This window comes from Vitis riparia, chromosome 14 (genome assembly GCF_004353265.1).
Source record: "Vitis riparia cultivar Riparia Gloire de Montpellier isolate 1030 chromosome 14, EGFV_Vit.rip_1.0, whole genome shotgun sequence".
Classification (NCBI taxonomy): Eukaryota; Viridiplantae; Streptophyta; class Magnoliopsida; order Vitales; family Vitaceae; genus Vitis; species Vitis riparia.
In genome coordinates, this window is record NC_048444.1 from 25,590,452 (window position 1) to 25,734,630 (window position 144,179).

Sequence of the window (144,179 nt, forward strand, 5' to 3'; positions counted from 1 at the left end):
ATAGAATTTATTCTTGAAATAAGGTATTTTTTAAACATACTTGTACTACATAGATATAGAAATCATAATATAAATATTAATGCCCTTTTAATTATATAGCCTTTGTTTAGTAACTAATAATTCAACATGTAATGTCTATAATAAAAATATGATAGTATTAGTAGTAGTCACTTGTCTTCTATGTCATTTTGGTTCATATTAATTATATGATTTTTTCTTTTTATATTCTCAAACTTACATAATAATTTTTGTTCTCATGCTTCTATTCAATTTTCCTTGAGACATATATAAAAGCATTTAAAAAATTAGGACACTTGAGTTGGTTGTTTAGATTTGTAAGCTAGTTTGGGAAATTATTTTCTACCCACTAAAGCAAGACTTCATATTTGATCCATTTCTATTTTATGTTGTATAAATTTCATTACTTTCAATGAATTTAGAGCACCACACCCATTGAATAATGAATTGCACTATAACAAAATGAGTTTATCAAACTCATTTAATGTGTTTGATATTCCCAATTCTAGTATATATCGACTTTATTATATCATATTAAACATAAAAATAAATTTAATGTGTGTCATTTCATACGAATTATTTCTTTAAAATATACTTTTGCTTTAGTGGCAGAGAATGCAATAAGGGATCGTGATCATGTTTTTGAAAAAGGTTGGCCCATCTTGGTCATGTTCCTCCATCTCTCTCTGTCTCTTTTTTTGTTTGGTCACTTTCTTCGTCAGAATGATTGAAAAGCCAGCTAATAATTAACCAACTTTTCTATTCAGACAATAACAAGTAAGGAATCCAAGGCTGAATATACTTGCTTTGGTTAAAAATGCAAGCATCACAGGCTGTCGTGCTTGCTAAACAACTGCCTCATCAAATTTTTATTTGTTCTTTTTTTATTTTAAATATATTATGACATAAATATAAAAAATAATTAAAAACAAAACCATATATATAAGAATTAATTTTTAAAAAAATGTTTCAAAATATGGGTTCATATCTTCTATGCACGGTAATAATACACGTCGTACACTCATCTGTGGACAGTTCAACTTTTCCTATCTCTCTCTATTTTGTTACTTTCTTCGTCAGAATATCGAAAAGAGAGCTAATAATTCACCATTGTTTCAGTTTTGAGCATACTGTAGGACCCACGGTAATAATGCATGCCTTACACTTATTTAAAGAATAGTAAATACAAGGCTGAAGATATTTTCTTTGGTTCAAAATAGTCAAAATACAAGCACAACAAACAACCGCCTCATCAGCATGTTTTGAATTGTTTGTAAAACCATTCAGAAAATTTTAAAAAATATATTGAAAATATTTCATATTTGACATTTATTAAATGAAAAATTATCAAATTACCATAGGCTCAGTGTTCATAAGGATTCAAAATACAAAAAATAAAAAATACCTTAATAATCTCCATTTTAAAGTAAAACATATAATTATTTTCTCTATTTTATCTTTTTATTTTCTAATAATAATAATAATAATAATAATAATTTATAAATTATTGTTTCATTAAGTATTATTTTAAAAATATTATAAATAACTTATCCAAAATAATAATATATAATATGATAATTTCACAAATAATTGTTTCATTCTAATAATTCAAAATATAAAGTTATTATACTTTTTATTATATAGATTTCATAAATTTTGAAATGTTTAATTTTACAATATAATATTAAAAAATATTACAATAAAAATATTTGTCGATCCTTATATTTTTTATTAAATAGATTTCAGTAATTTTATTAATATTTTTACGACATAACCATTAAACAAATATTAAAGTAAAAATTTTATTTTTATAATTATTAAAAAACAAAATTAAAGCATGCCGTAATGTACATTACTTTAATGTACTTATATTATAAATTCAATACATAAATATTATATCCACATTTTACAAAAAATCTAATAGTAGTAAAAACATTGGTTTTTTCTTACTATATTAGTTTCTATCTTAATGTATCATCTCAATAAATTAACATTATATACTAGATGAATTCTTATTATAAAGAATTTTTATGACAAAATCATAAACTTTTTAAAAAATATATTCTAAAGTTAGTTTGTGGTAAGGGAAAAAAAAACAAATTTTTTTAATAAAGCTTAAGAACATTAAGAATTTTAAAAAATAAAATACCAATATCATAAAAAAATTATATTAATAGTGATATTAATATTTCATAATAATAATAATAATGTATAATAAATTTCATTAAAAATATATAAAAAAATTAAGTTATTTAATGAAAGTATAAATATTGGTACAATTCTAGGGTACCTCATTTGGCACTGTACCGAAAATTTGCTAAGCCATTTGATGTACAAGATTACCCATTTTAAATTTGAAAAGAAAAATCCACTTAACCGGTTAAGGGAACAACAGGTTGTTATCTTACACACTCTTCTCCTTTTAAATAAAATAAGTAAAAATAGAATCATATAAAAATAAAAATAAAATCGATATAAAATTTGTAAAACATATTTATTAAGAAAGACAAAATTCTATCACATATCATAACTACATTGTTTTATTTTAATAAATTATTAATGATCTAAATTCATAATAAAAATAAATATGATAATATTTTAATATGGAATGAGTATTTATATTAAAATTTAATATTTTTATAATCATATGAAAAACTTAGATAATTAGATCATCTTAATATTTTTTTATACTCTCCAAATATTTTTTTTTAATTTAACGTTTTTAAATTAAAATTACTAATACTCTTTTGAGTCATTGATGATTATATTTTCGAAAATAAAATTTTAATTTAAACAAATTAAAAACAAAAAATCAATATGAAAAATGTGATGAAGGTACCAAATATGTATCTATCATATTTTTCATACCCTTCTCATATTTTTTTACTAATCTCACATTTTTCTAACCTAAATTATTTAGATTTTTTAAATTTTAGATTTTCATTTTAACTTGAAATGAGAATAAAATAATTTAGAAATATTATTTTGAGTTATTATTGATAGAATTGTTAATATATATATATATATATATATATATATATATATATATATATATATATATATATATATATATAGGAATTAAAAATAGGAATGATGTAAATTATCCTTAAAAAAAAAGAAAATTAAAACACAAAAAATTTTGAGAGGGTATGATTAACCTTTCCTTGTATTTTTCATATGCTTCTTCACATTGTTTTGTACCATCGGAAATTTTACAAATTTTCAATTTTTTTTCACTTATAAATACAATAATATTGTTTATTAATAGTAATTAAATTTAGAAATGATGGAAATTATTTTTTAAAAAAATTAAAATTTAAAATACCTAAAAATTGTAGAGGGTATGAAAATGTGAGGAATTGTAAAAATAATGTGAGAATCCTCACATCATTTGTAGCCTTCATTACATTCTTCTTCTATCCCCATAATTTTACAACGTAAAAAAATAGAAAAAAATCACTTAAAAATGCAATCCATACTAATTAACCTTAAAAATGATGAAAAATATTCTAAAAAAAATTAAAAATTAAAACACTAAAAAATCAGGGAGGGCACAAAGAATATGAAGAAGAGTCTCACATTCTTCATACCATTTTCCAAATTCTTCGTACCCTCATATTTTTATATTTTTTCCAATGATTTTTTTTTTTCATTTTGAAATGGGATAATATTGCTTATCTATACAAATCAAGGTTAAAATGATGAAAAATTATCCTTAAAAAAAATTAAAATTTTAAAACACTAAAAAATAATTTCCCAATTTTAAGATTTTTTTTGTTTATCTATACTAATGAAGCTTAGAAATTATGAAAAATATCCTTAAAAAAAATGATACATTAAAAAATTGAAAAGAGCTCAAATTACACTTAGAATTAATTGAAATCATAGTCATTGTATTCTTTTTCCTACTTTTAATATTTCATCCAATCTTTTCCAAAAAAAAAAAAAAAAAAAAGAAATTTACAATAAAAAATTAATAATAAAATTTTCAATTACTATTTAACAATAAATACTCATCTTATTTAAAAGAAAAAAAATCCACTTCAAATAGTTATGATATTGTTTTAAAAGATTGATTACACTTAAATTTTTCTTACCCTCTAATTTTTCAAAATTTTAAAATTTATTTTTAATTTTTTTGACACTTCTAATAGCATCAATATTGCTTAGGTATACTAATCATTTGTTAATGATGGAAGTTAGGCACAAAAAATTTTAAATTAAAAAAAAAAAAAAAAATTCCTCGCATTTTTGTACCATTCCTACATTCTTGGCACTCTCCAAAATTCTCAATTTTTTTTTTTTTAACAATTTTTTTCCAATTCCAAAAAATGCTTTCAATATTTAATCCAATCTCCTATATATAAAAAAATAAATTGCAGTTAATAATACCCTTTTTAATTAATAATTGATTGATCATAATTCTAATTTTTAATAATAAATACTCATTTTAATTTAATTATAAATGATTTTTTTCACAATGTCTTAGTATTAAAACCTTATATCATAAAATAAATGGCAAATTTTATTTCACAAATTATTATTTTTACAAAATTTTAATTATTTTACAATTTTTATAAAATAAAATTTTCAATAATATAATCGGTGGTTGTAAAGATAATTTACATATAAAGTGCATAAGATTGCTTCATTTTAAAGATATGGTCATTGACAACGATGTCAGTAATTACAAATATATTAACACTTCGATTTTAGAGATATATTGATATATTGACTGTTATTTTGGAAAAAAATTTGATAAGCCTAAAATTTATCAAACTAATGAAAATATAAGAAAAATTTATAAAAATATAATTAAAAGTATAATAAACATTTTAAAATTGTTTTGTTGAATAAATTAATATATGTATGATATAATTTATCATATTTGATAATAATATTATATGATTCAATAAAAAATATAAATATAATTTTTATAAGTATATATTCATTATTAAATTACATCATATATTATCCGATAATAGTAATATGATATTTGATCATAATATGTCTAATTTTAAAATATATTTAATATTAAATTTATGATACATTTAATTTAATTGTATTAAAAATATAAAATAAATGATTATATAGGTATGTTTTTTAAAATTTAATTAATATATTAATAATATTTAAAACATTATAAAAAAATTATAATGATACTTTTTATAATTAATTAAATAAAAATTTTCATTTAATTATAATTAATTTATTGTTAAAATATTGTTTTAATATTTTGTTTATATGATAATTTTTAATATATATATATAAGGGGTGAGCTTGCCCCCGTGGTGGCAAGGTTTATGCCAAACCTTTGTTTTTCAATCCCTGTTTCGTTTTGACGACTATCGAAATCCAATATCCCCGGTAGAAATTTTCATCCATCACCAACGGTAGGTAACTTAAAGTATTGGTTTTTTTGAAATTTTTATTCTTCTAAACTTTACACATGGCTTATTTGTATTGGGTGAAAAATAAAGCTATGGTCACCGAAGCCACAAAATGATTATGCTTTCTACTTTTCGACACGACAACACCTTTATTATTAGACTTCTGCAGTCTGACAATAGGATGGGAGTCTGACAACAGAATTAATGGTCATGACTTGACTGTCCACAATCCAATACATTCTTACCCTCTCTACATGTAACACCCAAGACATACAACAGTTCATGCACGCAATAATTAAATCTGTCTAACGATCTCCAAGCATAAAAACGGAAATATTTAATGTCTAATACTGTTTAATTTATAGCAGAAATTTAAAAATAAAAATGCAGATATTTGAATCTGAAAATTTTGTTTATTGAAAATATACCTTGATTACAAAGAGTTGATGAGTACAGGCTGGTTCACAGTAGAGGAATGACTCAGGTTGATGAATACAACAGACTAAAAGAAGAAAATTACAAGAGAAAATTTTTTTGAACTCTCAAATTTTTGCACTATCTCAGCTTTTTCCGCTTTGCCTGATGAAGAAAGTTGAGGCTCTATTTATAGGTGAGCCTTCGGACTTGAAATTATCTTGAATCTTCAATCTTGAAAATTTTGAAATCCATCACGTGTAGAGACAGTCTGCAGAGGGAGAATATTTTTTCTTTTCTTTGTCAGAGACTTGATGATCTTGGCCTTGTTGAAATTAATTGCAAAACCTTCTGTTGACATACAAAATCATGATTGAATTTGTTCCACCATTTGATGCTGAATTCTCTAGAAAGAGATAATGGAAATGAAGGAGGTTGCTCTTGCTTCTTGATTATATTCCATGAGAGAATTCATGGAATTCTTAATCTCGAACAGAAAGTCAGGAGTCTAGGCTGAGTGATAGACTGAGAAGAAGTCTTGCTCTTGTAGAATTTGATTTTTTCTTGAATTTCAGGAGGAAATAAAGAGTCTAGTAGACCAAAGAAAGTCCACCATTTTTTAAACCAAGCAGGGAATTTGGTATTGCAATTTCTTGAAAATTGGATGAACCAAGAATGCTGGTAGCTTTGTAAATAAAACATATTATACCAAGCATCCATATAATCTATGTAATTGTAACTCATGGGATGAAAAGGTTGACTAAAAGCCTTGCAAGTGAAGGGTTTTTTATTCCAATCCGTAATGGTCATGACTCTGAGAATTTGACATTTGGAAAAAGCAATCCTCTGAGGATTGTTTTTATCAGTGTTATGAGTAATTTCAACTAAATCGGTGTCCACCAAGATGAACTCATAAAATTGACATGTTTTCAAAGGATCATTTGAATTGAAGTTGACTCATTGAGGAAAGATGTAAGGAAGAATTTTAGGAATCTTTTCATAATTGAACTCTGGCTTAATGAAAGCAATTTTTAAGGTTTTGGGTTTTTTGACATATTGACTATAAGAAAAGGAAGGAGAAGGAGACTGAGAAGGAGAAGGTAATGTTGAAATAGTGTAAGGGCTGGATTATCTCTGAACAACAATATTTTTAGGGGTTGATTTAGAAGCTTAAATAAAACTTTTTGAAGATTGAAGAGGAGGAAAATCTGGACTCAAAACTTGAAAGGAATTTGAAGTTTGTAAAGGAAAAGTAGGACGAACATTTGAAAAGTTTGAAATCATGGCATAAGAAGCTTTGGTTTTCTTGGATGATGAAAGAAGTTAAGGCTTAATGGGAGTGCCCATTAGGATGTAGAAGGATCCTTACCCTGCAAAAACTCCCGAGTAAGGAAATCAGGAAGAGAATTCAACTCTCATTTGATAAATTCAATTTCGAAATCAAAATTTGAAAGTAAAGCTTGCCATCTTGCAAAAATTTGTTTTGAAACTAAATTTTTAACATCTTTTTGTAAAATATCTTTTGCAGCTTTGTAATCAATTTTCAAAAGAAATTTTTTATTTATCAAATCACTTTGAAATTTTGAAATACATAAATCTATGGATAAAACTTATTTTTTTACAGTTGAATAATTTATTTGAGCGCCCAACCAGATCCCTGAATGATATCTAACTATATGCACTTGATTATTATATTCTTGCTTTAATATGCCTCCATAACCTAAATTAGATGCATCTGATTCTACAATGAGCAATGCATTTGGATGAGGGATGTTGATGCATGGTAAACATTTGACTCTTTGTTTAATTTCTTTTTCCAAACTAGTATGATGCTCAGTCCATGCAGGTGCATTTTTTCTAAGTCTTTTGTATAAGGGTTCACAAATTATTCTCAAATCTTTGAAGTAATCATAAACATAATTTAAACAACCTAGAAATCTTTGTAATTGTTTTTTTTATCTTTTATTCTCAAATCCCCAAGCTCCTTGATATAGAATTCATGGCCAAGTCTTGTGATTAAAGTTGTGATAAACTTGTCATTGTTTCTAGCAATAAGAATGTCATTAATGCATGTAAGGAAGAGAATAGTTGTTTTGTTTTCTTGGAAAATGAAGAGTGATGAGTCTGCCTTATTGCAACAAAAACCAAGTTGAAGTAAAAATTTTGAAAGCTTTGTCAAACCAAGCATGTGAAGCTTGCTTCAAACTTTATAATGATTTCTTAAGAAGATAAACATAATCAAGAATTTGGTATTCACAAAATCCGAGGGCTACTCCATATAAATTGTCTCTTTAAGATTGTTGTGTAAAAGACGTTCTTGACTTCAAGTTGACAAGTTGTCCATTTGAGAGGGATAGTCAAAGTTGTTAAGACATTGAGTCTTATTTATATGTTGGTAATTCTATTCCAATTTATGTTTAACTATAGAAATCATTTTAGATAGTGACTTGCTCTCCATTGAAGATCAAGAGTTGTTGTTCGTTCAATTGGGAAGTCATAAGTACATTTAAAAAGGTTTGACTTGTGGCATATAAGGCTTATTTGAGGTATAAAAGGTTTGGTATCATTTTTAGATCTAAAATGTTTTAAAATGATTTTTCAAAAGTAGCAAGGGTCGCTCAAGTGGTTAATCCCGCTCAAGCGGTCAGCTTGCTCAAGCAGTAAGGATCGCTCAAGCGGAGCGCTTAATTGGTCTAAGTCTGCTCAAGTGGTCATGTTAGTCTTGTCGAGTTTAGAAACATATTTTAGATGAATTTCACTCAAACTCTAATTTGGAAACTTGAGATACCAAAATCCTTATGACTTTTGCCTATAAATACTTCTTTTGTAACCCTTTGAAGGTTAAAGATTATGGAGTTTTTAGAGAGATTGAAAACATATTGTTTGAGAGACCTCTCATTCTTAAGAAAAGGATTCCTTGAGAGAAACCCTAATTGCTACACCATTCCCGATCTCTCATTCAAGGATATTCGATTATTTGAATTGTTGGTTGAAGATCTTAATCCTTTCGAAGGGACTGAAGGATCTATTAGGGAGCAACAGGGAGTTGTTGTGTCGTGAATGTGGATTAAGTTGTAGGTATTGGAGAGTAAGTCTTTAAGGGCAAAACGGCTGGGTAAATCTATGTAACTTGATTTCAAATAGTGGATTTAAATTGGTAGGTCTTGGACCTCATGGTTTTTTATCTCCATAAGTTTGTGGGGGGTTTTCACGTAAAAATTTTGTGTTTCATTGTCTATATCTTATATATTTGATATTCCATTTGAATTGCTTAGAATATGTCAAATTGATTAATCCTAATATACTATAGGGCTTTCTTAAAAATGTGCATATCTATTTATTGCTGCTTATATTCTGGTTGACGACATTGATTATCTTGAATTGATTGTTGAGTTTGTAGGTTGGTTATTTTGATGGTTATTGTTATCCTTAACATATGTCAACATATTTTCAGATATTAATAATTATTTATCCTTTAGATTCCATTCACTTCCTTGCTTCTCTTTGGGCTTTTTGCTCCATGGTTTTTAAGGGCATTCCCCTTAATGTGTTACAACTAGATTGGCTAGCAGTGTGTAGCTCCAATGGGAGGGTCTAGCTAAGAGAGATTGTTCGTTGTTTTTACCTTTTAGTTTCTTGTTTTTGTATTCTTGTTGTTTAGTTTTCTTTGGCGGGAGGATTCCTCATCCTTCTTTTGTACTTCTTAATTCTATCAATATATTTCTTTATTGTTTCCTATAAAAAAAAAAAAAAATTTATCCTTATCCTTAACCAACTATAGGGTACCTTGAAAAGTTAAAAATCATATACCTAAAGATTTTAGATATAACCATTTATTTATTTGGGACATTCTTGATATTTATTGGGGTAAGAAAAGTTTGTTATAATTTATAAATATTGTTTTAAATTTTTTAAATTACCCTTTCACCCTCCTTCTGAGTGTTCCTTTTTGGACTTTCAACTATTATTAAGTGGTGTTTAGAATAATACCCATTTTTTAGAAGTGATCACAAGATGAACGGTTAATGGTTTCACAATTGGGCTAAGTGTTTTGTCATGGTCAATTTCACCATAATCACAACTAGGCTAAACCTCATTAAAACCTTGTGTTCCTTTGAGCGATTTATTCTATCTAAATTCTTAAACTAACATGTTCTGATAGTGAAATCTTCAATGTAAATATGTTAGCTCAAGAACACAAAGAAATATATAGGAACATGAGGTTTTAACATGGTTTGACCAACTATACCTACATCTACGAATGAGAGAGAATCATTCCATTATGCCATAAAGAATACCATAGAGGACAAAAATCAAATTCAATGGTTGAGTTCTTGAAACATCCCATGTTTCCCCACTCCTTGGATATATATCTTGAATCACGAGCTCCCTCACTCTACTAATTGACCTCATTCTTCCTCACATCTCTATTTAACACATATGGTTGTCATAAGTCCATCTCCAATTCAAAACTTTTTCCTCTCATGACCTAGAATATTATAGAGATATTCCTAACAACTTTCCATATTCTATAAGGTTATCTAATATTGCAATAACTTATCAACTTAAGAAATATTCTATATAATATTCTTTACGTAAAAGAGTATACCAATTAAGAGTTTGAGATACTTCTCAACAATCTCTACTTTAGATCAAATTTCATTAGATCAAATTTGATGAGCAATTTCTCCACCAATGAGTATGCTTAAAACCTCTTCGCTCGTATTACCAATAAGCCAAGAGATCAGATGGTCGTTGTTATTGGTCCATGTCTTTGCACTTTTCTCTTTAGCATCATCAACTATTTCCTTAATGGGTAGATTACCATTCATGAGATGAAGAGATTAGATGGTCGTCGTTATTGGTCCATGTCTTTGCACTTTTCTCTCTAGCATCATAAACTATTTCCTTAATGGGTTGATTACCATTCATGAGATAATGAAGTACTCCTTAGCTACATACAAGAGGAAGAATCTAGGAATTCCATAATAAGTAATTGGTGGTATTGAGTTTGACATAAATTAGTCTAGAACACTGATGAAATAGTTGTATGTTTATCTAGGTTATTGTTTAGATTTCTTAGAAGAGGAAGAAGATTGATAGATAACAAAAATCGCTAATAATTGTAATTGATATTGTCAGAATTTAGAGAAGTTGTTAAGTTTTGTTATTTCAATTAGAAAACCTATTATAAAAACAATAAGAACTAAGACTAAAAAACAATAACAATAATCATTTTTTCTAAAACAAGCTCTCATGGATTCTCAGAAACTTTCATGGTATCAGAGCTTTTAGTCTCTTTCTAAAAGACTCTTAGTTCCATAAAAAAATTAATTCAAATTTCTTGCATTTTATCTTGTGGCAAACACTTTTGCTACGCACATGGCTACTTCAACTCAATTTTTTAACTCACAAGTCACTACGAACATTACTCCTTCTCAATTATTTGGAACAATTTTACCATTACAAATGTTGAATCATGCTTTCACAATCAAGCTAGGTATAAGCAATTACATCCGTTAGCACATATAAATGGAGAATGTGATCTTTGCCAAAAGAACGTATTGAAGGATTGAAGTTTTGGCCTCTAAAGGTAACAAGTATTGGTAAATCAGAGATCATGGAAGAGACTATTGGTTAACTTCTCTCATGCAACTTGGTAAGAATTTTGGACAACCTAGAAAGGCTCACTCTTGATGATGGAATATATTTCCTCAAGATAAAGACTCTTGTTGATAATCTTGTTGCAATCGAAGAGCTTGTAGCAGCAAATATAGCAGACAATAAAATTAGAAATCATATATCTTTTATGGTCTGAAGAAATAGAGAAGTATATTAACCATGAGAGGCAGCAATAGCAGACATGCTAGCAACCTCTACTGCAGCAGAAGAAGATACACCTTTGCCTTCTGGAACTGCAGAAGAAACCTGAAAGTTTAAAATGATAATTTATTAACATAACAAATTTGGTGCATATCATCATTGAAAACCTATACAGAATTGATGCATAAAAAAGGATAATTTATAATAATGCCATTAGCAATGGAAAAGAGAAAAATAAAATATAAAAAAAGGATTACAACCAAGAGTTTCAGCATCATCATGGCAATATGCATAGGGGGGCAACAATAACTGAAGGCTAAAGATTTTATGGTCGTGCATCCAAAACAAAGTATTTGATGATCCAAAAATGGAGGGTTTGAAGTGAGACTTTGATTGGTTAGTTCTCCTGTTAGCAGGTGCCAAAAACAAAAACAAAAAATAAATAAAAACCGAATCGTAGATGTATAGAAAAAGTTGTAAATCTTCAAATCATGCATAAAGCTGTACATCATTACTAATTATAATAGAACAGGACTCTAGGGAGTTGTATAAGATTTTTGAAAGTTCACCTTTACAGGATCTATGGTTGAGGAGAGGCCAAAAGTGGTATCTTCTACTCATGCTTTTAAGGGTGATTCACTAGACTCTGGTGGTTATTCAAGTTGGAAGGTAAAGGGATTGGTCCTGGTAAGTAAGTATGATTACTAGGCCTATGAGGTGTTCGATTGAGGCTTGTAACAACTTCAACAGTTCAGGTTGTCAGGGTAAACGTGGGAAGCCTCCCACTTGGGTGTGGCATTCATCATATGATTTAACATCAGAGTTGTCTCTTCCCTACCTAGTAGTCCAGCTGCATTCTCAACAATTTCTTTTACTCATAGAGATTTATTTATTATATTCATAAAGAAGAATAAGCCTCCATACAACATAATGTCTTCCTCAGTTTAAGCAATGCTCCATGTTTAGATAGTGCATACGCCTTGCAACTTAGTCCCCAACACTATGGGTTATCGTATCTGGGGTTTCAAACAATTTGACATGCAGGTCCACAGTGGTAAGCATTCTGTTAGTACCTTGATTATAGATAGTGAAGACCGGAAAATATCCAGTACAAGCAAAGAACACAAATTGTTCAGCAACTACAAGTGTTAACTCTATTGTCCTAGTTTGAGTATGAAATGTGGTGGCCATGAATTTTTTGTCTCAGAAATTTAAAATTTCATGGAAGCTTACCATATTTCTGCTGATGTTGCTGTCATAGAAGACAAAATAATAACCACAAAAACTATTATAATAGTAGAGGAAGTACTTACTCCACCAACAAATATACTTTTGGCTATAATCAAGGACGAGGTGATTCTGGTGGTCGTGGTCAAGGAAGTTGAAGTAACAACAATAGAAATCGACCACAGTGCCAACTTTGTGGAAAATTTGGACATATTGTTCTTCCCTACTATCATTGGTTCAATATCAATTTTCAAGGATATAATGGCTTGCCTAGCTCCAAAGATAATACCTCACCTAATAATAGCAATAATAACCAGATGCAAACTATGGTTGTCTCCGTCTCTCCTGCAAATGATGATTCTCCGCTTCTTGATAAAGTGCAACACACCATTTGGCTCAAAGTGCTGGTACCCTCTTAGATGTATAACCATATTAAGGAAATGACAAAGTGACTATTGGAAATGGTAAGAAACTTTCCATTCTTCAGGTTGGTACTAAGTCCTGTGTATCACCTCTCAAATCCTTTCAATTGCAGAAAGTTTTTCATGTTCCTCATCTTGCTACTAATCTAATTAGTGTCTCCAAGCTCTACATTAACAATAACTCATTCGTTGGATTCCTTCCTCATTTCTTTCTCATTAAGGATTTGGTTATAAGAAAGGCCTTCTTTGAGGCAAACTTGAAAATGACTTATACAAGTTTCCTACAAAACCTACAGTTCAAACTAGTGGAGCCTTAGCTTTCTTTTCTTCCAGTCATAATGTTTCTACTACTAGGAACTTGAATAATATGTTCAATCTCTATCACTTAGATCTTGGTCATCTTATTACTAATATCTTGAAGAAAATTCTTTAATCTTGTAATATTTCTTTCCAATGTTATAAGCATACTATTTGTTGTCCTTGTTAACATGCGAAAAGCCATAGATTACCCTTTTCTTTATCTAAATCTAGAGCTTCTCATTCTCTTACCTTAATTTATACTGATTTATGGGGTCTTACACTTGTTCTCTCTACAACTATTGCAAGATATTTTTTACCATTCATGGATGGTTTTTCTCGCTTTTCATAGGTATATCCTTTACATACTAAAGATCACCCATTACCTACCTTCATTAGGTTCAACTCTTTAGATGAAAATCATTTCAATTCTTGTCTAAAATGTTTTACATTGTGATAATAGAGGTGAATTCAAATCATTTCCAGTCCTTCTTGCCAAACATGGAATTGAAAATCACTGCTCTTATCCCAAAACTCCTTAACAAAATAATAGAGCAAAGCATAATATGAGGCATGTAGTAGGAACTGGTTTAGCACTATTAACCATTGCTTCTTTGCCCATGAAATTTTGGCTTTATGCATTTCAAACTGCCATCTTCTTATTCATTGCATGCCCACTAAAGTCCTTCAACTTCAGTCCCTTTTCAAGTTCTCTTTGAGAAACCGCCTAATTATCAATTTTTCAAGATTTTTTGTTGTCTCTATTATCCCTATATTGGTCCCTATAATGCTCACAAACTTCTCTATCATTCAGTTTAATGAAGGTAGGTAATGGGTGATCTTTAGTTTGTAAAGGATATTGGTGCTTAGAACCTAGCTTTAGCAGAATCTATATAACCCGTCATGTCATTTTTTATGAAACCATGTTTCCATTTCAAAGTTCTTTGATTTCTTCTTCTGTACCATCTCAAACCTCCTTCCAAGCTTTTTGTACTCCTATAGTCCTTCTTGTTTCTCTTCCTTTTGTTACTACACCATCAAAAGTTGTTGCTTCTCTAGACCTTGCTCCCTTGGAACAGTCACATACTCTAGAACAATCTACTTCATCAGCATCCCCTAGACCATCTATCATTCTGATTCCTTTTACTGAACCTATAACTACAATTGATAGTTCCAGTGCTCAGCACATTAATCACCATTTAATGATAACTCATGCAAAGGTCGGTATCTTCAAGAAAAAGGTGTTTCTTGTTTAAAAGCCTCTTAAAACTCATACATGCAAGCAAATAGTAAAAGATTTGAATCAACAACTTGCTATGGAAATTGAATATAATATTCTAATGAAGAACAACATATTGCATCTTGTCCCCTCTCCTTGACATGGCTATATTATATGTTGTACATGGGTGTATAAACGAAAATACAAACATGATGGGAACATTGACCGATACAGAGCTCCCCTAGTTACAAACAGGTTCCACCAAACTCATAGCATCGTCTTGTTCTCAGGATTGCTCTTTCCTTTAGATGGTTGATCCGATAACTTGATGTTCAAAATGTATTTCTCAATGGTGACCTTGAAGAGCAGGTGTTTATGACCTAACCTCTTAGTTTTGTTAGCAAACAATTTCCTACTCATTTTGTTGCTTAAATAGGCTCCTTGTGCTTAGTTCACTAAACTTAGCAAAGCACTTTAGAAATGGGGTTTCAGTGTTCTCGTGCCGACAATTTTTAATGTTTCTTCATTTTACTACCATTGATATTTTGATCCTCTTACTGGACATTGATGATATATTGGTCGCCAAAAGTAATTCTTCTCAAGTGTTCTCTTCTATTACCTCTTTAAATACCTCATTTGCTCTTAGAGACCTTGGACACATGAATTACTTGCTTGGAGAGAGATTATTCACCTTGACAATACATTTCATTTAAATTAGTAAAAATTTATACATGATCTCTTGAATTGCATCAAAATGCTTGATTCCAAACCTACTAACACTCCTAAAGCATTAGGTTAGACACTTTCCCAGTATGATGGTGAGCCTCTCATGAATAAAACATTGTATTGCAACATAGTTGGTACACTCCAATACGTAACCATCACATGTCTTAATCTCTCATTTTGTCAACAAAGCATGTTAGTTCATGGCCAAACTAACAATAACCCATTGGCTTGTAGTGAAGTGTGTTCTTTGCTACCTCAAAGGGATGTCTTCTCATGGCTTACAGTTGCAATCCTCTTCCTCCCTTGATATTCAAAGTTACACTAATGCAGATTGGACTTCTTGTCATGATGATCACAAAAACGCTAATGGTTACTACGTGTTTCTCAACCCCAACTTAGTCTCCTAGTCCTCTATAAAACAACGAATGGTCCATCGAAGCAGTGTTCAATCCAAGTATCATAACCTTGCCTCCATTACAACCGAGATTGTATGGATTTAGTCAGTTCTCATGGAGCTATGCATTTGTCAAATTGCTCCTCCCTTGGTTTGGTGTGATAAACAGAATGCTGCCTACTTAGCAGCTAACCTATATTTCATGCTCGGTCCAAACATATTGAACTTGATCTTCATTCTATCTGAGATAAAGTCTTATAGCAAGATCTTACTATTCAATACATACCATCTGATGAGCAGGTTGAAGATATCTTTGCTACACATTTACCAAGCGCTCGATACTTGAGCTTTCACACCAAGTTTCCTATTGTATGAAGACCTATGAGTCTGTAGGGGGATGATAGACAACAAGATCACAAACGGTTGTAAATGATCTTGTTAAGACTTTTGAGCAGTTGTTAAACTTTGTTATTTCAGTTAGACAACCTGTTACAGAAACACTAAGAGTTAAAAAACAAAAACAATAACAAACATCATTTTTTTGGAAACAAGCTCTCAAGTATTCTCAGAAACTTTCAAACCTAGTTATCTAGCTTATAGGATGAGTCTTTGATGCCATAAAAATTCTTTACGACAAGAAGTTTGTTGTGGAAGCACACATTTTCATTGAATTGTCATATGATATATACAAAGTTTACAGAAAGTGAAATCATGATTATAGGAAATAACAACATGATTATCGAAGTAGAGAACATAATTTATTGATAAAGGAAAGAATGTATGTGACAATCCATGTTGACCAAAGTGTTACAATCTTCCTCAACTAGTAGTTGGAAATTTGCTTTCTGACTGATCCTGTTTCCTTTCTTTTACACCAATAACTTTCCAAATCCAAATACGTCGTAGAAGAAATGGAGATAGAATATTGTAAAGAGCAATGTTTAAGAACCGAACCAATTATTGAACCGAAAAAGTTATCTGTTCATGCTTAAATGATCGGACCAGTGGTTGAATCATGGTCAAACCAATAACATCATAAATATATAATTTATATATCATTAAAATTAGAAAAAAGAAAAAAAATATATATAAATAAATTAAAAATCAATAATATCTTTTTTTTCTTTATCTTTGATACTATCAAATTAAGCATATAAACGTATAAGTATTTTAATTTTATTAAATGAAATATGTATAATATTTAAATGTGAATACATTAAGAATGAAAGAAAATTCAATGATTTAATTTTAATTAATTTTATAATTTTTTAAAAATTATATTATTTTTATTTAATACTATAAATTGTTTTAGAAAAGAATATGGTTTTTTTTGTTTGCTGCATTAATTATCAGAATGTATGTGGTTGAGTGGTTCCCCATGCCCTTTTCCTAAGCTTCTAGAATTTCTTTCATTGATTTTGCCTAAGTTCAATTCTTATCAATCCCACATAGGACAAAGACCAGATAAGAAGGCCCTTAAATACGACAATACTCATCCAATGTTAAAAGCACATGGATTCAAGGAATAGCCCACCAAGTGGCAACTTGGCATTGGGCCTGTTTGGACGAAGACAAAAAAGGTGGCAATATCGATCGAGTGGAGTTGTGCCTGTTTGAATGAAAAAAAGAGGAAATATTCAAACAGGCAATATGGGGTGGAGTTGGACCTGTTTGAATGAAAAAAAGAAACTCGGTTTACTAGTTTATATGTCAGTTTTGCCGGTTCAATAGTCAAACGGTTCAAAAGAGGGGACCAAGACTAGTTGAACTGATTGGACCAGTTGGTCCGGTCCCTTTTTAAAATATTGCAAAAGAATTGTAGAATCATTTTCTAAACAATAATTTTTGTAAGTCGGATAGTTTTAGATATTTTTATTGATAAAAACACACATATTAATGTCAAACTCTTCATCCCACATTTGTATGAAAAATATTTTAAAAAATAGAGACCTATTTTTTATTTTATGTTAGGTGTATGAAAGATATGGATGGAAAAATTAATTACTTAATCTATTGAAAATCATGACTATATTTTATATATCACATCACAAGATTATTACATTTTAAAAATGTACAAAAATTATAAATTAATTATACAATGTCATGATAACTGATGTATGGTATGATACAGATGTTTGAAAAATGATTTTAGATCTATTAATGCATGCTAAAGGTTGTATGAAAGCCGTCATTTTAAATCCATAGGGATCTTTTCAATCTTCGACTTAATTCACAAAGCATATTGCATGTAATTTCTATAAAAGAAAAGGAGAGGGATTATAAAACTTGTTATCCAAGCATCATCTTGTTTAGAAATCCATAGATTGCTACCACTAGTGGCCGGGTGTAAGGCTGGGGCACATGCCACCCCTCAATTTTCCCTAAAAAAAAAAAAAAAAAAAAAAAAAAAAATGAAAAAGTCCCTTACATCGAAAGAATTGTTAAGAAAATAAAAACTAGAATGAAAAATTTGCCCTCTCTAAAAAAATATAAATTTAAAAAAAAATAAAAATTAATGATAATTAAATATTATTACCAAAAGAATAATACTCACCATTAAGTACTAAAACTATACTAAAATTATAAAAACAAGTAGTTCATACTTATTTTTTCCTGTTTATTCAATATTTTTCTTTTCTATATTGACTTTTGATGATTATCTTATTTAGTTGTTCAAATTGAGTCTATGTTTTGTTTTGGTCATAAAGCTATTATTGCTCGATAGGATATTTTGGATTATAGATAACATCAATCGAGTTATTATTAACTACTTATATTTTTATTTGAAGTAAGAGTAACATGTGGCTCCATCAAAGTCTAAATATGGAGTCACTAATGTTTTAGGGATGATTTATTGTATGAAAGATAAGTTTTAAATAAAAGACTTTACTTTCATCTATCTTATATTTTAGTTATTTGAAAAAGAAAAAAATTAAGGTTTTAATTTGGCTCCTATCAAAATCTCAATCTCCATTGTTGAAAGTGCGTAAAAAAATATAAGTTGTTGATGAAGGTACAAAGAACAAATATAAGGTATACATGAATGAGATGAAGGTATAAAAGAACGGAACCTCAATGCACATGGTGCAACATGATTGGTCATATTCTTTTGGTAGGTACCTCTTTGATACTATAGTTGAACCCTTTGAAAAATCTCAAAATTTATAAGAGAAATTATCTAATTTGTAATATATATATATATATATATATATATATATATATATATATATATATATATATATATATATATATATATATATAAGTTTTTTTCCTATAAAAATTATTAAAATTATTGAAAATTTCTAATATTTTTTTTGTACTTTTTTTTAATTCTTCTGAATTTCCTTTTAAATGTTCTTGATAAATTTTTAATAGAACTTAAATTTTTTTCAATGTTTTTAGTATTTTGGTGGTTTAATTTGATACATTTCCATAATTAATATTTCAAATGATTTCATTTTTAATAATAATGAATACCATTAATTACAATACAATTTATAGATGATGACTATATATTATTTTTCTCATTGTCCCTTCTAATAAAAGTTTTTGGCTCCTCCACTAGTTGCTACTTGCTTTAATTTCCTTATGGTTGATTGACTAATTGCTAAGAAGATAAAGCATTAATGAATGCAAATGTCTATTTATACTTGAAAACTTTGGCATAGAAATGTCTATTTATACTTGAATGAGATCACTCAGTAGAGCAAGCGAGCTTGTGATTCAAGGTGTAAATATAAAGAATGGGGAAACATGAGATATTTTGAGAACCCAATAGTTTTATCCAATGTTTTAAAAACCGGACTGGACCGGCCGGTCCGACCGGTCCGATCGTCGACCGGTCACCATTTTGGTCCGGTCCGGCCATTTGGCCCGCAAAGAGGTTGATCCGGAATCGAACCGGACGAACCGACGATCAGATAGCCGAACCGGACGAACCGGTCGGTTCCCTTCGAACCGTCCGGCTCAATTTTTTTTTTCCTCCCAACATCCGCGCAGCTGTTCCCATTGTCGCCGGTCACTGGAGTGTCGTCCCTCTGGCAGCAGCCCTCTCGCGTTGGAAAGCCCTCCCCCAAAATGTTGCAAAGCCCCATCGCCGGCCACTCAACCCCCCATCCCCCGCGGCTGTTCCCATTGTTGCCGGCAGTGTTTGAAATATCGAAAAATTTTGGCGATATTTCTCAAAAATCGTGGAGTTAGGGTTCGTGAAATTTAAATCCATTCGCACAAAAGCAAAGAGACCCCTAGAACAGATCCAGAAAACACAGGGAGCAAAAAAAATAACAATTTTCTTGGTTTTCCTTGGGGGTTTTGCATGGATTTTCTCGGAAATCAAACGAGGATGAATTTTCCCGGAAATCAAATGGGGAATGGATTTTCTTTGGAATCAAACAGGGGTTGCAAAGAAAAAAAACAAAAACATGATTAGATTAGTAACTGCAAGGATTGAGAGTGGCAGAGGAAAGTAGGGCTTTTTTACCTTTTAGGGATTGTGTCGCCTGGAGGGAGGGCGACTTCAGAAAATAGAAAAGGGCTTCTTGATGCCTCGAGCGAGAGAATTCCTCCATATAAATAATTATTAATTATTAATAATTCATCATAATTTTTATTAAATCAAAACCGTGGCTTGAGTTGAATGTATGCTACCTTAGACTATGATACTCTTTGAATTTGTTAAGGTTTATCATTAAAAAAAATCTAATTTTAATTATTTTATTTTAAATTATATTTAATTGATTAATAAAAATATAAAAAATAATATTATAATTTTTTTAAAATTTTAATAATATATAAAAATATATATTTATGACGTCACCGGTTCAACCGATTCGACCATCGGTCCGACCAGTGAACCGTGAACCGGTAACTTTTTCGGTTCAATGACCGGTCCGGTTTTTAAAACATTGGTTTTATCTATTTTCTATCCACATGAGTAATAGTCTTAAGATTCATTAAAATTCGTCACTTTTCAATAAAGCATATTGTAGACCCCCCTGTTAGGGTGAGGACCCGGGGAGAGTGGATGTAGCTTCTTTTTATTATTTTTCATTGCATTCCCTTTGAAGTGTGGGGGGACCCCCTCTCTAGGCATGAATCCCGGCTGCATGGGACGTGTAGCAGCAGGGGGGATGGCTAGCCATACTCAGCTGATGGGATGAACAGGAAAAAGCAAGTAATGGCTTGCAAAGGAAGATAGAAACAGCAAAGAAGGAGGAGTAGAGGGAGGTCGCGGGGAAGGCTTTGAGATCCATGTGTTGGAAAATTTTTATATGGGCTAACATTAATTGAATAATTTGTATTTGCAAAAATGGGTTAATGGATAGTCTATTCTATAATGAGCCCAATTAGCTAGTGATCACATTTGGGATTGGGTTTTGCATCTTTTGAGTAGAAGCTCAGTTGAGTGGCAAGTGTAGGCTATGGGTCTCATTGAAGCCCATTATGGGAGGACCCAATGAGAATCCAATTTGAGTTATGCTAAGTCCCCTCTCTAATCTAAAAAAAAAGGGTTTTCTGTTTTCCCATAGAGCCACCATAGCTATTATCAAGATCATAGAGAGGAAGACTTGGTTACTACAATCAATCACGTTTTTTTATCATGGCTCAAACAAGTATGTTCTTTATAGTGATTTCCTATTGTTAGTATCCTTTAATCATGTATGATTAATCTATGTGATTATGTAAATATTTTTACATGTGGTATCAGAGCCTAACTTACATGATTTAGGATTTACATTTGGAAATCGAAAATAAAATTTTTAGTTTCTTATTTTATTTTCTTTTCGGAGCCAAATTTGTGATCCATGAAAGTGCATGTTTTTTTTTTTTTTTTTTTTTTTTTTTTTTTTTATAGTTTCTTTTGATTGTGAAACTTTAGGCTTTTTGTTCCTCTTGTCACAAACTTCAAATTGATATATCATATGTGCAATTTCGTTGTTTAAATTGGGAGTAATTAAAATTTTAAATTTTCGGAATTTTCTTGTTTAAAGATTCAAGAAAAAATTTTATTTGTTCAAATTATTGTGTTTTACTCAAATTAAACTCTTAGATTTTGTTGTTTACATATATTATAGTTGATATGTAGCATCAATTTCAATTTTTTGGCTCAATTTGGTGAAAATTGAAAATTTGAAAATATGGGTATGAACCCTAGAAAATTCATTTTATATAAAAAAAAAAAATAAATAAAATTGAGCAAGATTGAGAAGTTTTTTTTTTGTTTAATTAATTGTTGTAAAGAGACTTCTTATATTGTTAATGTAAAAATACATGTAAAATGAGGCCGAAATAGGTGTTAAAATAGAGTTTTTCAATCTTGGTTATGGAGGTATGAAAAACCGAATTTTGTTAATCAATTATGGAGATCTTTAAGTTGTTTTTTTGATGATTAAATGTCCTAGAATTGTTAGAAACAACCTAAAGTTTAAAAGCCCTCAAGATCCCGATCAAAAAAACTTTTTTTTTTAATTGTTTGTAATCCGGGTTGCAACCGGGTCATTTGACCTGTATTGCAGAATTTTGGACCCAATGCTGGAGGTTGAAGATGACCTCCAGCACATGCCACACGTGCCACATGTGCCACACGTTCCCCACTCGCGGGTCAAGTGTGTGAGGAGCGTATAACCTCATCCGGTGTCCGTTTTGAGCCCCGTTTTTTCCTGTGCGCTCATTTTTTTATAATCTATTTTTCTAGATATATTATTTTATTTTTTGGGGGTCAAAAATATTTATTAAATAATTATTACTTATTTATGTGATTTAATTAACTTAAAATTATTTTTTGGTATAATTTTCTATTGAGAATTTACCAGAAATTATGCTAATATATATGGAATAGGAGTGTAATACTCACTCTCTCTAGATTGAAACTTTTTCATGCATACTCTCTTACTTGATCTAAATCACATAAACTAGTTAAATAATTAATTTAAAGTGTAATAAATAAATAAAAATTGTTGTTCAAATTCTTGCAACTATAATTGATCATATGCATATATATCGCTAATATGCACTATTGTTGTTGGGCAATTTTTTTTAATTTACCCAATTTTGGAACGTTGCATGTGAATTGTTGAGGTTATTTTACCAAAGTGATTTAACCATCAAAATTTGCAAGTTTATGAGTTCCTATTTTGTTGATGGGGAAAATTTTAGATTAATTTGTACAATCGCCTGCCCAAAGGGGGTTATTGTGCAAATTAATTTAACAACATGAGGATATTGAATGAGATAAATAATTTGATAAATTTATTTGCCTAAAGGAAATAAATTTTAATGAATTATTTGTTGATCTTCATGCTTAGAGAATAGTTGTTTATTGTGGACTCTGCCCAAAGGGGAGTTTATGATAGTACAATTGATTCTTGTATTGTATTGCTTATGATTATTTAAGTTTTTTTTTTTTTTTACCTATTGCCCATAATGATCTAGTTGCAAAATTTTGTCAATCAGTTTCCTTTGCTGTGAACAACAATAATGCTACAATTGAAATTCTAAGTGGGTCGAACTATAAGAGATGGAGATCAGACATAGAGTTTGTTTTAGGAATGATGGACTTGGACATGGCTCTACGTGAAGATGAACCTCCTAAGCCTACTAATGAAAGCACTGAAGCTATGAGAGCTCATTATGCGAAATGGGAAAGATCGAACCGTTTGAGTCTTATTTCAATCAAGAGGTCAATTGCTGAGCATCTTCTTGGAGGAATACCTGAGAGCAACAATGCTAAGGAATTTCTCGTTGCTGTGGCAAATAGATACCAAACATCTGACAATGCTGAAGCTGGGCATTTTATGGATGAATTGATGAATATGAGGTATGATGATATGAAAGGGGTTCGTGAGTATATCCTAAAAATGGTTGTAGACCCTCAATTTTGTCCCTTTAGCACATGTCTTTAAATTCACTTCCAGTACTCCACGGTAATTCCTTGGTGGCCCATTACTACTCGTACGACTTACCCTTTTCTGAGTCACCTCAGAGACTTTGGTTAAGGGATTATCTGACCCTTTATTGTGATCCTCAGTAGTCTTGATTTGGACTAGACTTCACTTAGGCACCCTTGACCCATTTAGGCACCCTAAGCCTATTTAGATACATTTGGCCCACTTAGGCTCACTTAGGCCCACTTAGATCACCTTTTAAGTATTTTTTTGCATGTTTGCATGATTGCATTTTTTTTTGTATGGCTTGCATGACTTGCATGGCTCGTTTATTTTAAAGTTGCATGACTTGACTTTTTATTATTTTATTTTTATTTATTATCTTGTCTATTTCTTCACCTATTTTATTTCCTAATTATTTTGTCACTTTTTTCCATAATAATTGCCCTTACTTATCTATTTCAATTTAAGAATTTTATTTAAATGTTTTATTTTTATTTTACAACTATTATTATTATTATTATTACTTTTACTCATTTTTTATCATCATTATTATTATTATTTTATTTAATCTATTAACTTTGAAATTTTGTAGGAAAAGTATGGAAGGTGTGCACAATCACATTGAGATTGAATATTTGGAGGATTTCCTTGGATGCATGGTGGGATGGATATATTGAAAGGTAGGTGTGAACGTTTTGGGAAGAGTCCTCATTAAGGGAAGTGAGATCATGGCTTCAAATAGGAATCCGGGCTGCATATAGAAAGAGGAGATCACGGCTGAATGGAGGGTGGGAAAAAGAGATTTATATTGTTGAAAATAAAAAGGAAGGAAGTGGCCACTTTGTGCACAGCTGTAAGAGAGATTTCTTTATTATTTTTAAGAAAGAAAAGTCAACATGCTTGCTCACTTATCAAAGAGGACATGACTGCATCTTAGGGAAGTCTCCAATGCGAGCCACATGCATGCACTTTCTATATCCATGTGCATTAAAAAAAGAAGAGAGAGGATATTCCATAAAGAAAAGAAGTGGGCTGTCATATAAAATAGAAGAACAGAGGAACGAGGAAGGGATTTTTTTTTGAGAGAACATGCAAGAGAGAATTTTTGGAGCAAAGGGTCGTGATATTCTTTTTGAAATAGAGAGGAACAGAGGATTTTCGAGGAGGGGCTACTTTAACGCATCAAAGACGGATTTTTTCCATAACATAGGTTAGTTTTTGAAAGAGTTTTCATTTTTTTTATTAGATATCTTTTTTTTTTTTTTTTTTTTAATTCCAATTTAATTTAGTATTAATTTATTTGTTAGTTTGGCTTGAATGAGTTTGTGTGTTTTAATTTTGATTCATTATATTAGAAAAAAAAGAATGATTTGATCCCTATTTAATTTTGATTGATTGCATCAGATTGAAAACATTTGAGTTTTATTTATTCATTTATTCATGCATTTGCTACTCGTTTAATTACTTGTATTTCATTTATTTATTTATTGATAAAGTTGATCCTATATTTGAAAGTTCATATTTTTAGTATTCTTTGATTTAATGTGATTCATTTTAATTAGTTTAGATACTTTTATAATTTTAGTTCGTTAATAAAATTGATTCTATATTAAAAGTTCATGTCTTTAGTTTACTTTTGATTTAGTTTAATTCATCTATTTAATTCAAATACATTTATAGTTTTAGTTCATTGATAAAATTGATTCCATGTTTGAAAGTTTGCGTTTTTAGGTTACTTTAATTTAATTTGACTCATTATAGTTAGTTTAGATATTTTTTTATAGTTTAGTTCATTAATAAAATCGATCCCATATTTGAAAGTTTCAGTTTTTTTTTAGTTTGCTTTGATTTAATAATTTATATTCATTATTTTAGGTGTTTTTATAGTTTTAGTTTATTAATAAAATTGATTTCATGTTTGGAAGTTCATATTTTTAGTATCCCATGTTTGGAAGTTCATATTTTTAGTATTCTTTGATTTAGTGTGATTCATTTTAATTAGTTTAGATACTTTTATAATTTTAGTTCGTTAATAAAATTGATTCTATATTAAAAGTTCATGTCTTCAGTTTACTTTTGATTTAGTTTAATTCATCTATTTAGTTCAAATACATTTATAGTTTTAGTTCGTTGATAAAATTGGTTCTATGTTTGAAAGTTTGCATTTTTAGGTTACTTTAATTTAATTTGATTCATTATAGTTAGTTTAGATATTTTTTGTAGTTTAGTTCATTAATAGAATTGTTCCCATGTTTGAAAGTATCAGTTTTTTTTTAGTTTTGCTTTGATTTAATAATTTGTATTCATTATTTTAGGTGTTTTTATAGTTTTAGTTTATTAATAAAATTGATCCCATGTTTGGAAGTTCATATTTTTAGTATTCTTTGATTTAATGTGATTCATTTTAATTAGTTTAGATACTTTTATAATTTTAGTTCGTTAATAAAATTGATTCTATATTAAAAGTTCATGTCTTCAGTTTACTTTTGATTTAGTTTAATTCATCTATTTAGTTCAAATACATTTATAGTTTTAGTTCGTTGATAAAATTGGTTCTATGTTTGAAAGTTTGCATTTTTAGGTTACTTTAATTTAATTTGATTCATTATAGTTAGTTTAGATATTTTTTGTAGTTTAGTTCATTAATAGAATTGTTCCCATGTTTGAAAGTATCAGTTTTTTTTAGTTTTGCTTTGATTTAATAATTTGTATTCATTATTTTAGGTGTTTTTATAGTTTTAGTTTATTAATAAAATTGATCCCATGTTTGGAAGTTCATATTTTTAGTATTCTTTGATTTAATGTGATTCATTTTAATTAGTTTAGATACTTTTATAATTTTAGTTTGTTAATAAAATTGATTCTATATTAAAAGTTCATGTCTTCAGTTTACTTTTGATTTAGTTTAATTCATCTATTTAGTTCAAATACATTTATAGTTTTAGTTCATTGATAAAATTGATTCCATGTTTGAAAGTTTGCGTTTTTAGGTTACTTTAATTTAATTTGATTCATTATAGTTAGTTTAGATATTTTTTATAGTTTAGTTCATTAATAAAATTGATCCCATGTTTGAAAGTTTCAGTTTTTTTTAGTTTGCTTTGATTTAATAATTTATATTCATTATTTTAGGTGTTTTATAGTTTTAGTTTATTAATAAAATTGATTTCATGTTTGGAAGTTCATATTTTTAGTATTCTTTGATTTAATTTGGTTCCTTTTAATTAGTTTATGTGTTTTTATAGTTTTATTTATTTATTGATAAAATTGATTCTTTATTTAAAAGTTCATGTTTTTAGTGTACTTTGATTTAATTTAATTCATCTATTTAGATTAGACACTTTTATAATTTTTGGTTCATCAATAAAATTAATTATATGCTTGAAAGTACATATCTTTAGTTTGCTTTGATTTAGTTTGGCTCATTTTAATTAGCTTAAGCACTTTTATAATTGTAGTTCATTAGTAAAATTAATTCTATGTTTGAAAGTTCACGTTTTTAGTTTAATCTAGTCAAACTCGTTTTAATTAGTTTAGGAACTTCTATAATTTTAGTTCCCTACCTGAATTGATCCATTTTTAGTTTTTGTTTCAAAATCATTAATGTTAGATCCTGATCACCCTTATCTAAATTTATATGCTTTTAAAATCTTAGCGGTTGGTTCATAAATCGATACCTTGTTAGTTTGTCTAATTTAGAATGCCTTGCCCGTTGCTTTAGTGATCCTTCATTTAATTTGATTTTCTTTCTAAGGCTTTTGGAAACTCATGAAGATTAGCCTCTATTCTCACCTTCAATTTTCTTGGTTGTCAAAAATTCTACTTTGTGATTTTGTTCTCTTTTGTTTTTCTTGGTATTTTGATTCGTACACTTTATTGCTTTCAAATTAATTTCTTTTATTTTTAAAATATAACACTATTCTCAAAATCTCATTTTCCTTAAAAATCCATTTCAAAAATTCATTTAGAGTTTCTTAGAGTCAAAAGATCCCCTTAACAATCCATTTCAAAAATTCATTTAGAGTTCTTAGAATCAAAATCTCATTTTTTTTTAAAAATAATGTGCAACCATGTTTTGATCGGTTCACATCTTTCAAATAAAATTACAGTTTTGAATAAAACACGAATCAAAGCTTGTGGTCCCAAACAAATGGGATAATTCTAAGCTAAATTCGTGTATATCGATTGGGGAATTGGTGAAAACCCTACATAAGAAAATCTTTTCAAAATTTATTTTTGTTGCCACATTTGACACTTGTTGAAATCATGTCTATCTATTTTTTTTAGGAATTATATACAAGATGTATGTGATAATTGATAATTCTGTATACTTTGATCACTTTTGCTATGCTAATTAGATAACGAGCATGCTAGGATTTCTATATTTTATTATTTGTTATCTAACCCCTTACAACTTGAGGAAGCACGTTACAAATTATCTATGCTATCCAGGTATGTCCTTTATCACCTACTTTCTGAATTATGTGAATATGCTTGTCATTGTGAAATAATGCTTATGTCTAATAATGCTTGAGTGTTCTGATATATATGTTTCATTGTTTGATTATTTCTAATAAAATACATGCTGGATGATATATTGTTTAAATTAACTATCGATGTTTTATGATAGCGCTTGAGAAGCGGTCCAGGTACGCATCCTAACCTTTCTTTATTATGATTTGATCTTGTTTGGCATGCTATTTTTTCTTGGAACCACCTAGCCTACTTAGGTATCCATAATTAACTGATTAATTGCCACGTTTCCCTCAACTTAGTCAGTAGAGACCTTTTTAGGGCTTAGAGGGGTGCTACCTCCTAGAGGTACCTTCCCAATAAGTAACCTGATCCCCGGACCAAGACTCGGGTTTTTCAAAGACATGCCTTTTTTCCAAAAATTATGGAGTCACATTTTAGGGTTTTTCTTTCTTGTTTTATTTTCCCTTTAAAATAAAAATAAAATAAGTGGTGACTCCAACTTTTCCAAAAATTATTTTTCACAAATAAAAAGCGAGTCTCGCCGATCGAGTGGGGGCGCATGTGAAAAATGCGGGTCCACAATGGTGCATCTTCAAACTAGATTGAAAGCACTAGACATTCCCATTCCCGATAAGTTTATTGTTCATCAAGCCCTCAATACTTTGCCATCTTCTTTTAGCCAAATCAAGACTGCATACAACATCCTGAATCAGTCTTGGGGTGTGAATGACCTGATCACTAAGTGTGTGGTTGAAGAAGAAAAGCTGAAAAAAGAAAAGAATGAATCTGCTCATCTCGTTGCTCTTGGAAAACCGAATAATAACAAAAGAGTTGAAACGACTAGAAAGTCCAACTTCCATAGTCATAAGAAAAATAAGAATTTCAAGAAGAGTGGGAGTGAAAAGCAAAAGAATGGAAATGCCAAGAATACAGACCTTAAGTGCTATCACTGCAACAAAAAGGGTCACAAGAGGGTTGATTGCTTTAAGTTTAAGAATTGGCTAGAGAAGCAAAAGAAGGAACAGGGTATGTTATCTGTCTATGTCTGTTTTGAATCTAATTTAGTTAATGTTCCTTTAGATTCATGGTGGCTTGACAGTGGTGCTACTGTTCATGTTGCAACTTCTTTACAGGGGATAAGAAATCTGAGGAAGCCAAGTGAAAAAGAGTTAAAGCTTAAAGTTGGCAGTGACATCAGGATTGATGTTGAGCATATTGGGGTTGCTGTTTTAGAATTAGATTCTGGTTTTCAGCTTGTTTTGGACAATGTTTTTTGTGTACCTTCGTTTAGAAGGAATTTAATTTCCCTTTCAGTACTTGATAAAGCTGGATATAGTTTCACTTTTGAAAATAAAAGAGTTGATGTGATTTATGACTCTAAAGTGATTGGAAATTGTGTTTTATCTGACGGGCTTTATAGATTGTCGTTGTTATCTACTTGTTCTTACAATGTTGAAAACAATGTTGCTAAAAGACCTTTGACTAAGGAAAGATCTTCATTGTTATGGCATAAGTGTTTGGAGCACATTTCTAAAGAACGAGTAGAACGCTTAATTAGTTCTGGGATTCTTCCCCGCCTTGATTCTGATGACTTAGAAATTTGTGTTGATTGTGTGAAAGGAAAATTGACAAAGAATAAGAAAAAGGGTGCAACTCGTAGTCAAAATTTGTTGGAGATTGTTCATACAGACATTAGCGGACCTTATTCCACTACCTTGTGTGGCAACAAGTACTTCATTACATTCATTGATGATTTTTCCCACTATGGTTATGTTTTTTTTATAAAAGAAAAGGCAGATGCTCTTGAAATGTTCAAAGTCTTTCAAACTGAAGTTGAGAAACAATTGGGGAAAGTCATCAAAATTGTGAGATCTGATCGAGGTGGTGAGTATTATGGGAAGCATGGTGATGCTGGACAACAAAAGGGACCTTTTGCAAGGTACTTACAAGATAATGGTATTGTTGCTCAGTATACTATGCCTGGTAGTCCTGAACAGAATGGCGTAGTAGAAAGGCACAACCGCACTCTTATGGAAATGAAAAGGAGCATGATGGGTAGATCAAATTTGCCAGAATACTTATGGGGTGAAGCCATTAAAACAGCAACCTACATTCTGAATCGTGTTCCTAGTAAGTCTGTGCCTAAAACACCGTTTGAACTATGGACAGATAGAAAACCCAGTTTGAATCATTTTAAAGTATGGGGATGTCTAGCTGAGGTGAAAATCTATGATCCTTCTTTAAAGAAGACGGATTCGAGAACTACTAGGTGCTAATTTATTGGGTATCCTAGTCACTAAAAAAGATACAAGTTTTATTGTTCGACTCGTGGCACTAGAATTGTTGAGTCTCAAGTGGCAAAGTTTTTAGAGTTGGATGTTGCTGATAGTATACCCTCTCAATCCAATGAAAGAGTGGAACCCATGGATGTTATTTCTTTACGTTTGCTAGTCTCAGACGTTAACCTTGATGTTGGAGCTTTTGATTATGGGATTCAACAAGGAGTTGATGCTGTCAATTTCCCTACTGTCGAAATAAGCCCTATTGTGGATGAGATTCCTCCTGTGGAAATGAGGAGATCACAAAGAACTAGGAGACCTGCCTTATCTAATGATTATTATGTTTACCTTGGAGAGGGAGAGTATGACATTGGAGAAGAAGTGGACCCTACTACTTATTGTGAAGCTCTCAGTAGTGATAAGGCAAATGAATGGTTGATTGCCATGAGAGATGAGATGCAGTCTATGTCAGACAATGATGTTTGGGAACTTGTTGATCTTCCCAAAGGATATAAACCCATTGGATGCAAATGGGTATTCAAGACCAAAAGAGACAACAAAGGAAATGTTGAAAGATACAAGGCTCGGTTGGTTGCTAAAGGGTATACACAGCGAGAGGGCATTGATTTCATAGAGACTTTCTCACCAGTCTCTACCAAAGATTCCTTTAGGCAAGTTATGGCGTTGGTAGCTCATTTTGACTTAGAGCTTCATCAAATGGATGTCGAGACAGCTTTTCTCAATGGCGATTTGAGTGAGGAGGTCTACATGTCACAACCTGAAGGATTTAAGGAAAATGGAAAAGAGAACATGGTATGCAGATTGAAAAGGTCAATTTATGGTCTCAAGCAAGCTTCTCGCCAGTGGTACTTGAAATTTGACAAAATTGTGACGTCTTTTGGTTTTATAGAGAACAAGTTTGATCAGTGCGTTTACATGAAGGTTAATGGGTGCAAATACATTTTCATGGTTCTTTATATCGATGACATTCTACTTGCTAGTAGTGATGTGAATCTCTTGAATGATACCAAGCATATTTTGTCTGCTAATTTTAACATGAAGGATCTTGGAGAAGCATCTTTTGTGTTGGGTATTGAGATTTATCGTGATAGATCTCGAAACCTCCTTGGGCTATCTCAGAGAGCCTATATAAATCGTGTGCTTAAAAGATTCAATATGCAGACTTGCAAAGCTGGTGATGTACCTGTTGTGAAGGGAGATAAACTCAGTAATGAACAGTGTCCAAAGAATGATTTGGAAAAGGATGCCATGAAGACTATTCCTTATGCTAGTGCCATTGGTAGCCTGATGTATGCACAAGTATGTACAAGACTTGATATCGCCTTCATTGTTAACGTTCTTGGTAGATATTTATCGAACCCTGGACATGATCATTGGGTTGCGATATCTACAAAGAACGAAGGATTTTATGCTTGTGTATAGGAGGGTGGATAATCTTGAGGTAGTTGGATACTCAGATTCTGATTTTGTGGTTGTTCTGATGATTGCAAATCTACTTCAGGATACATTTTTATGTTAGCTGGTGGAGCCATTTCATGGAAAAGTGTCAAACAGAGCCTAATTGCATCCTCGACCATGTATGCTGAGTTTGTAGCTTGTTATGGTGCATCATCTCAAGCTGTTTGGCTAAGAAATTTGATTTCAGAGTTGCAAGTTGTTGATTCCATCTTTCGACCCATTGTGATTTATTGTGACAATAATGCAACTGTGTTCTACTCTAAGAACAATAAGATTAGTACGGGTTCTAAGCATATGGAAATCAAGTACCTTACAGTCAAGGACTTAGTGAAGAAAGGAGATATTGTGATTGAGCACATAAGAACTGAGTCCATGCTAGCTGATCCTCTAACCAAAGGTTTAAAGCCCATAACGTTCAAGGAACATGTTGTGAATATGGGTGTCATTAAGTCTTTTGATTCTTTGGTTTAGTGGGAGCTTTTGTGATTTCCCTTATTTCAATTATTGTTTTATGTAAACATTGATCATTATTGTTCTATGACTTGCAAAATTAAAATCTTTTTATTATGATGATCATAATTAAGTATTATATTATAGCATGTTGTAATTGAATTACATACAACATGGTATCTTGAGATATTGAACCTTAAGAATTACAGTTGTATACTATTGGATGTCACAAATACCACTATTTTGAGATTTTGTGGTGCACTATTGGTGACATATGACTTGTTAAAGTCAAGCAATTTCATTTTGTTGAGAAATTGCAATTACAATTTCATTTTGCTAGTAAATTGTAATGAGGATTGATAAGAAACAATGCATATAGATGATGATCACATATTGGCATTGATTTCTTACTACACTACTGGGTTTACGATCCATGTCGATATGGTTATAAATATTCGTGACTATAAGGGGCATTATGTTTGTTGAGATTAACATATAGACCATTATAGTCCAATATTAAGACCATGTTGGACTGGATAAGTTTAACAAGATGCTACTTATAGACTATCATTTCTTTAAAAAAAAAAAAAAAAAAAAGGTGTGGCCACACAAAATAAACTTTTCTGTATTTAACCCGAGAGTCTTATTTTCAAAATGAATTTAATGAATCCTCAAAAACAATTAATGTAGCCCAAGTGGGAGAATGTTGGAAAATTTTTATATGGGCTAACATTAATTGAATAATTTGTATTTGCAAAAACGAGTTAATGGATAGTCTATTCTATAATGAGCCCAATTAACTAGTGATCACATTTTGGATTGGGTTTTGCATCTTTTGAGTAGAAGCTCAGTTGAGTGGCAAGTGTAGGCTATGGGTCTCATTGAAGCCCATTATGGGAGGGCCTAATGAGAATCCAATTTGAGTTATGCTAAGACCCCTTTCTAATCTAAAAAAAAAGGGTTTTCTGTTTTCCCATAGAGCCACCATAGCTATTATCAAGATCATAGAGAGGAAGACTTGGTTACAACAATCAATCACGTTTTTTTTTTATCATGGCTCAAACAAGTATGTTCTTTATAGTGATTTCCTATTGTTAGTATCCTTTAATCATGTATGATTAATCTATGTGATTATGTAAATATTTTTACACCATGTCCATCGATGAGGAAAATCCCAAAGCTGTTGAGCCCCGCAAGGGCTCAGAAACCCTTTCCTCTTCCACCCAAAACCCAGCAACCTGCTGCAAAGCCTTGCTACGCCGAGCTTCAATCTATGGAGTTGCCTTGGGATATTGCATCTCTGCGTCACTCCTTTCCATCATCAACAAATGGGCAGTTATGAGATTCCCATATCCAGGAGCACTTACTGCTCTACGGTACTTCACAAGCGTCGTCGGAGTCCTCATCGGCGGGTGGCTCAAGCTTATAGATCATGGCGGTCTGCACGGCCACACGTTGTGGTGGTTCTTCCTGGCTGCAGTCTTGTTCTACATCTCCATCTTCACCAACAGTGAGCTCCTCCTCCACTCCAACGTTGACACGTTCATCGTGGTAAGGTCAGCTGTCCCCATCTTTGTTGCTGTGGGAGAGACCCTCTTCTTGCACCAGCCATGGTCGTCGGTAAAGACTTGGCTCTCCCTCGCCACCATCTTCGGTGGAAGTGTGCTTTATGTGCTAACAGATAATCAGTTCAGTGTCATGGCGTATAGCTGGGGAGTGGCCTACTTGGTGAGCATGTCCATAGACTTCATTTACATAAAGCATGTGGTTATGAACATAGGTTTAAAGACTTGGGGCCTTGTCCTCTACAATAATCTCAAGGCTCTCGTGTTGTTTCCATTGGAGTTGCTGGTAATGGGAGAGTTGGAGAAGCCTCGGCTGAGGCCGTGGACGAGGGTGATGCCCAGGCGGAGGTTGGAGAGGTGGGCTGTGATGGAGTTTGGAGCTCTTGGGCTTGCTCTTGGTGATGGGTTTGGGCTTGAGTTAGAGCCCAACCCAAGCTTGATGATGGGGGTAGCATCTTCTCAAATAAGTGGGCTGTGAAGGTGATGGGGCCTTAGGCTTGCCCATGGTGGCGGATATGGGCTTAAGTTGGAGCCCAGGTCCAAAGTTGTTCATGAAGGGCCTCATTCCTCCTTAAGCCAATCACTCTCATGGCCCATGTCCATTTCAAGATAGTCCATTAGGCTGCCCAAATTCTTAATAATTCTTTTAAAAAACCTCTAACATCCATAATTAATTAATTCAATCATTCCCTTTTATTTGTTATCTTATTTTATTCCTACCAATTTAGTTAGCTCAACTTAAACACAACTAAAAGATAATTTATTAGGATAGAATATTGTTTTTTAAAACTTAAAATAATTTATATTTTATCTTCGTTGCTTTAGTTATGTCTAATCATCATATATGAAAATTTGTATGTAATTAATTTATGTTGATCTCAATGAATTTTCTACATTCCAAATTTTAAGTCCCATCTTCAAAACTTATGTCCTTTAAAATCACTCTTCAAAAATCCGACTTCCTAAATTAATTTTCAATTTCAAATATCCGACTATTTACTTTCATCCGTTTAGATATTATTCTTGGTATTATTATTATTAGTCCGTATTTATATATTTAATTCTTTTAAAAATTCCAATCACTAAAATTCAATTCTTTAAAAATTCGACTTCCTAAATTAATTTTCGGTTTCAAATATCCGACTATTTACTTTCATCCGTTTAGATATTATCCTTGTTATTATTATTATTAGTCCGTATTTATGTATTTAATTCTTCTAAAAATTTCAATCATTAAAATTCAATTCTTCCAAAAAAAAAAAACCTGACTTCTTAAATTAATTTTCAATCTCAAAATTTCCACTATTCAATTTCACTCATTTAAATATCATGTTTGCTAATTATTATTTATTACTTCATATGTATTTATTTATCCTCTTCTAAGAATCGCATTCATTAAAGTCCAATTCCTTTAAAAATCCCATGTCTCAATTTAATGTTCAATTCTAAAAATTCCACTATTCGTCTAAATGTTATTTTCATCAATTAGAATTATAATATCATACTTATCTAGTTATTTAAAGTCTAATCCTTAAAAAATCCTCCGGCCTAATTCAATTTCTCAATAACTCATCCAAATCTTATTTTCATCATTTAGAATTATAATCTCATACTCATCTAGTTATTTAAAGTCTAAAATCCTTTAAAAAATCCTCTGCCTTAGTTCAATTTTTCAATAACTCGTTCAAATATTATTTTCATCAATTAGAATTATAATCTCATACTTATCTAGTTATTTAAAGTCTAATCCTTCAAAAATCCTTTGCCCTAATTCAATTTCTCAATAACTCGTCCAAATCTTATTTTCATCAATTAGAATTATAATCCCATACTCATCTAGTTATTTAAAGTCTAAAATCCTTTAAAAAATCCTCTGCCTTAATTTAATTTTTCAATGACTCGTTCAAATCTTATTTTCATCAATTAGAATAATAATCTCATACTTATCTAGTTATTTAAAGCCTAATCCTTAAAAAATCCTCGGCCCTAATTCAATTTCTCAATAACTCGTCCAAATCTTATTTTCATCAATTAAAATTATAATCCCATACTCATCTAGTTAGTTAAAGTCTAAAATCCTTTAAAAAATCCTCTGCCTTAATTTAATTTTTCAATGACTCGTTCAAATCTTATTTTCATCAATTAGAATTATAATCTCATACTTATCTAGTTATTTAAAGCCTAATTCTTAAAAAATCCTCGGCCCTAATTCAATTTCTCAATAACTCGTCCAAATCTTATTTTCATCAATTAGAATTATAATCTCATACTCATCTAGTTATTTAAAGTCTAAAATCCTTTTAAAAAATCCTCTGCCTTAATTTAATTTTTCAATGACTCGTTCAAATCTTATTTTCATCAATTATAATTATAATCTCATACTTATCTAGTTATTTAAAGCCTAATCCTTCAAAAATCCTCAGCCCCAATTCAATTTCTCAATAACTCGTCCAAATCTTATTTTCATCAATTAGAATTATAATCCCATACTCATCTAGTTATTTAAAGTCTAAATCCTTCAAAAATCCAATGTCTTAATTTAATTTTTCAATGACTCGTTCAAATCTTATTTTCATCAATTAGAATTATAATCTCATACTCATCTAGTTATTTAAAGTCTAATCCTTCAAAAATCCTCTGCCCTAATTCAATTTTTCAAATAACTCGTTCAAATCTTATTCTCATCAATTAGAATTATAATCCTATACCCATATAGTTATTTAAAGTCTGATTCTTCGAAAATCTAATGTCTTAATCTAATATTTCAATAATTCGTTTAAATCTTATTTTCATCGAATAGAATCATTATCCCTTATTTATCTAGTTATTTAAAGTTCGATCTTTCAAAAATCTAATGACTTAATTTAATTTTTCAATAATTCGTTTAAATGTTATTTTTGTTAATCAGAATTCTTATCCCATATCTATTTATTTATTTAAGGTCCAATTCTTCAAAAATCCAACGTCCTAATTTAATTTTCAATCTTAAAAATTCAACTACTCATTTTCTATTTGTTTAAAATATTGTTTCCGTCAAATAGCATTATTATTCCATATTTATTTATTTATTCTAATCGTTAAAGTTTAATTCTTCAGAACCCGACTTCCAAATCTAATTTCCAATCTCAAAAGCTCCACCGTTCGTATACCGCCGTTTAATGATCATTCTCGTTATTAATGTTATCCCAACTATTTACTTATTCAGTTATTCATATGCCAAAGATCTCATCTCTAAATAAATTCTTAAGTTTTCAATCTCTAAATTCACATCTTCAATCTCTAAAATTCCATATTTCGCAATTATTTACCTAATTTTTATTATTTCGCCATCGTTGTTATTCCCTTCTTTCGCCTACCTACTCATCCACTTATCCACTCATTTAAAATCCCAAACTCTCAAATCGTTTTCAAAATTCCGATCTCGTTCAAATTCAATTTCTAAAATTCTCGTTTTCATATTCAACCTCTAAAAGTCTGATATTCAAATAATCTCCAAAACTCCAATTTTCAAATAATCTGTAAGACTCCGATTTTCAAATGAATTTCAAAAATCCAGTTTTCCTTCAAACAATTTTAATCCCTGTTCGGTGATGCATGTGATGTGTTTCGTGCTCTATATTGTGCACTGACTCTGTTTTTATGGTAGCGCATTGCTCGTCCGTGGCCCAAGTACGCATCCATTTCTATTCTGGTCATTCTCTATGCATGTTCTGATTCCCATATGCACATAATCGACTTGAGTATCCATTGATTTTCCTATTGATTGCCACGTCAGCTTCATTTTATTAGTAGAGACTTGACTTTAGGGACTTAGAGGGGTGCTACGGTCTTTACCGTACCTTCCCGACAAGTAACCTGACCCTCGAACCCGATCCGGTTTTTCGTAGATCACCTTTTACAAAATAAGGAGTCACACTTAGGGTTTTCTTTCTTATTTTGTTTACCCTTTTAAAAAAAATAAAACAAAAATAAGTGGCAACTCCAAGTCATTTTTCCTAATCAATAAAATCATTTTCTCAAAAATAAAAATTGAGCTCGCCATCGAGTGGGAAACACATGAGCCGAACTGCGGGGTCCACACATATCTATTTATACTTGAAAACCTTTGTATATAATTATATATGAAGAGTTCTTTGATTTTGAAACATTCCAAAAAGCCTTTTTAGAATAGAAGGTGGAGTGAGAAATGAATTTGGAAAACAAAATGATGTGGGGGAGGGGTGGTCTGAACGTCCAAGGGGTGCATTCTCCTATTTTGTGAACTTTTTCGATCTGATTTTCTGCTATGTTCAGTTTTGATTCACATGTTAGCCATTCCAAAAGCTTTACCAATTTATAGATGTACACTTACCTCGAATTTGATGGCTTTGAAGTGATTCGAAGTCAAGTTTGATAAAGTCCAAAGTCAACTTGAGAATGATACTATCTAAGAAAGTAAGTCGCATGTAATGAGGAAGAAATGTAACAAATTTGTCAACTAAACCTAATACATCAATAGAAATTTTAATTATTATGACCAAATATATATGAACCAACAAGATTGATCAAATTTGAAAGAAGAGACAAAGAATATAGGGGTTCAAATTTTGATCCTTTCACTTGAATATTCGAAAATCTGAATTTGGCAATTCTGTACGCTCCATTTGATTTTGGACATATAAAGTATTTGGGAATGCAAATGTTTTCTTTTTCTTTCTTTCACTTGAATATCCTGTTATGTCTAGTTATTCAGAGCATATGGTTATATTACTAATGCTACAGAATCATTTCTGCAGGTTGCATTTCCTAGCTTGGAGGACTTGGATATCTCCAACCTAGATAATGTGGAAAAGATATGGCACAATCATGAGTTTATTGCAGATTCCTTAGGAAATCTAAAAAGATTGTCTGTACAGTCCTGTCAAAAACTGCGGAACATTATTCCTTCCAATATGCTGAAGAGGCTACAGAGTCTACAAATTCTGAAGATAGTGGACTCTAATTCAGTGGAAGACGTTTTTGATCTGGAAGCCATAGATAGTAAGGAAAGTCATGATATTCCTTCCCTTCAGTTGCGAGAATTGTGTTTAGATAATCTAAAGAATCTCAAGCGTGTATGGAATAAGGCTCCTCAAGGACTTCTAACCTATCACAACTTAAAGTCCGTACAAGTTTCTCATTGTCCAAGTCTTAAAATTCCTTTTCCAGGTTTTGTGGTGAGAAGCCTTCTGCAAGTTAAAGAAGTAGATATGAACTCTGGTGGAGTGGAGGAAATTGTTGCACATGAAGATGTAGCCAAAGTAGTGTCCATGTTCTTATTCCCTGAAGTGACCCATCTGACAAATTCCTGTCTAAAAGAACTTGAATGTTTCTATCTTGGAATGCATACTTTGGAGTGGCCAATGTTAAAGACACTGGAGGTGGAAAGTTGTGGAAGTCTGGAGATGTTGGCTTCTAAACTTGATAAACCAGTTGAACAACCCAAATTCTTTGATTTTGTCTCAAGTTTCATATCCTGGAAGTTTTCTAATTAAAACTTTATGTTAAAGCCATGCCACTTGAGCCATTCCAATTCTGATCTATGATATTATTTTGAATGCCATAATTTATGATTTGAAGTAGTCAAACAATACATTGATTTTATCATTTTGAGAAGTCAAGTTTTGTTGATTTACAACAAATGTTTTGAATAGCTATATATATATATTATAATGTTTAAAAGAAAACAAGTGCATGCATTGCATGGTTAATTAGTCAATTTATTATAAATTTGGTGCGCCAATAAATGAAATTTATGATAGTTTTGTTAATAATATAACATGAATAAAGTCGACCATGGTTGTCAAGTTAAGAAAAGCTTTTTATATATTACATTTTTTTATTTGAAAAATATTAAAAAGAACAAGTCCAATTCAAAATCACATTTTTTTTTTCAGAAAAAGAATAAAAATAACAATTCCAATAAGGACTTGTGAAAATTTTCTAATTCCAAGTTTGATATTTGCTTAGTTTCTTAAGAATTTATGTTAAAAGTCATCTTACTTTAATAATTTAAAGACTGCAATCTATTATCTTATTAATCTATTTGAATGGTGAAAGGCCTTCCAAAGTGTAGCTCAAGTGATTGCATACTCTAGTAATGAACACAAAGTTTAAATGGTATAGGATACAGGGATGAGCCCATAATACACAAAGTTTGCTTCAATCGAAATCAAAATAAATGTCTTGCTACTTAGATAGATTCCTTATTGTAATAAAAAATTGGCTTGTTAAAACATTACTACATAGAATTTTTAATAGAGAACTTTTTACTAGGGAGAATTACTTGATTGTAATTAAATCAGGATTTTTTTCCTCTTTTTCCCCGTAATAAATATTTGGTAGGGAATGTATTTTTTTGGGAATTGGACCACCACTTTTGCAATTGATATAATCATCTATCGCGTATTTGCAGGTTGCGTTCCCTATATTGCGGTACTTGAATCTCTCTCTCAAGTTGAAGTAAATACAGGATCTTCAACCTTTATTTGGGGCCTTCTCTAATCTAAGGATCCTAATAATTGAGAACTGCCCATTTCTTTCCAATGTTTTGTCATCCAATTTTGCGCAAAGCTTAAGCAATTTAAGAGAGCTTACTGTGAAAAAATGTGACCTACTTGAAGAAGTATTTGATCTTAATGGACTTGATGATGCTGACAATGAACATGTTGAGATACTCTCAAAGTTAGAAGAACTGAGCTTAATCGATCTACCTATGTGGAGATATATATGCAACAACAGCCCTCGACAATTTTCGTGCTTCAAGAACTTGGAATCGGTGCGGGTGAAGCAGTGTGACAGCTTGATGTATCTTTTTTCAGCTTCCATGGCATTGGGTGTTGTCAAACTCAAACACTTGCACATAGAAAATTGCTCTATGATAGAAGAAATTGTCATTGCAGAAAACGGAGCTACAGACAAGATCACTTTTCGTCAGATAACCCAAATTTCACTTCTATCTTTGCCCAACCTCACAAGTTTCTATCTAAGAACACAGAATCTGGGGGTGCTCTTCAATGAAGAGGTTAGCATGTCTCTTAGTTATTAATCTTCCACATCTTCTGCGTTTTGGTGTTTTTTTTTTTTTTTTTGTTTTGTTTATTTAACACTGTATTCGTAATCAATTAATTTTTTTCAGGAAAAATATTTAAGTAATTGCTAAGAAGATGAAGCATTAATGAATGCAAATGTTTTCTTTTATTTATTTATTTCTTCTAGCTTTGTGTTCTTTTCATGTTTACCTTCTATGTCCTATTTCCTATCATGTTGTGATATTAACAAATTTATAGGTATTTTATTAACATGATGGGATGGACTCTGCAGGTTGCATTCCCTAAATTGGAGTTCTTGTATGCCACCGGCCTGGATAACGTGAAAAAAATATGGCAAAACCAACTGTTTGCAAATAATTCCTTCAGCAAACTGAAGGAAATGAAGGTAGAAAATTGCAATGAACTGCAGAATATTTTGACATCCAAGAATTGGTTGCCAAGTCTAGAGTCTCTTACAATAGACAGCTGTGATGAATTAAAAGTGGTTTTTGATTTGGAAGTGATAAATATTCCGGAAGATGTAACAGACAGTCAGCCGAGTCAATTAGGTTTAGATGATTTACAGAACATAGAGCATATGTGCAACTGTGGCAGCTTTAAAATGCTTTTCTCGCTTTACACAGAACCTGAAGGAATAAAAGAAATCATCAGGCAGGGAGAAGGAGCTGAAGAGATTATTGATAAGATCGAGTTTCCTGAATTAAGGTCTCTTTCACTTGAATCTTTGCCCAGCCTAGCAAGTTTCTATCCAGGAAGCCATACTCTCAGAAGGCTTGGTCTGGGAGACCATGATATCCTTACTCCAGTGCTCTTCAGCGAAAAGGTCAGTTGTCTCTTAGATTTCCTTTTCTTCTCATCTTATAACAATTTTCCCTTCAGCACCTGATTTAGAACAAAGTTTTGAAAGAAAAGAATTTCATGAATGAATAGATAGAGGAAACTACATTTCAGTATTTCATTTCCTTATCTTTTTTCACAGTGGGAAGAACCTAAAATATGACAGAATTTTCATCAAAACTTGTTTCTCAAGCAGTGATAAAACTAATGCCAGGACTCTAGCCCAAGCTGGCTTGATGTATCATTGGCCAGTTATCTAACAACTTAGGCAGCTGAGTCAAATTGGAATCAAAGCCTTGTTTTCCAAACGATCATGAGTTGTCATTATACCCCTAATGATTGGTAGCTTAACATTGTTGGCTACTTGGCCTGATGCACATATGGTATCGAATTATTACATTTTAGCTCATGCTGGCTGGATAAATTCTTGATCAATTACTTAACAACTTAAAATTTTAGGTTGGTAGCTTGACAGCCAAAAATATAGATAAACTTTTTTAATCAATTTTTCCTAATTTCTTTGAAAGGATGCACACTTCATAAATCAACTTGAGAATGTGCAATATGAGAAGAAAATTACACCAAGCTATGAAATTGGGTATCTGAAGTATCATAATATTAGTAGCTAATGTTAGTAATAGAAAATTTTTACTCTAGCTTCCAAAAACAGAGCTGTGTTTGTGTTCACTTGGACTATCCCATGAGTGATGACTTAGGTGGGCACCCCTTCAAACAAGGAATTTAGAGAAACCAAGTAGAAAATTTATATTCTAGCTAACTCATTATACCTCAATGCGCCACTAATCACTAAGATTTAACAAATTTGAATGAGAGTCATCCAAAGAAGTGATTTGAATTTGGATCATCTGATTTCATCATTTGAAAATTTTACAATTTGGCAAGTTTTAGGACTCCACTTGATTTTTGAAATATGAGGTTATAATGACCCACACTTAACGATATAGATATTATCCGCTCTAGGTCCAAGGGAGTCCTCACAGCTTTCAAAAGTGTCAACAAGGTTAAGGAAAGTTCATACTTATATAGTGTTAAGAGTTTTCTCCCTTATCTGATGTGGGTTATCACAATCAACCCCTCCCATTCCTCATGCAAACACAATATTCTCGTTGTATCCCATGGGACTGTGGGATTAAACAAACAAACATCCTTCACAGGGTCAAACAAACCCCCACACTAAAATCGGGGATAGACTCTAATACCATTTGTAATTACTGTACCTAACCATATGGATATTGTCTGCTCTTTTAGGCTCAAAGGGGCCCTCACAACTTTAAAACTCTTTTGTAAGGTTAAGAAGAGTTCATACTTATATAGTGTCAAAAACTTTCTTTCTCATCTGCATGGTTAGGTGTGGATCATTACAAATGGTATCGGAGCTTATCCTCGATCCCATGTGGGAGTTTGTTTGGTCCTATAAGGGATGTTTGTCTATTTACCCCGCAATCCTGAGGGACACAACAAGGAAGTTGTTTTTGCACGGGGGGCTTAATTGTGATGTCCCACTTTAGATAAGAGAAAAAGTTTCTGACAATATATAAGTATGAACTCTTCTTAACCTTGTAAATACATTTTAAAGTTGTGAGAACCCTTTTGAGCTTAGAGCGAACAATATCTACACAATTAGGTACAGGTTGTTACAAAGACATTGAACTAAGGAAGTGTTTTCTTTTACTATCTATTTTAATATCAAACTCAAAAGTTTCCACTTGGGAATGGTAATTGCTGAAAGAATGGGAGGTTGAAAATTGTGATAAATCGGAAATATTGGCTTCTAAACTTGATAACATGATTCAGCCATCCCTCATCTTTGTTGTAAGGCTCAAACACCTTTGAACTTTTCCTTATCGCATAGTCATCTAGCTCTTCAAAGATTATGTTAAAGCATTGCCTATCTATGGTTTATGAACCTCATTAAAAAATTCTACTATTAAAAAAAATACCTTGATTTGATCATTCCATCATTTTATTTATATTGATTTATAGTGAGTGTTTTCATAGTTAGAAACCTCTTTGAATGTTTAAAAGAATGGATGCTTGAATTGCATTGCATGGTTGATTTAGTCATTATTCTATGCACTTCTGGCAATATGAGTTGACAAGAAAGTAGGAAACATGAACAATAGTAGGTCATGATACTTTTATTATGATTTAACATGAATACAAAAAAATTTCAATGTAAGGAGATCACGGTTTTTGATAATAAAAAAAAAAATACACAAAAATTTTGAAAAAACATGAAAATGAAGCAACTCAAGGTGAGTAGAATGCCATTTGCCATTAGAGCACATGGAATAACGTTTAAGTGCTTAATCTTTATTTTCTTTAAGTATTCATCAATCGTGAGTTTAATTTAAAAGGTCAAAAGTTCTTAAAGTTTGTAAGGACATATTTGGTAGTAGTTTTGGTAAAAATGCTTTTTTACTTATAATCTTTTTATTTTTTATTTGATAAGTAAACCAGAAATTCATTAAAGAAGAGGCAAAAAGCCACACAACATACAGGTGGTATACAAGGTGGCTAAGGCCTCTAAAACAAAAAACCAAGAGAGACTCACCACCCCTTAAGTCGATGCTAACCACTCCAAAAAGCCTATAAGGAAGAGTGACTCCTCATCTATATACAATCTAGCCCAGCTCCATAAATTACAAACAAAAAAATTCTTGAGTTTCTGGATATTCAACACACCCCTCTTAAAGGCTAATCTATTCCTCTCCTTTCAAACCATCCAAAAAATACACAACGAGATGGATTTCCAAACCTTTTTCCCTTTCTTCCCCACAAAAGGGCCCCTCCAGCTAATTAAGACCTCCTTTACAGTTTCTGGAAAGACCCACTTAACATCTACTAACCCAAGAACAATATCCTACAGGACTCTGACCACTATACAGTGTATAAGAATATGATTTACATTTTTTTCTTCACAACCACACAAAAAACAACAATTTGGGAGTTGTAACCCTCTTTTCTGGAGCCTATCAAGAGTAAGCACCTTTCCCCACGTCGCCTCCCAAGCGAAGAAAGCGACTTTGGTTAGAACTCTATCGACCCAGATACACCTTGAAGGGAAAGCGGTGTCATTAGGATTCACTAGCAGGCTATACACTTTCTTGATCTTGAATTGTCCATTTCTTCCTCCCTTCCAAAAAACTAAGTCTTCCTTTAAAGAAGGCCTATGACCCCTCAAAACATGGATCAAGTCTCCTACCATATCCAACTCCCAATCATTTAAGTGCCTCACAAAAATTAGATTCCAACCTCCTCGACCAGAATTTTGGTCCCACATTTCCTCCACAATTGCATTCCTATGAGCAGCCATGACGAAGAGGTGGGGGAAAAAATGAGACAGCGTTGTACCAGTACACCAAATATTTGTCCAGAATCCAATTTTGGTACCCTTACCAGCTAAGAACACCATATTATCCCAGCACCAAGCAGATTCTTTCAAGATCTCCTTCCAAACCCCTACTCCAACTGCCCCGTTGGCCTTCTTTGTCCTCCATCCAAGACCCTCTTGCCCATACTTCGTCATGATTACTTGTTTCCAAAGATTGTCTTTTTCACAAGCATACCTCTATATCCACTTACTTAGCAAGGCTTTGTTCAACAGGGCTAGCTTTCTTAGGCCTAGCCCCCCCTTATTCTTATCCGTACAAACCATCTCCAATTTAACATGATGGGTTTTCACTTCCAAGTCCCCCCCTCCCCCCCCCACCCCAACAGGAAGTCCCTTTGCACTTTCTCTAACCTTCTAGCAACAATCTTGGGCATCCGAAAAAGAGACATTTGGTAGATTGGCATGCTAGCCAAAGTGCTTTTTATGAAGGTAATTCTCCTTATTTTGGAAATATACTGTTGTTTCCAAAGCGCAAGTCTCCTCCTCACTCTCTCTTCCACCCCATCCCACACAAAGGTAGCCTTATTAGGAGCCCCTAAGGGCAGCCCCAAGTATTAGGAGGGCAAGGATCCCACCCTGCATCCTAACTCCACTGCCAACTCTTCAACCTCATCCGCCCCACCAACTGGGATGATTTCACTTTTGGCCAAGTTAATCCTTAGATCTGAAGCAGCTTCAAACCAGAATAAGATTCAACTTAAATGAGTTAGGTGCTCTTTGCTAGCCTCACATAACACAATTGTATCATTAGCAAAGAATAAATGGGAGATGTTCATAGGGGATCTTCTACCACCCCGAATGCTACATCCTGATAGGAATCCCCCCTCAACAGCTCTCCTAATGAGAACATCCAACACTTCCATTCCCATCACAAAGAGGTAAGGAGATAGGGGATCTCATTGTCTAAGCCCCTTGGAGCTTGGGAAAAAGCCAGTTGGAACCCCATTAACTAGTATTGAAAATTTGGCTGACGATAAGCAACTCCACATCTACCCCAACCACTTTGACCCAAAGCCCATTTTTTGCAATACCTTTAACAAAAACTGCCAGTTGATGCTATCATAGGCTTTCTCTATATCCAATTTGCAAATGAGCCCCTTCTCTTTTCTTTTCTGCCACGAGTCTATCACCTCATTTTCAATTAAAGAAGCATCAAGGATTTGTCTTCCCATCATAAAGGCATTCTGGGCAGGGGAAACCACCTTTTCTACCACTTTCTTGAGCCTATTAGCTAGCACTTTAGCCAACAATTTATAGAGCCCCCCCCAAAAGGCTAATAGGTCTAAAGTCTCCCAGGTACTCAACCCCACCTTTCTTAGGAATCAGGACCAGGAAAGTGTTATTGAGACTCTTAAGAAAAGAACTATGCTCGTGGAATTCCTTAAACATTTCCATAATCTCCTCTTTAGCGAAGTCCCAACAGCTTTGCCAAAAGGCCACAGTAAAGCCATCCAACCCAGGGGCTTTTTCCCCATTCATCTCCATTAAGGTCGAATGAACCCCAGCCTCTGAAAAGGAATCTCCAAATTCTTCGCTTCTTGCTGATTGATTTGATCTAGCTGAAGTCTCCCAATATCCGCCTTCCATCCCATATCTTTTGAAAGCGACTACTGGAAAGCATTAGCAATTCCTTCCCTCACTTCCTGCTCATCTGAAAGCCACTCCCCATTAATCTTAACTCTGTCCAGGGAGTTGTTTCTACGATGGGCATTTGCCATACGATGGAAAAAGCCTGTATTTCTGTCCCCTTCTCTTAGCCAGACCTCCCTTGAAAGTTGTCTCCAATGAATTTCTTCTAGAAGTACCCACTTTTTATAAATTTCTTTTGTTTCTTTTTTTAACTCTGTTTCCTCCACTATCAGACTTCTCTCACTTTCCACCCGGTCCCAGAAATCCACTTGTTGTATAGCTAAAGATTTGTTACAATCCAGCCTCCTAAACACCTCTCTATTCCATACTTTCAAATTTTGTTTGATTCCCTTCATCTTAACAGCCAGTCTAAAACTAGCACTACCCCTGACCTCCATCCCCCGCCACCAGCTTCGAATAAGGTCTTTGAAGCCCTCAACCTTGAGCCACAAGTTTTCGAACCTGAAAGGAGAGAGACCTCTTCTTATCCCACCCCCCACAAAAAGGATTGGGAAGTGATTAGAAACAGGTTGGGGCAACCTGCTTTGGAACACTCCACTAAAATCATCTAACCAGCTAGATGACACAAGGAACCTGTCCAGTCTAGCCTAGGACTGGTTATTAGGACCCCCACTCCAGGTGAACTCTCCCCCCTGTAACGGAAGATCCACCAGCCCTAATTCATCAACAATCTCAACAAATTTCCTCATTTTTGAAGTTATTCTTCTCTGATTGCTCCTTTTTCTTTGGAGGAGACTGATGTTAAAATCCCCCCCATGCACCAGGGGTCTTCCCAAAGACCTTTAATTGCCCCGAATTCTTCCCATAGACATTCCCTTTCCACTTTGGTGTACGGACCATAAACTTCTATGAACACCCAGACAGCCCCATCTTCTATATTCCTGAACCTGCAGAATAAGGAGAATTGGTCCTCCTCCCAGTCCAAAATATCTAGCAACCTTTTGTCCCAGCAAACCAGGATACCTCTTGCAGCCCTCTCCGCATCCAGAGCTTTCCAATCTAAAAATCTCCTCGAGCCTAAACTTCTCACAACAGCCTCTAACATAGGTTGAATTTTTATCTCCTGGATACATAGTAAATCAACCTTCTTATTCCTTATGAAAGTCTTGATAATTTTCCTTTTGGAGCTATCGTTTGCTCCTCTCACATTCCAACTCAGAACCTTTAGCTTCATTGGACTACTGCGATTTGACTCCCTTTACCCTGTGAGAGGTCTTTCTGCTTATTTCCTCCCTTATAATTTATAGAGCACTCCAACCTCTTTAACTCCTTTTCGAACTTTGACTTCTCCAAAAGCTCTTTGCTGTGTATCCTCTCCCGTCTCTTTCTGATTTTAATCAAGAAGCTCAGGGTTTCCTTTTCCAATCCCTCTGTCGGGAACCCCAGAAAGTGGTTGAACTTTGCCAGGCTACTTTTCTCCCATTTTTCCTTATTCTCGTTTCTCACATCTTGTGCCTCGGGCATGCCACAATAGCTCTTTGTACCCCTAGCTTTATTGATGATTCTATTAGCTTCTCCCAAGTCCCAGCAAGCATTACCATCCTCATTAGACCCCTCCTTCGTTGTCAACCACATTGTGTTCTCACTCCGAAATTCCTCCCCTATAACCTCAGAACAATCATAAAACTCCCCATTCGGAGCCCGATCAAAAGCAAGAGAATTAAGATGAGAAGCCCCCAAAGCCCTTTTTCCCCTAAAATGTAAAACTAACCCATACCTCAGAGTCTCCTCTTCGAGAGCCCGGTCTGTCACTGAGTGGCTAACTTTCAACTGCTGCTTCCTGAAGTCCTCAGTTTCCCAGGCAACTAGGGGCTTCGTCTTTGAGCAGTTCACACTTCTAGTAATATTGCAGTCCAGAAGACAGTCCTTCTCTTGAGGACCTCTGCTTAATGCCTGGGCTAGGAGCGTGACTGGGTTGGCATTTTCCAGGCCAACAAACCCAACCAGCTTTAGGCAGTCCACCACATCAGGCCGCCACCTAGTCGATGGGCCTGCCTCTAGCTTATCTACGACAACCATCACTTCTTTTAACTTTAAGCCCAAAGATATATTTTGCAAGATAGGCCCACTTGCCCTCCTAGCATCTTTTGAGCCCACGGTCGGGCCTGACGTAGGAGCCCCAAGCACCACTGCATCGAGGGAAGCTCGGTCCCGGATCGCCGAGTCTTGGACCCGGTTTACAGACGCCTCCCGACCCAACCTACTCTCCTGCGCACCCATCACTTCAGCTAGCAGAGTCAACATGTCGAGTCTCATGCTCTCCGACTCTTCCTCCATGCGCAACCCCACGCGTGAATTGACTTCACCCCTAACCTCACCACTTTTTCGCTTGGACGCTTTACCACAATCCACCAAGTTATTCCTTAGCACCGATCTGAGCTCCCACCAAAGAGTAAGGTAGTAGACGACCTCCTCAACTTCGATCTCCAACGCACTCGGCATAATATTTCCTTTTGTTTTTACCAAGATTCGAGCCCACTGAAGCTCTCCCAACGTCTTTGTCTAAGGATCGATTGTAACGAAACTCCCACACTCTTCCCCCACTCTTCTCAAAATCGTCGGGTTCCATAGCGAGATTGGGAGTCCAATGATTTTGACCTAAACTTCATTTCTTAACCCATCCTCTACCCAATAGTCGGTCCTAGGGTTCCAGTGTTCCAGCCCCAACTGGAGTCCTCCCAACAATCATTTCCCTGAGGATAGAACACGTCTTGCTTCTTCTAGAGCTTCAAACTCCAGCAAGACCCTATTCTTCTCCAGTCTTGCCAGCCCTAATTTTCCTTTCAGCCCCAAGAGTTTGCTAATAATATCCCCAATTTCTCTAGGTCCTCTCCTCTTGCTGCACTAGATTTCCAGCTCACAACAATGCAATGTTCCAATTTCCGCAGATTTCCGAGTGTTTCCTCCCTTTTAAGTTCTAACCTTCACTCTGACTAAATTATTAACTCTCCAATTTGGTCTCTTCACTATTTCTGCTTACAATCTCTCTAAGACAGATTTCCCCACGACCCTTGCTTCCTGCTTATTTGCTTTTCTGCCCAAAGCTCCTTCCATTTGTAGTAGTTTCTCCGCCATAGTCACCCATCCCCCTTTGTCTCCTCTACCTTTTGGAATGGATATACTAAAACTCTTCCTTTTTGAATCTACAACCCCTAACCGGAGAAATCACCCTGCTCTATTGATACCTCGCATCAGGGAGTACGATCTCCCCTTTTCCTTCCACCCCATTCCCATTTTCCCTTTTTCTCGTCCTTAATGCAATGGTTTAGATCCTCCACGAAAACCCTAGCCTCTCCGATCCCAGTCGGACCCATGACGAGACCCCTCTCTTCTTTTCCACAATGATTACTTGGAGCTTTCATTTTCTTTCTTCTAATACGATCTCAAACACCTTGGACTCCACTGCGAAACTGCTCTCCTTCCTTCTTCTTCGATTCGCTGCACTATCTTCTCCCTTCTCACAGTCGCGCTTTCTCTCACTCTCTCCCATCTCTCTTAATCAAGCTAACAGATTGATATATGAAGCCTGATGTATTACTTATAACCTTTTTATTAGTAGTACTTCTATTTAAAACCTCTTATAAAGAAGCAATGAGTGTTTAAATATAAATAAAAAAAAATGTTTTTTATTGCTCTTTCTAATAATATGTTAAGTAATAAAGTGATATATATATATTTGGAAGGAGTACCTATCAAGTCCTAGTTCAAGAATAACTTCAAGTGATTTTTTAGATTTTTAAAATTTTGTCAAAAGCTAAGTTTTATGAAGAGAACACTTGCAAGTATTAGAAAGTCTTCTTAACCTTCACAAAATCTCTTGAAAATAGGCTTTAAGTTTGGGGTTGATGTTGTTCCAATTAAATGATAAACTTTGTGCTCCTAGTCTTGATTAATTAACTGTTTGTAATAACACATGTGCAGTATAGAAATGAAATTATAATGAGCTATAGAATAAGTAATGGGTGCACGGAAGTATACACGGTGTACACAAGGTGCCAAAGGCCAAAAAGAGACAAAGAGAATACAAGAACACCACCCTTGCCGGACTAATTAGAGTGCAACAAGTCAATAAAGTCCATTAGAGATAAGGAACCCTCTCCTATGTGCATCCTAACCCATTCTCAAAAAATTTACACAAAAAATTGTTTAATTGTTTGATTCGTATTTTTCATGCTTTTGGAGGCCCTCCTATTTCTCTTTTTTTATATGGTCGAAAATAAACATAAATTCCTCATTTTCTTCCCTACAAAGGAATGCTGCTAGATCAAAAGGGCATCCTTGATTGAAAATAACACATTCCATTGAACCCTAAACAAAGCATAAATTAATTGGCAAAGCATAACAACTTTAGAACAATGAAGGAGGATATGATACACCAATTCTTCTTCTTCTTTATATACAAATAACACCTACATAGCAACCTCCAACCCCTCTTTTTTAGTTGATCCATAGTTAAAATTCTACCTTAAGAAGCTTTTCAAGCAAAAAAGCTAACCTTCATTTGAACCTAGGGTTCCATACAATGCTAAAAGGAAATTTCTCCACTCTATATTGTGTTAAGGAAGAATAAAGGGATGTAATTATTAATTTACTGGTCTTTAACCTTGCCAATGGTGTCCTTTATATCCCTTCTAATTGTCTACCATTGCAATCTCCTAAAAAGAGCTTTCACCTCTCCTATCTCCCAATGATTGTTCTGTTTTATGAAAAGTGGCTTCCAACAACCTCCCTTGTCGATTTGCTCCCATAATTGATCAACCCAAGCATCTTTTGCAAAGGTTATAGAGAACAACTTAGGAAATGCCTCTTCCAAGGATTCATCACCATTTCACCTATCCTTCCAAAATTTCACCCTCTTATCATTTCCCACATTAAACCTAACCCTTTTGTTAAATCCCTCCCACCCACTTCTAATAACCTACCATAACCCCACACCATAACCATCTCTCAAAGCTCTAGAACACTAGCCCTCCTCATCCACCCCGTACTTCCCTCTAATCACATGTTTCCAAAGAGACTCATTCTCATATATAAATCTCTAACACCATTTTCCAAGGAGTGCCTTGTTTAGAGTTGATAAATTTTAAATGCCTAAGCCTCATCTTTTTTTTTTTTTCATGTAGACTATCAACCAATTTACCAAGTGAGGCCTTCTTTGAAGCCTACCTCGCCTCATAGGAAGTCTCTTTGAATTTATTTCATCTAAAAGTCACCTTGTGAAGGATCACAAAGAAAGACATGAAGTAAATTGGTAAGATAGAAAGAGTTCTTTTAACAAGGTCAATCTTCCTCCTTTTAACAAGCATTGCCTTTTTCATGTAGTGAGCCATTTCCAAAATCTTTCCTTCGCTACATCCCAAACTTTCACTAATTTGAAAGGAGTTCCCAAAGGAAAGTCTGATAAGTGGTTTTCCACTTTACAGCCCAACTCCCCAGTCAACTACTGTAAACTAGGAAACTCTCTTACTAGGGTCAACTCATTTTTTTCAAAATTAAATTTTAAAGTTGAGATCGCTTCAAACCACATGAAAGTCCAACTCAAGCACTCTACTGGCTCCTTGTTAGCCTCACAAAGAATCAAAGTATCATCAATAAATAAAAGATTAGACAATTTCACACCCTTTCCTCATCTCCTACTAGCCCCAAAGCCCTTTATAAAACCTCCTTTCTTAGCCTTCTTTAGTAAGAGAGCGTCTCCATTGCCATAATGAAAAGATAAGGGGAGAGTGGGAGAGTGGGTTACCATGTCTTAAACCTCTTGAGTTTTGGAAGAAGCTTGTTATGGTCCCATTCATCAAGCTTGAAAAATGAGTTGATGAGATGCACAACTTCATCCAACTTATCCACTTTGCACCAAAGCCTGTTTTCTCCATAATTGCTTGCAGGAAGCCCCAATTCACATGATTATAAACCTTCTTAATATCGGTCTTACAAATTACCTTGTTATTCGATCCTTTTAGCCTACAACCAATTGCTTCGTTGCTATGACCACCACATCCAAAATTTGTTTCCTTTAGATAAATTCATGCTAGAAATTAGACACCACTCTTCTTGTCTCTTAGCCAAGACTTTAGCTAGTAGCTTGTAAAGTCATTGGACCAAACTAATAGAGCAAAAGTCTTTCAAATCTTCAACTCCCCCTTGTTGTAAGACTAGAACTATAAAAGTGGCGTTTAAACTTCTTTCATAGAAGTCTAGTTCATTGAACATTGCAAAAAAAATTCATCACCTCATTCTTGACAAAGTCCCAACAAAACTTCCAAAATGTCATTGAAAAGTCATCTTGGCCAAAGGCATTGTCCCCAATTAGGCTGGAAGGACCGCCTGAGAAAACCTCTTCCTCAGAAGACAGATTCTTAAGGGACCTAGATTCTCCACTCCCAAAGAAGAGAAAGCCAATCCACTCATACTCATCCAAATACTATAAAGAGCATTGACCACCCCTTCCTTTATCTCTGCCTCCTTAGAAAGCCTTTCTCCCATTCACTTTAATTGAGCCTAAAAAAATCCTTCTCTCAAGGCATTTTCCATTTTGTGAATTTTTAGCACCTTCTTTCAGTCATATTTCTCTTAAATTTTGTCTCCAAGAGATCTCTTTCAACACTGGCCACTTTGTCAACTCCTTCACAGCCCCTCTACTGGCCTCACTTTGCTCTGCTGATAGGCCCGATTCCCTCTCTTTTATATCCCACAATCCAATCTGGTTGAGAGCTACAACTTTATTAGTGGACACATTCCTTGCCACCTCTTTATTCCATGCTTTCAAATCTTGGTTCAAAGACTTTAGTTTGCTATCTAGGATGTGGCTGCAAGTACATCTAAAATTATATCCTTCCCACCATCTTCTAACCAAGTCTTTGAAACCTTTCACCTTTAGCCACATATTTACAAAACAGAAAGACATTTTTATAATACAATAGGTTTATGTAAATCATGAAGATAAATAATATTAGGTATTAAAATTAGTAATAGAAATTTATTAAACTCTGATTTAAAATAATATGGTTAGGAGTAAATAAATGCTTCAAAAGATTTTATTGGGAAAATAATAACAAATAAAAAAGGGTTGTGTTTTGAAGGCATTTGGTGTAAAATAATTGAAATGGTGCAAATAATAGTACAAGTTAACATATGAACATGGTATGTGAAGACATGTCATGGGGATTTGTCATTGATGCGATTTATGGGGTCTCTGCAGGTATCATTTCCTAACTTGAAGATCTTGAAACTCTCTGGACTTTCCAAGTTGATGGGGATATGGGATCACCAACTTCCGCGCAGCTCTTTTTGCAAACTACACATCCTGGAAGTGAAGTGTCCATTCCTACTGAATGTTGTTCCAAACAACTTGATTGAAAGTTTACAGAATTTAGAAAAACTAAATGTGGAAAAATGTGATAAACTAAAAGAAGTGTTTGATCTTGAAGGACTTGATCACGCTGATTATGAAAATGCTAGGATGCTCTCAAAGTTAGAAAAGCTGAAGTTAATCGATCTTCCTCAGTTGGGGCATATATGCAATAAGGACCTTCGGCAAATTCCGTTTTTCCAAAACTTGAGAATCCTACAGCTGAAGCATTGTGACAGCCTGATGTATCTTTTTTCAGCTTCCATGGCGTTGGGTCTTGTGCAACTCAAAGACGTATACGTGGAACATTGTTCTATGATAAAAGAGATCATCATGATGGAAGACGGGGTTGCAGAAAATATTATATTTCCTCAAACAACACAGCTTTCACTTCTACAGAATGCTAGAAAAAAAGAAATAATTGACAGATCATGCATGTTTCTTCAAGCTGACATAGTGGGACGCAATGTAATGGCATGTGAAATGGTACATTAACATACTGTTTTCATAGCTACCTGACAGTATAGCTTATATCTATGAACATATAGCCTAACAATTTGAAAGTGATAATGTAATTGTTCCTTCCCGTAGGTGAGAACAACCATTGGCACCTCCATGTGCTTAACATTCCTACTGGTCGTATCGAGATCCTATCAAGTCTGCCACTACGAAGAGGGAACTACATTAGTGCTTCTAGTAGGCGATTGTCAACGGCTTTGGAGAGAACATTGCATGCACATGGAATTCATGTGAATGTGGACGTTTCAAAATTGGTCCATGTATAACCAAGTCTAGTCCAACAAAAAAAAGGGTAAATTTTTTTGTTCCTCACAGTTTTGGTTGTAATAAAGTTGTAATTAAAGTGTGTTAGATGACTGATGTATGTGTATGACAATCCAAACATTATGGTCTTCTAGGTATGACTGTGGTATCTTTGTGCTCAAGTACATGGAATATTGGAATGGGGCTACCTTAACACAAGCAGTTGCAGAGGTTACTACTGGTTTACACCTTGTTTTAATCTTATCTTCCAATTTTGCCAACACTTGCAAATAAATTTTTATGTTTTTTGTAGGAAAAAAATACATGTTTACAGGTTGCAATTGGTTGTGACATTGCTAGTTAATGAAGCCAACAATGTTAGAGATAATATTATACAGGCGTGTGGATTGTGAGTGGTTATCAGACCTCAAAATGTCAAAATCATGTATTTCATAGAATGACATGTAGTTTTTCGTTTGTAAGTAGTGAAGTTAGTTGTGTTATACCTTTAATTTCCTCTTCTGATCCTTTTGATGAATTTGGGCCATGGAAAACTATTTTTTTATGACTATAAGTTAACATTGGTCAATTATGTTTTCAAACAAGAAGAGACAATAATTTTCATATTTACAAATTGGGCAAAATTGAAGGTACTTATTGACTATGCAATTTAAATGCAAAATTGTTGTGTCATGTCTGTTATTATTTGGCTGGTAAATAGGTAATATTATTACCCTATTGCTTCTTCATTGGAAGACCTATCAATTGCACAACTCTCAACTTAGTTTTTTGGAGTACGAAGTTCTCTCTAAAAGAATTGTGCCTTTATTGTCATTGAAAATGAAATAGTTAAATTATTTATTAAATGACCTGAACTTGGACACTATTTCCAGGCAATTTAGTGTTTGATTCAAAATTAATAGTTGCAAATACCTTCAATTTTAGACACAAAAAACTGAATTTCACCGGAAATTGTACTTTGGTTTCATATGAGAGTTGTGGATTTTAAAACCATGCTCGTAACTGCTCTTGCTTTGTGGCCTATAGTTCAGCCCGACTTTACTTGGTATCCACTTGAAATTTATTTTAGCTTTTACTCGGTGGTCCTTTTACACTTTTTGATAGCTTAAGTAAAACTAATCGTAGGTGATTTGACTTTAGGTTTGTTGATTATGGGTTGGTTTCCGTTACATTTTCCAGGCAGAGAGTGAAGAAAATTCAGGATATGGGACAGAAAATGCTGGAGATGGAGAATTGAATTCAGAAATTGGAGAAACACAACCTCAAAGTGCTGAAAAAATGAGGTAGAGCAGGCAATATTTGATGAGAAAAATGTCAGAACAAATTCGGTTAATATAGAATTGGAAAGTATGAATTTTGGCATGTGAGCATGTATATGCCATATATAGTGAACGAATATGTTTTAGTGTGTCAGATCAGTAACTTTTCTTTCATAAGATGTACAGAAATTTAATTTATGCTCACTTGAGTAGGATATTGTTGCTTCTCGCCCAGGTACTTTGATTTAAATTGGAATGAGATGACTATGTTATGCACAACATAGAAGCAGAAGTTAAATTGAAAGGATGACAATTTTTTTTGTTTGTGTTCATCCTAACAGAATTACAGACAGCTCTTAGGAGAACAAAAATGATAATTGGAGTAGTGTTTCCATGGTAGCAGTTTAAAGTGCTTTTGGAAAATTTCCAACTGTTTGTAATCTGAAGCCCACTAAAGGGCACAAACCTAATACAAGCTCTGTGAAGCAATAGTAGAAAGGGCACACACTTGTGCTTCCCTGCATTGTGTTATCTTAACTTCTTTGACAATTTATATATGGCTATTTCATTCGGACGATTGTGAACCATTATGAATGTCATAGGGATAGCAAATTATGTGTGATCCAATTATGATGTACAAGCATTTAATAATATAGCAGGACATGTAGTTGTTAATGGTGATCAATATCTTTATATAGTTGTTCAATTGGTGCATTGGAAATATTCCTATGCATGTATGTTTTACCTATGCAAATTATACATAAAGCATAAATAGGTTCTGGAGGATGTATGACGTTCATAGACGACCGGAGTAACAAAACTAAGATAAATTGCTTTATTTATTTTTTATTCACATATAACACGCTTGAGTTATAAAAAGCTTCCATTACTTCCTATCTTGGTGTTATTATTTTTCGAGTAATTGACGACTTACTTACCAAAGCATTTTAGTTAGATGATAATTAACTGGGTTGAAAACTAAAAATGAGTTAAACATAGACAAACAATTGAAAAATGAAACTGAAATGTGGAATTGAATGTGGGAACGTGGCATCAGTTTGGTAAATCGGTAGAACAATGCTTACTGCTTAGTATTAAAATTACACTTAGAGCTTGGTTGCCAATGCTTCTAATGAAAGTGTTTTTATTGATATTGTTTATTTCCTTATGCAGTGTTGATGTGAATAACACTTTTATGAGAATTAGGAAAATGAATCTAATAGGGTTTTATAAAATATGTTGTATAAATATACAAACACTTTTAATATTAATAAATTACAACAAATGACATACAATTGTAATTACGAAAACGAAAATAGTATGATAAACATAAAACTTTTTATTATAACACAATATAATATCAAAAACTGGTTTAAAGTATCCGTTGATAGAGCTTTAACATTGGGCTAATCAGGCAGAAATGCAAGCATATCAGGAACACAAGATGATAGAGTGACAACAAGAATTGGAAGCTACTGTCAAGGTTCACGGAGAAGATGTATTTGCATTTTGGCTTGTAATGATGATCTAGGGATGACTTGGCTGGTGAATACCTAATAAAAAAGCAATTAACATTGGTTAAGGAAAGTTGCAAATACAACAAGGGGACAAAAAAGGAAGAAAGGAAACCTAACAAATGTGGAGTTCAAACCAAAATTTGCATATATAGAAAAAATGTTCTAAGTGTTGTATGCCACATACATGTGCTATCGTATAAAATTATGCCATCATAAAAGTACCAAATAATTGTATACATACCTTTATAGTAATAGAGAGATGTGGATGAAAATCTGTATATAGGGACTACAGGGCATCAAAGTTAGTTAGTCCAGAATGCTTGGACATATATCCACTCAGCGTCAAATAAGGATGGAATTGAATGTCAAGCGTAGGTCCTATGGTTGAGGAAATTGCTACCTAGGCTTGGTAAACAACCTAAGGTTCACGAACTCCTTACCTAAGCTCCATTAAGGTAATAACTAAGGTTCACAATGGTCATAAGTAAGTTGTAGTAAGGTAGTACCTTCACACTATTATGAGTAGATAAGGTACGAAGTGACTAACCAATTGAATTTGATTTTGTGTGGTTGATACGCAATAGGCAAAATTTACGCGTTATGATTTATTAATTTATGTTTTGATTTTGTTTAAGAAATGAAAAGGTAGTTTGAGTAGATTTGGCTTTTTAGGTTTATGTAATGGTAGGTTTATAGCTACTTTCTGAATAATGTTGCTTAACTACTTTCTGGATTTGTGTTTTTAGGTTTATGTAATGGTAGCTTTATAAATGTTTTGAGGTGAATAAATTTTTTAAATTAAAACAGTTTTATGAGGTCTTTTATCTTTTCTCATAAAACAAACATAGCTTTGAATAAGGTTGTACATATTAGGTATAGAGGAAGAGTTAAGCATGCAGTTAGAATTGTAAAGGTAGTGTGTACCGGTTGCATTATAATTTTAGCCTATATGTACCGGTTGATCGGTTCCATTTAATTCACATGCAAGTATTGGATGTAGTGTCTACCGGTGGAGGAATTAACACGATTGGCAGAGCCCATTTCTCAACCGGTTGACAAACTATTGGTCGCAATGTCTACCGGTTGAGGAGTTCACACTACCGGCATAGGCCATTTCTCATTCAATTGATAAACTATTGGATGCAGTGTTGACCGGCTGAGGATTTCACACGACTGGCTGAGGAAATTTCTCAACCGGTTGAGAAATTATTGGATGTAGTGTCTATCGACTGAGGAATTCACACTACCGGCATAGGCAATTTCTCAACCAGTTGAGGTTAATTCTCAACCAGTTGACTTGTTCAATGCAATCATGCAATTTCTTCCAATGGCTACCAACTGATAAATAACTATAACTGGTAGAGGAAAATTTTCAATCGGTTAACATTGGTGATTGAGCCATTAAGTACATGGAAAATGATGGAAACTATAATTCCAAATTACTGAATTATGATCTACCTAAATTGATTTTCACTTCTATCGTTGCCCAACCTAACAAGTTTTTATATGGGAACTCGTACTCATGAAAAGGTTCATATGGGAGACTGCGATATCCTTGATTATGTGCTATTTCATGAAAAGGTTAGTTTATCTCTGTTATTTTATTTTATTTTATCATTTTACTTAATAATTTTCTTTGTCTTTTAATGCTTTTTTAGGAATCAAATGCCTTAAGAGGAGAAAAAAATAAAGAATTAATTAATAGAAAAGATTTCTTTCTCTTATTTGGAATTATGGAATTTAATTGTGATGGAATTTCTGTTGACACTATCATCCATAGGGCCATACAAAGATTAGGTTAAAATGGACTGTTAAGGAGTCCTTTTTTGGAAATACTTGTGTACTTGGTGCAAAGCAAGTATTTTATGAATCAATTATTGTCCATCGAGTAAAAATTATGACCTTACACACGGAGTATCCTTGAGATCCCAACTTAGTGATTGAAGCTTGCTAAGCTTCCATTATGAAGCCTAGCCCAAGTCGTTGTTAAACTTAACCCTCAGCCTCTTGTTGCATCATTTGAACTAAAAGCTAACTTTAGTAGCATCTTAGGCCTTGTTTGTTTATTGTAACATATTCAAGTTTTTGTTCTTTTTGTTCTTTTTTTTTTTTTTTTGGTCAACTTATCACTTATTCTAAGAAAAAACTATTTCTTTTAACAAGTTTTCATACCAAATTGACCCCTCTTGGACAAAAGAAATATAATTTTTGTGAACTTTTTAAAACTTATAATCAAAATAACCTCTTTGTTGCCATGCAAGAACCACTAATTATATTATTATTTTTTAAAAAATATTATAAAGAGAAATAAATTTTCGAATCAATCATACATAAGTAGACGTACATTCTAATTACTATCTATAAATTTATTCTTAAACACAAACTATCCGGTACATAGTTTACAAATTTATGCCTAAAAATGATATCCCAAATTCAATTCCTTTTAAGGCAAATTCTAATTATTGATTTATTTAATTAAATAATTTGTTCCTTTTAATCAACCCTACAAGTTGCTTAGGCCTACAAATATTTTATTCCTTTTAAGCCAAATATCATATAATTTAATTATAATATGTTTAGACTATAGAAAGTAAATTATTTATTATTTTATTTAATGGTTTAATTTAAAATATTTTTTATTTTTATAATGAAATATATAAATTTTATTAGTTATTTAATTTTTTTAACTATATGATATTTATAATTTTAAAATATATTTTATAATTTTTATAATTTTTAAATATATAAAATTAATACATTTATATATATAGGTTAAATGGATCAGAAACTCGTTGAGCTATGAAAAGGTTATTTTGAAATTAAGTAAATGAGTTATAAAGGGGTTGGTTTAACATAATTAAGCAAACGGATTAAATAGGTTAGACAGATTAAGCAATCAAGCCCAAACTCACTAGAATTTGTATTGTTTCTGAATATTATTATCATATCATATCAAAATTATGATCCTTAGAAAATTATGATAAATTAGAGGTACTAGCTTCTAACTTGATAATATAATTCAACCATCACTCTTCTTTGTTCAAAAGGTAATAGCCAAAATACTTTTGAACTTTTCCATGTCTCTTAGTCTTGTAGCTCTCCAAGGGTTATGTTAAAGTAAGGCCTATCTATGATTTATGAGCCCCATTCAAGAATTCTACTATTAGAAAAACTACCTTGATTTGATCATTCTTTATTTGATTTTTGTTGTTTTATATTGATTGTTTTCATAGCTAGAAAACTCTTTTTATGCTTAAAAGAATGGATGCATGAATTGCATGGTTGAATTAGTAATTATTCTATGCATTTATGGTAATATGATTGGACAAGAAAGTAGGAAACATTAACAAGAGTAGACCATGATACTTTTATTACTAATTTAACATGAATACGATAAAATTTCAATGCAATGAAATTGTTGTTTTGGATAAAAAAAAAAACAAATGAATTCCATGAAAATTTGAAAAAGCTTGAGAATAAAGCAGCCTAAGGTGAGCATAATTCCATAGGCCATTAGAGCACATAGAACAACCATTATATATTCATAAATTTTTATCTGCCTATCAAAAAAAAAAAAACCGTTTAAGTGCTTTTTTTTAAGTATTCATTAATTGTTAATCTAATTTAAAAGGTTAAAAGTTCTTCTTAAAGTTTGTAAGGGCATAGTTAGTAACTTTGGTAAAAAGGATTTTAACTTATTACCTTTTAAATTATAGCCTTTTGAAGAAGTTAAAAAGGCTATGAAGCCTTAATAGTCCTTCTCTTATACAATTTAGGTCAGTACCTAAGTCTATTAAGGCAAAAGTATTAAGTTGGAAATCAAGTTCAATCCTGAGGGTGATGTTAACATACCATTTTTGAGTTTTGACTTCTGTTATACTTTGAATAAAGGAATCAGTTTCTTCATTTTTTACTTGGTCATTTGATTGACTATATTCAAGAATATCTTCATCCAAAGGAGAGTTATTCCTATTTGTATTCTCTAGTTTGTCAATTCTTTGCGTAAAATTTTTCTTTGTTGTTTTAGTTCGCCAATTTGAATTTTAATTTGACTAACTTCATATTGTAAGTCTTAAAGAGTTGAAGGTTTTGGTTTTGAAAATTGCTCTAAAGCAATTTTTAAATTATATTGATTATTATTTTTTGAATTTTTTCTTAAATTAAGAATTTTTGTTATATATTCTTGTTGGGTTTGAGGGTATGTTATTTTGTTTATAGCTTCTATTGATAAGTTTTCTTCACTAGTTAACATATTTGGTAGAAAATTCATAGACTAGGAACATTTGAATTCAAATCAAAATATTCAACAAAAATATCAGAAAATACTCATTCAATAAGATCATGAATTGAAACTATTGAAATACTAAATTCAAAAGATTTAGAATCTCTTAGAAAAAAATTCAAAGTCCTTCATTTAGGAGCAGTATAGGTTGCGGCCGAGCCTTTAACTAGATTTGGGCTCAACAAGCCCATTTGTTGATATAAATAAAAAAACTAACACAATGTTTTTCACACTAATAGTAGTGAGTAGAGGATATACTTTTCTGCTCTTTTTATTGATAAACAAACAACCTGTAAATAGTCTAATACATAAGCGAAAGCAACATGAAAATAGGCACTATCCTAGGTTTAAAAAAAAAACCTCCTATGACTAGGTAAACAAACTCACTAAAGACTAGGACAACCCACATGAAAATTTCCTCAACAATCCCTCCCTTAAACTGATGTTCTAGACATAACATCCAGTTTAATAAGAGTTAAACTTTGAAGATCCATCCCTCAAATTGAAATATTTGAAGTACAAACACCAAGTAGCTTCCTGAGCTTCTGAAATGTAGGAAACTTGAGAGGCTTGGTTAGAATATCAACGATCTGATCTTCACTTATGCAATAAATAAGATTAATTACTCCATCATTCATGAGATCCCTCAAGAAATGATACTTCACATCTATATGTTTGCTTCGACCATGTAAAACTGGATTTTTTTGAAAGATTTATTGTTGAACTATTGTCACAATAAATCTGAGTAGGTCCATCCTCCTTAATATGCAGCTCTTTAAGGATTTTCTTTAACCAAATAGCTTGACAAGCACAAGTTGTTGCAGCAACAAATTCAGCTTCAGTGGATGATAATGTGACCATGAAACAACTCCTGTCCCCATCATGAAAACATACCCAGATGTGCTTTTTCGATCATCTAAATCTCCTACATAATCACTATCTGTAAAGCCAAACAAATTTGACTTTTCTCCATTCTTATAGAACAGCCCAAACTCCTTAGTACCTTACAAGTACCGGAAATTTCTTTTTGTAGCCAAGAGATGAATCTCTGTAGGACATTCCATGTACCTGCTAATCACACTTACAACATGCATTATATCAGGTCTTGTTGCCTTCAAATACATTAAACTCCCCACTATTTTTTTGTAAAGAGTGTTGCCAATCTTCTTTCCTCCATTATTTTTGTTTAGCTTCATACCAAACTCAGATGGAGTATTTACAGGATTACAATCCTTCATCTGAAACTTGTCCAAGATTTCTTGCACATACTTCTTTTGAGAAATAAAAATTCCAGTAGAAGACTGCATCACTTCAATGCCAAGAAAATAATGCATCAAGCCAAGATCAAACATCTCAAATTCAGCCATCATGGATTTCTTAAAACTTCCAAACATGGCTGTATTATTTCCAATGTAGATTAAATCATCTACATATAAGCAAACAATGAGCATTTTTCCTCCGTTTTCAATCTTTATAAAAAGTGTATGTTCATAAGGATATTTTTGAAATCCTTCCTTAAAAAAATAAGTGTCTATACGATTATACCAAGCCCTTAGAGCTTGTTTTAATCCATATAAAGCTTTCTTTAACTTATACACTTTATGTTCATTGTCAAGTTTTACATAACCAGGAGGTTGATCGATAAATACCTCTTCTTTCAAATCTCCATGGAGAAATGTTGATTTCACGTCTAAGATAAGCCATGAGTTTTGAGCTGCCATCGCAATCACCAATCTGATTGTATCATGCCTTGCAACCAAAGCAAAGACTTCTTTATAATCAACACCAAACTCCTCCTTGTAGCCCTTAGCTACCAAGCGTGCCTTATGCTTGTCAACCTCACCATTCTATTTCAGTTTTGTCTTGTGAACCCACTATGGACCCTGCATTTTAGCTTGATGCATTCCCACTCAATGGAGCAACTCACTTTTTATTTATTTGGTGAAAAAAAATGATTTTTAGAAAATACTTGGAGTTGCCACTTATTTTTGTTTTATTTTTAAGGGAAAACAAAATAAGAAAGAAAACCCTAAGTGTGACTCCTTATTTGGAAAAGACAATCTATGGAAAATAAAAGTCGGGTCCGGGGGTTAAGTTACTTATTGGGAAGGTACAGTAAAAAAGTCATAACACTCCTCTAAGTCCTTAAAAACAGGTCTTTACTAAATAAAGTGAAGCAAGTGTGGTAATTGATAAGGAAATCAATGGATACCAAAATGATCACCGATCAAAAGCAAGTCATGATAACAAATAAATAAACAAAGTGAGAGTGAGAGCGTACATTGGCAGTAGGTAATAAAGTGCTATTATGAAACAAAGTTAGTGTACAATGATAAATGTGAAATATCTCACACAAAATCAATCAAAATCAAACAATCTCAATCATGCAATTTACTTGTATTATTTTCAAAAGAAAATGTTATGAATGTTGGGCTCCCACCAAAGCCCAACTTATTTTGCATGAATTAATCCCATGAATTCTATTATTTTGGAATCATGAAAATTGCCTTCACGCTTGTTAAAAATCAAAGAAAATTTGCGAAAGTGTTTACCTGAAGGGAAAGGTAACAAGTTTATTAATATATATATATATGACCTAAAATCTTAATAAATGAGGAAAAACTACAGGATTAAAAATATTTGAAAATTGGAGTGAGATTAAAATTATTTGGAAGAAAACTAAAGTTTTGAGAATTATTTGAAAATGGAAATTTGGAAAATTGGAATTTTGGAGAATTATTTGAAAATAGAATTTCTTAAGAATTAAATTTGAAAATTGTTTGAAAATGCAGAATAAAAATTAAATTTGGGAATTGGAATTTTGGAGAATTATTTAAGAATGGAATTTCTTAAGAATTAAATTTGAAAATTGTTTGAAAATGGAGAAAAAAAATTAAATTTGGAAATTGGAATTTTGGAGAATTATTTAAGAATGAAATTTCTTAAGAATTAAATTTGAAAATTGTTTGAAAATGGCAAATAAAAAATTAAATTTGGAAATTGGAATTTTGGTAAACTGTTTAAAGATTAAAGTTCTATAAACTAAATTTAAAATTAAATTTTGGAAAATTATTTCAAAAATTGGTGCTTTGAAAATTAAATTTGAGAATTGGGATTTTGGAAAATTATTTGAAAATGGAAATTTGAAAATTAAATTTGAGAATTATTTGAGAATGGAATTTCTTAATAATTAAATTTGAAAATTGTTTGAAAATGGAGAATAAAAATTAAATTTGGAGATTGGAATTTTGAAAAATTATTTGAGAATGAAATTTTTAAAAATTAAATTTGGAAATTGAAACTTTGGAAAATTATTTGAGAATGGAAGTTTTGAAAATTAAATTTAAGAATTAGAGTTTTGGAAATTAAATTTAAAGAAATTAGAATTTAGAGAATTGAAGTTTTGAAAATTAAATTTAAGAATTAGGATTTTGAAAAATTATTTTGAAAATGGAAGTTTTGAAAATTTGAATTTCAAAAAATTAAACTTGGATATCAAAATACTAAGAAATAGTAAATAAATAGATAGATAGATAGATAAATAAATAAATGTGTGATAGTTGGGATTGGCCAAAGGTGGCCATGTAGGGGAATTTATGCCTGCGAGGCCCACGGTGAAGGGTTTTTATGATTGCATTGTGATGTAGATACTTGCAGTTATCATTTTCTCTAAGTTTCCCCTCTTGCTAACCACTATGAAAACCGAGCATGCCCCCTCCCCCATGGGTGGACCCTTCTTCCTTCCCATCTATTTTCTGGTGTGTAACAAGAGCTATAACTCCTCTTTTCATCTCTCTCTAAAAATTGTTGGAAAATAGAGAGTTAAAGTTAGGGAGCACCAACGTCTTTGAGGAGGGGCACCAGCGTCCCATTAATATGGGAGGCCATGACTCAGTTCATTGCTCTAACTAGCTTCCAGCCTTTGAAGACCATTGGAACTATTGAAAAACTACTCAGAAACCTCATCAAGGCCTTTTCCATTCCTTTTAACCACAAATATCCTTCATCCGAGTCGCTTCTCCACGCAACACCCACAAGAATTGAACACCTATTTGTTGTAACCCAACTTCTATTCCATCCATTTGGGCACTCGAAACTGGAAGAAATGGGTTTGGAAAATAAGGTATCTGAAAGTGGTCGTGCATGCCTCTGGGAAAGAATGGGAAAATGAACTTATGGGGACATGAATGGAAGAATGAGTGAGGGAAGTAGTGAGAGGGGTGGGTTTAATGGGTTGTGTGGTGGCCATGAGGTGGTCTCATGGTGGCATGTGGGTTGTGTGGTGATCGTGAGCTACATGTGGGATGCATGTGGTGGTTACGGGTTGTATGTGGGTAGTGTGGTGGTTGTGAGTTGCATGTGGGATGTGTGGTGGTCGTGTGCTGCATGTGAGTTGTGGGATGGCCATCATGGTTGTGTGGTGGTTGTGGGCTGCATGTGAGCTGTGGGATGACCATATAGTGGTCATGGGCTGCATGTGGGCTATGTAATGGTCGTGTGGGTTGTAACAAGATTATGGGGATTGATGTTGGTGCAAATGGGGAGTGGTTGGTGAAAATGGGCAGCTTTGGGACTGAAGTCGGGTGGTGTTTGAGTGGTGGGATGGGTGAAGAAAGTAGTGAGAGAGGTAGGTTTGGTAGGTATGGAAGATGAGGATATGAATGGTGATAGGTATGGGAGGTATGAAGAGTGGCCATGGGTGCATAAATCCTATATGCATGGGTAGGAAATGGGTAGCAGGGCAGCAAGTTAGGCAAGTGTGAAGGAAATAGGAGGTGAGAGTGTGGTGATGTGTTTGGTGAATGGGTTGAAGGTAATAGGTATGGAAATGAAGGTGGCCACGCACGTTAGACTCCATGTACGTGAGAAATATTGGAAATGAACTAAAGGTGGATTAGATGGTGTGGTTTGGAAGCATGGTGATGGGAGACTGATATTAGTGGGCACAGTGTTGGAAATGAGCTAAAGATAGAGGGCATGGTGATAAGTTTGCGGAGTGAGAAGGATGGGAAAATAGGTATGGAGACGGTTTCGGTTACTAGCAGTGGGTATGATAGACGGGGAGTGATTAGATGGGGATGGTAAGAGTGAATGAAATAGACATAATCATTTCCACTATCATCTAAAATTTCTAAGTCTTTCACTATGTGTAAAGCATTCCATCCAATATGAGGTACTCTGAAACCATTAAATGAGTCAAGATGCCCAACAACAACACCACATATCAATCAAAGCCTCTCACCGGTCCATTTTCTATTTCTCCATTGTATCAAAGAATGAACAACATAGAGGGTGACGATATAGTAGATTTATGGGATGCACAAAATAGAGCACAAATGAAAGAAATAGAAAGCAAAAGAGAATTCATATACTAAGCCCCATTTCATGTTTTAATCAACAGGCTCAAACATAGGTGAGTAAATCCAAGTGGATTTTAAATAAGAACACAGACATTATTCAGACATTCTATAAGAAAGCTACAACAAAAACAAATCATGCTCAAACAGAACCCAAGGAAATTAGACACAAATCAACTATAACTAAATCATAGCAACCAAAAAAATAAATCAACAACAAGAGTGTGGCCTATGATTATTCACACCCAAACCATCAACAAATAATACTCAAAATCAGCAATAATAGAGAAGTAAAGAAATCCATAGTTGCCATACTTGGGTTTCACAAGAAAAGCTTGCTTAGCTTCCACTTCTTCGATTCTTCCTTTCCTTGCTTCTCCATTTTTCTCTCAATCTCTCTTGCTAAAAGCCTCTCTTCTTTCTCTCTCTCTTTTTTTTTTTTTTTTTTTCTCTCTCTCTCTCTCTCTCTCTCTCTCTCTCTCTCCCCCTCCCCCTCCCCTCTCTTTCTCTGTTTTTCTCTCAATTTTTCTCTTGCTGAAAACCTCCATTTTCCCCCCTTCTAAATGTCTCCTTCTTGTTCTTCTTTTCTGCTCCTTCCTCTTATATCTCTCTTACCTCTCCCTGCTCCATTCCAAAAAAACTTTTCAATATCCTTTCGTAATCTGCCAACATCTTATTCCCGATGGCCCCTCTCCACCTTCCCACCAAACTCTTTAATTTTCCTAAAAATCCAACCTAAGTCTTCTTCCTCCATGGTCTCTTTTTACTTTCCCACCAAAAATCTGTTTTTTTTTAACCTAAATAAACGAGTAAATAAAATAAAAATGAATAAAAATGTATTTTGGAAATAGAAATGAAAATAAAAAATAAAAATATATAATATAATATAATAGTAAGAACAATATTAATAATATCAACAAAATAATAATAATCTTAATAATAATAATGATAATAGAAACAATGGTGAGAAAAACAATTCTAATAATGATAATTAAAAAAAATAAAATGACAATAATAATAATAATAATATACAATGACTATATATATATATATATATATATATATAAGTAGATATGAAAATGAATAAATAAATAACTAGATATAAGTATGCACCATGTATTTATAAAGAAAACACGCAAGTGATTCATGCCTAATTGGTGTCTCAGCTGATTTGTGTCCAGCTGGTGCTCCTTGATGGCGGGAGTAATCAACAAAATTTTTAACCTATAACACCATGAACTAGGGTAGCAAATAAAAAGCTACTATAGCATAGTGGCTCTAGGATCGTTCCACTGGGAAGGGTACTCAAGTTGAAAATGATACCAATTCAAAGTGAATTGGTGCTGTTTCATTTCAAGATTAGCTTAAGAAATAAAACACAAACTTTGGTTGGAAAAGGGTTAAGCTTAAGTTAACAACACGGCAAGTGATGAAAATTACTTAAGAAGAAAAGCATTCCTTGGAGATTCAGGTATACAGGGGAGGTTCCTCATGCAAAAGCATAGCTCCGGTCAGTTGGTTCAATTCCTCACATTAGAGAATTAACATAAAGTCAATTCTCTAACAGGTGCTGCACAAATGCATCCCTCAATTGGATTTCAGCTTTAATTCTCTCACTGATGCAACTTGCAATGGTTTGAGCCTCTCACTTAGCCTTTACCATTCAAGGTGATCTTTAACCTTGGATTACCCGTCTAAAGCTCGCAAGAGGTAACTAATGGATGTCTCCTAAGAGTCCAAAAGCTTACCAAGTGTTGGCTATTCTAGAAAATCCTACCTTCAAGTCACCTACCAGAGGCTCGCAAGGGGTAAACTAGTGCATCTCCATGGTTAGAGATCACTTGCCTTACCAAGTGTTGGCCCAGGTGACTCCAAGGCGTTTTAAGTTAACTAAAAACATTAGAAACCATTCACGGGACACACTCTCTCTTCATTCGTAGCTGAAACCACAAAGCTTTTGATTCTTGCACTTGGAACCTTTCCCGGCAACCTTAACTCCAAGGAACTAAAAGGTTTAGCTACTCATTCTCTGGGGAAAACTCCTCAGAGAGTGCATAACTTAGTAAAATAAGTAAAAACACAATCAAAGTGAGAAGGTAAAGCAGAGCTCAAGCTCTGTATATTTCTTCCTTTGAGACTTTTTACAAAAGGTTCAACAACCTCAGAACAGGTTCCTCGGGCTCTATTTAAACCAAAATTACATTGATAGCTATTACATAGATATTTTTGCCAAATTCCTAACTTATAAACTAAGGAATCCTATCATTGGTGACTTACAAGGAGAATTTGGGCATTTAGGCAACAAAAAAAACTAATGAAAAATATCTCCAAGTGTCGGTTACAAATATCGGGAACCACTAAGCACCATTTCGCAGGAGAAAAGTGAGGTCTGCGAAATTTCGCAGATGAACCACAAGGGCTGCGAAATTTCTTCATAGCAACCAGCTGATTCAACACCTGAGCGAAGTTGACTTCCATCTTGTGGTGTTTGGCTTCCATCGCGTCGCGAAGCTTCAGGGGAAATCCATGGTACTGTACAAAAAGGCTGCGAAATCATTCCGCAACAAAATGGTGATTTCGCAGCACTTTTCTGAATCCTTCTTAGCTTGGAGCAGTCATCTTCCAAAGGCTATAACTTCCTCATTTCAGCTCCAAATCGCACACGGTTTGAAGCATTGGATTGTTGACTTCCTAAGCTTTCAAATGACATATTGTATGCATAATTTGGACATCAGGAAGTACTCCAAAAGTGGCTACAGTGACTGTCATCAAGAATGCTTCATGGCTGGATTCTCTTTGCTTCCCCTTGCATTCCCACTTTGCTTATGGCAAAAGTGCTTCAAAGCTTTGATTCTTCATGCCTCTAAGCTTCCCATTATTTTCCAAGGATTCCATATAACTCTCCTCAATCTCATAATGCTTTGGTGATCAAAATACTAACAAAAACACCAAAACTTACATAATTTGATTAGAATTGATTGAAAGGGGCCTTATCATGCTAATTGGGTTAAAAGGCACTAACTACTACTCAAAAGTGTTTAAAAGGATTAATTAAAAGCTATCAAATAGCACATTTTGAGTAGTAATCAGCAAGCCACGTAAGCCATGTAAGCCATATAAGCCACGTAAGCCATACAAATGACTTAGGGGTATTGGAGCAAGCCTTAAAAGACTAGGCATACCTAAATGGGCTAGATGTGCTTAAATGGGCCAGGTGTGCCTGATGAGCCTAAATAAATCTGAACAAATTGTCATAAATGTGTATCTAGTATCCAAAATGACTTAAAGAGGTAAGATATGTGAGTAACAATAGGCCTCCAAGAACTGCTATAAAGTATTGAAAGAGTACTTAATCAAGGTATGCGCTAAGGAGACAAAATGGAGGGTCTACACCCACTTTACACCAATTGTCTTTTGCCCTTTTGGAAGATCTCATAGCTCCCATGTACTATTTATTTCAATGGCTGCAATATCAACATCCATAACTTTTCTCCATTTAGGTTCTTTGAAAACCACTTCAAAAATGGTGGGATCACAATTTGAAAACATAGCAAAATATGTAAGTGGGTCATCACCTTGGTCAACTCCAGTTACCTCATAAGTAGTCATCCATGTTGGTCTTCTTCGAACACGTTGAGGCCTTTGTGATGCAACTACAAGTGGGCTTTGATCAGCTATTGGAACATTTTGAGTGACTTCCTCTTCTTGCTCATTCTCCATAGGTTGTTGCCCTTTCTCATCATCATCAAAATCTACTAGAATGTTTTCTTTAACATCATTTTGTTTCCATGACCAGGTGCCTTTTTCATCAAATACCACATCACGGCTAATGACAATTTTCATGGTGCTAGGATTGTATAGTTTATAAGCTTTTGACTTATCACTACCATCAAGAAAAATGCATTTTTTTCCCTTGTTATCTAGCTTCCTCCTTTTCTCATCTGGAATATGGGCATAGGCAACACACCCAAAAATCCGGAAATGGTCTACAATAGGTTTCCTTCCATTCCATGCTTCCTCCGGTGACATATTTTAAACAACAAGTGTGAGACTTCTGTTCAATATATGAATGCTCCGATTAACTGCTTCAGGTCAGAAACTTTTTGGAATGCCACTTGTTGTCAAAAGGCTTTGCACCATATTCATAATAGTGCGGTTCTTCCTCTCACATACACCATTTTGTTGGGGTGTATAAGCTGCTGTAAGTTGTCTCTTGATTCCATGGTTCTCACAAAAAATTGCAAATTCATGTGAGTTATATTCTCCACCATGATCCGTGCGAAGAACTTTTATTGGGTTGCCAACTTCTTTCTCAACAAGCGCTTTATAGATTTTAAAAGCTACAAAGGCTTCAATTTTTTCTTGCCAAAAATAAACTCATATCTTACGACTATAATCATCAATGAAGGTAATTATATATCTTTTACTTCCATTAGAATGTGGTGTTATTAGCCCACAAATGTCAGAATGAACAAGCTCCAACGCCTTCTTCGCTCTCAAAGATTTTCCTTGTGGGAATTGATTACAATGTTGTTTGCTAACAACACATTCTTCATAAAATTTAGAAGAAGCTGTAATTTGAGGAAGCCCCATCACCGTGTTCTTTTGTTGTAGTGTTTTCAATCCGCCAAAATTCAGATGCCCATAGCAAAAGTGCCATAGCCATGCCTCATCTTTTAATTTTGCTAAGAAGCACAAATGAGCGGTGTTGTGGAGATAAAGTGGGAACATACGATTCGCCGTCGTGTTAACTTGAGCAATTAAGCCCAATTTTGCATCTTGAATATGACATACTCCATCTTTGATAGAAATCTCATATCCTTTTTATTGTAATTGACCCACACTAAGCAAATTGGTCTTTAAATTTGGCACACAAAGAACATTGGCCATTGTGTGGTGGAATTTCCTTTGGTTTGGATTGTTACCTTTCTTTTTTCCCATAATAGAAATTGTGGAGTTGTCACCAAACTTAATAGAGTTGCAAAATGATTCATCCAAGTCAGAGAATGTCTTCTTCTCTCCAAACATGTGGTTGTTGCGGCCAGTATCTAAATACCACATGTTTTGTTGAGTTTCTTCCTTCACGTGACATAACATCAAAAGAGACACCTCTTCTTCCTTTTCTGCAAAGTTAGTTTGATCTCCACCTTGTTTATTCAAATCAATTTGACATTTTGATTTATAATGCCCATGCGTATGACATCTGTAACATTCAACATTGAACTTGTCTGCTGACTTTGATCTATGAGTTGTTGAGTGGTGGCCTCCATGTCCTTTGCCTCTTCCTTGAAATTAACTCTCTTGATGATGATGATTTTGTTATTGGTTCCCATGATCATTGTTGTTTCTACCTTCTCTACCTCGACCTCTGCCTCTTCCTCGTCCTCTATCAACTCTATTGGGTGTAGAGTGATTTTCTGATAAGGCCTTCAATGCTTATTCTTCTTTTTCCTTTTGGTTAATTTTTTGCTCATGAACCAACAAAGAACTTTGTAATTCATCAATTAACAGTAAACCAACATCATTAGCTTTTTCTATAAAACAGACAACAAAATTAAAGTTTGGTGTCAAGAATCGAAGAATCTTCTCAACAATGAGAACATCCTCTGTCTTGTCGCCATGGATCTGCATCTTGTTAACGATTGCCATCGTTCTTGAAAAATAGTTTGTAACTGATTCTCCTGACTTTATTTGAAGCATTTCAAACTCCAAACGAAGTGCTTGAAGTTGCTGCCTCTTAACCCTTGTTGTAACTTGGTACTTCTTCTTCATGAAATCTCAAATATGCTTGATGGTGTCCTTGCAAAGAATGGTTTCCAAGATTGTGCAATCAATAGCTTGGAAAAGATAATTCTTTGCTTTAAGATCCTTTAACTTCAGCCCTTCAAGCTCTGTCTTTTGCACATCTGTTAGCACAACACCTTTTATTGGTTCTGCTACTCTAGAAACAACAACAGTCCAATATTCTTTGACCTCAAGTAGTTCTCCATGAGCATGCTCCAATGGTCATAGTGACCATCAAAGTGTGGAATGACGGGCTGTACAAAACTTTTGGAAGCCATTAATTTCACTTTTACTCTCCCCAGAACCCTGCTCTGATACCACTGATATAAACAGAAAACTAACACAATGTTTTTAACACTAACAGTAGTGAGCAGAGGATATACTTTTCTGCTCTTTTTATTAATAAACAAACAACCTACAAATAGGCTAATATATAACCAAAAGCAACATGAAAATAGGCATTATCCCACGTTAAAAACAAACCCCTATGACTAGGTAAACAAACTCACTAAAGACTTGGACAACCCACATGCAAATTATTAAATTTCCTCAACATTTGTGTCTGTCTTAGAGATGTTAGGCACAACAATTTCGATGACTCACTATTGGGAGTCATGAATCAAACATGACCCATGGCCTAGTTTATTTTAACTATTTCCCAAACCTAGAGTTAAGTTGTATAGATGATATGTCTATTCATAAGGCTTTAACCCTAAATGTTCAAACCAAAGGATATGATATGGATCCTAGAGCAAAGAATATCCTAATAGTATACAGAGTATACTATAAGGCAATGACCACTTTGGTTAATTCAAAGTGTTTATTGACCTCTCAAAGAGGAAAGACCCTCTTGTTCTAATCAAACGAGGAACATTCCTCAGTGATGATTCCAGAGGTGTTACCTTGGGAATCTTTAACCCATTCAAACACTTGGGATTTCAAGCAGTTAACTATCCCTAAGCCAATTGAACTTTCAAAACCTCTCTTTATCATGCAGGATGATAAAGGAAACGTTATATTACAATTTGCAAAAAGAGAATGATCTAGTAGTAGAACTTCTACTTCAGGCGGTAGAATCCATTCTCCGAGATCTTCTTTTGAGTATAGACCTCCAAAGGCCCCTTCTAGACTAGAAGTGGTAGACTTCTCTCCAAATATTCCTAGGCTAGAATACTTTAGTAAGGAATCTCCTTTAAACTCTCCAACCCATTCTCAAATGATGAATGAGCCAATAGAATCAAATGAGCCTGCACAGATTTTGGTTATAAGTACTCTTTTTGAAATAGATAAGGAATATTTAAGACAAGAAGCTAGACATCCAAAGCATAAAGAGAAATCGGTATGGGTTTTCAATACCCTTCCTCAAAAGATCAAAGAAAATTTTAGGAAAGAATGGTATCAAATAATAGAAGACATTGGTATAAACATACCAATGTTTACATATTTAGAAATATACACTTCAAATAATCAAATAAACTATCCTTTTAGGGAAGTAAATATGTTTCAAAACACTCAAAATTGGAAAACAACAAAAAAGATAGTTTCCTCAAATCACCCTCCACTAAAAGAAATTTCCATAAAAATCCAAAGCACTGAAGTAATAGCTTCACCATTCAAAGCTGTAAGTTCAAAAAAAGTTGAAACTAGAATAGCTCAGTTAAAAGATTGTAAAATAATTTCATTAATCAAATTTTAGTAACAATATCCTCTCATCATGATAGGATAGAAACCAAATTTGAACCTCCTAGAACAAGTCAAATAACTATGCTTCAAATTTTAAACAAAAATTTAGATAAAAATAAACCTTTCTTCAAACCTGCAGATGTAGGAAACGACACATTAAACCTTTCAAAACCGAATGATGAACTTATAAAAATCTTAACTACAAAATTAGATCAAATCAATTTAGGATCAAAAGCTTCAACTTCAAATAATCATTCTATCAATATGATAAATGATAATAAACCTCTAACCCTCAATGAAATTGAAAACATTTTCAAAGAACAGGATGAAGATTTGTCTATCAATAGGATTAATAGGCAAAGCAACCCTAGACCAAGAACTAGGAATTTTTATCCCAGACCAACCCCTACTAACCTCCAATTTGAAGAAATAAGTCAAATAGTAAAATCAAAATATGATGGTGATGACATTTATGAATGGAACATAGAAGGTGTAAGCAAACATCAAATTTTTAATATTCTTCAAGAAATGATCATGGCTTCAACAACCTACAAATCCAAAGGGAATGCTGATCATTCTAAAGCAAAACATCTTACAACTGGTTTCACTGGCTAGTTAAAAAGATGGTAGGATAATGTATTATTAGAAAATGATAAAACTATTATTCTCACTGCTATGAGAGGTGATGGAACTCCAAATGGAGCTCAAAATGTGGTACATATACTTGTATATGCAATCACCAAACACTAACTTGGAGAACTGATTCGCGATTGTAAATCCAGTCGGGTCATTTAATAAAAAACATTTATAAAACCTATGACCTCATACTAGTGTAGCAAAGCTACTATAGTATAGTGGCTCTAGGGTCGAACTCTGGGATGGGTTTTCATTCTACCAGTGATATACTCGAGATTAGAAATTGGATTCAATGATTTCCTTTATCAAAAACTTAAAGTTTAAAAGAAAATAAAATTTGTTTTGAAAGTGTTTGAAACTAAATTAACATAAACTAATTAAAAATGGAAGAAAGAAAGTTTCTCGGAGCTAAGGATTGCTAGGATCAAGTTTAGAATGCAAAGTGGAAAATTCCGGATTTTTCTCCTCGCATTGGGGATTTAACCTATAGTTATTTCCCAAACCGGTATAGGTTTAACAATGAAGATTTAATCCATAAAAGGTCAATAGAAATGGTAGTCAAGGTCCATTAATGGCTTTAGACACTATGGGTCTTCACCTTGAACCACTTTCCAATGGCTCGTACATGATAACTAATGGACTGATATAGATCTAGCAATAAGCATCCACAGAGACCTGAAGCTTACCATGTATTGGCCATTCAAAGTGATTCTAAGGGATTTAAAGCAAAACTTTGGATTTAAAAGCCATTTATGAACTTCAACTACCTGTATTTAAGGCACGAGCGTTTTCCACCTTTGCATCTGGACTTTTCACCTGGCTTCCATCGCTCTAAGAAACCAAGAGTTTAGCCTCTCATCCTCTGAGAAAACATCCTCAGAGGTTGTTTGGCTTCCAAGAAAAAGAAAATAGTAAAGAGAAAATAGAAAACGAGAGAGCTCTGTATATTTCTAAGTGTAAAACATAACACGCATGATACATCTTCAAGAGGTGATTTCCACCCCTTATATAGTTTTTACAAAAGCAAAGCTTGTGATTGGCTTGTTACAAGGAGAAGAAAGGAAATTACATCAAAAAATACAAAAGAAAATATCTAAAGTGGAGTTGGCAAAAACAGAGGAAAATTCGCACCACGCATGGGGTGTGCGAATTTTCGCACACCTGAGGGGGTGTGCGAGTTTCGCACACCATTCGCACAGCTAAGGGGTGTGCGAATTTGGCACACCATTCGCACACCATTCGCACAGCTAAGGGGGTGTACGAATTTCGCACACCTGGAGCAGTTGTCTTCCGAAGGCCATATCTTCCTCGTTTCAGCTCCAAATCGTACACGGTTTGAAGAGTTGGATTCTTGACTTCCTGAGCTTTGAAATGGTATATAGTATGTAAAAAATGGATTTCGGGAAGTGCTCCAAAAGTGCCAAAGAAGACTGCAGCTGCTGTCCTCTGTTTTCCTCCTTGCTTCTCTTTGCTTTTCTTTGCTTTTCTTCTTTGGTTGGCTTGTCTTAATGATCCAAAAAGATGTCAAAACACTAAAACTAGCCACAAATATGATTAGAAGTCATTGCTAGGTCCTTAACATGCCAATTGGAATAAAGATGAAGAATTACTACACAAAAGTGCTTAAAACATAATGACTTAAAGGTGTAAAATAACACTTTTTGGGTAGTAATCACTCCCCCCAATTGACACATTGCTAGTCCTCGAGCAATGAAGGAGAGAAAAAGAAAGAAAAATAGATAATAATAATTTACAAAATCATGCTGATCACTCCAAAAAATAATCAAGTGGCATGATTGGATCAAACTCTCACATGGCAAGTCAAGGATATAAAACTCAATCATCACTAAGAGTTATCAAATAACTTACCTATCACAACTTGCAAAGAGCGGGCATTATGCAAATTTGAGTATCAAAATAATTTCCACTCCCAAAGGATCAACTCTTAATCTTCCACAAAAATCTAAGTGTTAAGGTGCTTAGTTTCCAGTTATAGTATGCCAAACTATATTCTCCCCCCAACTAAGGTTTTTCTCTAACTTTAGCAACACTAACTCATATATAAAAGGCTAAGAACACACCTTTTTTTTTTTTTTTTTTTTAAATAAATACTCCACCCATCCACCCATATAACGAGCATTGAGGTCGGCGACTCCCAACCAGCAAAGGCTTAGGGCACCAGGCTTTAAAGATTTTCACCATATACCCCTCGGACCTTGCTCGGGTTTCAAAGCAAGTGAAGCAAAAATTATTCATAAGACACATTGGCCTTTTATAAGGTGTCCCAACACTAATAGAATGAAGTCAATGGCACCAAGTCGAAAATTTCCTAAGTTTAGGGGGTGATTACTACTCAAAAAGTGCTATTTGATAGCTTTTAATTAATCCTTTTAAACACTTTTGAGTAGTAGTTAGTGCCTTTTAACCCAATTAGCATGTTAAGGCCCCTTTCAATCAATTCTAATCAAATTGTGTAAGTTTTGGTGTTTTTGTTAGTATTTTGATCACCAAAGCATTATGAGATTGAGGAGAGTTATATGGAATCCTTGGAAAACAATGGGAAGCTCAGAGGCAGGAAGAATAGAAGCTTTGAAGATCTTTTGCCATAAGCAAAGTGGAAATGCAAGGGGAAGCAAAGAGAAATTAGTCATGGAGCATTCTTGATGACAGTCACTGCAGCCACTTTTGGAGTACTTCCTGATGTCCAATTTATGCATACAATATGTCATTTGAAAGCTTAGGAAGTCAAAAATCCAATGCTTCAAACCGTGTGCAATTTGGAGCTGAAATGAGGAAGTTACAGCCTTTGGAAGATAACTACTCCAAGCTGAAGGAAGGCTTCAGAAAAGTGCTGTGAAATCACCATTTTGTTGCGAAGTGATTTCGCAGCCTTTTTGCACAGTGCTATGGATTTCCCCTGAAGCTTCACGCCGCGATGGAAGCCAAACACCACAAGATGGAAGTCCACTTTGCAAAGGTGTTGAATCAGCTGGTTGCTATGAAGAAATTTCGTAGCCCTTCTTGTGCACCTGCGAAATTTCGCAGACCTCACTTTTCACCTGCGAAGTGGTCCCTAGTGCTTCCCGATATTTGTAACCGACACTTGGATATATTTTTCATTAGATTTTTGTTGCCTAAATGCCCAAATTCTCCTTGTAAACCACCAGTGATAGAATTCCTTAGTTTTTAAGTTAGGAATTTGGCAAAAATATCAAGGTAATAGCTGTAAGTGTAATTTTGGTTTAAAAGGGAGCCCGAGGAGCCTGTTCTGAGTGTGTTAGAGTGATGAACCTTTTGTAAATTTCAAAGGAAGAAATACACAGAGCTTGGGCTTGAGCTCTGCTTTACCTTCTCACTTTGATTGTGTTTTTACTTATTTTACTAAGTTATGCACTCTTTGAGGAGCTTTCCCCAGAGAATGAGTAGCTAAGCTTTTTAGCTCCTTGGAGTTAAGGTTGTCGGGAAAGGTTCCAAGTGCTTCAATCAGAAGCTTTGTGGTTTCAGCTATGAATGAATAGAGAGTGTGTCCCGTGAATGATTTCTAATGTTTTTAGTTAACTTAAAACACCTTGGAGTCACCTGGGCCAACACTTGGTAAGGCAAGTGATCTCTAACCATGGAGATGCACTAGTTTACCCCTTGCGAGCCTCTGGTAGGTGACTTGAAGGTAGGATTTTCTAGAATAGCCAACACTTGGTAAGCTTTTGGACTCTTAGGAGACATCCATTAGTTACCTCTTGCGAGCTTTAGACGGGTAATCCAAGGTTAAAGATCACCTTGAATGGTAAAGGCTAAGTGAGAGGCTCAAACTATTGCAAGTTGCATCAGTGAGAAAATTAAAGCTGAAATCCAATTGAGGGATGCATTTGTGCAGCACCTATTAGAGAATTGACTTTATGTTAATTCTCTAATGTGAGGAAATGAACCAACTGACCGGAGCTATGCTTTTGCATGAGGAACCTCCCCTGTAAACCTGAATCTCCAAGGAATGTTTTCTTCTTAAGTTATTTTCATCACTCGTTGTGTTGTTAATCTAAGTCCAAACCTTTTCCAACCAAAGTTTGTGTTTTATTTCTTAAGCTAATCTTGAAATGAAACAGCACCAATTCACTTTGAATTGGTATCATTTTCAACTTGAGTACCCTTCCCAGTGGAACGATCCTAGAGCCACTATGCTATAGTAGCTTTGTATTTGCTACCCTAGTTCATGGTGTTATAGGTTATAAATATTGTTGATTACTCCCGCCATCAAGGAGCACCAGCTGGACACAAATCAGCTGAGACACCAATTAGGCATGAATCAGGGGGTGAGAAAGTTTCCATCTTATAACTGGAATCTAATGTGTTCAGTGTGTGAAAAGATTAGAGTGGAAGACTTAAGATTGAAATCAAAAGGAGCTTCAACAATTTATCAACTTTAATAAGCATAATACAAACTCTGAGACTATGGCAATAAGATAAGAATTTAATTCCTCCCATTTACTTTTGAGAATTTATCTTTGAGAAAACAAAGAGAGTTTGCAAAAAAATTTGTTAGCAAAATAACTTAACCAAAAAAATTCAACAAATTACTTCCTCAATTCTCCCCCCAACTAGGATGAACATTGTCCTCAATGTTCCAAAAGCAAGAGATAATAAAAGGGAGGAAGTGATGCCTCCTGATAGTAAGGGAGTCTGAATGAACAGGAGAAACCACATGTTGCAAAAGAAAAGAAAAATCATAAGAGTGATGAATAGAGGAAATAAAATGGAATAGCTAAAATACACAAAAAGAGAAGATGTCTATATAAACTAAGAGAGTACAATATACAAGATAAACATGAAATACATCCAATCCCAGTATAAAAGTGGTCCAAAATATATAAGACATCCAAAAACGTAGCATATAGATACAAAAAAGGGAGAGGAGTGATCGTATGATCAAGTAGTAGGCTCCTCTGGTGGATAGGAGGGGTCCTCCATTGCAACTGTAGAAGGAACCGCTACAGGTGGAGCTGGTGGTGAAAGACCAAGGTGCTGCTGAATCTCACGGAGAATGAGAGTCTGCTGGTCCTACTGAAGCTGGAAGTGGTCCATCCGCTCCATAATGGCCGTCTGAGTAGTGGTCAAAGTCTGGAAAGAAGCGAGCAAGGCACGATACTCTGCACCAGGGATAGTAATGGGCGGCTCTGATGTAGAAGGAACAACAGGTGGGGCATCAGATGATCGTGCCTCTGGTACTGGCTGTGAAGGAGCTGAAGTGGACGGAGCAGGAGGGACTTCCCTTGGCTCGGGAAGTTCTGGGACTGGCGATGGAGCCAAATCTAAGTCCATTGGTCAAGAGAGAAGCTCTTTCGACAATGGTGGCGGGTCTCAGAATGAGAGTCTGCAGGAAAACCCATATGCGCCAAAACATGGCATAGCAGCCGAGGGAAAAGTAAAGGAATGGAGTCTGCCCTCGCAAGACGCCGCGTATGCACCTTCTCCTCAAATGGAGGAGGGTGGCCATAATCAAATGATGGGGGCCAAAGTAATAGCCCTCAGAGATACAGAATAATGCCTCCATAATGGCCCTCGCCTCTGCACTTTATGCTGAAGAGGAAAAAGATTGGCGCGAAGCACCACATCAACTAGGAGCATCTCTGGGGGAAGCTCTCTCCTCAAAATGGTCCTCTGGGAAGATGTCCTCGAGATAGGATACGAACCATGTCCCACTCAAAAAGTGGGGCCCAGCGTCTAAATGTAGCGGATCTGCTGGTGCAAAAGGATATGGAAGGCATCGGCAATCTGTCTAGCCCCAAAATACCCTGGCGTCCATCAATGGTAAAAAGGATCGAGGCTGGTACCGGGACGCCACGAGTAGTCATAAACTGGTAAAAGTCTAAAGCTACTCGAGGATAAAAGAACTGGAGCAGAGTCATAAAGGGTATAAGATGGTACCTCTCAAGTAGGCGGTATGAATCCCGCAACTCAGGTTGCTGTCGCATAAGAGAGCGATCAAAATATGCCTCGACATGAAAGTTCTCGATCGGCAATCGGAGTTGCCCTCAATGGGCAAGCTGGGTCTAGGGCGCCTGGCGGAAGAAGGCTGAGACTGTGAATCCCGAGGTGCTCTGGAGGACTCTCCTGGCTTTGAAGTCTTGGCTTTCTTTGTAGGAGGACTCCAAGGTGGAATTTGTGTAGGGGCCACAGACGTGGCAGATGCTCTCCTCGTATGGTATCTGCTCTGAGGGGCAGAATCAGGTAAATGTGAGGGTGCATCTAGTGGGGCCCGCACAGGGACGGCACTCTGACTGCTGTGGGGAGCTGAGGTATGTCCTCCTCGGGTCTTAGGCATGATGAAGTGATGAAATGAGGCTTAGAGGCTCGGTATTAGGGAAGGTAGGGATGGAGAAGCTGAAATTTTCGCACAGGGGGGGTGGTGTGCGAAATTTTCGCACAGGGGAGGGGGGGTGTGCGAGTTTCGCACACCTCAAGGGGGTGTGCGAGTTTCGCACACCTCAAGGGGGTGTGCGAAATTTTCGCACAGGGTACTATTCACCCGCGCGTTTGAAGAATTGTGGCTTGTTTGAGATGGTGAAAATTTGTGGCCTTTGAGGGTGGGAAAAATTGGCTTAGGTATGAAAAAGATTTGTCATGGTGAATAGGCTTGGAAATTAGAGCTTTTCAAGAGGAAAATTGAAGATTGGGAGCTCCCATGGCCGGCGGCAATGGGTTTCTTATGAAGAAACCATGGCTTGAATGCTTATGGTTTAGGCTTTGGTTTGGCAAGAACAAGGTTGGGATTGGATTATGGATGGATTTAGAGTGTTGGGTGAAGATTTGAAAGGATTTTGATGGTGGAAGGAGGTGGATTGCCGAAAATGGAAAGTGGTGAATAGTGGATGCCACGGCTATGGAGTGGAGCTATGGATAATGGCTGCCATGGTGGTGTGGATGATGATGGATGATGAAGGAAAGGAGCTTTGTGGATGGAAGTGGGTGATCGGAAGAGAGATTTTGAGAGAATTGAAGAAGAAGCTAAGACTTTGGAGAGGAGAACATGGTTTTTAAAGAGAAAATGGAAATTTCGCATAGGGAAAAATGGTGTGCGAAAATTTCGCATACCTGTGATTCTCCAAGACAGAGAGCATGGTTTTGAAAATTGGCGCAAAAAACGAATTCGCACAAGGTTCGCATACCTGTGAAATTCGCACTGGGCTTTTGGGAAGGGACCGAGAGCATGCAATTTTGAAAGTTGGTGGAAAAGCAAATTCGCACAGGGTAGGGGGGTGTGCGAAATTTTCGCACAGGGGAAAATGGTGTGCGAATTTTGCTGAATCTTGATTTTTCTCCCCTGTTTTCCCTTGTTTTCACCAAGACTTCATTCTTCAAGCCTTCCTACCTACATGTTAACACAAAAAAAAAACAATTCAAACCACATTAGAATGAATTTAACGTCAAAAATAGAAATCAAAACATGCATAAATACAAGAAAACACTAGATTAAACTAAAATCAACTTAAAAGAAAAGAAAAAAAAAAGGATGAACTTTTTAGTCTTTGGAGAGACTAAGTTCAACCATGAACCAAGTGTTTTCATGTTGGAGGTGGATCAAGGAGGATGAATTCTTCCTTGTCTCGGGAAAAAGATTCGATAAAGGGCTTGAGACGATGCCCATTCACTTTGAAAGTTCGAGTGCTATTGAAGTTGAGTAGTTCCATTACTCCATTTGGTTGCACCTCATGAATTATGAAAGGGCCCGTCCATCTTGATTTCAATTTTCCCGGAAAAAGATGAAGCTTAGAGTCATAAAGCAAGACTCTTTGCCCCTTGCAAAATTCTTCTGATTTACAATTGATCATGCCATTTCTTCAACCTCTTCTTTGCAATTTTGAATTGAGGTAAGCATCATTCCTCATTTCCTCCAATTCATTCAAATCCAAACATCTTTTCAACCCGGCTCTTGTCAAATCCATGTTGAGCTTCTTGATTGCCCACCATGCTTTGTATTCAATCTCCACTGGAAGATGGCACGCTTTGCCATAAACAAGGCGATAAGGAGACATTCCAAGAATGGTCTTGTAAGCGGTCTATACGCCCATAAGGAATCTAGGAGCTTAATAGACCAATCCTTCCTATTCACATTCACACCTTCATTAATATATTCTTGATCTCCCGGTTGGCTACTCAACTTGGCCACTTGTTTGAGGGTGATAAGGTGTAGCCACCTTGTGCTAACCCCATATTTGGCTAGAAGAGTCTCAAAAGGTTTATGCAAAAGTGGGTTCCTCCATCACTTATAATGGCCTTAGGCACTCCAAATCTTGCCAAGATGTTGTCCTTGAGGAATTTAAGAACCACCTTGTGATCATTGCTCCTACATGGGATTGCTTCCACCCACTTAGAGACATAATCCACTCCACCAAAATGTATGAATGTCCAAATGACATTGGAAATGGTCCCATGAAGTCTATCCCCCAACATCAAAGACATCCACTATCAAAATGGGTTTCAAGGGCATCATATTTCGGCGTGTAAGCTTACCAAGCCTTGACACCGATCACATCCTTTGCACATAGAGTGACATCCTTGAAAAGAGAGAGCCACAAAACCCTGATTAGATCACTTTCATACTGTTTTCTGGGAGGCAAAATGACTCCACATGCACTATCATGGCAATGGGAAAGAATTCCTGATTGCTCTAGTTCAGGAACACATTTCCTTATGATTTGATCCGCACAATATTTGAAGAGAAAAGGCTCCTCCCAATAATAGGCATGGATCTTAGCAAAGAAATGCCTCTTGTCTTGGGCACTCCACTCGCTTGGAACTTCCCCAGTAACCAAGTAATTTGCAATGTGAGAATACCAAGGAGCTACATCTATTGACATGAGAGACTCCTCAGGAAAGTCATCATTGATAGGCAGACCATGTGAGTCATGTGCTATCACAAGTCTTGACAAATGGTCAGGTACCACATTTTCTACTCCCTTTTTATCCCAGATTTGGAGATTGAATTCTTGGAGCAAAAGGATCCATCTTATCAATCTTGCCTTGGCATCTTGCTTGGTTAGCAAGTACTTCAAAGCGGAATGGTCAGTGAACACCACTATAGAGGACCCTACTAAATAGGCACGAAACTTATCCAAGGCAAAAACTACTGCCAACAACTCCTTCTCAGTAGTTGTGTAGTTCCTTTGAGCCTCGTTCAAAGTTTTGCTCGCGTAATAAATCACATAGGGCTTTCCATCCTCTCTTTGCCCCAAAACAGCCCCCATAGCAAGATCACTTGCATCACACATTACCTCAAAAGGTAATTTCCAAATTTGGGGCTCTCACTATTGGTGCAGTTGTGAGGAATTGCTTCAATTCCTCAAAACTCTCTAACACTTCTCATCCCACACAAACTTAGCATCCTTTACCAAGAGTTACAAAGAGGCTTTGAGATTTTTGAGAAATCCTTAATGAACCTCCTATAGAACCCGGCATGTCCTAGGAATTGCCTAATTCCTTTAACATTTGTGGGAGGTGGCAACTTAACAATTAGCTCCACCTTTGCCTTATCTACCTCAATGCCATTTTTGGAGATTATATGTCCTAAGACAATGCCTTGTTGTACCATAAAATGGCACTTCTCCCAATTTAGCACTATGTCTTTCTCAATACATCTGTGGAAACTGCTTCTAAGTGCAACAAACACTCCTCAAAAGAACTCCATAAACAGTGATGTCATCCATGAAGACTTCCATGATGCGTTCTACCATATCACTGAAGATGCTTAGCATACATCTTTGGAAGGTTCAGGAGCATTACATAAACCAAAGGGCATTCTCCTATACGCAAAAGTACCAAAGGGCATGTGAAGGTTGTCTTTCTTGATCTTCCAAATCAATCTCTATTTGGAAGTTACCCCGAGTAACCATCTAGAAAACAGTAGAAAGGATGTCCTGAGACTCTCTCAAGGACTTGGTCCATGAAGGCAATGGGAAAATGGTCCTTTCTAGTCACTGAATTCAACCTCCTGTAGTCTATACCACCCTCCATCCTGAGGTAGGACGTGTAGAGACTTCCTCCCCTTTCTCATTCTGGATCACAGTGATTCCAATTTCTTTGGAACTACTTGGGTGGGGCTCACCCACAAGCTATCTGAAATGGGATATATGATCCCTGCTGTAGTAGCTTCAGAACTTCACCCCTCACCACCTCTGCATGTGAGGATTCAACCTCCTCTGGGGTTGCCTCACTGGTTTTGCATCTTCCTCCATGTAGATATGGTGGGTGCACACCAAAGGACTAATCCTCTCAGATCAGAAATTTGCCATCCAATGGCTTTCTTGCATTTTCTAAGGACTCCCAAAAGACTATCCTCTGATCACTTGTGAGATTTGAAGAGACCACCACTGGACATTTCTCATCTTCCTCCAATATGCATACTTCAAATTAACAGGAAGTGGCTTCAAAACAAGCTTTGGAGGTCCTCCATAGCTGCTCCTTGTGAGTCCTCCTTATTGACAGTGGTAAGATCTCTTTCCGTCTCCTCTAAGGAGACATGGTAGCTAGCACATCAAAGGGTTCAGTAACCTTCTTCAAGCACTTCAAGGCTTTCATTCAAGCTCTCTTCTAAGTCTTGTCACAATGCTCTTCAACCAAGGTGTTGATCAGGCACACCTCCTCCAATCTTTCATCCTCTTCTGGTGAAGATGCTCTTGCAAAGATGGAATATGTTTAATTCCAAGGTCAGTTTCCAAATGTGAGCTGCATCACCCATCTACAATTGATGACGGCATTAGAGGTAGCCAGGAAAGGTCTTCTAAGGATGATGGCACGTAATTGGCTTCCATAACAGTGGATCGGTATCAAGCACAACAAAATCCACGGGATAGTAGAATTTGTCCACTTGCACTAGAACATCCTCTATCACCCCCCTTGGGATTTTGACAGACCTATCAGCTAAGGAGAGATGATGGCTGTGGGCTTCAATCCTCCAAGTCCCAGTTGCTTGTACACAGAGTATGGGAGCAAATTCACACTTGCCCCTAAGTCTAGTAAAGCTTTCTCCACAAGTGTCCCTCTAATGTTGACTGCAATGGTGGGGCAACCCGGATCTTTATACTTAACTGGAGACTTACTCTGAATGATAGCACTACTTGCTCAGTGAGGAATGCATTCTTTGTCACATGTAGCCCTCTCTTGACCGTGCACAAGTCCTTTAGAAACTTTGCATATGTGGGGACTTGCTTGATCATATCAAGTAAGGGTATATTCACCTTCACTTGTCTCAAGACTTCAAGAATTTCTGATGAATTCTTGATTTCTTCTTTCCATGTAAAGCTTGAGGAAAGGGGGAGGCATATGTTTCTTCATCATATTTCTTTAATCACTATCCTCGGCTCTTCTTCAATGCTTGATTTGGATGCACTTTTCTTCCCACTCTCCTCTTCTTGGTTATTGCTCTCTTAACCAAGGTTTTCTTTGTCAAGAGTTCTTCATCTTGCCTCACCTTAGGCAAGGGTTGATCAACCTCCTTTCACTCCTCAAGGTGATCACAGCTTTGACCTCCCTCAACTTTGAAGAATCCCCCTCTTGGGTTTCAATTTCATGAACACCCTTTGGATTTTGGCTTGGTTGAGAGGGGAACTTTCCTTTCTCATTCACTGTGTTGAGGTTGGTAAGCCTAGAGATGGAGTATTGAATATTATCTATCTTCTGATATAGATCATTTTGCATCCCATCCATTCTCTTATTTAGAGAACTCTCAACATTCTCAATCTTTTGGTGCAATTGGGAGTTGATTACCCTTTGTTCACCCACAAAGTCATTCATGACTTTGCTTAGGTTTGCAATGGCTTGCTCCACTGAAGAGGTTTGTTGAGGTGCTTGAGTTTGGGCTTGTGGTTGGTATGGAGGTGGTCTTGGTTTCCAAGAAAAATTTGGATGGTTTCTCCAGCTTGAATTATAGGTGTTTCCATAAGGTGCATTGTTGTTAGGCCTAAATTGCCCCACAACATTGGCTTGATCACCTAACATCTCCCTCATAGCTGGCATGGTTGGGCACTCATCTACCACATGGTCACATGATTGGCAAATGGTACATGGCATGGCATGGGCTTGAGTCTCGGAAATGGCTTGGACTTCATGTATCTTTTTCAACTCAAGTTCTTCCAACCTCCTTGCTATTGTTGCCACCTTAGCTTTCATGTCCATGTCTTCACTTAACATGTACATTCCACCCTTTGGATTTACAGGAGCTTTCATCATTCCCAATTCCTTTGAGTTGGGCTCATCCATCCTCTTGTTACCTCAGATACATAACTTAAAAAATCCATGGCTTCTTCCGGATTCTTACTCATAAAATCTCCCCCACACATGGTTTCAAGAATTTGCTTCATGGAGGAAGACATTCCATCATAGAAATAGCTCACCAAGAGCCATGTATCAAAGCCATGATGAGGACAAGCATTGATGGCCTCCATATACCTTTCCCAACATTCATGGAACTTCTCATTTTCTTTTGCAGAAAAGTTTGAGATTTGCCTCTTCAACCCATTGGTCCTATGGGTGGGGAAAAATTTCTTCAAAAATTCAGCCTGAAGATCAACCCAATTCCTTATGCTCCTTGGCCTTAAATAATTAAGCCATATTTTTGCCTTGTCCTTCAAAGTGAAAGGGAATAGCTTGAGTCTCATCAAGTCTATTGAAGCTCCTCCCTCTCTAAAAGTATTGCACACCTCCTCAAACTCCTTGATGTGGGCATATGGATTCTCACTCTCCATTCCATGGAAATTTGGTAGAAGGGGCACAATATGGGGCCTTATAATCAGCTGCTCAAGAGGAGGTATGATGCATGAGGGTGCACTCATCCTTGGTGGGTGCATTCTATCCCTCATGGATAGATATGCATTTGGATTACCCCCTTGACCTTGTTGAGAATTCTGATCCTCTTGTGGAGGGTCCATGATGTTTACACAGATATCCAACTCTGTGTCTTGAGGATTCTCAATCCTTACTAATCTTCCCTCTTGGTCCCGAATCCAATAGGGCATGCACAAATCACTACTTACCTGAAAACAAAACAAATACAACAAAAACAAAAGAAAACTAGAAGAAAGTTAAGGTTAGAAAGAAAACAAAAGAAATTCTACAATCAAAAGAAAGAAAATAAAGTTAGTGAAAAAGGAATTCACCAAACTTGTGATGAAAATCACAAGTAACCTCTAAAAGGTTGTATCACTGTATCGTGGCACCATCCCCGGCAACGGCGCCATTTTGATTCGCGATTGTAAATCCAGTCGGGTCATTTAATCAAAAACATTTATAAAACCTATGACCTCACACTAGTGTAGCAAAGCTACTATAGTATAGTGGCTCTAGGGTTGAACTCTGGGATGGGTTTTCATTCTACCAGTGATATACTCGAGATTAGAAATTGGATTCAATGATTTCCTTTATCAAAAACTTAAAGTTTAAAAGAAAATAAAATTTGTTTTGAAAGTGTTTGAAACTAAATTAACATAAACTAATTAAAAATGGAAGAAAGAAAGTTTCTCGGAGCTAAGGATTGCTAGGATCAAGTTTAGAATGCATAGTGGAAAATTCCGGATTTTTCTCCTCGCATTAGGGATTTAACCTATAGTTATTTCCCAAACCGGTATAGGTTTAACAATGAAGATTTAATCCATAAAAGGTCAATAGAAATGGTAGTCAAGGTCCATTAATGGCTTTAGACACTATGGGTCTTCACCTTGAACCACTTTCCAATGGCTCGTACATGATAACTAATGGACTGATATAGATCTAGCAATAAGCATCCACAGAGACCTGAAGCTTACCATGTATTGGCCATTCAAAGTGATTCTAAGGGATTTAAAGCAAAACTTTGGATTTAAAAGCCATTTATGAACTTCAACTACCTGTATTTAAGGCACGAGCGTTTTCCACCTTTGCATCTGGACTTTTCACCTGGCTTCCATCGCTCCAAGAAACCAAGAGTTTAGCCTCTCATCCTCTGAGAAAACATCCTCAGAGGTTGTTTGGCTTCCAAGAAAAAGAAAATAGTAAAGAGAAAATAGAAAACGAGAGAGCTCTGTATATTTCTAAGTGTAAAACATAACACGCATGATACATCTTCAAGAGGTGATTTCCACCCCTTATATAGTTTTTACAAAAGCAAAGCTTGTGATTGGCTTGTTACAAGGAGAAGAAAGGAAATTACATCAAAAAATACAAAAGAAAATATCTAAAGTGGAGTCGGCAAAAACAGAGGAAAATTCGCACCACGCATGGGGTGTGCGAATTTTTGCACACCTGAGGGGGGTGTGCGAGTTTCGCACACCATTCGCACAGCTAAGGGGGTGTGCGAATTTGGCACACCATTCGCACACCATTCGCACAGCTAAGGGGGTGTACGAATTTCGCACACCATTCGCACACCTGGAGCAGTTGTCTTCCGAAGGCCATATCTTCCTCGTTTCAGCTCCAAATCGTACACGGTTTGAAGAGTTGGATTCTTGACTTCCTGAGCTTTGAAATGGTATATAGTATGTAAAAAATGGATTTCGGGAAGTGCTCCAAAAGTGCCAAAGAAGACTGCAGCTGCTGTCCTCTGTTTTCCTCCTTGCTTCTCTTTGCTTTTCTTTGCTTTTCTTCTTTGGTTGGCTTGTCTTAATGATCCAAAAAGATGTCAAAACACTAAAACTAGCCACAAATATGATTAGAAGTCATTGCTAGGTCCTTAACATGCCAATTGGAATAAAGATGAAGAATTACTACACAAAAGTGCTTAAAACATAATGACTTAAAGGTGTAAAATAGAACTTTTTGGGTAGTAATCAAGAACCAACAATTTTCCAAGAAATAACTTCTGAAATCTTGTCAAATCTTAGATGTCAAACTTTAGGAGATTTTAGATGGTATAAAGATGTATACCTTTCTAAGGTATATACAAGGACTAATGCAAACCAATCCTATTGGAAGGAAAGGTTTTTGCATGGTCTCCCAAAAATCTCTTTGTGAACGTGTTCAAAGTAGAATCAAAGATAAATATGATGGAATAATTCCATATGACTTCTTAACTTATGGAGAATTGATAAACTTCATAAGCCAAGAAGCCTTATATTTGTGTTCATTAATTAGAATAAATGCCAAAATAAAACAACAATTCAAAAATTTTAAAAAAGGAATTAGGATCTTTTTGTTCCTAAACTATTATCCCTTCTATCAAAAGAGAGAAATATGATAAGAAACATAAAAAGAAATATCATTAAAAATTTCCAAGAGAATTTAAAATATGATAAACAAAAGAAAAATGAAAAATATTCCCAACCTAAAAAGAAATTTAAAAGGGAAACAAAATGTTTCAAGTGTGGACAAAAGAGAGACATTGCCCCTAATTGCCCATTAAAAAAGAAAATTCAAATTTTAGAAATAGATGAAGATATTAAGATTCAAATTATAAATCTCATTCCTATTGATTCTGAATCTTCTTATCAAAATCTTAGGAAAAGATTCAAAGAACAAAAGATAAATTCTTCAAACAGTGATGATGAATTTCTTCTAATAGAAGATAGTTTTTCATCATATGATAGTTCCTCTGCGCAATCATCCTGTGATTGTGCAAAGAATTGTCTTTTTAATATCAAATTTATAAACATGTTAACTAGGAAAGAAAACTTATTAATAGAAGTTATAAACAAAATAACAGACCCTCGAACCCAACAAGAATATATAACAAAAATTCTTAATTTAAGAAAAAATTCAAAAAATAATAATCAATATAATTTAAAAACTGCTTTAAAGAAATTTTTAAAACCAAAACCTTCAACTCTTCAAGGCTTACAATATGAAGTTAGTCAAATTAAAATTCAAATTGGCGAACTAAAACAACAAAGTAAAAAAGTTGAGCAAAGAATTGATAACTTAGAGAATACAAATAGGAATGACTCTCCTTCGGATGAAGATATTCCTGAATATAGTCAATCAAATAACCAAGTAAAAAATGAAGAAACCGATTCCTTTATTCAAAGTATAACATAAGTCAAAACTCAAAAATGGTATGTTAAAATCACCCTTATAGGATTGAACCTGATTTCGAACTTGATACCTTTGCCTTAATAGACTCAGGTCCTAACCTAAATTGTATAAGAGAATGACTAATTCCTACAAAATAAATGGAAAAAACTACTCAAAATTTAGTCAATGCTAATAAAAAGAAAATGAAGATAAACTACAAAGTCTCAAATGTACATGTATGTAATCAAAATATTTGCTATCAAACATCTTTTATACTTGTTAATAGTCTCCAACAACAAATCATCTTAGGAACTCCCTTTTTAACTCAACTCTATCCTTTTTAGAGTAAGTGATGAAGGAATTTTAACTAAATTTAATAATCAAGAAATTAAATTTATGTTCCTAAGTGTAATAAAAAAATAAAGAAATTCAAACAATCCAAGATGATCAAATAAATTTAATTCAAAACAAAAAACAACATTTAAAATATTTAAATCAAGAAATCCAATATAAAAGAATAGAGCAAAATCTTCTTCAAAAACCTGTCCAAATAAATTTAACAAATAAAAAATATATTGAAGCACAATTGTGTTCTTCTCATTCCAATCAATTTTGGGCAAGAAAAACACGTTATGTTTCCCTACCCTATAAAAAAGGTTTTAATGAAAATCAAATTCCAATAGAAGCAAGACCTATTCAAATGAATAAAAATCTCTTAAATTTTTTTAAAAAGGAAATCAATGATCTCCTCTAGCAAAATCTAATTAGAAAAAGCAGATCTCCTTGGGTTGTGTTGCTTTTTATGTTAACAAACCTGCTGAGATTGAAAGAGGTGCTCCAAGGTTTGTTATCAACTACAAACCTTTTAATAAAGTCCTTCAATGGATTAGGTACCCATTACCTAATAAGAAGGATCTCATTGATCGCCTCCATAATGCTTCAATCTTTTCAAAATTTGATCTAAAATCTGGATTTTGGCAAATCAAAATTGAAGAAAAGGACAGATACAAAATTGCATTCACTGTTCCATTTAGACATTATGTATGAAATGTGATGTCTTTTGGCTTGAAGAATGCCCCACACCGGGGTCGGGGATCGGCTCTGATACCATTTATAACGACCTGCTCCTAACCATGTAGATATTGTCCGCTTTGGGCCCAAGAGGGCCCTCACGGCTTTAAAACGCGTCTACTTGGTTAAGAGGAGTCTCTACATATATAGCGCCAGGAACATTCTCCCCTATCCGATATGGGACATCACAAACACCCTCCTATGCAGACACAACGTCCTCGTTGTGTCCCATGGGATTGCGGGGCCAAACAGACAAACACCCCTTACGGAGCCAAACAAACCCCCACACCGGGGTCGGAGATCGGCTCTGATACCATTTGTAACGACCCGCACTCAACCATGTAGATATTGTCCGCTTTGGGCCCAAGAGGGCCCTCACGGCTTTAAAACGTGTCTACTTGGTTAAGAGGAGTCTCTACATATATAGCGTCATGAACATTCTCAAAGATAATGGCTTAGTAATTTCTACCCCAAAAATCTAACTTTTTCAAACTAGGATTAGATTACTAGAATTTGAAATTTACCAAGGTACAGTTAAACCAATTCAAAGAGTTATAGAATTGGCCTCCAAATTTCCTGATGAAATTAAGGATAAAAATCAACTTCAAAGATTCTTAGGAAGTCTTATCTATGTGTCAAACATCTACCCAAATCCTAGAACTACTATCAAACCTTTGTTTCATAGGCTTAAATAAAACCTCAAACCTTGGACATAGGAACACACCGACTTAGTCAAAATGGTCAAACAATAGGTTAAGTGTTTACCTTGCTTAGGAATCCTTAACTCTGAAGTTTTTCTTATCATAGAGATAGATGCCTCTAACTTAGGATATGGCAGCATTCTTAAACAAGATTTTCAAGGCAAATTCTCCATTGTCCGTTTTACTTCTGGCATATGGAGTGGTTCCCAAGAAAATTATTCAAATGTCAAAAAAAAGATTTTATATGCATTCAAAAATTTCAAGATGATATTTTTAACCGCAAATTTCTCTTAAGAGTTGATTGCAAAAGTGCAAAATAAATTCTTAAAAAAAAATGTTCAAAATATTATTTCAAAACAAATCTTTGCCAGATGACAAGCAATTTTGTCTTCTTTTGATTTTGAAATTGAATTTATAAAAGAAATTTCAAATTGTCTTTTTTATTTTCTTTCATGTGAATTTCTACAAGAATAATGAGCTCTCAAGAGCCCAATACCCATTCTACAAAGTCTTCCTATGCCATGAACCCTGTTAAGCAAGAAAAACCCAACATTCAAACCTAAAATAAATTCCAAGTTTTAGGAACTATTTCTTCAAATCAGCCCAATCCAACTTTTTCTCAAACTACCTCTTCAAGTCAGGCTACACAACAATATGTGGCTAAGGCCCATATTATGAAGGTACAAATTCTTGGACCGTTCCAAATTTCAAAATATGGGAAACCAAATATTTCAAAAAAAATTCCCCATGGGAAGTTTTTTCTTTAAAACAATTTAGAAAAAACCTCCACAAATATTTGTTATTCAAAATGCAAAATTTACAAAGTTATTTCTCCAAAAATGTGGGGTCAATCTCTTGATACTTACAAAATATTTTCTCAAACTTTTAGACTAAAGTCATATGATTATCATGATTATATTGACACTTGGTACTATACTTTTTCTTCAAACCATTTGATCACTCATGGTTTTTCCACTGGGGTAATAAAATGAAAAATCAAAATGATTTTCCAAACTTCCAAGAGTGGTGGGTATTTTTTGGCGCCATTAAGAACATTTTTTGTCTTGAAATTCTTGAATGATACAAATACTTTGTTGAGCATGGAAGTAATTTGATTCCTACTTCTTGTTCACAAGTACTATTCTTCCTTTCAAAATTTCAAATTCCATGGATCCTGTGCTGGGACTTTGTCCAAACACACATAATTCCAACTCTTTTTCCTGCACATTTGGCAAGGGGATTCAAAGTCAAATGGTGGTTCAATTTATTTCCCTCTATTACTCAGCAAATTTCTCATATCAGAAATTGGATTTCCTCTAGAAAATCTCCTTCAAAACCCCTAAAAGCTCCTTATTTGATTTTTGTTGTTTTATATTGATTGTTGTCATAGTAGAAAACTCTTTTTATGTTTAAAAGAATGGATGCATGAATTGCATGGTTGAATTAGTAATTATTCTATGCATTTGTGGCAATATGGTTGGACAAGAAAGTAGGAAACATGAACAAGAGTAGACCATGATACTTTTATTACTAATTTAACATGAATACGATAAAATTTCAATGCAATGAAATTGTTGTTTAGGATAAAAAAAAAACAAATTAATTCCATGAAAATTTGAAAAAGCTTGAGAATAAAGCAGCCTATGGTGAGCATAATGCCATAGGCCATTAGAGCACATAAAATAAACGGTATAGATTTATAAATTTTTATTTGCCTATCAAAAAAAAAACAAAAAAACGTTTAAGTGCTTTTTTTTTCTTTAAGTATTCATCAATTGTTAATCTAATTTAAAAGGTTAAAAGTTCTTAAAGTTTGTAAGGGCATAGTTAGTAACTTTGGTGAAAAGGATTTTAACTTATAGCCTTTTAAATTATAGCCTTTTGAAGAAGTTAAAAGACTATGAAACTTTATAGTGTATTTAGTAAATCAACTTAATGACTTATTACCTTAATTTATGTCATTAAATAGATTAAGCATGTTTGATAAAATAACTTCATATTACAACATAAAGTTATTTTAACTTTAAGTGTTAAGTCAAATTAGTTAACTTAATACAAGAATAACTTCAAGTGATTTTTCATATTTTTAAAATTTTGTCAAAAACTAATTTTTATGAAGATAACGCTTATAACTATTAGGAAATTCTTCTAGCCATCATCAAATATCTCCCGAATAAGCTTTAAGTTTAGGGAATTGATGTTATTTTGTTGAATGATTTTGTGGTCCCACTCTTGATTAATTAAATGTTTGTAATAACATGTGACTATGGGAAGGAAATTATGAGCTATAGCATAAGTTTATGTAAATCATAACATGCAATAATTTTAGGCCCTAAAGTTAATAATAAAAAATTATTAAACTCTATGACTTAAAAATAATATGCTTTGGAGTTAATAAATTATTTAAAAGAGTTTGTTGGGAAAAATAATAATAAATAAATTAAAAAAAAAAAAGGTTATGAAGGCACTTGATGTAAAACAATTGAAATGGTGCAAATAAAAGGACAAGTTAATATATGAACATTGGCATGTGAAGATATGCCTCTTGTCTACTAGTTTGCAATTAATTCAATTTATGGGTCTCTGTAGGTATCATTTCCTAACTTGGAGATCTTGAAACTCTATGGACTTTCCAAGTTGACGGGGATATGGGATCACCAACTTCCGCTGAGCTCTTTTTGCAATCTACACATCCTGGAAGTGGAGTGTCCATTCCTACTGAATGTTGTTCCAAACAATTTGATTGCAAGTTTACAGAATTTAGAAAAACTAAATGTGGAAAAATGTGATCAACTAAAAGAAGTGTTTGATCTTGAAGGACTTGATCATGCTGATTATGAAAATGCTAGGATGCTCTCAAAGTTAGAAGAACTGAAGTTAATTGATCTTCCTCAGTTGGGGCATATATGCAATAAGGACCTTCGGCAAATTTCATTCTTCCAAAACTTGAGAGTCCTACAGCTGAAGCATTGTGACAGCCTGATGTATCTTTTTTCAGCTTCCATGGCGTTGGGTCTTGTGCAACTTAACAACTTATGGGTGGAGCATTGTTCTCAGATAGAAGAAATCATCAAGGTGGAATATGGGGTTGCAGACATGACTATATTTCCTCAAACAACCCAGCTTTCACTTCTATCTTTACCCAACCTAACAAGTTTCTATCTAAGAACTTGGACTCCTGGGGTGCTCTTCAATGAAGAGGTTAGAATGTCTCTATGATATCCTTTCACATCTTATATCTTTTTTTTAAAGAAAAAAGATTTAATTAATAGAAAAGATTTCTGTCTCTTATTTGGAATCAGAGGACTTTTAATATGACCCCATTTTCAATCAACATGTTTTATCCATTGACTCTTCAAATATTAGGTTAGAGTAGAAAAAGAAAGAATTATTTGCAGTTTCTGTTGTTTCTGAATAATAATATACTAACTTTTTCTAAACAAAATTCTTTCTTTTGGCTTCAGTTTCTGGTGGAAATACCATGTGACGAGGAACCTCTAGTCATGACTACTTTTATATTTAAAACAAAATTTTATGGATCTCTGATTTACCATCATGTGAAGTTTCCCTCCATGGATGTTCATGGGATGGAAAGTAAAAGACTACACCTAACAGGATACCTATATTATTTCTTAAAGATCCCAGCTTAATGGCTAAAGTTTCATCGGGCCGGGTTCCACTATGAAGTCTAGTTCAAGTCCCCGCCTTGTCAAATGTACCTATTTTAGTCGTCTTATTGCATCATTTGAATGAAAAAGCGCAAAATCAGTCACACCAGTCTTGGTTTTCCCTTCTTCCTAACTTATTCCTGGTGCTTTTCCTCATGCTCTATTGATTAATTGCTAAGAAGATGAAGCATTAATGAATGCAAATGTTTTCTTTTATCTATTTATTTCTTCCAGCTTGGTGTTCTGTTCATATTTACTTTTTATGTCCTATTTCCTAACACGTTGTGATATTAACAAATTTATAAGTATTTTATTAACATGATGGGATGGACTCTGCAGGTTGCATTCCCTAACTTGGAATTCTTGTATGTCTCTGGCCTGGACAATGTGAAAAAAATATGGCACAACACTATGCTTGCAAACTCCTTTAGCAAACTAAAGGATACAAGGGTAGAAAATTGTAAAAAACTGCTGAATATTTCGTCATCCAATGTGATGAATCGACTGCCAAGTCTAGAGTTTCTTAGAATAGCCAGGTGTGGTAAGTTAACAGAGGTTTTTGATCTGGAAGTGATGAATGTTCAGGAAGATGTAGGAGACAATCAGTTGGGTCGATTGGTTTTAGATGATTTGCAGAACCTGGAGCATATATGCAACAAGGTTCTTGGAAAAATATTATGCCTACAGAACCTGAAATTTTTTGAGGTGCATAACTGTGGCTGCCTGAAAAAGCTTTTCTCGCCTTACACGGAACTTGAAGAAGGAGCTGAAGAGGTTATTGATAAGATTGAGTTTCCTGAATTAACCTCTCTTTCACTCAAATCCTTGCCCAGCCTGGCAAGTTTCTATCCAGGAAGCCATCCTCTCAGAATGGTTGTTCCGGGAGACCATGATATCCTTATTACAGTGCTCTTCCATGAAAAGGTCAGTTGTCTCTTAGATTTCCTTTTCTTCTCATCTTCTAACAATTTTCCCTTTGGCACTTGATCTAGAACAAAGTTTTGAAAGAAAAGAATTTCATGAATGGATAGGGAAAGGAAAGTACATTTCAGTATTCCATTTCCTTTATCTTGTTTCACAGTGGGAAGAACCTAAAATGTGACAGAATTTTTCATCAAAACTTGTTTCTCAAGCAATGATAAAACCAATGCTAGCTAGGACTTTAGCCCAAGCAGGCTTGATGTATCATTGGCCAGTTATCTAACAACTGGCCAATTGTGGTAAATTAAAGAGGCGTTTGATCTGGAAGGGACAGATATTCTGGACGATGTAACAGAAACTCAGTTGAATGAATTGGTACTACACTATCTCCCACAACTGCAGTATATATGGAATAGGGATCCCTATGGAATTCTCACCTATGAAAACTTAGAATTGGTGGAAGTTCACCATTGTCAGGTTCTGAAAGTTCAATTTCCAAGTCCGTTACCCCGAGACCTTTCACAGCTTAAGAAGCAATTGATTTGATCTCATTGGACAAAAGACTTAAGAGAGAAGGATCAAGGAAAAGATTTTGTATTCCCTGAAGTAACCTACAATGAACTTGAACTTCCCGATCTGCAAAAAATCAAGGGTAAAGAGGTGGTAGTGGTTGGTGGAAGTGATTATGTGGGCAAGATTTCAGGAGACATGCCTGGAAGTTCAGGATAGTATCCCAGTTCAAGGTATGACCCTAAATTTCGTGGCTTTTTATCACCTCAGGTTTCTTAATTGTCTTCTACTCCAGTCAAGCTTTCTTCCTGGTCATACTCGCAACTCTGTAATCAATTGTCATAATGTGGGCCAACTAGAGGGAGTTTTGGGCATATAACTTCTCTAGCCATTTTAAAGTTTGGTTCAAAGAGCTTGATCAAATATAGTTGGAATGATCTTATTCAACTTATAGAACAACTGGACTAATAACTAGAACCAATCAACAGGTTGCTCTGGATTGCCGAAAATGTTTGTCAAATTGTTCAAACAGATATCTGGCTGCTGCTTTTTTCTTTTTGTTCTTTTTTTTCTTTGAGACTGTAAACCGAACTCCTTTTTTGGTTCATCTAGTTTCATTTAAAGCTCTAGATAGTTCCTTTTATTTCATGTTAAAGTTGCTAATTTGTTTTATTTTTGGTGAACCATGTTATACTCTATTTTTTGTTTTTATTGGTTGTCATAAGTTTCTCATCCTTCCTGTACTTCATTTCAATAAAGTTGTTGTTTTGTGATTAAAAAAAATACCACACCAAACCTTGCCAAATGCTAAATGATCCTAGTGGCGCTCTTTGATCTGTAATATGTGATTTCTTGTTATGACTTATTTGAAGAACCAGTAGTCCTAACTTTCATTTTCTGTTCTTGCATCAAAAAGAAAGTAAAAGAACACGTCCTTTTGAATACTTAACTATGTACCTATGATCTTGCTGATGGAATAGAAATTCTGTTTTTTTGTGTTTGATTGATTTTCCAGGTTGGTTGCTTTCCCTGACTTGGAGGAACTTACAGTGACAGCTAATTCCCAGCAAAATCATTCAAACTACAAGTTCTGGAGGTACTCTGCCATCTTTAGATATTCTGGTAATCATTCTATATATCATGCTTTAAAAGATTGTAAAATCTTAACATATATAATGTTTTAAAGATTAGAAACTCTAAATAAACTAAGTATTAGAAGTTGCAATCTATGAGTTGAAGTAATGACCAACATGCAAGCTAGAATTTTTCATCATATTGTGAAGTTTCCCTAGAGTTGGACCAATCTTTCTGGGGTTGGAACTCACCACACCTAGCTCAAATTGACAGGAAGCATCACAAACATTTGCTCAATATATACCAAAACAAAAATTCTGATAGTCTCGGGTCCTCTTTGAAAGTCTTACAGAACTCCACAAAGTAAATGTAGGCCATTGTCTCTACCAATATCTGGATCTCATTGTGCAAGATTGTTAGGATAGTCGGTGTCTTTGCCTCTATCTTGATATATACCATGACGTATATCTTCATGGTGTATGATTTCATGAGAATGCACAAGTTTTACGAAACAATGCCAAAATTTCTTAGAGAACATGTCTATCAATAGAAGGAAAGAGAGATCCTCTACTTATGGGGCCTCCTCCTAAGACTCAATGTTCATGTTGGATGGAATGTGATTAGGTTTAAGTATTCTCATTTGAATGCAACCTGTTGACACTTCTTGCACTGTATCACATCTTTAGTAGGATAACTCATAACAAGCCCTGATCTTCAAAATTATGCAACTCTAGAATGTGGGTTTGCAGTTTCATAAATTAACACTCCCAAAATTATAATGTATGAATCTTAGAAAAGCTTAATACTTATGTGCATACATTGTGATTAAATGAATCCTTGCAAATAAGGAGGTGAAGCAACAAACAAGATTGCTTTCAACAAATTAGAATGTATGGATCTTATTCCTTTACCAATTTTTTCCTCTTTCACTGAACTTTTAGGAGGATGCTCTTTTAAATTTTTAATGGATTTGGTGGACACCATCAACCAGAATAATCTTTGCTCATTTTTCCTAGTTGATATGTTTTTAATAACTTAAAACAATCACCATCTTCATTAAATGAACAATTCTTGTTTGATTCTTTTGAAGCACCAAAAACACTCCCTCTTTTGGTCCCTCTTTTGGGGATTTTAGTTTTCCCTCTTTTGGTCCACACTTTGAGGTGATTCATAATCAGTCATGCAAAGAGAAGGCTGATGTACCCTTTTGACATGCCTAGTTCTCAATTCACTGAAAGAATTGAAAGCTTATAAGAACCACCTGGAATCAAATATAGACACAAATCTGCTTATCATGTGATTTATAAGGACCATAGCTCTTGAGTACTAGATCACCAAAACAGTTTCTCTAACCCTTCTCTTTGCCAACAATGTCAAATAAACTATGACTGCAATCCAAATGATTGTGAAATCCAAAGAGTAAAAATAATGAGCACATAAGATTCGTTCAAGCACTTTAGAAAAATTCAAAACTAACAAAACAAATTGAACTTTCAAGCCAAAAAGTTTGCAATACCTTGGTGGAGTTTCAAGATCAGTTCCACTCTGCTAAGTTCGTTCCTCTGAGTTTTCATGCCTACTTAGCTGTGTAAGTTGCCTTGAAGAACTACTTATCCTTCTCATTGAGACATCGTTCAGTGTTCATCTGACCAGGATGATTTTTAATTTTATTTATTTTATCCATTTTGTCTAGCTAGTAAAATGAATATTGATGGAATCCTAATGGATTCTAAGGAATGAATAATCATCCTTTACATACAGAACCTGGTATGTCTTTTTCTGTACATATATGACCATTATTCCTTCAATTATATTTAAATAATGCAAGAGCCTCCTTTAATTCTTATTCTTCTCACTTCTTTAGGTACGCTGGATTTGCTTCATGCTTTCCTTCATTTCAGGAGAAAGACATGCTGCTATGAGAGGCTCTACAACGATTTTTTCCTCTGTTTCAATTGAATTCGACTGGGTTTTTCTTTCAGTAAAATTTCATATAATTGCCTCGACTTGAGCAATATGCTCCTAAGCTGCTATGCTACTTTGTCCCAAAACAGTTCAACTACTTCCCACTTGAAATATGTGGTTGTATAAACTTACACATTTGCATGTAGGTCTGACTTTTGAATTTTTTTTTTTAATGTACTCATTATATAATGAGTCTGTTCTTGTTGAGAATCTTTCCTAATATCCATCCAGATTGTTGTATGTTGTGCCTGTAACTTTGTTCCTTCTGAATTATAAAAGGCAAACATTATTTGATGAATAATGTGCATTTGGATTCCAGATCATGATCATCTAATGGATTTCACCAGCCTTTACTGCATGGGTAGCTGGTTTTGTGGATGAGTTGAGTCAATGTGCACCAAAGATGGTCTTGCTGTCATCTTGTTGGTAGAAAATTTTCCAGCAGAGGAAGTCATCTCTTGTCTGAGCATGAGTGGAGTTCTTGGTTCGCTGATGAGGGTGGTCGAGCTTAATCATGTTTTCTAATACGGATTCCTGTACTCCATCAGCAGAATGGTACATATAGGTGAAAGGTGAAGTGGAACCTGTTAAAGTAGCATATGAAAATTCTCTTTCGTGCATGAAAAATAGCCTGCTTATCTGCCAAGCTAGAATTTTAATGGCATTTTAGGTGGGAATCTTGCCTTCTGGGCTTAGGCTACAATGCTCGAGACAGAGCTCTGAAAAATCTCCAGTCCAGCCTTAGAGAGGTCGGGTTAAGCTTTGGCCTGGAATTTCTGGGTGGCTCTAGGTCTTGGCCATCTATGGCAATGGACAAAGCTTACACCTTCCAGCTATTCCCAACTCCTGGTTAGACCGGGGAAGAAGCTTTTTCATCACTAAAGTGGACTCTTGTTGCACTCTTTCTACATCATCCAGGAGAGACACAAAGGGGTGTTAGCCTCTACTTCACCTTGCCAACTAAGCAAAAGATCTCTAAACTGACTAAGAAGGACCTACAGCATGCCAAACAGTGAAAACGCGAAAGACCATAGCTTACAATGGATCAAAATGTGATCAGCATATTCAAACATCTTGCTTATAGATGCAACTGCATTTTAGTGAACATTTTTTGAATCAAGTATTGGTGGTTTCTTTCAATGGGCTTGGGTTCCTATCCAGGGAATTTAGGTTGAGGTGAATGGTTTACTTGGGTTTTGATGTGGCATTTACTAGCTAATTGTGCATGACTTCTACCACCCTATTTCTTCTTTTGCTTTCACATTTAGCTACCATTCACCTTTACATCTGCATGGCATGTAAGAGAGGCACCTCCACTAGTTCTTTCATTTTTGTTAAGACCTAGCGGTGTTTTCCTTGTCTTTCTTTTTTATGTACGCAGGATTTGCTTCACGCTTCATTTCGTGTGGAAGACACCATAATGATGCTTCCTTTGCCTAAAATTGAATAAGATTCCACCCCCTCCCCCCCTAATTGTCATCATTTCTTCAGTTGTGTACTAGTTTTCCACTTAAGAGGTCCTTGTTTGTAAAATAATTCAACCGGTGAGATTTTCCCGCTTCAGAATCAGCTTGGATAGATGGGTCCAAATGATATTTTTTCTGCCATTCTACAATATTTTGATTTAGTGTTAGAACAGGAAAACTAAGCTCAATCGGGTTTTTTCTTAATTATAAACACCATTCTCATACATCAAAAGTTAAGGGAAAGAAGAAACTTGTTTATCATAAGCATCATCTCTTATGTATTAAATCTATGGGTTTCTATATGTTTTGAGTGGTTTGTTATCAATGTTCAACAGTTTTTCAATTATTACTCAATCAAAGTATAAAGAATCTAACCAGGCAAGTAATTTCTTTCAAGCTGATGCCACTCCTTTTAATCTCTTCTTCACCTCCACCCACATCATAACTCTTGAGGGATCAATGGAACTCTGCCGATTTTCTTATTCAACTGTATTGCCAATGAAGCAAAAACTTCTCAATGTCAATATGAAGAAAGGGAAAAAATGGCTGAAGAAATAAATATAGACCAGCAGCTAAGTTTTCAGTAACTGTTGAATCTTAGTATGGAACAAACATAAACTAACTATGATTCAATTATCAACTGCTTTTAAGTCTAATACCTAAACAATTGGAGTCACTTGCTTAGGTGTTTCAATCAAGTCAAATTTATGCTATCCAAGACTATGAATCCAGCTGCAACGCCACCTTCATTTGAGGAAGACACTTTGGTCCTCATCAAGTAACCGCATTGGTCATTTGTGATCACCTTCTCCTTGTTCCTGCACATTCCAATTCTTAATACTAAATGAAATGGTCAAGTACATTCTTGATTCGTCCCTATTGCAGTCATGTCATTTGATTCTAGTCTAGACGGGTGTTATCAACAAAATTTATAAAACCTAAATCACCTTACACTAGGGTAGCATAGCTAGCATAATATAGTGGCTCTAGGATCGTCCATAGGGATGGGTTTTCATCGTACAATTGACTTTAATAAAGGAAATAAAATGGTGTTTTTCCTTATGAAAATTAGCTTTTAAAGAAAATAGAATTGTGGTTGCAAAGATTGATTTTAAGTTAAGCAAAAATAATAAGTAAAGTTAACTATAAAGAAAATGTCTCTTGGAGCTTTAGGTCACTAGGATCGGGTTCCTTAGACAAATGGGGAGATTCTGGATCTTCTCCTCGCGTTGGGGACAATAACATAAAGGATGGTTATCTCCCAAACCGGTTTTATATTTAGCAATTCAGATTTGATCCAAAGGGTTCATGAAAAATAATAGTTGCTTCCCATTAATGGCTTCAAACACTAAAGACTCTCACCTTGAACCACCTTCCAATGGCTCGTAAATGATAACTAATAGACATCCATGGATCTAGCAATAAGCATCCATAGAATCTGAAAAGCTTACCAAGTATTGGCCATTCAAGGTGCTTTTAAGGGATTTAAAGCTAAACCTTAAAATAAAAACCATTAATGGTTAACAACTACTTTCATTTAAAGCAAGAACAACTCCCATCTTTGCATTCGGGTCCTTCATCTAGCTTCCATTACTCCAAGAAACGTAAAACCTAGCCACTCATCCCTTGAGAAATCATCCTCAGAGGTTGTTTGGCTAGAAAGAAAAATGAAAACAAAAATGAGAAGGAAAGACAGAGCAAAAGCTCTATATATTTCTTACAACGGGGAATTTTACAAGTGTTTAATGAATAAAAACATATATCCCTTTCTTTGTCCCTCTCCTTATATATGATGTTACCTAAAAGATATATAAAAAGATATAAAAGAAAATATCTAGGTTGGTTACAAGGAGAAACTAGGAAATTACACAAAATTTCTGAAGATAAAAATCTAACAGAGTCGGTGCATAGGAAGATTTCGCATACCAAGCGAAATTTCGCATGGTGTGCAAAATTCTTTGGCTGCCTCTTGTGGTTTCGCATGGTGTGCGAAATTTCACACAATCATGCGAAAATGCTGGTTGTTGGATTTCTTCCTCTGGTTTTCTTCCTTACATCTCTGATTGGCTTGGAAAAGGGCTATGAAGTGCTCCAAAGCTTAGATTCTTCATGTATTTGAGCTTTAACTTGCATTGCCATGGATTTCACAAATCCCTCTTCTTGGCTTGTTTCAATGATAAAAAAGCTACCAAAAACACAAAACTTGCCAAAAACTGATTAGTAACCCTTGCTAGGTTCCTTAATGTGCCAATTGAGTTAAAAGATATTAACTACTACTCAAAAGTGTTTAAAATAGTTAGTTTCAAGCTATAAAAAGAGTACTTTTTGAGTAGTAATCACTTCCCCCAACCGACATATTGCTAGTCCCTTAGCAATGAAGGAGAGATAAAAAAGAATAGACAATAAAATAATTTGCAACATCATGCTAATCACTCCAAAAAAATTTCAAGTGGCATGATGCGGATTATACTCTCTCATGGAACATCAAAGAGGTAAAACTCAACCTTCAACAAGAGTCATCAAATCTCTTGCCTAATTATAATTTATAAAGAGTAGGCATTAGTCAAATCTAAGCATCAAAAGAATTTCCACTCCCAAAGGTCCAATCCTTACTCTTCCATAAAAATCTAAGTGTTAAGCTTATTAGTTTCCAATTATAGTATGTCAAACTATTCTCTCCCCCCAACCTAGTTCTTTCTCAAACTTTAACAAACTGACCGACCTCCAATAGGCTAAGAACGAACCTCTTTTATTTCACAAATTTTTCATTGTAGGAGTGCAATGCTAAAGGTATTGTTTTCTAAAGTGTCCATGTAATGGGGATCCATCAATGACTCCCAACCAATCAAGGTTTAGGGCATCAAGCTTTAAGGATCTTTCGGCCACTAACTCAGATTTTTCCCCGGACTTTTAAGATAGAAATTCAATACCCAAGCACCTACAATATATTAAACTCCACCTATTCACCCTTGTAACGAGCATTAAGGTCGTTGACTCCCAACCAATCAAGGCTTAGGGCATCGGGTTTTAAAGACTTTCGCCGTATACCCCTCGGACCTTGCTCGGGTTTCAAGGCAAGTGAAACACTTTGTTTTTTTTTTTTTTTTTTTTTCGAAGGCTCATTGGCCTTTTATAAGGTGTCCCAACACTATTAAAACAAGGTCAAAGGTAGCAAGTCGAAATTTTCCTAAGGCTTAGGGGGTGAGATAGTTTTTTTTTTTAAAAAAAAAAAAACTGAAACCTAATGTGCACAATGTGTGATAAGATTAAAGTGGAAGAAATAAGGTTGAATTCCATAGGAGTTTCAATAATTCATCAACTTCAATAAGCATAATACAAACTCTAAGATTCAAGTAAAAAGACAATGACTCAATTTCTCCCATTTCATTTTGAGAATTTTTCCTTAATAACCATGGAAAGTAGAGTGAAAACTTCTAAGCAAAAAGTAACTAAATTAACAAATTAACCTAGCATTATTAACAAAACTTCCTTCCTCAACTCTCCCCCCAACCGAGATCAACATTGCCCTCAATGTGTCAAGAGAAATTGAAAATAAAGGGAGGAAGTGGTACCTCCTGAGTGAAATGGAGTCTAAGTCGTATAGGAAAAACTACATGAGTCAAAAAACAAAAGGGTAATGAGTAGAGGAAAAAGAAAAATGCTAAGTATAATAAAAAAACACGATGTCTATATATTAATCTGAGAAAGTACAATATGAGATATCATCAGGCAATACATCCAATCCCAGTTTATAAAGCATCAAAACAAGGACAAATCTCCACTAATATAATATATAAATATAATAAGATAAAGAGATGTCCTATGATCAAATAGTGGGAGCCTCAGGTGGAGATGATGCATCATTTGGTGTAGTTGTGGTGGCCTCCCGAGGTGGCGGAATCCGGACCTCTACTGTGGTAGTGTCCTTAGGTGGAATAGTATCCTCAACTGGAGCTAGAGGCTCTGATGATGCGGGAAGGTCAGGTTGAGGCAGAGGCAGAAGTCCCAAGTGCTGCTTAATTTGGCGGAGTATAGCAGTCTATTGGTCCTAATGGGCACGCGTCTCAGCCATCTGCTGGAAGAGAGCAAAATGGGTGGTGGTGAGTGTCTGAAAGGTATGCACAAGGGCGCGAAACTCTGAAGTCGAGATGGTGATGGAAGGCTCAGATGTAGTAGGCGCGATTGGTGAAACCGTAGGAGTCACAGGGGGAGCAGCAGAAGTAGCCTCAGGTGTGGGCACTGGTAGTGTAGTCTCTGTCGGGGGCTCGCCCTACTCTGGGTGTGGGGGCACTGGAGGTGCTACCATGGGAAGGGCTCCTAGAGGTGCAGAATAGCCCGCCAACTGATTCCATTTTTCGAGAGTGAATCGCTCTCAACAAAAGCGGCGACACTCGAGCCGAGGCTCAGTAGGAAAGCCCATATACTCCAAGATCTGGCACAACAACCTCGAGAATAGTAATGGAATGGTGTCCGCCCTTTGGAGCTTATTCTTATGGACCTTTTCCTCAAAATGGACGAAAGAGGCCATGATCAAGTGGTGCGGGCCAAAGTAGAAGCCCTTTGATATACAAAATAAAACGTCCAAAATAGCTCATCGCCTCTGTACTGAATGTTGTAGGGGAAAGAGGTTGGAGCGTAGCACCACATCTACGAGGAGCAGCCTAAGTAGAAACTCCTTCCGTAGAAGGATCGAATATGTAAATGTTCCCCTGGATAAAATACGGACCATGTCCTTTTGAGATACTAGGGACCACTAGCGGAAAGCAGATGGATCCTCTAGCTCGAAAGGAATCTGTAGAGCCTCTACAATATGTCTGGCCTCGAGGATACCATGACGTCCATCAATGGTGAAGTGAATCGCAGTAGGACTCGGGATGCCATGAGTGGTCATAGACTGGTAAAAGTCTAATGCTACTCTGGGATAAAAGAACTCATGAGGAGTCATAAGGTTTTCAAGGTGGTACCTTTACAGTAGGTCGTAAGAGTCTCGGAGCTCAAGCTGTTGTCACATGGCCTCCTGATCAAAATATAGCTCAAAGTGGAAAGGTCTCGCTCTACAATCTGAGTTGCCCTCAATGGGCGGTGCTGTGAGCATCGGGCGTCTGATAATAAACTCCAGTGACATATTAGTAGGAACCTTAGAATTTATAGGAGGCTCAAGCTGTGAAGCTCTAAATGACTCGCCTGGGCTTGAAATCTTGGCCCTCTTGGTAAGAGGGCGTCGTATTGAACTCTCAAGGCACGAAGTAGTCGCCCTTGGTGTAGTAGGTGGTCTTCTCGTCTCGTATCTGCGCTGAGGAGCAGGAGAGGAAGGACCAGTGGTTGCTCCACCCTCGGAAGGTGGAATTTGCGGGGCCTTCACGACCTAAGATGGGGAATCATTAAGCACCTGAGCAGAGGAGGCTCTCTGCCTTAGAGTGCATCTCAGTGAAGGGGTGGGAAAGGATCCTCGGGTCCGTGCTCGTAGGGGGCGCAGAGTGCGAATCTTCGAAATGAGATGTGTAGGGCGGGATGTCGAATGGAGAGAGGAGAAGTCGTAAGGTGGCAGAGGAAAATGAGGGATTCGTAGGGTATGGGGTGTTTGCGAAATGGGGATTTTAGGGCTCGAGGGGTTTAAAAAGAAATGGCAGGGTGACCTTTCATTTTCGCACAGTGCCTCTTGGTTTTCGCACAGCATGCAAAATGGCTTTGGGGGTGCAAAATGGTTTCACATGCTCCTTAGGTTTTTGCACAACATGCGAAATGGTGTTTAGTGTATGAAATTTTTCGCATGCTCTAAGAAAATTTCGCAGAGTGTTCGAAATGATTTCGCAAGATTGGTTTATTTTCGCAAAGTGTGCGAAATTGGTTCGTAGGGTATGCGAATTGTCTTGATTTTTCCTCTGTTTGAAATCCCCCTTGCAATTTATCATCAAAAACCTGAGTTAAATTAAACCAAAATAAAATTAAAACGAAAAATAAAAAACAAAACAAGTAATAATACCGGAAAACTCTCAAATAAAAAATAAAACAAAAAGTTATGGACTCGATAGTCTTTAGAAAGACTAAGTCCATCCAAAAAACTGGTATTGTCAAACTTGATGTAGATCAAGGAGGATGAATTCCTTCTTGTCGAGAGAAAAATGCTCCACAAAGGGCTTGAGACAGAGGCCATTCACTTTGAAGCTCTCGGTGTTGTTGGAGTTTAGTAGTTTCACTACTCCATTTGAATGCACTTAGTGAATGGTAAAAGGACCTATCCACCTTGATTTCAGCTTGCCCAGAAAGATATGGAGTTTAGAGTCATAAAGTAAGACTCTTTGTCCCTTTTGAAAATCCTTGCGGGAAATCGACCGATTATGCCACCTCTTCAATTTTTCTTTTGCAATTTTTGAATTGATGTAGGCATCATTTCTCAATTCCTCCATCTCATTGAGGTCTAAGAACCTCTTCAACCCAACTCTACTCAAATCCATGTTGAGCTTCTTGATTGCCCACCAAGCCTTGTATTCCAATTCCACAAGGAGATGACATGCTTTGCCATAGACTAGGCGATAAGGAGACATCCCGAGAATGGTCTTGTAGGTTGTTCTATATGCCCATAGTGAATCGAGGAGCTTGACTGACCAATCTTTTCTATTTGTGTTCACCACCTTCATCAATATGTTTTTAATCTCCCTGTTTACTAACTCAACTTGCCCACTAGTTTGAAGGTGGTAAGGTGTAGCTACCTTATACGTCACCCCATACTTGGCTAGGAGAGTTTCAAAAGGGTTGTTGCAAAAATGAGTACCCCCATCACTAATTATGGCTTTGGGTACCCCAAATCTTGAGAAGATGTTCTCCTTGAGAAACTTGAGAACCACTTTATGGTCATTGTGTTTGCATGGGACTGCCTTAACCCACTTAGAAACATAATCTACTCTCATCAAGATGTAAGAGTAGCCAAAAGACATAAGGAAAGGTCCCATGAAGTCAATGCCCCAAACATAAAAAATATCAACTATCAAAATGGGGTTCAAAGGCATCATGTTCCTGCGCATCAACTTTCCAAGCCTCTGGCATCGATCACAATTCTTGCACATGGTGTGGGCATCTTTGACAAGTGATGGCCAACAGAAATCCAATTGCAATACCCTCATGGTTTTTTTCTGAGAAGCAAAGTGGCCTCCACATGCATTTTCATGGCAATGCCTGAAGATCCCCTATTGCTCTTCTTCAGGAACACATTTCCTTATTATTTGATCGGCACAGTACTTGAATAGAAATGGCTATTTCCAATAGTAGGCATGAATTTTTGCAAAGAATTGCTTCTTATCTTGTGCTTTCCATTCACTTGGAACTTCTCTTGTGACTAGGTAGTCGCAATGTGAGCATACCAAGGAGCAACTGATTACTACTCAAAAAGTGCTATTTGATAGCTCCTAATTAATCCTTTTAAACACTTTTGAGTAGTAGTTAGTGCCTTTTAACCCAATTAGCATGTTAAGGCCCCTTTCAATCAATTCTAATCAAAATGTGTAAGTTTTGGTGTTTTTGTTAGTATTTTGATCACCAAAGCATTAGGAGATTGAGGAGAGTTGTATGGAATCATTGGAAAAGAATGGGAAGCTTAGAGGAATGAAGAATCAAAGCCTTGAAGCACTTTTGCCATAAACGAGTCTGGAATGCAAAGGGAAAGTAAAGAGGATTCAGCCATGAAGCATTCTTGATGACAGTCACTGCAGCTAGTTTTGAAGCACTTTCTGAAGTCCAAATTATGTATACAATATGTCATTTGAAAGCTTGGGAAGTCAACAATCCAATGCCTCAAACCGTGTGCAATTTGGATCTGAAATGAGGAAGTTACGGCCTTTGGAAGACAACTGCTCCAAGCTGAAGGAAGGCTTCAGAAAAGTGCTGCGAAATCACCATTTTTGTTGCGAAGTGATTTCGCAGCCTTTTTGCACAGTGCTATGGAGTTCCCCTGAAGCTTCACGCCGCGATGGAAGCCAAGCACCACATGATGGAAGTCCACTTTGCTAAGGTGTTGAAGCAGCTGCCTGCTATGAAGAAATTTCGCAACTCTTCTTGTGCACCTGCGAAATCTCGCAGACCTCACTTATCACCTGCGAAGTGGTCCTGAGTGCTTCCCGATATTTGTAACCGACACTTGGAGATATTTTTGATTAGATTTTTGTTGTCTAAATGCCCAAATTCTCCTTGTAAACCACCAGTGATAGAATTCCTTAGTTTTTAAGTTAGGAATTTGGCAAAAATATCTATGTAATAGCTGTAAGTGTAATTGTGGTATTAAGGGAGCCCGAGGAGCCTGTTCTGAAGGGTGTTAGGTTGTTGAACCTTATGTAAAAGGAAGGAATATATTTTACAGAGCACTTGCTCTGCTTTTCATATATATTTTCGTTTTCTCTTTCATTTTCATTTTCTTGATAACCAAACATTCTCTGAGATGTTTTCTCAGAGAATGAGAGGCTAGGCTCTTTGTCTCTTGGAGCTAAGGTAACCGGGTAAGTTTCCTCATGCATAAATTGGAAGTTTTGTTGTTTTAGTTTTTAATGAAGAGAAAGTGTGACCCGTTGATGGTTTTTATCTTTTTAGTTAACTTAAAATGCTTTTAAATCACCTGGGCCAACACTTGGTAAGGCAAGTGATCTCCATCCATGGAGATTCACTAGTTTACCCCTTGCGAGCCTTTGGGAGGTGACTTGAAGGTAGGATTTTCTAGAATTGCCAACACTTGGTAAGCTTTTGGACTCCAAGGAGACATCCATTAGTTATCTCTTGCGAGCTTTTGACGAGAAATCCAAGGTTAAAGATCACCTTGAATGGCAAGTGCTAGGTGAGAGGCACGAGCCATTGCAAGTTGCATCAGTGAGAGGGATTTAGTGTTTGAACCCATTAATGGGAAGCATCTGTACAACACCGGTTGGAGAAGGAACTATATGTTAATTCTCTAATGCGAGGAAAATAAACAAGTGACCGGAACTCCCTTTTTGTATGAGGAATCTGAGCCTAGTGATCTAAACTCCAAGAAACACTTTTCTTTCTAAGTAAAATCAGTTACTATTTTTGGTTAGTTTAAAACCAATCTTTGTTCAAACGTCTTTATGTTTTCTTTTAAAGCTAACCTTGAAATGAAAAGGCACCAATTCAGCTTTGAATTGATATCATTTGTGAAGTGAAAACCCATCCCAGTGAACGATCCTAGAGCCACTATGCTATAGTAGCTTTGTCTTTGCTACCCTAGTATATGGTGTAATAGGTTATAAATTTTGTTGATTAATCCCTCAATCAAGGAGCACCAGCTGGATACGAATTAGCTGAGACACCAATTAGGCATGAATCAAATGGCGCCGTTGCCGGGGATGGTGCCACTTTGCAGTGATATGATCTTTTGAGAACACTTGTGATCTTCATCACAAGTTTGGTGACTTTTATTTTCTTTTTACTAACTCTTTTTAGTTGTTTTTTTTTCTTTATTTGTGTTTTAGTTAACCTTTCAGCTAGTTTTAGTTAGTCTTAATTTTTTTTGAATTGTTTTTCTTTTGTTTTCTTTTGTTTTCTCTGCTTTTAATTCACAATTTGCTAGTTGTGCATGCCATATTGAATACGAGATAGCAGAGGAAGCCATGAACTTCATCAGTTATGTGGCTGAATTTTCAAGAGAATGGGGTGAACCAAATGCTAGTGATATGGGAAGAATGATGTCTCAACCTAAAGCTAAGGGTGAGATGTATATTTTAAATGATGGCATAGACATGAAGGCAGAGATTGCAGCTATGGAAAGGAGATTGGATGAGCTAGAAATGAAGAACATGAATCAGCAACTTCCACCAACATAAGAGACTCCTCTGGAAAATCATCATTGATGGGCAAACCATGGGAATTGTGTGCGATAGCTAGCCTTGAAAGGTGGTTTGCTACCACATTTTCCACTCATTTCTTGTCTTTGATCTGGAGATTGAACTCTTGAAGCAAAAGAATCCATCTAATCAGCCTTGTTTTAGCATCTTGCTTAGTCAACAGATACTTCAAAGCAGAGTGATTAGTGAAAACCACGATGAAGGACCCCACCAAGTAAGCACGAAACTTATTCAAGGCAAAAACTATAGCTAACAATTCTTTCTCAATGGTTGTGTAGTTTCTATGCACCTCATTCAATGTCTTGCTCACATAGCAGATCAATAGGTTTTTCCATCTTCTCTTTGCCCAAGAATAGCTCTTATAGCAAAGTCACTGGCATCACACATTACCTCAAAAGGCAGTTGCCAGTTGGGAGCCCTCACTATTGGTGCGGTTGTCAAAAATAACTTCAATTCTTAAAAACTCCTTTGGCATCTATCATCCCATATGAATTTAGCATCCTTCACTAATAGTTCACAAAGAGGCCTTGCAAGCTCAGAGAAATCCTTGATAAACCTCCTATAGAACCCGACATGGCCGATAAATTGCCTTACTCCTTTGACATTTGTTGGGAATGGCAACTTAACAATGAGTTAGACCTTTGCTTTGTCAACTTCAATGCCTTGCTTGGAGATGATGTGCCGAAGGACAATCCCTTGTTGTACCATGAAATGGCACTTCTCCCAGTTAAGCACTAAGTCTTTCTCAATGCATCGGTTTAGAACAACTTCTAAGTTGACCAAGCATTCATCAAATGCACTTCCATATATGATGATATCATCCATAAAGACTTCCATAATACGCTCCACCATATCACTGAAAATGCTTAACATGCATCTTTGGAAAGTTATGGGTGCATTGCATAAGCCGAAAGGCATTCTCCTGTATGCATAGGTGCCAAATGGGCACGTGAAAGTGGTCTTCTCCTGGTCTTCAACATCAATTTCTATTTGAAAGTACCCAAAGTAGCCATCCAAGTAATAATAAAAATGATGCCCAGAGACCCTCTCAAGCACCTGATCAATAAAAGGCAATAGGAAATGGTCCTTCCTTGTCATTGCATTCAACCTTCTGTAATCGATGCACATCCTCCAACCTGTAGTGAGGCGTGTAGAGACCTCTTCTCCCTTATCATTTTGCACTACCGTGATCCCAGACTTCTTTGGCATAATTTGAGTAGGACTCACCCATGGGCTATATGATATGGGGTAAATAATACCGGCCTGAAGTAGCTTAAGAACTTTAGCTCGCACCACCTCTTGCATGTGAGATTCAACCTTCTCTGAGGTTGATGAACTGGCTTAGCTTCTTCCTCCATGTAAATATGATGGGTGCAAACTAAAGGGTTGATCTCTTTCAAATCAACAATTTGCCACCCTATTGCCTTCTTACATCTTCTAAGGACTTCAAGTAAACAATCCTCCTGATGAATGGTAAGAATTGAAGATATAACAACAGGGCATTGCTTGTCTTCTTCCAAGTATGCATACTTCAACTCTGTGGGTAGTGGCTTAAGAATAAGCTTTGGGGGCTCCTCCTTAGCAGCTCTTTGCGTCTCCTCCTCACTGAATAAGGGTAGAATTTCTTCTCTCCTTTTCCAAGGGGGTGGCGTAGCAAGCAAATCTGAGGGTTCAGGTAACCCTTCATCAAGATCCCCAAAACTCTCAATCAAATCCTCTTGCATTCTCCGATCACAATGCTCATCCACTAAAGTGTCAATCATGCACACTTCCTCTGGACCTTCTTCTTCTTCCGGATGGATATGCTTCTTGTACAAATGGAAGATGTTGAGCTCCAATGTCATATTTCCAAACGTGAGTTGCATGAATCCATTCCTACAATTGATGATTGCATTTGATGTAGCTAGGAATGGTCTTCCAAGTATGATAGGAACATAATTAGTTCATTTGACAACCGAATCCATATCAAGAACAACAAATAGTAAATTTGTCAACTTGAACCAAGACATCTTCGATCATCCCTCTTGGAATCTTCACTGATCTATCTGCTAGAGATAGAGTGATGGATGTTGGCTTCAACTCTCCAAGTCCCAACTGCTTATAGACAGAGTAGGGTAGCAAATTCACACTTGCTCCCAAGTCCAACAAAGCTTTCTCCACACAAGTCCCTCCAATACTCACAGAGATGGTAGGGCAACCCGGATTTTTGTACTTCATTGGAGACTTGCACTGTATGATGGCACTCATTTGCTTAGTCAAGAAGGCTTTCTTGTTCATATTCAACCCTCTCTTTACTATGCACAAGTCCTTCAAGAATTTTGCATATGTCAGCACTTGTTTGATCATGTCTAGCAAAGGGATATTGACCTTTACTTGCCTCAACACTTCAAAATTTTTTGATGCATTATTGGTTCCCCTTTTGCCATGCAAAACTTGGGGGAAAGGTGGAGGCATGTGTTTCTTCATCATATCTTCCTTGATCACTATCATCTCGGGTTCTTCATCCACACTAGAATCATGGTCATCTTTCTTTGTACTTTTCCCTTTTCTTTTTCCTTTAATTTTTTCACTCTTTTTTTTTTTCTGCTACACTTTCTTCATCATGCTTTGGCTTAGATGTGGGCTGATCAACCTCTTTACCACTCCTTAAGGTGATAATTGCTTTGACTTCTCTCACCTGTGAAGATTCTCCCTCTTGAGCCTCCACATCATGGATACCCTTGGGATTTTGATGAGGTTGAGAAGGAAACTTTCCTTTCTCTTGCACTGTGTTGAGGTTGGTAAGCCTTAAGATTTCATATTAGACATTGTCTATCTTCTGAGACAAATCATTTTGCATTCCATCTATTCTTTTGTTCAATGTACTTTCTACACTGTCAATTCTCTGATTTAGTTGAGCATTGATGGACTTCTAATCCCCCACAAAGTCTCCCATAACCTTGCTAAGGTTCACAATAGCTTGTTCAAGATTCAAGGCTTGTTGGGGTGCTTGAGCAGGTTGTGTGTACTGAGGTGGCTTTGGTTTCCAAGAAAAATTTGGATGGTTCCTCCAATTTGAATTATAGGTGTTGCCATATGAAGCATTGTTATTGGGCTTGAATTGACCAATAACATTTTCTTGATCTCCAAACATCTATCTCACTACTGGAATTGTAGGACACTCCTCCACCAAGTGCTCATAAGATTGACAAATGGAGCAATGCATAGCTTGCATTGGTGTCTTAGAAATGGCTTGCACTTCTTGTATCTTCTTCATTTCTAGCTCTTCCAATCTCCTTGCCATAGCTGCAACCTTTGCCTTTATGTCAATGTCTTCATTCAAAACATACATCCCACCCTTAGCATTAGGTTGAGACTTCATTCTTCCCACCTCTCTAGCATCTAGTTCATCCCATCCTCTTGAAACTTCAGCCACATAACTCAAAAAGTCTATAGCTTCCTTCGGATTCTTACTCATGAAGTCTCCTCCACACAGTTTCTAGGAGTTGCTTCATTGAAGAAAACATACCATCGTAAAAATAGCTAACTAAGAGCCATGTGTCAAAGCCATGGTGAGGACAAGCATTAATAGCTTCCATGTACCTCTCCCAACACTCATAGAATTTCTCATTCTCTTTAGCTGAGAAGTTCAAAATTTGCCTTTTCAAACCATTAGTCCTATGGGTATGGAAGAAGTTCTTAAGAAACTCGGCTTGCAAATCAGTCCAAGTTCAGATACTCATTGGCCTTAAAGAATTGAGCCAAACCTTGGCCTTATCCTTCAAAGTGAAAGGAAAAAGCTTGAGCCTCATCAAGTCAATTGAAGCTCCTCCTTCTTGGAATGTATTACAAACCTCCTCAAATTCCTTAATATGTGAGTAGGGGTTCACACTTTCCATCCCATGGAAAGTAGGTAGGAGTGGCACAATGTGAGGTAGGATTACTAGCTGCTCAGTGGGAGGCACTATGCATGAAGGTGCACTCATACGAGGTGGATGCATGCAGTCCCTCATGGATCGGTATACGTTGAAATTATCCTCTTGACCATGTTGACTATTCTGGTCATCAGGTGGAACATCCATGATGTTTAAGCACACTTCCAACTCAGTTTCTCGAGGAGTTTCAATCTTCACAAGTCTTCCCTCAATATCTCTTATCCAATAGGGCATGTATAACTAGAGATCACTGAAACAAAAACAAAGAAAACAAAAGAAATACAATTCTAGGAAAAAGTTAAGGTTAGCTAAAAACTAAATAAAAGATAAGCTAAAATATAGACAAATAAAAAGATTTAGTAAAAGAAAAATCACCAAACTTGTGATGAAGATAATAAGTGTTCACCATAAGTCATGTCAATGTACTTTGGCACCATCCCCAGCAACAGCGCCATTTGATTCATCCCCATTTCAATCATGCCATTTAATTCTAGGCCAGACGGGTGTTATCAACAAAATTTATAAAACCTAAATCACCTTACACTATGGTAGCATAGCTAGCATAGTATAGTGGCTTTAGGATCGTCCACAGGGATGGGTTTTCATCGTACAGTTGACTTTAATGAAGGAAATAAAATGATGTTTTTCCTTATGAAAATTAGCTTTTAAAGAAAATGGAATTGTGGTGGCAAAGATTGATTTTAAGTTAAACAAAAATAATAAGTAAAGTTAACTACAAAGAAAAGGTCTCTTGGAGCTTTAGGTCACTAGGATCGGGTTCCTTAGACAAAAGGGGAGATTCTGGATCTTCTCTTCGCGTTGGGGACAATAACATAAAGGATGGTTATCTTCCGAAACGGTTTTATATTTAGCAATTCGGATTTGATCCAAAGGGTTCATGAAAAATAATAGTTGCTTCCCATTAATGGCTTCAAACACTAAAGACTCTCACCTTGAACCACCTTCCAATGGCTCGTAAATGATAACTAATAGACATCCATGGATCTAGCAATAAGCATCCATAGAATCCGAAAAGCTTACCAAGTATTGGCCATTCAAGGTGCTTTTAAGGGATTTAAAGCTAAACTTTAAAATAAAAACCATTAATGGTTAACAACTACTTTCATTTAAAGCAAGGACAACTACCATCTTTGCATTCGGGTCCTTCACCTAGCTTCCATTACTCCAAGAAACGTAAAGCCTAGCCACTCATCCCCTGAGAAATCATCCTCAGAGGTTGTTTGGCTAGAAAGAAAAATGAACACAAAAATGAGAAGGAAAAGCAGAGCAAAAACTCTGTATATTTCTTATTACGGGAATTTTACAAGTGTTTAATGAATAAAAACATATCTTTCTCCCTTTGTCTTTCTTCTTATATATGATGTTACCTAAAAGATATATAAAAAGATATAAAAGAAAATATCTAGGTTAGTTACAAGGAGAAACTAGGAAATTACACAAAATATTTGAAGATAAAAATCTAACGGAGTTGGTGCATAGGAAGATTTCACATACCAAGCAAAATTTCGCATGGTGTGCGAAATTCTTTGGCTGCCTCTTATGGTTTTGCATGGTGTGCGAAATTTCGCACAGCCATGCGAAAATGCTGGTTGTTGGATTTATTCCTCTGGTTTTCTTCCTTGCATCTCTGATTGGCTTAGAAAAGGGCTATGAAGTGCTCCAAAGCCTGGATTCTTCATGTATTTGAGCTTTAACTTGCATTGCCATGGATTTCACAAAATTCTCCCTCTTTTTGGCTTGTTTCAATGATAAAAAACCTACCAAAAACACCAAGACTTGCCAAAAACTGATTAGTAACCCTTGCTAGGTTCCTTAATGTGCCAATTGAGTTAAAAGGTATTAACTACTACTCTAAAGTGTTTAAAACAGTTAGTTTCAAGTTATAAAAATAGTACTTTTTGAGTAGTAATCAATTCTACATGTGGAATGAGAATTGTGGTTTGATGAATGCCATTTAGCATTGTGTAAATTCCAAGAATGAGTGATTGACAAAACAAGCAAATTATGTCTCTCAATAATTTTATTGTAGTTGTGCAGGTACCTTAAGTAAGCCCCCATATATCAAAAGTGAAACATGCAATTATTCTAAAATTGCCCTAAAAAAAATTAAAATCAAGAAATTTAAAATTTATGAGGAATTATAAAATCACATGATATGTATGAATATTTAAGTAAAATAAATTAAGTATTGTTAAACAGAAATTCAATTAGATGTATTTCAAATTGAAAGTGTCTATTTTTTTAACTTTAAATTGATTAGTTGAAATAATGGAATGAGGGAATGAGAATCTTAGGCCGTTAATGATTCCATTTATTGGAATTGAATTTTCTCTTTCTTTACTCATGTTTTATTCTATTCAATTTTGAAATATTTTGAATTTTAGAAACTAAATTATTTTGATTCTCTTTATAATCTGATGAATGTCTTGTCTTGTTTTATCATATCCAAATTACTTAATTTTTGACTAATTTTCTATAAATTATAATTATAAGAGTGTTTAAGTATTCCAAGAAGTATTAATAGAAGTGATCAATCTTTGGCTAATTTTCTATACTTTTAGGTTTATTTTTTAAGCATGGACAGATCACAGGAAATTGACATCATTGTGTAAGAAATGGTTTAAACTAAGATTAAGATTGGGTTCAATGAGGTTTTATGAGAGTTATAGGAGACCTCATTGTATCTTTGTATTTTGTCACAAAGGTGCCAAAAGGAGAGATTACATTATTTTTCTATTTTTGCATACAATATTTTTCACAAGTTTATTGTTTAAGTTTGTGTAGATTATAGGAAATTGACATCAGAGCGTAAAAAATAATATAAAGTAAGATTAGGATTGAATTCAGTAAGGTTTTATGAGAATTATGGAGGACCTCATTATATCTTTGTATTTTATCATAAAATTGCCAAAGGGAGAGATTGTTGAGATATTTTATTTAGTTGGCAATTTTGTTCATTTCTTACTAATTAGATGCAACATAATTCTTTGAGTCTTATTCATTTCAAGACAACTTTGGACATCATTAAATTTGGATTTGTTATTAAGAATTGTAAAATTTGTATGTATTTATGGTTTGCAAAACTTTTAGAATGACTAATACAAGAAATTATTAAGAGAATACTTTTTATTTCCTAATTTGATTTCTATTATATTTTTAATTTCAAAAATTATTTTTGATAAGTTTTAAAATTATATTTATCTTTAAATTTATGGTTTATTCTAAAAAACAATTGGAATATTTTGTAGTAAGATTTAAAAATTATGAATATCTCTAAATTGATATTTGATTCTAAAAATGACCTTTGATATATTTTAGAATTAGGAAACTCTCCATAATTCTAAAAAGTGTTTATAAATGTAAATAGAGATATGTTTATTTACAAGGTGTGGGTGTGGACTTTTATGAACCCTAAGAGAATATAATCATTCATAACAACCTTGATCCTCCAACTCTCAAACTTTCAAGATCTTTCTTGAGAGTAACTTTTGGCTACAACAAAGTTGAAAGATCTTATCACGAAACTTTGATAATGACTTCAAGGGATCCACTAGGGAGTATAGATGAATGTTGCATTAAGGATGTGGACAAGGAGTATAGATTCTGATAGTATATGACTTTAGGGATTAGATAAAATAATATTCTATTTTCTCATATTTGATGGATTATTTAGCAGTCAAAATACCACCTGTGCTTTTTTCAACCTAGTGAGTTGCTAGGTGGTTTTTTCACATTATATCATTTGTTTATTTATGTGATTAATTTTATTTATATTTGTATAGAATTTTTTATCTTTCTAAAGAATTAATATAAAGGGGTAAACCTGAAATAAGTAATAAAATATTAATTTGGAGTTTAATTTAAAGACTACCTATCCACCCATCTTATTCTGGTAGTTTCATTATATCAAGATTAGACATAAAATTTATTTTAAGTTCCCTTATATATGCTAAATTAAAAGGGAGAAGTTAATGAAAATAATAAATAAGAAGGATAGGAAGAGGTATTTGATAAAATTTTAGATTAATGATAATTACATGTATTTAACTAAAACTTTAAGAGGGTGAGTGAATTGACCCTTAAACAATTGAGGCAACCCGATTTTAGATGTGGATTTATCACCATAATGATACTATGTTTTGGAGGCATTTTATATGCCAATTGATTGGTCAGACCATTGTCAACTGGAAGTTAGAATTTTTAACTGTTTTATTTAATCTTCCAATTTTCTGTTGTGGATTATGTTTCCCCTTTCCCCCTCTCTATAAGTAATTATTTTGAGAGGCATATTAGTACGTTGTTCATAGTGGTTGGTTATCCTTACTAAAAGTGTATTTAGTAGTCATTCTACAAAGTGTTTTTAGCATTCCTATCACTTGTCTTTTAAATGTTAGAAAGACTAGAAACACTTTCTTGAATCACTACTAAACGCACTCTAAGAATGTGTTTAATAGTGATTCTAAAAAACGTTTTCAACCTTTTTAATACTTAAATGATACAAATTTTCAAGTGTTAGAAAGATTAAAAATGCTTACTAATATCACTACCAAATAGATTTTGAACCTCAAAGTAAATTTGAATGAAAGTTTGAAGTGATATCTTTATTAAGAAGAATACAACAATTTAACAAGGACAAAAAATAGAATAAAATCAAAATTAATAAACTACTCATTCATACTTTATTCTAAAAATTAATAATAAAAAAAGTATAAGTTTTATACTTAAACTAGCATGCTTCATTCATCTTCATTCGAATTATTCGAAATCAAATACTTTATTCTACTTATTCAAGATTAATTACTTTATTGATTAAACCCCTTATATCTTTACATAAAAAAAATGCTCCAATTCAAAATTTTATATATATATATATATATATGTACATAGAAAAACAAATCTACGCATATCATATCATTTTATGTATTAAAAAAAACGCACTTCCGCATCTTTATATGATAAAAATAAAAATAAAAATAAAAATAAAAATAAAGGCATCATATCTATGTCTGCTCTTTTACTTTTGAGAGCTTTGTTGTTCACTCCACCATGCTTTTTTATCTTTATAATTTTTAATAAATAAATTAATCAAATCCACTTATGTCACTAGATTCCCTTTTTCTTTTGATATAGTTTATATCAAATATCAAAAGTTACATTTTGCATTAAAATCTTAAATTTTAATAGTTCATGCACCTTGGAGGAGTCACAAAGGCTAATAGCGGGAAACAACCAAATTCCAAGTTGGCATTATAAAATAGAGCTAAACCCTCTTTGGATGATGCGCCATTGATGTTGTCTTCCACTCTCAAACAAGTTAAGAATATTGTAGTTCTTTACACCTGGCTTCCGTGATAATAATCCCTGCAAGAAATCAATTGAGTGCATTATGTGCATGGATAATTGGGATAAAGTGGTAATTTAATGCATGCTTTTTAAGTATGTGTGGACCCCGTATTTCGCACATGCGCTTCTATTCGATGGCGCAATTCGCTTTTTATTCATTTTGTGAAAATTTGATTTTTTGAAAAAAGACTTGAAGTCGCCACTTATTTTTGTTTTATTTTTTAAGGGGAAAACAAAATAAGAAAGAAAAACCCTAAGTGTGACTCCTGAAGGAAAAACAGGTCTGTTAAAAATCGTGTCTAGGTCCAGGGGTTAGGTTACCTATTGGGAAGGTACGGTGATAAGCCGTAGCACCCCTCTTAGCCCATATACATATGGTCTCTACTAAACAAATTAAGAAAATTGTGACAATTAATTAATTAATTAATTATGGATACCAAGAAAAATAATCAAGCAAATAAGTATGTACAAGTCATAGTGAAAATCAATATACACAAAAATAATTATGGAATCTAATTACAAAAATACACAAAATAAATAATAAGAGAATCATGCAAAATGACTTATTGAACCAAAAAAAAATTGTTTTCAAGAAATTTCAAAGGATTTTATTAAAAATGATTTTGAATTAATGATTTCAATTTATTTATTTACAAAAAAGAATCAATTTATTTTCTCAATTTCATTTGTATTCAATTTTCAAAAAAGTTATCTACACTTATTGTATCAAAAGCATTTATTACAAAATTTCAATTTGGGCACAAAAATTATTTTTACTTGCTTTTACTAGAAAATAATGAATTTTTACAATTTTATTTACAAAAGTATTTTGATTCATTTTCATTTTTAAAAAAAAGGTGATTTATACAAATTATTTAAAAAGACATAACTTTATTTGCAAAAGAAATTTTAATTAAAAAGAAAAAAAAAATAAATCCTCTATTTCTAAAAAATAATTATAATCTCATTTTAATTAAAGAAAAAGAATTCATTTATAAAAAAAAAAACATTTTTTTGGACAATTTTATTAAAAATTAACTTTTGGGACAACTTTATTTACAAAACAATTTTTGGACAATTTTTATTAAACAAAGAAATTTTTAGACAATTTTATTAAAAAAAAAATTCAAATTCTATTAAAAACAATTCTTTTGGATTTTTCTAAATGCATTTTTTTTATTTTTTATAAATAAATAAAAAAACTGTATTTTATTGAAAAAAAATATTTTAAAATTTTTATTTTATTAAAACATATTTACTAAATTCTTCTTCTCATTTAAACAAAATTTCTAGTTTGTTTGATGTTCAATTCTATACACACTCAATAAATATATACGAATGAATATTTACAAGAACTAATAAAAATAAAACCAAATAAAAGTAAAAAATAAAATATGAACCTAAACAAGCTTACATCAAGCTTAATGTCTTCCTACAGCTTTTCGAGTCTCACTTTCTTCCATGAAATTTTGTGCTCCATGTGTCATAAATTCGTACTCAGCCAACAAGATTACAGAATGGGTCCATGCAAAAACAAAAAATAACATGATTACTACCAAAAAGTGTTATTTTGTAGACCTAATTATAATGGTTTTAAGCACCTTTGTGTAGTAATCATATTCATTTAACCCAATTAATTCATTAAGGTCCTTAGTAATTGGTTTTAACCATTTTGTGGCAAGTTTACATGTTTTTATCAGCTTATGAATCAATTCAAGCATGCCAAATGATGGAGGAGCTACTTGGACAAGTTAAAGGGAGGATTTTGGAAGTTTACAGGCTTGAATTTCAAGTGGAAACACGAGCACAAGCAAAGAGAATGCAAAGAGGAAAAACAAGCAAAGTGAAGAGGAAAATAGAGGACAGCAGCTGCAGTCTTCTTTCGAACTTTTGGAGCACTTCCTGAAGTCCATTTTCTACATGCTATATACCATTTCAAAGCTCAGGAAGTCAAGAATCCAACGCTTCAAACCGTGTACAATTTGGAGCTGAAATGAGGAAGATATGGCCTTCGGAAGACAACTGCATCAAATCTTGTGAAAATTTCGCAAGGTGAATTTCTCCTTGCGAAATTTCGCAAGGAGGATTTAGGCACATTGCGAAAATGCCGAATTTCCTCTGTTTCTCCACGCACGCACCACCGACTTCTCAGATATTTGTAGCTTGATATTTTCTCATGTAAATTCCTTTTGTAACCTTGTATTCAGCCATCATAAGGCTTTATCTTGTAATTTTGCTATATATAGAGGTGCACAACACCTCCAAAAGGGGAGATTGAAAAATGGACGAATGGGGTGATCGATCCTCTGTAGATTAAATTAGAATAATATAAAGCTCTGTTTTTCTTCTTTTCTCTTTTCTTTCTCATTTTCTTAGAAGCCAAACAGCCTCTGAGGGCTTTTCCTCAAAGGATGGTTGGCTAAAACCTTTAAGTTTCTCAAAGTATGGATGTTATGTGATGGCTTGGATGCAATCCCATGGAAATTTCTCGCACCCGGAAGGTAAGGTAGTCGTTTTTCATTAATGGTTCATTAATGTAAATTTTGGTTTTTATTTCCTTTAGACAACTTCCAACGGCCAATACTTGATAAGCTTTTGGATTTCTATCCATTAGTTATCTCCTACGAGCTATTGGAAGGTGAGGTTTTCAATTCCAAGTTTTGCATTAATCCATTAGAACCAATTTCAATGGCCATTGAAAGGTGAGTTTATCACCTAGAATGACTTTGAGTTGCCAATATTTGGTAAGCTTTTGGCTTTAGACCATTAGTTATCTCTTACGAGCCATTCAAAGGAAGTCTAAGGTAAATAACCATTGATGAAATTCACTACCATCTGTTTTGCCATTTTAAAGGATTAAAACTTGATTTGCTAAATCCATACCGGTTCGGGAAGCAAGCATCACCATAGTTGCAACCCCAACGCGAGGAGCCTATCCTGAGATTTCCAATTTGCATAAGAGCCAAAGCATAGCTATCCTATCTTTGAGAAACTTGTTTTTACACCCTTTCATTTTAGTCTTTAATGTTAGCTTAAATTAGTTTAAATCTCTCTAAAGCATTTTCATCTTCTTTTAAAGCTAACATCCCTAAGAAAATCACCTATTTTCCTAATTTGAATATCACTCGTGTTTGCGAAAACCCTTCCCAGTGAACGATCCTAGAACCACTATGCTATAGTAGCTTGGCTACTTTAGTAATAGTATTTAAGGTATAAATTTTGTTGATACGCCTTTAAAGCTAAGCTACCATGAGTCGCATCATAACACAAATATAAATATCCAAAAATGTACAAAATCCCAAACAAATATTCAAACCCAAATTCAAATTTCAAATTAGTCGCATAAATTTTGCCAATTAAAATGAGCCAAAATTACTATAGGTCTTAGCCTAAAACATCCAAATTAATAACCAAAAATACAAACACAATTAACCAAACTTAAAATTTAATAAATTAAAATAAATTCTACTAGGCCTAAATTTAATATTCCATAATCTAAGCCTAATTTAATACACACCACAATTGTCCCATGTCTAAATTAAATAGTTCAAATTGGCCAAGCCCATATCAAATATTCAAGTCATCCAACAAATCTCACCCACATTGTGAGCCCAAAATTCATATCAATTAACAAGTCCACATTGATAATATACATAGCCAAAAGAAATAATATCTCAAACTCAATCTAATAAGCCCAAACAAATAACCAATTAACAAGCTCATATTAATAATATATATATAGCCAATAGAAATAATATATCAAACCCAATCCCATAAGCCCAAACAAATAACATATAAGTAATAGGCGCAAATCCAAATCAATTACTATGCAAACCAAAAATAAAAAATAAAATAAAGCAAAAAGGAAATTTACCATTTTTTAAAAAAAAAACTATGGATGGTCAGATTGCTAGCCGACAATGGTAGGGTGGCTGGCCCATGGTAGCTGGCCAGTAGTGGCCGACCAGCAGTGGCGATGAGGGTGGGGGAGAAAGAGAGGAAAAAGAGGAGAAAAAAAAATGGAAGGAAAAAAAACCAATAATAATAATAAAATAAAATAAAATGTGGTGCAAAAAATGAAAGGAAAAGAAGAGAGGAGAGAGTCGAGGAACTCAGGAAAGTGGCAGTGGGTCTTCGGAGGGAGAAAAAACCTAGAAAAAAAATGGGAAAGAAAAAATCTAGGTGGGATCTTGGCCGTTTGGAGAAAATGGAGAAAATTGAGGAAGGAGAAGATAAAATGGAGAGAATTGAGGATCCGACCAACCATGGGAATTGAAGGGGAAGCAGAAAAAAGAAAAAAATGGGGAACGAAAAATGAACAAGGAAAAATATGGGGGTCGACCTATGTGGGAGTTTGGGGGAAAAAGAAAAAAGAAAAATGGAAGAGAGGAAAAAAAACGGAGATGGTTGGCTGTTGTGTGGGTGTTTTGGGGAGAGATGTGGGCGTGTTGGAAGAAGAGAAAATGTTAGAAGAAGAGGAAAAATAGAAATGGAAGGGGGGGGGAGGGAAATGGGAATCGGCCCACCTCGGGAATTGGAAGCAAAAAAACTAAAAAAAAGAGACAAAAATCATAAGAGAGAGAATATGGAAGAGATGAGAGAGGGGGAAGGTGACGTGAGAGGTATGGGTGTGGTATGGGAGGTGGGTGAGGGTAGGTAGAGGAGAGATGAGAGAAAATGGAGAGGAGAGAGAAAAAAAAGAAAAAAAATGAAGAAAATAAAATATAATAATAATAATAAAATAAAACAATATTGTGGACCCCGTATTTCTTCTCATGTGCTTCCACTCAATGGTGAAGTTGCGACTTCGAGTCGCCACTTATTTTGTTTTATTTTTTAAAGGGTAAACAAAATAAGAAAGAAAACCCTAAGTGACTCCTTATTTGGAAAATGTGGTATATGAAAAACCAAATCTGGGCTCGGAAATCAGGTTACTTATTGGGAAGGTACGATAAAGACCGTAGTACCCTCTAAGTCCCTAAAAACGGGCTTCTACTAATAATATGAAGCAAGCATGACAATTGATAAGGAAATCAATGGATACCAAAATGATTAAACACTGCAAACCAAAGCATGCATAGAGAAAAATCAAAGTTAGAGTGCGAGCGTACCTTAGCTGCAAGCGATAATGCGTTATCATGAAATAGGGTTAGTGCACAATAATGAGCATAAAATATGCCGCATGCATCACTAAACAAGATAAGAAACCACCAATGGCAAACATTGCACTTCACTCAAATTTATTTTTTCTAAGAAGACATCACTGATGTTGGGCCCCACCAAAGCCTAATTTATTTTTGCATGAATCAATTCTATAAATTCCATCATTTGGAATTACAGAATCGAATTCTTGCTTATTTTTAAATATTTTTAAAAAATCAAGGAAAATGTGAAAATTGCTTACCAAAGAAAATGACAGCAAATTTTATTTAAAAAAAATGGGATTTTTGGTAAGCCTAAAAATTCTAAGGAAGAAAATTTGAAAAGTTAAAATTATTTGAAAAACCAGAATTTGGAAAATGGGGTTTGGAAAATTATTTTCAAAATCAAAGATAAAGAAATGAGAGATGGCATGTGGCCCAAAGGTGGCCATGTAAAATGGGATCATGCATATGGGCCCGGGATGCAATTGGTACTGCACTGTGAAGTTGGTGATTGCAACTGCCATCCTCTCTGAATTTCCTCTCTTGTCGACTTGACAATCCCTCTCATCTGATATGAAATCACCATTGGCATCTAGCAACTCAAATCCAAGTTTGCTTGCAACTGTCCATGCCAACCCTTCTTATTGGGTTTGTGTTCAAGTCAACTTTAGTTAACTAGTTGTGACATTCTTCTAGCGCCTTGTGAATCAAAACGACACCTTCATCTTTGAGTTCGTTCTCAACTAAGCTTAACTTGGCAAGCACTGTTTTGCTACAATACAAACTGCTAAAATATTAACAGTTTCAACTGCAATGTCATTTCTGGCCATTTCCACAACTTTTAGTGAAAGAATAGACTCAAGGAGAGCATTAACAATAACTTTTACCCCCTCATCCTCCAAAATCTTACAACCACTTGCCAGTCCCATTGTTAATTTCACAAACATAAGCTGGGTAACTCTTATGGTACTCTTCTTTGAACACATAGACCGAATTCCTCAACTCCATGCATTTCGAGCTTGCAAGCCCATCATCCTCATAACCATCGAACAATCTATTCAGCAAATCCTGAAGCATAATGGCAATTGCACTGAACTCCTTCGTCTCCTCATCAAACCTCCACAAATTCGCCACTGAACTACAGGGCAAGTTATAGAGCCAGACCAACACAAGCTGGTTCCAGCAGGTGAAGTGGAGGGAACACGACATGCCGAGAAACCTCCATGTTTGAACCTCGGTCCAAAAATAGTTGATAAGATAGAAGGCAGAAATGAAGCAAGAATATATTCCAAACGCATAGAATTTCCCCTTGTATAAAGCTAAGCACAGCCACCATGATGAATTCCCAAATCTAGAATACACCAGCAGCGGCGAACAAAGATCATATGCACCCAAACTAGAGGTGTAGATCTCAATAATCAACCTGTCTTCAATGTCCACCAACTCACTAATGAATATGACGCCACCCACAATGATAAACTTCGTGGACTTAGACCCATCTGAGAAAAAAACACTTACAAGAAGGTTGGAATGGGAGAGACAGAGGGGATAGTGAGAGAAGTGGATTTGGCGGTCAAATGAAAGATGGAGATATGGGGCATGGTGACGGGTTTAATGGGTATGAAAGATGTAGGCTGTCATTGGTGGTATGGATGATGGAGGGTAGTGAGAAAAATAGGTTAGTGAGTATTAAAAAAAAGATGGTGATATGGATATGGAGATGAGTGGTAGAGTAAGGTGGAAAATACAGTGCCTTCAATCACAAGAGAATCGCTATGACACCTTATGTGTAGACCAATTGTTGTTTCCACTTGGTTTCATCATAGGTTCGGTGATGAAAGGACATTTGAGAATATAGCACCGATCAAACCTTTTCCTGGAAGGAGCATTGAACAAGTTCTCTTCATTTTTTGCATTTTCGGCAGCTATGGGTTTGGAAAATGGCACACCCAAGGTCGCCATGCACTCTTATGCCCTTTAAGTTGCATAACTTTTAAAACCTCCTTGACTGAACCATCTTTTGAATATACAATCTCCCAGACTTCCACATCTTCTGATGGACCCGAGCAAAGTAGATCCAAGATGAAGCCACTCAGACTTGGCCACCACTCTTAGGAAAGCTACGTGGCATCTGGCGGCGGCAACAACAGGGTTGGTGCTGATGCATGTCTTGCTTGCACCTATGCTGCCTCTGGCACAGAGCCTACCCATCTTTGTCTTCCCAAAATTTCAACTCATATAAAACATTTGTGAAGCGGTTACCAAAGAGCTAGGAGAAATGAGCGAAAACAAGTAGTGAAAGAAAAACAGAGAAAATATGAAGATAACAAACATGTAGAATAAAAATCAAATGAAGCCACATCTTAGGGTCGATCAATGGGCTCATACTGGTGGAAAAAATCACAAATAGATTCAAAGCAAAAGGGCAACCAATATCTCTAGATGCCCCATAGTGAATATGATAAAGAGTCTCACCAGTTTTTCAAGCCAAATTAGGGAAACAAAGGAAAAATCAGCAGCACAGGTGTATAAATGATGCATAAATCAACAGAGAAATCCAACAGAATAGTATCCAAAATGAGAAAATACATGGTTCACAATGAACGTACTTGGAGTGTCTTCTTGAGTCAGATTTACTCGTCCTCAAGCTCTCATTCTTTTCCAAAAACCAACTAAGAAATCTCTGCTCCTTAGCTTCTGCTCTCCCTCTCTCTCCTAAGACCAGCTCACTCCTCACAACTCTCTTTTCCTCCTCTCAACTTCGGCTACCTCCCTCTTTAGCTCTCTAAAATTTTCTTGTCTTTTCCTTGCTATCTTCCCCCTTAAGCAACACCCCCCTTGCAAGCAACAACCCCTCTCCCTCAAGCTGCCTACAACTCTCTCTTTCTCTGGTTTTCTCTCTCAAGCCTTCCTCCCTCTCAAGTTGTCTTTCTCTCCAAGCTACCTCTATTCTCAACTCTCTAAGAATCCCCCCCAGCTGATTTCCTAAGCTATCTCGTTTTCTCTCAAGCTCCTCTTTCTGCTCCTCGATTGTCTTGCCCTCTAAGCTACAACCCCCCCTCTCTGTAACAAAAACTTTCTTGCTCCTTAAGCTACCTACACTCTTCCCATCCTGGAACCAGCAACAAATATCACACACCTGTCCTAACAAACACGCTCATCCAAATCTTCAAAAACCATTTTCTGAATATTCCCATAACACCTATCATTATCTCATTCCCCTTTCAGCCCAACCACTCTCTCTCCCAATAGGCAAGATACATTACTTGATGACCAATCCTGGGGCTATACGTGGCTCTCCAAAGTCTTGACATGTAGCAAAAATTAACCTGCAAAAATACACCCCAAAATGGGGGTCTACAAATATACAAAATAATAAAAACTATGTATTAAATGGTGAGTAGGTCAAAAATATCACATATAATTGGGATTTAAAGTTTAAGGACAAAATTGAGTTCAAAATTAATGTAAAAATAAAACTGAGACAAATTTTGGGGTCTAGGTGAATAGAATTGTTATAACAAAATAGATTGTGAATATTCTTAATGTTTCTTTTGGGACAATAATTAACACCTTCGCTTTCCTGTTCCTTTTTTAGCAAGACTTGTTGGACCTATTGGGGTGCATGAATGTAATTTTGTAATATTTTAAAATTTTAATATACATTTATGCCTTCCTTTGTAATATTTTAAAAACATAAAAATGGGATTCATAATATGAAAATTATAAATATTATAAATATAAAATTCAGTCCATGGAAGGAAAGAATTCTCCTTCATTTGGGGTGCATGGACATTGATTATGCTATCAGGAAAGACAAACCAACCATTACTGACACCAGTACTATGGCAGAAAGGCTCTTTATGAACAATGGGAGCAATCAAATCGCCTTAGTCTGATGTTCATAAAGACCAAAATCTCTTATGGTATTCGTGGTTCTATCGATCAACATGACAATGTCATGGCATTACTAAAGGCTATCGATGAGCAATTTGTGACTTCAGATAAGGCACTTGCCAACACCCTGATAATGAATTTTTCATCCTTAAGGCTCACCAATGTGAGTAGTGTGCGAGAGTACATAATGCAAATGAGGGATATTGCAGCACAATTGAAGACACTTGAGGTTGAAATGTCTGACTCCTTCCTTGTGCACTTTATTTTGAACACTCTTCCACAACAATGTGGACCCTTCAAAATCTCCTACAACACACACAAAGATAAGTGGTTAATTAATGAGCTTCTAACCATGTGTGATCAAGATGAGGGAAGGCTGAAAATGGAATTGGGTGAGAGTACATTAATGGCAATGGAAGGAAAGGATCAAACTCAAGCCAAGAAGAAAAGGAAAGGTAAAATACAGTCCCAAGGTGGAATCAAGAAGGTCAATAGGTGCTTCTTCTGCAAGAAGAATGGGCACATGAAAAAGGGTTGCACCAAATTCCAAAAATGGCTTGAGAAAAAAAGTAAACCAATCTCATTTGTTTGTTATGAATCTAATATGGTTGATGTTATTTATAGCACATGGTGGATTGATTCTGGTTCTACAATCCATGTTTCGAATACCTTGCAGGGTATGCAAAACCTAAGGAAGCCAATGCCAAGTGAGCAATACATTTATTTAGGAAACAAGATGCGTTCACATGTGGAGGCTATTGGAACATGCAGTTTAGTTTTAAGTAGTGGTTTTATTTTAAATTTAGAAAAGACATTTTATGTTCCAAGTTTCTCTAGGAATTTGATTTCAGTTTCAAGAGTTGTACCTTTGGGTTATTCCTTTAGTTTTTCTGAGACATCTTTCAGTTTGTTTTATAAATCTAATCTTATTGGAAATGGTACATTGTCTAATGGTCTTTTCTCTATCAATTTGAAAAACGATACCACTAATAACATTATGCATGTTCACACTAGTACAAAACAATGTGTTATGAATGAAGATTCCTCTATGTTGTGGCACCGGAGATTGGGACATATCTCCATACAGAGAATTAAGAGACTAGTAAATGATGGAGTACTTAGTACTTTAAATTTTACTGATTTTCACACTTGTGTGGACTGCATTAAGGGAAAGTAGACCAACAAGTCTAAGAAGGGTGCCAAGAGGAGCACAGACATATTAGAGATCATACATTCAAATATTTGTTGTCCAGACATGGACGCATATGCTCTGAAATACTTCATCTCCTTCATAGATGATTACTCACGATACATGTATATCTACTTGCTTCATAACAAGAATGAAGCATTGGGTGCCTTTAAAGTTTTTAAGGTTGAAGTAGAGAAACAATGTGGAAAGCAAATAAAGATTGTGAGAACAGATAAAGGTGGAGAATATTATGGTAAATACACCAAGGATGGATAAACACCTGGTCCATTTTCGAAGTTTCTTCAAGAGCATGGGGTAGTTGCTCAATACACCATGCCTGGTTCCCCAGACCAGAATGGTGTGGCTAAAAGAAGAAACCAAACATTAATGCACATGGTTAGGAGTATGCGTAGCAACTCCAAGCTTCCTGAATCATTGTGGATTGAAGCTCTTAAAACGACAGTGTATATACTGAACCGAGTTCCAACAAAGGTTGTCCCCTAAGACGCCATTTGAATTATGGAAATGTTGGAAACCGAGTTTGCAACATATATGCATTTGGGGATGCCTGTCTGAAGTAAGAGTTTACAACCCACAAGAGAAGAAACTAGACCTAAAGACTATTAGTGCATATTTCATTGGATATGCCGAAAGGTCTAAAGGGTATAGATTCTACTGTCCATCTCATAGCACTAGAATTGTGGAGTCAAGAAAAGCTAAGTTTCTTGAGAATGACTTGATTAGTGGGAGCGATCGATTTCAGGACATTGTTTCTGAAAAAAATCATAATGATGTTCAACTCTCCACTTCAAGTGATAGATTGATTGTCATTAACAATGTCCCTCAAGTTCAAACGGGTGATAGACAACCAATCATTGAAGTTCAACAAATTGCTAATGAAAATCCAGTAGATCAAGTTGTCAAGATTCGCCAGAAATTGTTGAACAACCAGTTGAGCAATGTGATCCTTAAGAAAATGTTGATACAACATTAAGGAGATCTACCAGAGCAAGAAAAACAATAATACCTAGTGATTATGTTGTGTATCTGCAAGAATCAGACTATGACATTAGAGCCAAAAATGATCCTGAAATGTTTTCACAAGCCATAAGTTGCAAAGAGTCAAATTTATGGTATGATGCTATGAAAGATGAGATGAATTATATGGCATCTAATGGAGTCTGGAATCTTATTGAGTTTCCTGATGATGTAAAATTCATTGGATATAAATGGGTCTTCAAGACAAAGAAGGATTCATTGGGCAACATTGAAAGATATAAAACAAGACTCGTTGCTAAAGGATTCACTCAAAAGGAAGGAATTGACTACAATGAGACTTTTTCTCCTATATTTAATAAAGATTCTTTTCATATCATTATGACATTAGTTGCACATTTTGACTTAGAGTTGCAACAAATGGATGTGAAAATGACAATTCTCAATGGAAATCTAGAGGAAAAGGTTTACATGAAACAACCAGAAGGATTTTCCTCTAGTGGTGGTGAGCATTTGGTATGCAAGCTTAAGAAATCCATAAATGGATTGAAACAAGCATCCCGTCAATGGTATTTGAAGTTTCATGATGTTATCTCTTCATTTGGTTTCGTGGAGAACATTATGGATCAATGTATATATCATAAAGCCAGTGGGAGTAAGATTTGTTTCTTTGTTTTGTATGTGGATGACATTTTACTTGCAACCAATGATAAAGGTTTGCTACATGAGGTGAAACAATTTCTATCTAAAAACTTTGACATGAAGGATATGGGTGATGCGACTTATGTCATTGGCATTAAGATACATAGAGATGTATTTCGAGGCCTTTTAGGTCTGTCTCAAGAAACCTATATCAACCAGGTTTTAGAGAGATTTCAGATGAAAGATTGTTCACCAAGTATAGCTCCCATTGTGAAGGGCGATAGGTTCAATTTGGACCAGTGCCCAAAGAATGATCTTGAGCGGGAACAAATGAAGAACATTCCTTATGCTTCTGCTGTTGGAAGCTTGATGTATGTTCAAGTCTGCACAAGACCTTACATTGCATTTGTTGTTGGGATGTTAGGAAAATATTAGAGTAATCCATGTATAGGCCACTGGAAAGCTACAAAGAAGGTGATGAGGTACCTTCAGGGGACCAAAGACTACATGCTTATGTATAAACGAACTGATAATTTGGAAGTGATTGGCTACTCTGATTCGAACTACATTGGTTGCATTGATTCACGAAAATCAACTTTAGGATATGTCTTTATACTAATCGGTGGAGTTGTTTCTTGGAGAAGCACAAAGCAAACTTTGACTGTAACTTCCACTATGGAGGCTGAGTTTGTGTCTTGTTTTGAGGCTACCTCACATGGTGTATGGTTAAAGAGTTTCATTTCTGAGCTTAGAGTTGTGGATTCAATTTCTAGGCCATTGAAGATATATTGTGACAATTCAGCTCTAGTTTTTATGGTTAAAAACAACAAAAGTAGCAGTCGAAACAAGCACATCGACATCAAGTATTTAGCCATAAGAGAACGTGTTAAAGAGAAAACAGTGGTTATTGAACATGTTAACACTGAATTGATGATTGCTGATCCTTTTACTAAAGACATGCCACCGTTGAAATTTAAGGATCATGTAGATAGATTGGGACTTGGTTCCTTTGTGTGATTTTAGTTGTAAGAGCGAATGTTATTTTCAATGAAACTCTATTTGTGATGTTTTCTCATATTTGATTTTCTTTGTGTACACTTTTATTCATTTATTGAGAAATATCATTAATGTTTGGACCTAGAATAAACATAGGGTTTATTCATTAAGCTATATGGGCTAGTGTTTAAGAAACATGATGCATTATGATACATGGAAGATGATACTTGATTTTAGAGGACCTATCGCCATGATTCATGTGTTTTGTTTCTTGCTATGATGAATGATGGAATATATGGACCAAGTGGGAGAATGTTGGGATTTTATTTCTCCTAGATCTTTCTGTAATAAACCAAAGACGTGAGTTTGAATGTGGTCCACATCATTCCATCAATTTAGGAACGAGGATTCATGCTCGAAACCACGTTCGCATCACTACCCCATGTTCTACGCACGCTCCAAGCAGACTCGGTGATGGAGAGAGTCTTTAAAAAATGGCAAAACACTAATGGGTAAGGTTCCCTAAGCCTACAATATCTTTCATTTTTTCAAAACACCATCTAAGTGGAGGTTGAGAAAGGTCTAGAAGCACCTTAAACCTGAAAATTGAAAAACACATTTTAACTTGTAGAATGGCAATGGCAGGAGGTACGTTTTCGATCTGTTTATAATTCCACTTGTGATCTAATTGCTATTTAATGATTGTTATAGCATGTTTAGATTATTCTTGTCCATCATAAAAGTGTTATCTATTGACATTTAAGTTTTTGAATTTAATATTTATTTCAAAATATTATTTGATTTTATTACACCATTAAACGGTACCCTTCCTAAATCAGTTTCTTGTTCTGGCACTATTTAGGAGTTACATTGGTATGATTCTCTTTATTATTCTTATCATTTGTTTTCAAAATAATTCAATACTTCCAGGCATTAAAAGTGAAGGAAAAATGAGAATTTGTTTTCTATATGGTTTAAATTGAAATTTAATTTCAAGATCTAGGCAACATCAAATGGAAAAATTCTTGTCATACGTAGCTGAGCAGTTCATGGAAATGAAAACCCACTCTCTTTTGTAACATTGGAATATAGTTGGACCATGAGGTATGAGTTTAAGAAGGTGACCCTTCCCTTTAGCCAACTTTCACATTTAGGCTTTGTTTAGACTAGTTTTATAGTTAGTAAATAATAATGTCTTATATTTTTATAACTAAATGATTATTGAATTGGAAAAATTATCGATTCATGGTTCAATAATTAAATCAATTGTTGAACCACTGTTGAACAGTCATGATGTTCTAAATGTATAATTTATATATTACTAAAATAAAAAATAATTATAAAAGTTCAAATATATATAATTAAAATAAAATAATTAAATTTTATTAAACAAAATATGCAATGTTTAACTATGAATTTGTACAAAATAGAGGAAATTTTCTATTATTTAATTTTATCTATATGTCCAAATTATATAAATTATAATTTTATAACTTTAGCAATGGTCATTATGTTAACCGATCAATTTAGCCTAATTTTCAAATCATTGGTAATATCATGAATATATACAAGTTTCATGGAATGTACACACAAGTTTTGAGTAGCATAAGGATTTGTATTTTTATGATCAACTTATGAAGATCTAAGAATTGATGGCATGATATGCCTTCATGACTTGAACAATACAATTGTAAAAACATATAAAACAAGAAGTCAATTTTTATTCGATACAATACAAGATCTAGGATAAAGTTTTTTATATTATGTTTGACTTAAAATTTAAATTAGTTTAATATCTTCAATCACCAGTTGTTTTAATTTCTAGTAAATTTGCTAATTGTTCAACACATCATTCATTATACATTGTTCTTAAACAAATAATTCCCACTTGACTTGTCGAAGGCCATATATATGGACAAGTTTTTTTGTAATGAAGTCTTCTTTTTCATATAATCTTCAACCAAGCCTTTTACTATATTTATTATTTAAAATAGTTTAGTGGGTATTCCAAGCCACGAGGTCTATTTTAAGAGTTCTATAAGAGGAGATAATCTCACCACAAATTCAAAATATGGATCTCTGGGTTGATGACCTATAATAACAGCCAAAAACAACTTTTATTGTGAAACTTTGTTTGACTTGAATGATAATAAGATTTTTTTTAGAAGTTTAATTGAGAGTTTAGCATAGCTTGTTCATCATGGTGGAGAACATGAGGGTATTAAGCTTTTTGAAACCCTCCTATCAAGCCATTTCTATTGTAAAACTTTTTCTTCCATCCACCTTCATCTTAGAAAGTCACCTTTATTTTTGAATAAAATTAAATAATTGAATTTGAAATCCTAAAGATTTAATTCTTTAATTCAAAGAATTTGACTCCTTGATTTTAACAAATTGTCTCATTCATTTAAGAAATTTGTGGATATGAAAATATTTATTTTTAATTTTCTTTTGATTTCAATTAAAAAATTTATTTCCTTTATTTTCAAGACAATTTATAAACAGGAGAATGTTTTCTTCTAATTCGACTTTAATCATTTTATTTGATTTTATCTTGTAAGATTTGATTTTATAACCTTCCAAATTTTGTCATGTGCAACCTTTGGAATGACATGTCACATGTTTAATATATGTGATTTATCCCTCGTCAAACTCAAATTTCGTTGAACTAAAAAGTCATAAATTTGATGATCAATTTAGTCGTAATTTAATACACCATTTTTTTATGTGTACACATGCATCATATTTAATATAATTTCATTTACTATATTTATCTTTATTTATTGAAATATTTATAGTAATATTATTCATCACATTTATAATTGTGATACTTATCATATTTACAAAAATGTCAATTCATTGTATTACAACTAATGCAATCACTATTATAATGCATTATTAATTTATTTTTAATCTATGATTTATAATAGAGACTCGAACAATTTTTGTTGTGACACATTGTTTAACCTCGTTTCTTGAAACATTTATAATAATATCATTTATCATATTTACATTTATATCATTTATTATATTTGTCCTTACTTATTGAAATATTTATAATAATACTATTCTTGGTGTTTACAACTATGCTACATTATATTTACAACAACATAAATTAATCATATCATATTACTCACTATTTTGAAGATAATAGTGCATATTACTATTTTGTTTTTAATATTAAATAATAGTCATTAAATAAATCTCACAAATTTTTCTAAGTTTTAAAATTTTTTATTATTTTTAATCATCTTATAATTTTCATGATAGTACAATTTAGAAATGCTAATTTTTATTTTTTTTAATTTTGAAAAATCAATTATTTCAATGAAGAGTGTTTTTTTTTTCCCTAAAAAATTAATAGAATTTGTAATAACCTTTAATTATTTTTTAAATATCTAATATTTTAAATTTGAAATTCATGTACACAAGTATGATACTATTATTGTGCAAACTAGTAATTACTCTTCACTATATTTTTACAATATGTGACAAATAAAAACATTTTAAACTGATCTAATTACATTATTATAAATTGTAAAGTATTATTCCACTCAAGCTTTACATTGTAATGTTAATTAAATGTATTGCTTCCCACATATTCATTTTATAATTTTACCTACTCCAATACCAAGAATTGGTCATTTTCAATTAAAATTTAATTTATTAGACTGAAAATTATATATATACCATAGACACCCAGGATGAGGTAATATGCAATGAAAACATGAATTATGTCAAAATTCAAACTGAAATAAGAGAAATAGGAAAATACACAGATATTTAAACAAAGAAATTTAAAGAGAAGGAACCACAAACTTTATATTACATAGCTTAAAAATTACATAAACTTGGAAACAATAAGTTTGAAAACCATACTTATAAGGAGATATAGAGATGGAATATCTTACAATGGGAAAAGGGAGAAAAGCTTTGAAGAAAGCTTTTGCTTGAAGCTTACATGGTGAAAGGGAGAGAAGGGAGAGGAAATGTAAAAATGGAGTGTGAAGAAGAGTGTGGAATCAAACCTCCTTAAATATCTAAAAAGGGAATATTAAACAATACCAATCAGGAAACAAAGCACTGTTTGCTTTTGAAACCCGTGCATGAATAGTAATCCCATGAGTGAATAGTGAATAGTAAAAGTCACTTTTCACTATAGCACTTTAGACATTTTCACCGGGAATTTTACTTTCGACTGAGTGATAATGGCTGACATACTGCTTTTGGACTGTGGAGTCACATGCTTGACTTTCGGTGCTGAAACTACTTAGCTAGAGAATATTCTTGTCGGTAGAGCATTACGAGGAATGTACTTAGGGTAGAGTGTATCCTTACAATGCTCATCCAAAAGGTTGACATCTTCAGTAACAGACTTAGTTGGTAGATGATCAATTCTCTTACTGCAGAAAATCTAATGAATAGGATCTGTGACAATGAGATATACCAAGTTCTTTGGATAGGCTTCAAAATCTCTGCTAATGATTCTAGCTCTCTAGTACTTGATTTGATTAATAAGGGGTTCAACACAAATATCAGAAAATTTCAGAGGACAAGATAACAGTGTTGGTCTTTTGTTCTGATAATGGAAAGAAATATTGTGTTATGCTGGTAGAAGACTGCCATTAGAAACCCACTCAGGAGCTTTGCTGATGATGATGGTGTCAGCGAATTTCTTGTTCATTTTAAAACCTTGAACTATACCAAGAGTCATCTTTCTTCCAAACTTAGTTGCTTGATTTGGATCTGAGCAGATGATTTGATGAACTAAATCGTAATCCAGAAGTAATTATGGAGTTAGGATTAATTCCTCATTCTTAAAAGGAAGGCTGATTGGTAGGTAATATTGCAAGTCAAGGCAAACCCGGTTGATTGTGAAATTTCTATTGCAGTTGCATAAAATTTTCTTAATGCCTTGTTGGTACTGAAGAGGTTTTTTTATAGTTCTACAAAGTTTAGAATCATCAAATTCCCTATCCATGGCCAATCTTAAACCTGAGCCCCGAAGACCAAGAGTGGTGAGAGATAGATGTGAAGATCCAGAAATATGTTGAGATGAAAACTTGTTTTTCTTCAGCTGAAGCCTTAGCCTTTTCATAGATTAGGAAACGTACATCCTACTTAAAGTAGTTCCACTCATCCTCACTCAATTTTGCTTCATCCACTAGTGGGGTGGATTGCTTATTCTCACCATTCTCCAGTGGGAAAAATGGGGCTTGAACTTTTTTATAAGCTGCTGATCTTTGAGAAAGTCAACGATTTCTAGTTTCCTTTCTAAAGTTTTACACCTTTCCTGCAAATCACAAAGACATTTGATATAACCAGATAAAGAGTTAGTATTATTAAAAGATAGATTTGTGGGGAATGAATTCTCCACAGAAGGTAGAGAACCCGAACTTGTTTCTTTATCCCTGCTAGGAGATGCTGAAGAAATTGGGTCTTTAGAGTAGCTGTAGGAACCTCCAACTTCAAAATGTTCATAATAGATGGGCATGAATTTCTCAGAAAGAGATGAATGGGATTTCTTAGAATCTGAAGATTTTTTAATGGGCTTAAGAGGTTGTTTTTCTTTTTTGGGGTCATGTTCTTGTGAATTCTGCAAAAATTCACAAGTTAGAAAATTAGGGATTGAGTTATTTTCTCCTTTAATATACTCAATTTGAAAATAAAAAATGCTTAAAATAGCTTGCCATCTAACAAAAATATGCTTAGAAGTAATATTCTTAACATTTTTTTGTAAAACTGGTTTTGCAGATTTACAATCAACTCTTAATAAAAATTCTTGGTTCAAAAGATCATCTTGAAATTTTGAAATGCATAAAACAATGCTTAAAATTTCTTTTTTTTTTAATGGTACTATAGTTGAGTTAGGCATTATTCCAAGTTCTTGAAGTATACCTAACTAACTTCTATTGGTTACCATCTTTTTGCTTAAGAATCCCACCATAACCTATGTTAGAGGCATCAGTCTCTACGATCTTAAAGGCTTTAGGGTCAGCTAGGGTAAGACATGGTAGGGTCTTGACTCTGGTATTGACAGTTTTGACAACCTTGGTATGATTTTCATTCCAAGGTACAGGATTCTTCTTAAGTCTTTGTCTTAAGAGAGCACAAAGCTAACTTAAATCTTGAATAAAGTCTGACACATAATTAAGGCATCCTAAGAAATGTTGTAATTGTTTCTTATCCTTAATCTCATCAGAAAACTTATCAGCAAACTCAATTGACCTTTGAATTGGAGTAATGGTTCCTTGGTGGATATAATGACCTAGGAATCTAATCTTAGTTTGAAAAAGGTTAATCTTAGTAGTTGACAAGCTTAGACCATTACTTTTAACAATCTCAACAAACTTATTGAGATGTTTCCAATGTTGCTCTACAGAATCAGAGTATACCAAAACATTATCAATGTAGACAATGATGAAATCAGAAAACTGGTTAAAGATTTATTCATTATATTCTGGAACTCTGAAGGTGCATTCTTAAGACCAAAGGGCATTACGTTCCATTCATAATGTCCAAAGGGAACCACAAAGGCTGTTTTATATCTATCTTTTTCCACAATTTGGATTTGCCAAAATCCTGATTTCATAGCAAACTTAGAAAAAACTTTAGATTTGACTAACCTTTGAAGGAGGTCTTTCTTATTTGGAATAGGATACCTAATCCATCTTAATGCATCATTAAGAGGCTTGTAGTTGATGACTAGTCTAGGTGTTCATCTTTCTAATTCAACTTGTTTATGAACATAGAAGGCTGAAAAACTCCAAGGGGACTTAGACTTTCTTATCAACTTCTTGTCAAGAAGATCCTGGATCTTCTTTTCACAGTAGCTTAACAATTCCTTATTCATCTAGATTGGTCTTGCTTTAGTGGGAATATTCTTCTCACTAAAGTCTAGCTCATAAGGTAACTCTACTTCATGTTGTTTCCTGTGCCAAAACGCATTAGGAATGTTAGAGGAAACTTCTCCAACAATATTTTCCTTAAATCTTTCTATCACATCTTGAGTTTTCTTAACTTTCAATTGATCTTCTATTCTAACCAGATTAATCTCCTGTTTTAAGATATTAACATGGTTTTCCTTAGCCGTAATCACCTAATCCCTTAAGGTGTTTATATTCCTCTCATCAGGTGGGTTGGCAAATTCAAAAATAATTTCCTTATCTAAGAGCTTTGTTCTTATACCTTGGTCATCTACCCACATAGGATAGATAGAGCTTAAAAAGGGGACTCCAAGGAGAGCTTTCTCCTTAAGATTCTTAACTAGAATGAAGGTTTGCTTAATGCAAATGTCTTGGTTACAAATGTGAGCATCTGACGATTTATACTTAATAGCAAGTTTTTTACCATTGGCTCCAAAAAGAGTTTGTCTGGTTTTTTCATAAAGTTGGGTAGATACTAGACCTTCTTGTAGGCAATTCAAAGTTGCTCATGAATCAATCAAAGCAACAATATCAATGGCAAATTTATTCTTAATTACTATAGTAAGGGAGACTTCCCACCTCTAGAAAATAACCTTACTAACAGTATTTAAGTATGCATTTGCCTCTTCATCATTAGGTTGTAAAGATTCTAGAACCTATTCAAGGTTTTCCTGGTTATCAACAAGATTTCCTACAATAATCCTATTGATTTGTTCTTAGAGGTCTGAAAACCCTAAGCTTGTGAATTGTCTTAAATCCTTAATTTCCTTCTTATACTGTCTAACTTCTTCTTGAAGATCCTTAATGGTTACGTCTTTGGTAGACTACTAGTTAAATCTTGTTAAGATTTCATTTAAGTTATAAGGATTTACGGTCTTCTTAATCTCTTGCTTACCGACAAATTTCTTAAAAACTTCATAAAGGTCTTGCTTAGTTTTTTCATCTTCAACTTTCCTTAAAACATCTAGGACAAGTTCTTGATCTTGGCTTATGACATTTATAGTCTTAGGTTGGCAATCACAATTACCCTTAATGCATTCTTCTTGGTCACTAAAAGTTTGGCTTGAGATATCCTCACCACTACTATCTAGTTGGTTAATATCATCTTTATTATCCGAATCTGTCCTTGATTCAGACTCTGTGGAGTTTAACATTACTTCATAAAGCATATCTTTTAAGTCTTCTAAGACATTCAAGTTATTAATTTTCTACTTAACCCTACAATCTTTCTTATAGTGGCCTATCTTACCACACTTAAAACAAACTGACTTAGATTGTGAAGGGGCTTCTAGCTTTTTCTGGGCTTCTTTGTTCATCCTTCTTTGGATGTGCCTTGATTTTTTAGTTTCATCCACCCTATAATTGCCATGAGTCCCTCTCTTGTTGTGATAAAACTTTTCTTTACTAGGCTTTCTACCTACTTGTTTTTTTACATTGCTTAAAGGGAGGCTTAGTTTCTTTTTGGTTGAATCCAAACTGGCTACAGAATGAACCAAACTCATTCTTGTAGATCCTTTGTTCATTTTTCATCTGTTGCTTAAGCTTAAATTCATTTCACAGTTTAATTCCTTCTGATGTGACAATGCTTATAATTTCTCCATAAGTAAGCTTATCATGAGGGATTTATCCATTAAACTGTTCCCTTATCTTAATCCTAATTCTCTTAGAGAAAAGTCTAGGTAGTCTTAAGATGAATTTTTCTTTCCAAAAAGACTGATTATAGTCTGATTTTAGCATGACTTTGGTTAAGAAAACTTCTCTATACCATCTGAAGTCATGGAGCTTGGGACACTTAAGGTTGGTTAAGAGATCTGCAATCTTGTCCTTAATCTTTGCAAGATCTCCAATGAAGTGCTTTGAAATCGAATAGATTAGAGTAGCCACTGCATCCTCTATATCTTGTCCTTCTTCGTCATTAACCACTTCATTTTTCTCATTAATCCTATAGGCTTTTAGGATACCATTTCTATCCTCAAAGGTGAGATAGTTATCCCACCATCCCTTAAGCTGACCTGTAAACCCAACAACAATTGTCTGAGCTATAGCATGGTCTGACAAACTGTTGTTTAACTTATAGGTTGTACTAACCATGGTCATCTCTTGAATCTTAGTGAGTATGTTGTACTTAGTCATACCATCTATGTTTCATTCATAGATAGTGCCACTAGTGTAGGAAGCTTGAGTATACTGGTTTCTTTCCTCATACTGCATATCAGGAAGGGTTGGTCTAGGGTAGTA

General features: G+C 34.6%; 1 protein-coding gene and 1 long non-coding RNA gene across 3 annotated transcripts; both read left to right on the top strand.

The window, feature by feature from the left end:
- The first annotated feature begins 33,652 nt into the window (after positions 1-33,652).
- On the top strand, positions 33,653-98,197 carry LOC117930595. The gene is made up of 11 exons (XM_034851230.1): positions 33,653-34,513; positions 38,841-39,084; positions 39,253-39,344; positions 40,499-40,545; positions 40,657-41,107; positions 41,407-41,958; positions 54,236-54,770; positions 59,413-59,525; positions 96,017-96,628; positions 97,435-98,019; positions 98,177-98,197. Exons 1-11 carry the CDS (start codon positions 33,653-33,655, stop codon positions 98,195-98,197), a joined length of 4,113 nt encoding a protein of 1,370 aa, XP_034707121.1.
- Positions 98,198-98,311: 114 nt separating this feature from the next.
- LOC117931008 lies at positions 98,312-101,655 on the top strand. Of its 2 annotated transcripts, none has more exons than XR_004653961.1 (3): positions 98,312-98,759; positions 99,542-99,648; positions 101,465-101,655. It is a non-coding gene; the product is annotated as an uncharacterized LOC117931008 (long non-coding RNA). The 2 variants fall into 2 exon arrangements; XR_004653960.1 differs by having other exon boundaries at positions 99,542-99,622.
- Positions 101,656-144,179: the final 42,524 nt, after the last annotated feature.

Coding starts and splice junctions, on each gene's coding strand:
- LOC117930595 (XM_034851230.1), top strand. CDS start 33,653: ATGTCCATCGATGAGGAAAATCCCAAAGCTGTTGAGCCCCGCAAGGGC. Junction 34,514..38,840: donor ACCCAAGCTTGATGATGGGG/GTAGCATCTTCT, acceptor TCATTTCTGCAG/GTTGCATTTCCTAGCTTGGA. Junction 98,020..98,176: donor CAGTGCTCTTCCATGAAAAG/GTCAGTTGTCTC, acceptor CTTGTTTCACAG/TGGGAAGAACCTAAAATGTG.